The sequence below is a fragment of the Mustela nivalis genome, assembly GCF_964662115.1.
Source record: "Mustela nivalis genome assembly, chromosome: 18".
NCBI classification, from domain to species: Eukaryota; Metazoa; Chordata; class Mammalia; order Carnivora; family Mustelidae; genus Mustela; species Mustela nivalis.
In genome coordinates, this window is record NC_139037.1 from 16,698,003 (window position 1) to 16,841,744 (window position 143,742).

Consider the following 143,742-nt stretch of genomic DNA (forward strand, 5'->3'; position numbering starts at 1 on the left):
AGAAAATGTATGCAGACTCCTGCTCTATACCAAGTTAGCAGCATAAATGCAGAGAATTATTTCAAGTCACTTGAAATACAGAACTTCAGGGGCACCTGGGTGGTTCAGCTGGTAGAGTGTGCAGACTCTTGATCTCAGGGTTGTTGACTTAAGGCGCCACACTGGGTAGAGAGATTACTTAAAAATAAAATCTTAAAAAGGGGGGGGGGCGCCTGGGTGGCTCAGTGGGTTAAAGCCTCTGCCTTCGGCTCCGGAAATGATCTCAGGGTCCTGGGATCGAGCCCCGCATCGGGCTCTCTGCTCGGCGGGGAGCCTGCTTCCTTCTCTCTCTCTGCCTGCCTCTCTGCCTGCTTGTGATCTCTCTCTGTCAAATAAATAAATAAAATAAAATAAAAAAAAAAAGAACTTTATACATCCTGAGGACAAAAAATAAAAATCCCCTAAAATTAGTAGGATTGTAGAGGCACCTGGGCAGCTCAGAAGTTAGGCATCTGCTTTTGACTCACGTTGTGATCCCAGGGTCCTGGGATGGAGTCCTACATCAGGCTTCCTGCTTAGCAGGGAGTCTGCTTCTCCCTCTGCTGCTTCCCTGCTTGTGTTCTCTCTTACTCTCTCTGTCAAATAAATAAAATCTTTAAAAAAAAAAAATATGGGGCGCCTGGATGGCTCAGTGAGTTAAGCCTCTGCCTTCGGCTCAGGTCACGATCTCAGGTTCCTGGGATAGAGCCTGGCATGGGCCTCTCTGCTCTGTGCAGGGAGCCTGCTTCCCCCTCTCTCTCTGCCTGCCTCTCTGCCTACATGTGATCTGTCAAATAAATAAATAAAATCTTTAAAAAAAAAAAGTAGGTTTGTTGATGATGGTGATGCAGGATTTATTATTTTAAAATATTATATACATGTGTGTGAATGTGTTAAGCAAATACCTATATATGTATGTATATGTATGAAATAAGTAAACTACATTAACTTCATTGGAACCAATATTTTCAGATAAAAGAAATATAAATATAAAAATATAAAATATAGAAGAATGGCTAGGTAGACAAATATGAAATGAAGAAAGACTCTAGTTCAGCACCACCTGAGTGGCTCAGTTGTTAAGTATCTGATCAAGCCCCACGTCAGGCTCCCTGCTCAGTGCGGAGCCTGCTTCTCCCTCTCCCTCTGCCCCTGCTTGTGTTTCCTTTCCCACTGTATCTCTCTCTGTCAAATAAATAAATAAAATATTTTTAAAAACTGAAAGAAAGAATCTAGATCATGGTATATGGGTCACTATAAAATTCTGTCCACTTTTCTATATGCTTGAAAATTTTCATAAAATGTTGGGAAAATTTTAAACTCCATCATATTTCATTTTAATTGGGGTATCAGTAAGAACTGTGGATTTATGTTTTGTTTTTTGAAAATCCATATATTTCCTAGCTTTAGTAATTGAAAAAGTCTGTAAGTAAGGACACCAGGGACAATGAACAGGCCTAGTATCCATACTGTAGTAGACTGTAGTCTCTAATACCACTTCTCCTTAGGGGCTCCTAGGTGGCTCAACAGGTTGAGCATCTGACTCTTGATTTCATCGCAGGGTTGTAGGATCAAGGCCTGCACTGGGTTCTGCACTGAGTGTGGAGACTGCTTGAGAGTCTCTCTGCCCTCCCATCCCCACCCACTCATGCTCTCTCTTTCTCTAATAAATAAATAAATATCACTTCTCCTTAAAGACAGTTGATTTCAAGCATAGGGCAAGAAATGTGTAAGATGAGTCTGGAACATCTTGTCATGCCTGAAAGCGAGAAGGCTATCAAAGACTACCAGGGTCATGTCAAAGAGCCCTGGAGGGGCGCCTGGGTGGCTCAGTGGGTTGAGCCTCTGCCTTCAGGCTCAGGTCATGGTCTCAGGGTCCTGGGATCGAGCCCTGCATTGAGCTCTCTGCTCAGCGGGGAGCCTGCTTCCTCCTTTCTCTCTGCCTCCTTTCTCTCTGCCTGCTTCTCTGCCTACCTGTGATCTCTGTCTGTCAAATAAATAAATAAAATCTTTAAAAAAGAAAAAAAGAGCCCTGGAGTGGCTCCTACACGCCACAAATGCGGCAATATGAGCATCAAGAATAATGACTACAATTTTTGAAACATATCATATACACAAAAAAATCTATTAGCTCATAATAAAACAAAGAAATTACTTCATTGGTTACCTTTGAAGATTAAGACACTGAAAACTGATCAATAAAGGAACACTAGGAACCTGTTATTAAAATATGTACATGGGGCGCCTGGGTGGCTCAGTGGGTTAAGCCACTGCCTTTGGCCCAGTTCATGATCCCAGCGTCCTGGGATCAAGCTCCGCTTCAGGCTCTCTGGTCAGCAGGGAGCCTGCTTCCCTTCCTCTCTCTCTGCCTGCCTCTCTGCCTACTTCTGATCTCTGTCAAATAAATAAATAAAATCTTTAAAAAAATTAAATATGCACATGTATATACATATGTACACACACAGAAAAGATTCTCAAAGGTTATACTTCAAAGTATTAAGTGATGACCTTTGGGTGGGAGGGTTATGGGTAATTTTTCTTTTTTGCTTAACTACATTTAGAAGTTTTTTTCTGAAGTGAATATATATAGTTTCTGTACTTAAAAGAGTTATTTTATTTTAAGGTTATAAAACAGTATGTAGTCTATCTATGTTTATCAGAAAGAAAAATATTTCCCAAAATGCAACCTCCAGATAGTGGAGATTAAGGTCATTTTATTTTTCTTCTTCTAGTTTCCCTATATTTTTAAAAACTTTACTATAAGGAATATCAACTACTTCTATATTAGTAAAAGGAACATAACACTACTCATTAAGAATAATGAGAATCAGAAGTATAAGAATTTTTCAGTACTTCTCTAAAACCATTCAGGGCATGTGTTCTGATTCAGTAGCATGAGTCTCTGGTTCCTTTAGCTACTACCTAAAAAGGGGGGCGCCTGGGTGGCTCAGTGGGTTAAAACCTCTGCCTTCGGCTCAGGTCATGATCCCAGGATCCTGGGATCCAGCCCCACGCCGGGCTCTCTGCTCAGCAGGGAGCCTGCTTCCTAGTCTCTCTCTGCTTGCCTCTCTGCCTACCTGTGATCTCTGTCTGTCAAATAAATAAATAAAATCTTTAAAAAATAATAATAATAAAAAGGAAAGAAGTGTTCTCCTAACTTGTCACCACTAACCATTAAGACCACCAAACAACCTCTAAGTGATTTCCTGCAACTTTGTAAGATCTTTGAACCCAAAATGGGACACAAAGAAAATGATTTAAACAAAAGCTATTAGCTGTTTTTCAAGAGCCCTTTCATAGCATAGTCTTCTCTGCCCTCTACTGGTGATAAATAATTAAAATCTGCTTGAAAATAACAAAGGCATCCCCTAAGGTGGTTTTCAAAATGGGGTATATGGACTCCTCAGGGAGTCTGCAAGTTAAAAATTATTTTCATATTAATACTCGGCCATTATTGTCTTTTTCGGTCTCATTCTCTCATGAGTGTACCTACTGTGAAAAGTTCATTCAGTTCAGATTCCATATCCCAACTAACCTTTAAGAAATTACCTCTTGGGGACGCCTGGGTGGCTCAGTTGGTTAAGCAGCTGCCTTCAGCTCAGGTCATGATCCCAGCATCCTGGGATCGAGTCCCACATCGGGCTCCTTGCCCCGCAGGGAGCCTGCCTCTCCCTCTGACTCTGCCTGCCACTCTGCCTGTGCGCTCGCTCTCTCTCTCTCTGACAAATAAAAAAAAAAATCTTTAAAAAATTAAAAAAATTTAAAAAAAAAAAGAAATTACCTCTTGTTCAGTTTCAGTATACTATGAGAAAATATACACAATTATTGGAAAAGGCCATTGAGTTCTTCCTTTTCCAACTACATATCTATGAGAGTTTAGATTTTCTTCATCTATTTCAATCAAAACAACCCATCGTGACAGACTAAACAGTGAAGCGAATATGAAAATCCAGCTGTCTTCTAATAAGCCAGATGCTAAAGAGATTTGTAAAAATCAAAACAATACCACTCTCCCTGGTAAGTTAGCTCTTGATCACTATACTACACGACAGAGCCTCAAAATGCTTCTATGTACCACCTAAAACCATCTCTATCACACTTCGGGAAATGCCGCTCTTAGGCAACCAACGTTATTTATTCCTCCCAATCACCAATTTAAATGCCTATGCTGTGTGACATTTAAAATCAGACTCCACAGTTTGTGTAGTACTTTTTATTATGTTCAAAGTGCAAAGCAATATGGCATGCAAAATTAAGTGTGGTACAGCTTCATTATTTACAAATTATCAAGATTTCCAGCTCCTTCCTGACAATGTAATTCAAATTTAATGACAGAGTTCACTGAATATATATTTAGTATAGAAAAAATTCATAGTCAGGAAAAATATTGCTGAGACGGTTTCCATTTCTTACAAATAAAACTTCACTAAAATTGACAAACCCCTATGTGGCTCAGTCGGTTAAGCTTCCGACTCCTGATTTTGCCTCAGGTCGTGATCTCAGGGTCATGGAACTGATACCTGTGTTGGGCTCTACACAGAGTGTACCTGAGATTCTCTCCCTTGTTCTCCCTCTGCCCCTCCCCACCCCTGGAAATAATAAATCTTAAAAAAAAAATTGACAACCCCCTTTCAAATTCTGCTTAACACATTTCCTAACAAAAGAGGTAGAGATAACTATTATGTGCCCCATGACTGAGAATAGAAATGGAAGGCAGAGGAAGAGAAAATGCTTGATGTAGAGTATTTCGTGGCTCAAAAGTGAAAGACCACTGGCTTCTTTCTTCCTTTCTGTTTAATTCCCATCGAGACTGAATTCCTCTTCCTCTTACAGACCTCCACAGCTCCACTCCTGCTGACTACTCCCCGATCCGGGTGCTATCTGCAGCATCCTTCACCACTAGCATTATCCCGCCATGTTTAATCTCTCTTGGTCTATATGCATAGTACCATCTCCCCAAACAGACAAGATACTTGGGAGCATAAATTTTTATGTAATTTTGTTTCTCCAGTAGCAGTAAGGTCAGGCTACTATATACAGAAGACTCCCAGTAAGTATTACCTCAAAGGGAGTCAAATTTATTTTGTTTGACAGACAAGTAGGCAGAGAGGCAGGCAGAGAGAGAGAGGAGGACGCAGGCTCCCCGCTGAGCAGAGAGCCCGATGTGGGGCTTGATCCCAGAACCCTGGGATCATGACCCGAGCCGAAGGTAGAGGAGGCTATAACCCACTGAGCCACCCAGGTGCCAGCCCTAAAGGGCATCAAATTTAAAGGCAAATCAAAAAGTTTAATCCAGCTGGATATAATTTTGGCCACTACTTTCATCCTGACTTCTCAATACCCTCAGTCCATCAGAGACATCTGAATACTCATGATGCACAGAAGTGTTTTCAATTCCTTCAGCAGCTGATATGATAAAAAGAAACAGCAGGCAGAGGCAAACAATACATAACAGACTATATGTGCAACATCTTATCATTTACCACAGTAAACTTTTTCAAAAAGGAATGCTTGAATTCCTGTATGTTAAATGAGTACAAGTATGTATGTTATTCCACCACATATTCTTCGAGATTTAAGCAGAGTCGTACAGCGGAAGCACGCTGGGCCCGTATTCTTCAAGATTTAGAGAGGGTCTTTTATAAATGTGCTTTGCAAGCACCTGGGTGGCTCAGTTGGTTAAGCCACTGATTTTGGCTCAGGTCATGATCCTGGAGTCCCAGGACAGAGTTCCACATTGGACTCCTTGTTTGGCAAGGAGTCTGCTTCTTTCTCTGACCCTCCCCCTTCTCATTCTCTCTCTCTCTTTCTCTCTCTCAAATAAATAAATAAAATCTTTAAAAAAAAATAAAATAAAATGTGCTTTGCATGTATGTGCTTTGTGACAGATTACTTCCAGATTTTTTGCTCATTTAACCTCGTTGTCAGTCATTTCTAGATTGAGTTGCTAGACAAGTGACCTCTCAACAAGTTTAGACTTTATTTTGCAGTTTACTTCTTCATTAGTGCAAAGTAGTATAGTTATCATACTATAGTGGAAGGCATCTGAGTTCAAATACTGGCTCTATGAAAAAAACAAAAGTATCCAAAATATATAAAGAACTTATACAACTCAACACCCAAAAAACAAATAACCCAATTTAAAATGGGCAGACTCCATGAACAAACATTTCTCCAAAAAAGACATCTGGGGGTGCCTGGCTGGCTCTGTTGAAGAGCAAGTGTAGAATCACTCCCGATCTTGGGGATGTGAGTTTCAGTCCCATGTTTGGTGTAGAGATTACTAAAAAAATTAAATAAACTTAAAAAAAGCTATCCTGATGACTGACACATGAAAAGATATTCAACATCACTCATCATCAGAGAAATGCAAATCAAAACTACAATGAGATACCACTTCATACCTGTCACAACAGCTAAAATAAAAAAACGTAAGAAAGTATTGGCGTGGGGCGCCTGGGTGGCTCAGTGGGCTAAGCCGCTGCCTTCGGCTCAGGTCGTGATCTCAGGGTCCTGGGATCGAGTCCCGCATCGGGCTCTCTGCTCAGTGGGGAGCCTGCTTCCCTCTCTCTCTGCCTGCCTCTCCGACTACTTGTGATTTCTCTCTGTCAAATAAATAAATAAAATCTTTAAAAAAAAAAAAAGTATTGGCGAGGATGCAGAGAGAAAGCAACCCTCTTGCACTGTTGGTGGGAATGCAAACTGGTACAGCCAATGTAGAACTAAACAGTATGAAGGTTCCTCAAAATATTAAAAATTTTAAAAAGTAAATTTTTTTAAAAAATTAAAAATAGAACTACCCTACAATCCAGTAATCACACTACTGGGTATTTACCCAGAGAATACTCAAACACTAATTCAAAAGGATATATGAACCCCTATGCTTACTGCAGCATTATTTACAATAGCCCAATTATGGGAGCAGCCCAAATGTTATCCATCAATAGATGAATGGGTAAAGATGTGGGGGATGTGTGTGTTTCACTAAGCCATGATAAAGAATGAAATCTTGCCATGCTCAACAATATGGATGGAGCTAGAGAGTATAAATAATGCTAAGCAAAATAAGTCAGAGAAAGACAAATACCATATGATTTCAATCCTATGTGGAATTTAAGAAAGAAACTAGCAAAACAAGCAAAGAGAGACAGACAAACCAAGAAACAGACTCTTAGCTATAGAGGAAAAGTGATGGTTACCAGAGGGGAGGTAGATGGAAGGATGGGTGATACAGGTGATGGGGATTAAGGAGTATAGTTGGGGTGATGATTCACAGGTGTTGTATAGAACAGCTGAATCACTACACTGTACACCTGAAACTAATGTAACACTGTATATTAACTATACTGGTACTTAAAATAAATAAAAAAAAATTAAAAACCATCCTAGCTATAGCCATTTGACTAAGTGGATAGAGCATGCCACTTTTGATCTTGGGGTCTTGAGTTCCAGTCCCACACTGGGCACAAAGCCTACTTGAAAAATAAAAATAAAAAATATCCTGGCTCAGGCACCTGAGTGGCTCAGTCAGTTGGGCATCTGCCTTCAGCAGATCCCAGGGTCCTGGAATCAAGCCCCCAGTCCGACTCCCTGCTCAGCAGGGAATATACTTCTCCCTCTGTGTACGCTCTCTCAAATAAATAAAATCTTAAAAAAAAAAAAAATCCTGACTCTGCCACTTACTAGACTGACACTATACCAACCTGGAATGTACCTGAGCCTTGGTTCTACATCTGTAAAAGAAAATACAAGTAATACCTATCTCATGGGACTGTCATGAGGATTAAATAATATACATGTAAACAGCATACTATTGGGTCTGACACTTAATAGGCTCTCAGTTACTATTATAAATGACCTCTTTTCACTTCTCCCAGGTATGGTACAATGTTTGTGGGAATTTGTGCATTGGGGGGGGGGGGGGCGGTTATCCCAAAATCTGAGACTTTTAACAGTCACCTCATGGCCCTTCATGTACCTTACCCTGCTCACCCTAGAAACCCCTTCCTGCACAAACCCAGTTCCATCTCTTGTGTCCTTTCTCAAAGCTTCGGAGAACAGCAGAGGCTCCACACCGAATAATCTGCCTTTGATCTGAGAATGGAATTCAGCAGACCTCAATTCTGGATCTGTGTTCTGCCCCTAATTTGACCACATGATCTGATACTTAGTATCTTCAGTGAGTCTTAAGTGTCCTCAGGTGTAAAAAGACAGTGCCAGGTTGAACCACTGCTAAGGTCCCTTCAGATTCTAACCCTGGAGGTCTTGTCAACTCACCACGAAAGATAGAAGTGACTCTAAGTCCCTCCTACAGACTATATCCCTAAATACTCTCCCCAAACCCAGCTCAAACACCACTGCTTCCTTTTTTGTACGCCTCGGCATTCTGTATAAATCTGCATCCACATTAAACCCTGCGTATTCAAGAGGATGAACCTCCCATTCCGCGTCACAAGAGTCTAACCTTTTCTAAACTCTTGCCGCAGTCCCTACCTCAGAGGCTGACAGTAAGGACTGAATGGAACCATGTACCCAGGGCGCTTAATAGTGAGTGCCTGGCACAAGATAAGCGCTCAAGAGACGTCGGTTACCATCAGTATTCTGCGGATCCCATCCCCTTTTTGATCTTGGGCTTCCTCAAGTAAAATGAGGCTGGCCGGACAATGCCCGAAGTTCCCGGGAGCGGGGCCGGGCGGCCTCAGAGCTGGGGGTTCCAGGGAGGGCCCGAGGGGCGCACACTATGGAAGTCAGGGCAGCCCGGGAAGACTGGCGGCCCTGAGAGTGCAGCCCCGCGCCGAGATCCGTCCTCTCACCTCCCGGGCTCAGCAGCAGCTTCAGCGCTTCCAGAATGCTCTCCAGACCGCAGGTACCCAGAGCCTCGCCGCCCGGTGTCTGTCCGGGGGCCGCCATGACTGGAGTGGAACGCGCCACTGGCGACCTGCTCAAGCGCCTGAGCGGACCGCAATGGCCGCCATATTGAATGTGGCGGAGGCGCGAGGGGCGGGGGCCCGATGCAAGGGGTGGGGCCTTAGGGCGGGGCCGATGCTGTAGGATGGGCCTTTTACAAAGTGTTTCTCAGGCCCCTTTTTACTCCCCTGGGGGGAAAAAAACAGCTAACGCCAACCTGCCTACACGCACAATTTCAGAAATTCAATATGATTAAACACCAAATGAAGAACGGAGAGGACAGTAATTGATCATGAAATAATACCTATCAGTATGAAAATAATTGGGTACCCAAGCACCAAAAGACATAGTGAAGTAAACAGATGCTGTGCCTATTATAATGAAGTTTGGATACATAAAACAATATTCAACTAAATATTGTTGAATTTCTAGGAACGCCTGGGTGGCTCAGTTGGTAAAGCCGCTGCCTTCGGCTCAGGTCATTTTCCCACGGTGTTGGGATAGAGTACTGCATAGGGCTCCTTTCTCCACAGGGAGCCTGCTTCTCTCTCCGCCTCTGCCTGCCACTCTGCCTGTGCGCTCTCTGTTGCTCTCTCTCTCTCTCTCTGACAAATAAATAAATAAAAATATTGTTGAATTTCTTTATGAGTGATATTTAAAAACAAGTACTGGGGGTGCCTAGCTGGCTCAGTTGGTAGAGCATGTGATTCTTAATTTCAGGGTCCTGAGTTCAAGCCCCACTTTGGGTGTGGAGTCTACTTTAAAAAAATTAAAGAAGTGCTAAACACAAACGCATCCATTTTGAATAGCTACAAGTATTGCTACTAGTGATATAATATTTGAAATGGGCCAATTACAGTTCCCAATAAAATTTAAATCTTTGTTCTTTTTACATTCTTGGGAAATTCTGTGTATATTAAAATCATGCCCCCCACCGCCCTCTTCAGAATGTTAATGCAGAATGAATGCAGAATGCATTCATTTGAGAGTCAGACCATCAGAGACAGGTTTTCACCTATGTGATTACTGGTGGGACTTTTTTTTTTTTTTTTCCAGACTTACTCATTTTAGAGAGAGAAAGCGGTGGAGGGGCAGAAGGAGAGGGAGAGGAAGAGAATCTCAAGCAGAATCCCATCTGAGACTGGAATCCCACACTGGGCCAACCCTACAAACTTGAGGTCACTACATGGGGCTTGAACCCACCACTCTGAGATCAAGACCAGAGCAAGATGCTTACCTGACTTAGCCACACAGGAACCCCTGAACAGTCTGAACTCATGTAGTCTGAAAGTCATGCTACAAATCTAGCAGAGTACTTCTGAGGGTAAGACCTCAGTGTGTGCCTGCCTCTCCCTTCACTAAAGGTCAATAATCTCTCATATCATTCTCAAACCACTTTCCGGAAGTTCTCCCAGATGGGCAGTCCTGCCTCTTCTTGAGATCCCCTGAGCTAGGCTGAGTTCACTACTGATGACTGCCCTTCAACATTTAGCTGCTGGAAGTCTTAGGAATTAGGATGGGCTCTACTGCCAGCCCCTATCACTGGAGAAAGAAGCTGGTCCTTTAAACTCCTTTCTCAGACCCCTCCTGGCACTCCCAGGACTTCCGGCTCCAGGCCAAATCCATCAACCATTTCCTCCTCTCTAAAGTGAGCAGATACAGGACTCTTTTTACAAAGCTATCCTAGGGAGTTAAAGTGATACTGTTCTGAGGTATTTAGCATTGTCTGTCATGGAGGGGGATGCTTTAAAAATTGTGCCTGTATTTTACTCTCCATCTCTTCAAATAAAATCCTGTCAAAATATTTTTTAATTGGAAAAACATTTTTTAAAGATTTTATTTACTTATTTGACAGAGAGATATCACAAGTAGGTGGAGAGGCAGGCAGAGAGAGAGGAGGAAGCAGGCTCCTCGCTGAGCAGAGAGCCCGATGTGGGGCTTGATCCCAGGACCCCGGGATCATGACCCGAGCCGAAGGCAGAGGCTTTAACCCACTGAGCCACCCAGGCACCCCAGAAAAACATTTTTGAAGGGCAAATAGATGACCCCTGAAATTATCACATCAATCTTTTCATTGTTGTTGGATATCACACCCTAGACTGTCAATTTTTCTTCAGTTATGTGTGTAATCAAGTTCATTTTGGGGAATAAAAAATTTAAGGTCTCCCTCATAAGGGCCACTGGAAAAAAAAACAACAAACCAAAAGCTCAAAACCAAAAACTTTAAGGTCATTTCAAGATACTAAACATTTAGTGAAGTGGGTGTAAAGCATTGTGTAGGAAAGACCTACCCCTAAGATTTGTGGGCATTAGGGTAGAAATACAAGTGGAAGCCTTCATATCATATGCCTAAGTATTTCAAAGTACAAATCAAACTAACGACTAAAATAAAACATCTCCCGTTCTCCTACTTTGTTTTTGGTTTTTTGGTGGGCAGCAAAGCAAAGTTTATTGAACGGTAACACAAAGCTCCCAAAGAGGGAGGAGATCAGAGAGGGCTGCCCTATTCTCCTTTGGAAAAATGTACCAGGTTGGAATTGAGACTTGTCAGACTTGGCCTCAGAGTTCCATATTAGATGTGGCACTAGGGGGGAAGCCAGCCCCCCACCTCTGGCCCGACCCTGTTTTCTCCTCACCAGTGTCTCCATCCTGAATTCACACAAATGGACACCATCGCCTAGATGTGTACACACCCCTAAGAAACTACCACTTGCCCCCCGCCAGGGTTAGGGGTACACACACAGCGGGCATAGGTACCTCTCAGAGGGCACACCAACTGAAGAGGTTCACACAGCAATGATAGCAGGTTAGAAATGGCTGAAGAGGAAATTCTCGAGTCCCAGAAGTTGGGAGTGAGGTCTGGGAGAAAGGTGAGGATTTGGGGTAGGCAATTACCCTAGGACTGGCATATTCCTGGCATGTTCATAAATATACTCATCATGGAGGAGCTCAGGTGGGACCTATAAAGCAGGCGACCCAGGATGGGAACCCTACTAGCCAAGTCTAAGGGTGGTACTGGTATGATTTACAAAACATGGTAAGAAGGGCCCCCGAGCCGAGAACCCTTTATCCCAAAGCATTATGGCACCAGATTTTGTCACTTGGGCACTAAAGGCTCAGACACCCCAAAATAATACACCTAATTTCAAAGGCAGTGTCATAAAAATCTTATAAAATTTTTCCAGCAAAAAAAATGGATGCCGCTTAATATCACATAATACCACTTAAAAATAGGATGCTGGAGACATGCCTGGAGCCTGTAGAGTTATAAATAGGTTCTGCATCTGAAAAAAGGGAAGCATTCTCAAGCTTGGCCTGACTTTTAAAAAATCATTAAAATTGGCTTTTAATTACCCTACATCCTTAGAATCCGGTATTTACACTTCGAGGATTTTAGTTTATAGAACTGGGTTCTGGCAGCCCCTTCCTTGGTTTGCTCTGGGCAGCTTTGTTAAAACACTCAAGTATAGTGGGGAAACTCCCTCGCAATATGCTGTTAAATATCCACCACAACCAACATGCACAAGAGCTCTATGAGAGAGGCTGCTGCTTCCCGGCAATGAACCATCCATCCGGGGATGTGCAAGACATACTGAGGTCTGCATTCACAGAAAGCGGATTCCATTCATTTGAAGTTGACCAACATGAAGCCCATTATCAGGGACTTGAGGGACAGCAGTTAAACATCTTACCCAAGCTGATTGGGATCTGCTTGCCTCAACCCAGAGAACCAACAAGTCTAATGGCACTCAACAGTTATCAGTGGCTGTTTGACAGAAACATAATTTCCAGTAAAGACCAGAGCAAATTAAAAGTTCATATGGGCACTTATCTTCTGAAGCCATGGAAGAATTGGAGTGGCTGCACCCCATTTTCTCTAACTCACCCCTAAACTCCTACCCTACCCTTGTCAAAACTTGACTCACTGTGATCATTCTCACGGCTCCACAAAGAAGGAGTCCCGAAGCTCATTAATTTTTCACTTACTTTATTTTTAGGGCATTTTAAAAAATTTAAGATTTTAAGTACTCTCTACACCCAACATGGGGTGGGTGTACATACAACCCTAAGATCAAAATTCTCGTGCCCTACAGGCTGAGCCAGCCAGGCACCACAATTTTCATCTATTTTAAAGGAATGATTTTTTTCTCTGTATTACCACTCGTAAGTATTGATCAGATATTTATGGGAGAGGAAGAACTTACCTCTGTCCTCTTGGCTTCTCAGTAGGGAGGCCTGGGAATTAAACTGACAAAAGACAGATTAGTGAGAGAAAAGACAGGTTTTTATTCACATCCAAGGGAGCTCACAGAAAAATGTAACTCCAAAGGACAGTCAGAATATGGGGTTTAGGGCACCTGGGTGGCTCAGTGGGTTAAGCCGCTGCCTTCGGCTCGGGTCATGATCCCAGGGTCCTGGGATCGAGTCCCGCATCGAGCTCACTGCTCAGCAGGGAGCCTGCTTCCCTCTCTCTCTCTCTCTGCCTGACTCTGTGTCTACTGTGATCTCTCTCTCTCTCTGTCAAATAAATAAATAAATAAATATGGGGTTTATACTCCATATTACTAGAGAAAGGGTGTGTGGGGGGCAAACAAATGATTATAAGGAAAGATGAATGAGATGGGAGATAGGATTTTTGTGGCAACATCTGTTTAGGTGATTGTTTTTGAAAGAGACCTCACACACAAGAGCAGGGGTGCGGGACAGAGGGGGAGAGAGAGCGCGCAAGCGTATCTGAAGTAGACTCCATGCTGAGCAGAGGTGGGGGGCAACACAGGGCTCAATCTCAGGACCCCGAGATCATGACTTGAGCCAAAATTGAGTCAGACCCTCAACCCACTGAGCCACCCACGTGCCCCTGTTCAGGTGATTTCTTTTCCTGGGGTGCCAATGTCTCATCTCCGGTAGGAGGACTCAAACCTCCCTGCTTATGAAACTCCCTGGGAGGGAACTGACACTGATGAATTTGTTCAGGACACTCTGCTTTTAGGCAGATAAGGGGAGTCCAGAAAAAAATCCTCTTTACAGTGCTCTATTCTGGATCCCTTTGTTCTTATTTCAACAGCCAGAGGCTTTCTATTGTCTCAAGGTACTCATCCCCCCTACCCCCCCCACCCCCTCACCCCCCACCACCCGCCAAGGCCAACTCCTCAGTCAAAAGGACGCACCTTCACAGAATGCCACTTTGGGTCACATAGTTGTCCTAATCACACTTCAGTGGTTCTGTCCAACCCACTAAATCCAGCCCAAAACAGAACACTTGGCCTTTACTCTCCTAATACCCTGCGTTTGCTTAAGTGATTCTCTCTACTCTAAACTCCCTCGCTGTGCCCCTTATTCAATAATAAAAACGAGCTCACATTGAAGAGAACACTGCCATGCGCCAGGCCCTCTTCTGAATGCTTTATGCGCACCAACTCAGAGCCCACAATCACCCCATGAAGTAGGTCCAGTTCTCGCTGTGGAGATACGGAAATGGAGATAGAGAGAGATCAAGTAGCTTACCTAAGCCCATAGGTGGAAAGGTCAGAATCAGGATTCGAACTCAAGCTCCCGGGGGAATGTGTCTTCTCCAAAGACTACCTCCTTAGACAGAGTTCGTCAGACCTCGGCATAATGTGACGGCGTCAGATCTTGTCAGACATCGTCAGACCTCGCCAGAACCAGCAAGAGGAAAACAGGCTCAAATCACATTCTCTGTTGTCTCTCACGAGTCACTGGTGTGACTGGTGTAACCCTCTGCATGTAGTAGGTACTTTGTAAACATTATTTTCTATAGAACCATTTTATTTGATCTCATCGTATTTTGTTTTTCCCTTTTTTAGGATTTTATTTATTTGGCAGAGACAGGAAGAGAGAATGCAAGCAGCGGGAGAGGGAGAAGCAGGCTTCCCACAGAGCAGGGAACCCAACGTAGGGTTCAATCCAAGACACTGGGATCATGACCTGAGCGGGAGATACTTAACTGCTGAGCAACTCAGGCACCACTCATGTTTTTAATTATAAGAAAAGTACAACATAATGCCAAACCCAGCATCATGATGTCTATTTTCCTGAGGGTTTTGTAGGTTTAACCTGTACATTTTGGGTCTTTGATCCATTTTGAGTTTGTTTCTTATATATGGTGTAACAATACATCTAATTTCATTCTTTTGCATGTGGACAACCAATGTTTCCAGCACTGTTTGTTGAAAACGCTGTCCTGGGGGGCCCGGGAGGCTCAGCTGGTTAAGCATCTACCTTCGGCTCAGGGCATGATCCCAGGGTTCTGGAATAGAGCCTGCCATCCAGCTCTCTGCTTCTCCTCTCCCTCTGCCTGCCAGCTCTGCTGGCTTGTGCTATGAAACAAATAAATAAAATCTTTGAAAAAACAAAAAACACTGTCCTTTAGCAGAGCATGAGGAAAGTGGTGATACTGAAATAGCAATAGAACAGGACAGAAGGCAGCTACACTTGTGGTGAACATAGCATAATGCATAAACTTGCCAAATCACTAAGTTGTCTTAGCACCCTTGTAGAGTATCATTTGACTATCTATGCAAGGGTTTATTACTGGCTTCCTTATTTCTCTCCAACTTTCAATTCTGAAATACTTTAAACCTGAAAAAAAATACTGAAAGGCTAGTACATGAACACTTGCATACCCTTCACCTGATTTAATGCCCTTCAGCTGATTCAGTCGTCATGCTCATTTCATCACACTTGCCTTTGTACTACCACTCCTGACATACTTCTTTGTTGAACCATTCATTTCCAGATGTCACAACTTTATCTCTAAATTCATCATCATTTATCTTCAAATGAGGTTCTCCTAGTAAACTATGTCCCCAAGAAAACTTGTATTTATTCAGGAATATCATCTACTACAAGATCTGTATTAAGATTTGCCCAATTTCTGGGGCACCTGGGTAGCTCAGTCAGTTAAGCATCTGTCTTTGGCTCAGGTCATGATCCCAGGGTTCTGGGATCAAGCCCAACATCACATCAGGGTCCCTGCTCAGCGGGGAGTCTGCCTCTTCTTCCTCTGCCCCTCTCCCTGCTCACGCTTGCTCTCAAATAAAAATCTTAAAAAAATTTTTTTTGCCCCATTTAAAATAAAAAGTCTTTTTTTAAAATTTTGTAAAGATTTTATTTATTTGACACAGAGAGATCATAAGTAGGCAGAGAGAAAGGGAAGCAGGCTCCCTGCCAAGCAGAGATCCTGAAGCAGGGCTCAATCCCAGGACCCTGGGATCATGACCTGAGCCAAAAGCAGAGGCTTTAACCCACTGAGCCATTCAGGCGCTCCTAAAATAAAAAAGTCTTTTATGGATTTTAAATTTTCACTCCTGGACTGAATCTATGTCTATACATTGGCAGCTTCTCAAACTATACATAGAATTTCCAATATAACCTAGCAGATAGCCAGAATCGAAAACAGCTTTCATATGCTAGTGTTCACTGCAGCAGCATTCACAACAGCCACAAGGTAGAAACCACCCAAGACGCGTTGGTCCGTAACAGGAGGCATACATACGCATAATGAAATATGCAGTCCTGACGGATGCTGTAATACAGGTGGCCCTGGGAACCTTAAGGCCAGGTGAAACAAGCCACTTTTAAAAGTGCATGGATCACATGACACCTCTTACATGAAACACCGAGCAGAGTCAAATTCATGACGACAGTAAGCAGAACAGAAGGCGCAGGGGCTTGGAGGGGAGCAACAGGGAGTTATTGTCCACAGTTATAGCATTTGTTTGGGTTGATGCAGAGGTCCTGGGAACAGAGGTGATGGTCATACATTTTTGAATGTACTTAGTATCACTGAACTGTATCCTTGAAAGTAAACATTCTGTAGAAACTATACTTCAAATTTTGATGTTTTCCTGGGTTTCCTGGGCTCCTGAGATACGATTGGTTCTCTAGTGATGCTGGGCAGTGGCAGCCACAGCCTGTCGATCCTGTGATCAGGAAAAGTACACAACCAACACACTTGACATTTTGACCCTGCTGGTCTCTGCTGTATGTGGCTACCCATGTGCTGCCAGGTTATCAGGTAGCAACTCTGGCCTTGACTTGATGCCAGTAGCACCTCCTCAGTCACCACCATCAAAGTAGCTACAGAAATTGCCCCATGTCCCTGGGGGAGGGGGCCAGAGTCTTCCCTGCTGGTGGACACTGGATTATACAAACTTTGCTGATCAACTGAATGTTGTCTGAAGCTCCGCGGAGCTCCCTCAGCTCTGTTCCCAGTTTTTCCATTGACAAGAGAATTTTAAATGTTTCTCCACATACCACATGGATAGATAGTCTTCAAATAAAGTGACATTCGGAATGCAGTTTCCCCCCCTCTGCCCACAATAGAATGACACCGAGCTCTGAAGGAGTCGTTTCAACATGAAGACTCCTCCACGTTTTCAGGGGATTCAATGACCCCTAGTCTTGCCTGGAACTGTGGTGTAATGAAATAAAACAAGTGTTTGACAATGGTTTAACAAAATTCTTTAATAAAATTTATAAAAATGAATATTGAAGAATTTCCTCAGCCTAAGTTGTTTTCCTTTTCCACCCCAAAAGAAAATACAAAAATTATCCATACCCACACACATATACACTCAAAACTATAGTAGCATTCTCTACACAGGTCTACACTGGAGTTTAAACTGCTGAAAAATCAAGAGAATTCCAAGTGATTGCAAGGATGATTTTTTTTTTCCTTTGAAAAACAGCTGACAGACAGTAAAGAAATTCAGATAAAATTGTTCTCCATGGTTGTCAAGTTTCTTGAAGTTTGCATTTCAGTTAGAAGAAGATCCAAATCAAAGTTCTCCCCATCCTCCCCATGCTAACACCCTTCAGGGCACATTTTCTTTCTGTTCCTCAGGGGAAAAATCGGATTTCCTAAATATTCTTGGTTTTCTACACACGCTTGGAATTTGCGGCAGATGTGTCCAGATGAACCATTTTCTGTAGACATCAACAAAAGCAGGCACTTGGGGATTCTGGGTTTCAGGTACAAACTCTGGCATGAGGATCCTGACAGGACACGCATGCTGACGTTTTTCCATTCTTCAGAATTTTCAGAACAGAGGCAGAGCCACCTCAATCATTCAGGATTGCCAGGATCAGTGACACATCTCTCCTGCCACCTCCAAGCCCGTTTCTCATGCTGCCCTCAGCTGTGACAAACCTCCTTCTGCCTTCGGCTGCGGCACTTGGGCACTATCTTAAATGTCAAAACAGATCACTCTTTTGAGTGATAAATGAACATGAGAAGTTGAGTGGTACCTGAAAACTCATCACCTTTTCTGCTCAGTGCTCCCTGTTGAGAACCAAAGTATCTCCATAAGGACATACACATAACAAACATACTTATGCAGAACAAGTAAGTGGATGGACACCAATTTCAAGTTATGTACTTAAGAAATTAAAAAGGAGATCCATCAAAGGTCTTAGGAGTCCATGATACTCAGTCACACTATGGCCAGACTAAGACCAAGTCTCCTACCCTGAAAGGGCCCAACAATTTCTCCAACAGAGAACTCTTGTCTGGGGCAACAGAAGTTCAGGAGTAAGAGTGGGTATTACAACAGGGGACACCAGTGCACTGATAGGAGAAAAAAAGAACACAGATTAAAAATAATTACACATATATACATACACATACACACAAAATAGGGCAGGTGAGCCTTCCCTTACTCTAAAAAAATGAGACGAAAATCTGTAAGTTGCTAACACAATCTCCTGGAGACTGAAGCTATTCTTTTGAAATATTAAACATGTGTGTGTGTGTAGGGGGGGGTCTATGGGCAGTATCACCATTTAAAGAACGATGAAAGAAAAAAAGCTTCAAGTAAGAGGTCAAAATCATTCTAATACACACAGATTAGATCTCTAAAGTGGTAATCCTAACTATTCTAACTGCATCACCGAGCAGTCTCTCTTCCCCGGAAACTCATCTCAAGTGAAGGGCGCTGGAAAACCATTCTTCCCCCTGCATTTTCCACCAATGGCTTAAGGACCCTTCTCCTTCCCCATTTGCCTCAAGTCCCCTAGTCGTCCTCGCCGCCGCCGTACATGTCCGCCAGCTTCTTGAAGCGATTGCCCCATTCGTTCAGGTAGTCATAGTCCTGGTCCTGGTCTGACTCTGAGGAGTTCAAGGAGCTCAAACTAGCAGCTTCGGAGCCACTCCCTTCATAGTCAAACACCAGCAGAGAGTCGTAAGGAGGAGCGGTGGGGTCAGTGTCCGCTGCCTTCAGGTTCTAAAGAAAAAGAAGATGGTAGGATCTTTCAGTGAGAAGAATCACACACCTGTCAGGCAAGATGCCTTCTGTAGGTGACTCCAGCAACACATAATGCACAGTAACACGGCCATCCTACAGAACACCAGGGGCATTCAGCACCAGTAACATAAATGCATACAAACTGGCAGGGAAGACCGACAATACACAGGTGATGAAGAGAGAACATCACGGGTAAAGATGCAAAATGTTTTCCCCTAAACGAACGATAAATTTTACGTAGGCAGGAGAGAAACCAGCCAGTCAGGACAGACAGAGGCTGAAAACAATGAGGACAGTTGTGCGGGTCCATATAGCATTTCCACCTGGAAAGGTCTGGAAGGATAAATGCCAAACTGTTAACTCTGGAGAGTTGGGGGCAGTAAGGAAAGACTTGCATTATGTTTTCTTTATATACACTTTCAACGTTTATTATTTTATTCTAGGTAGCAAACACTATTTTGGTAATTAAGAAAAAAAGGAAACTACCATCCACCAGCTGTGATGACACACAATGAATGTTAATGGAGGAAAGCACCCGGATTCATATTTATCTAAGAGGGAGGTTTTAACTGGCCCTTCCCATTCCCAGCTTCCTAGAAGATCCAGCCTGGTCACTTCCAGCACTGCTGGTTTTGTGTAGTACCTAGTGAAGACTCCCAGAGCAACTAAAGCAAAACCAGCCTCTGCCACAAAGACTCACCGAAGGCCACTGAGCCATCAGACAAGCCCTAATAATCACTGTAGTAACTGAGCAAGGGTTCAGGTACATAGTTTAAGGAAACAGATGCTGCCAAACTATTATCTTACTTGATTCTTTGCTCATCCTGACCACCAATCTGTCCTCATCTTACCCTAAGCTAATTAAACTTAATGCCTTATTTCTCATTCTCCCTTGCAGACAGTTCTGGCCAGTAACATATAGGATGAACTCCCGTACTTGCATTAACCATTGGCCAGAACAAAGATTTCTGGCCTCTGCTCAGCCCTTCCTACTTCTTCTTGACTGGAATACAGACACAAGGCCTGGAAGTACGGCAGCCATCTTGTGATCACATGACAGCAAACATGAGAACAAGGATTTATGAGGTTAATCTCATAGCTGTTTAAGCTTCTGGAATTCATAGCTGAATGAATTTCTGACATAAACAAACTGCTGCTCTACTTCTGGCCCTTAGGCAGACCTGTGATACACATTTAATATCACTCAACCACCAGTGGGATGCAGGTGACAAAAAGGCCTATTAGTGAAACCAAACTGGATCTCTTCTGAATCTCTTTTAGTTTCATTTCTACTTCTACTAAATCCTTACAAGCAATTCTCAGTTTCGCCATATGGATACTGCAAATTCACTATGAACAGTCTGAAGTGCTTTTAGTTCTGAAATTCAGATGAGACACAAATAAAAAATAGCATTCAGGGATCAGGCAAGGAGAACATGTGGTAAAGGAAAGAATCTAAAGACATTTTCCTCACTTTCAACTCAGCTGTGCCTAAGTTTAGAGACAAGCTGCACCTTGGCGTTTGACTTTGCTAACTTACTTCATCAATGAAGTTTCCAATTTCATCAGGATTGGCAGGGCGGGGTAGGTAATGGGGCACACTCAGGAGGGTTGGCGCCACATCATTGCGAGTTACTTCCGGCCGAGCTTCCAGGCCCCTGTGCAACTGGCTCAAGTCAAAGTCCTTTGGAGGAAAAGGTAAAAATAGAACAAAGAGTATTTAAAAAAGAAAAAAGGTCACACAAACCCAGGGCTATATTTGGGTACAGATTCCGTTATCAGATAATGCTCTTTCAACTGTGTGACAGTGTAAGCATGTGCCAATGTAATCCGAAATGACAGTTTTCAACCTAAGAGTTTCCAACATAGCACTACAAGGAAAAAACACCATGAAAGAATTGTGAGGAACAACTGGGGACCTGGATGTAGACTGCTGTACCTTACTAAGTCCCAGGCGATCTACAGGTTCTGGAGAGCCTTGCTGCCCTAGACTGATCGTCTCTTGCCAAATCCACACACTGAAACCTAATCCCCAGTGTGGTGGTATCTGGAGGGACAACTTTTGGGAGGTGATCAGGTTGGGAGGGTAGATGAAGCCCTTGGGAACAGGATTAGCGCCCGGATAATAAAAGATACAGTAGAGTTCCCTTGTCTGCAATGCTGAGTACATGTGAGATTATGTATGACTGTGAGCCAGGAAGCGGGACCCCACCGAACACCAAATCTGCTGGTGCCTCGATCTTAGACATCCCAGCCTCCAGAACCATGAGAAAGAAAATTTCTGTGTTTTTTCAGCAACCTGTCTGTGGCATCTGGTAATAGCAACCCACGAAGGCACTAGCTGAGATAAGCAGTTATCCCACAAATGCCTGAAGAATATTTCTCTATACTCACTAGTATGTTCTACAAAGCAGGAATTGATTTTTTTTTTTTTTTGAAGATTTTATTTATTTGAGAAAGAGAGAGAGCACGCGCGCGAGCGAGCATGAGAAGGGGGAGGGTCAGAGGGAGAAGCAGACTCCCTGCCAAGCAGGGAGCCCGATACGGGACTCAATCCCGGGACTTCAGGATCATGACCTGAGCCAAAGGCAGTCGCTTAACCAATTGAGCCACCCAAGCACCTGGGAATTGAATTTCTAATGAATGGCTGTTCTTCCAGACCACAGAGCTCAGCAAAGATGCTCATGCATGGCCAGAGTCAAAGCAGAACTCTGATAGGGGGCCTGGGGTTCCCTTTCTAAATGGAATATACTTTCAAAATTCTCCAAAAGACCCCTGGCCAGCCCAGTCAGTAGAGGATCCAACTCCTGACCTTGGGATTGTGAGTTTGAGCCCCAGGCTGGGCACAGAGATTACTTAAAAAAAAAAAAAAAAAAAAGTCTCCAGAAAACTCTAGGCTAAGGCAAGACCGTATTCAAAATAAAGGAAAATAAAGAAGGCCTAAAGATTTAACATGTACAAAAAGGAAGAAAAGAATTTTAGCATACATATAAGCTCAAGGGAAACAAAATATGACAATAGAGTAGTTGCTTTACGGCAACAATAATTTGATGTTTGTGGCCTGAGAACAGCAATGAGAAGACTAGGCTCTGGAGTCCAACTACCTGGTCCTCGCGCTTCCTACCTGCCTCTGTGACTACCGGCAAGTCACATACCCTTTGCCTCTGTTCATTCATCTGGGTACTGAACAGAACAATACTATTGCAAAGGCCTACCTTCTCCTGACCATTGCATTTTCCAAATACAGAGATCTCCATTTAGCTTTTTATCATGGTTTTATTTTATTTATTTTTTTAAAGATTTATTTATTTATTTATTTGACAGAGAGAGAGAGAGAGAGAGAGAGAATATCACAAGTAGGCAGAGAGGCAGGCAGAGAGAGGAAGGGAAGCAGGCTCCCTGCTGAGCAGAGAGCCCGATGCGGGACTCGATCCCAGGACCCTGAGATCATGACCCGAGCCGAAGGCAGCGGCTTAACCCACTGAGCCACCCAGGTGCCCTTATTATGGTTTTAAAGATGTACCTGATCCTCTTCTCCGCCTCCTTCTTCGTCATAGTAGTAAACGTTGTCCCGGGTGTCATCTTCCGGGGGCAGTAAGGGCTCTTTGACCACCCCTCTCCTCCGAACAAACAGCAGAAGCAGCAGAATGAGGACTGGTGTGGGGGAGAGAGAGCGAGGACAACCACAGGTCAAGACGGCCATAAAAAGCCCCTATCACAGAGCATCGCCGCCCTGCCTACCAGACAGATGGCTGCCACACAACCCATTGCTGATGCTCACACACTGAAAGTTAGTGTATGCGGTCAGTGTAACATCATGGACAACTGCATGGGAGCTGAAGGGTGGTCTTTAACTGGCCTTAAACCAATCAACCATTTCCCAGCATCTGAGCTAAAATGCTCCAGGCAGAGGAAATGAGGGACCAAGGCCCTGAGGCAGGCGCATGATGGGCAGGACTAAGGAGAGGCGAGGTCAGCGTGGCACACGTAACAGGGTGAGCGAGGGAGGGAGAAGCGGACAGGAGTTTAGAGGGTTGGCAGGAACGTGGCAACTACTGAAAGGACTTTGGCTTTGATTCTGAACTGGAACCACTGAAGGTCTGTGAGCAGGGGTGGGTCAGCCTAAATGTGGTGGACAGATGCGTATTATTTTTCATCAGTTCCAAGGAATGGGACACAGACCATTCAATCACCTAGTATATTCCTTATTTTCTCTTAAGAATCGCATAAGCAAGCTCTAAAATCTGTTTAATTTTCCAAGTTTTCGTCTGACCTTGGGATACTTGTGGGATATATACAATTAATAATTAATTGTTAAAAATTTTTAACTATTTCTTGTGACTGAAAGAAGTATGATTCAGTGTGTGGTTTTTTGTTTGTTTGTTTTTGTTTTGTTTAAATAGGTGCTTGTGCCTGATCTCTAAAGGACACCTACTGAAGCCATCTTGCACTGAAACAGGAGGCTGCATAGATTTGGGGGAAAGATTTCTTGCAAGTATCCAACCTTCCTATTTTTTTTTTAAATCAGCAAGATTCCCAGACTTTCCACAGATGAACAATGTAACTTCACTGACCACAATTCACAAAGAGGAATATGGAGTACTTGCTCCATGGGCCAAGATAGGTCTCAGCACTGATTGATACAGTACTTAACACCACGTAAGATGCAAACAGTCACCATCCTGGTGGAGCGTCGAGCCACTAAAAGCAGGTTTATCGTTTCCAAGAAGACGCTACTTATCCAACCATTACTTAAATGTCACTTAAAGTAACCAAAATATATCCTATCGTTATCACTTCAGGAAGTACTGCCCCCCACACTGTACCGCAACCTCAGCACTCCCACAGATCTCCATGAAGCCTGGCACCAAGCAAGCAACCTAACACTAAGGGTTGCCAAGAAAACCTTCATATCCTGGCGTCTTTCTAGTGTAATCTTCGTAAGTTTATAAGTTCTATGTTGGCCCACAGGGAACAAGGAGTTCTAAGTCTGAATGCTGGCACTGCCTCTGCTCTCAACACTGTTCCACATCTGAACATTCTGCAGTGTCACTCTTGTCCCCTGTGCCTAATGCAATCTATCCCAAACACATTGAGGTAATGCTATTGCTTAAAAGTCAATTATTTTCTTTCTTTCTTTTTTTTTTTTTTAAAGATTTTATTTATTTATTTGACAGAGAGAGAGATCACAAATAGGCAGAGAGAGAGATGAGGAGAAGCAGGCTCCCTGCTGAGCAGAGAGCCCAATGTGGGACTCGATCCCAGGCCCCTGAGATCCTGACCTGAGCCGAAGGCAGAGGCCCAACCCACTGAGCCACCCAGGTGCCCCGTTTTCTTTTTTTTTTTTTAAAGATTTTATTTATTTATTTGACAGACAGAGATCACAAGTAGGCAGAGAGGCAGGCAGAGAGAGAGAGAGAGAGAGAGGGAAGCAGGTTTCCTGCAGAGCAGAGAGCCCGATGCAGGGCTCGATCCCAGGACCCTGAGATCATGACCCGAGCCGCAGGCAGCAGCCCAAACCACTGAGCCACCCAGGCGCCCCAAAAGTCAATTATTTTCAGTGTAATAACGATCTTTAACATATTCAAGTACTACTTAGTAGCTGCCATCCCCAAAGCTGACCGGCCTAGGTGTGAGGGGAGTGGGAAGGAAACGGCCAGACAGGGCTTGTACAAGGGCGCCCACGACGATGGCAGAGGAAGGGGATTCACCTCATCCCACAGTGGCAATAAAGCCAGGTGAACGCTGAGGAACAGAGGTCCAGAAAGCTCACTGAATTCTGAATGATACTCTCCTTCCTTCTCAGTTTTGAGGGGACACAAGTAGCAGAGGGCAGGAGCAAAGCAATCTGTGAAAGCAGCAAGCAGTAGGACTAAGAACGTCTGTGTTGAGTCTAAACTGAAACCCCAGGGTTTTTGCCACTGCTCCCTCTAAGAACTTTCTTCTACTCCAGCCTCACTGGCCTCCTCTTTGCCCTTCACAGTGCCATCGAGCCTTCCTCTCTGTGCCTTCACTAGTGTGGGAACCCTCACGAATGCCCCCTGTCCATCTGGATGCCACCGGCCTCTGTCCCAACCATCCTACACCTTCCATCAAAAGTTCCTTGAGGGTTAACTCACATCCACCCTTTCTGATAGTAAAAGCATTCATGACCTGGACCACCCTTTCCAGCCCCGAAATTATAAACTATTTTTGAAAATTTTCTAAACGACTTGCCATCACCAAGTTTTTAGAAACCGTAACGGCAACTGTAGGGTCCAGTTTCTAGGTGGGACCAGGTGGTAACAGTTTCAAAGACTATGGCAGGAACTGACACAGCTCCCCCCAGTATTCTTTTCCCCATTCTGTCCTTTCAGTCACGGATACTCACTGTTCACCCTTCACTCCACCCCCACCCGATGCCAAGGTTTAAATGGGCACACGGCCATGCACACGGAAATTCTCGGTATGGCTGTGTTTGGGCCAATGGGATGGGACTGAGGGTGACTCATGTCATTTCCAGGTATGTGCTCCCCACGTTCTCCAGCAACCCTTCTCCAGGATGGAATGTGGACTGTGGAAGCAGAAGTGGTGGAGGTGAGCTGGAGAGCTTGGACCATGCTGATGAGAAGAAGACCCTCAGGCCTTGCTGCTCTAAGCTGGTCCAAGGACCTGCAGCTCCTGCACCACCAGGGAGCTGGTGACAAATGTGGAATCTGTGGTTCCCACCCCAGACCCCAGACCCCTCCCAGATGACCAGCTCAGAATCCTCATGCAGGTGACTGCATGTCCTCTGCATGACTGCTATGTCCTCGAGCATGAGCAGCACTCCCGAGGGACTGACAGAACACAATAGAAGGACTGCGCTCCTAATGATCTCATGGAACAGGGTCACCTTCCAGTCTTGGCCAACTTATCTCTGAACCATTCAGTAAGGGACAGAGCTTCCCCGTTTTAGAAGCCCAAGGCTGAACCACCTGGCAGGCATACATACTTAGTAAAGCGAGGATTCCTCCAAGAATGCCCAAAATGGCAGGAACCTGCAAGCCTGCCTCGGCGTATGGCGCCACCCTCTTGCAGTTGTTGGTGACCCCTTCACAGTCGCACACGTACACATCCAGGGTGGTCACCTGGTCCTTGTTCTGGTTATCCGTGAGCTTGAGATTTATTTTGTAGTCACCCAACTCTAAGGTTTTTCTCGGCTTCAAAATTAGAGATTCACGGGCTGGAGGAAGCAACAAAAATGAATGATTGGACAAGGGGAGAAAAAAGCCTCATTCTAGCATAAAATTATTAGGGTCAAGAAAATGGAGCTGCCTGGGTCACAGATTACTGGACAGTACTTAGCAGAATCAGATACCAGAAAGGAAAGGGCTCTTTGGTGCACGCCTCAGATGTAGAAGGGGTAAGTGCACACACGTCAAACTGAAGGGTGGCGTCTAGAAGTTAAGAAGGGAATTTCAGAAAGGGGGAGGGTAGGAGCAGGGACGGGAGCAGGGAAAGCATGTGGTCAAAGTTCCTTTAGTAAGATTCCAGTTCCCACCTTGGTCATTGTACTCAATGGTCCAGTTGACACTTGCCCCATGCGTTAGTTCTGCTGTGAAAGGAGATGTGTTGGGCGGAAGATCTGGGTCAATGATGTTGATGACATGAGGCTGTGGATTCTTCTGGCAGAAGTCCATATTTCGAGGTTCTGGTACAGGGCCATTGTCATTCACATCAGAGAGGATCAGGAGGAGGGTTCCCGTTCCAGTAGCAACTGGAGAACCTAAGAGAAAATACACAGGAAATACTATGGCTCAAGAACATTCATGGGGTGCCTGGGAAGTTCAGTGGGTTAAGCCTCTGCCTTCAGCTCAGGTAATGATCTCAGGCTCCTGGGATTGAGCCCTGCATCAAGCTCTCTGCTCAGCAGAGAGCCTGCTTCCTCCTCTCTCTCTCTCTGCCTCTCTAACTACTTGTGATCTGTCTGTCAAATAAATCAAGTAAAATCTTTTGTTAAAAAAAAAAATTCATGAAGCTCTACTGTCTCCCATCTGCCCAAATCCCAATCTTGGTTTGACTCTTTAGGGACCCATCAGCAGGCGCCACCCCCACCCCCCCATCACGGGGCATCTTCACTTCAGCTCTGGCTGCTTTCTGACATGCTCTCCCCCTAGTCTGACAGCAATTATTCAAATTATGCTCACACAAAGGACACTGCCCTTCCCTCTTCTACACATACCTTTACGTACCCATTAAACTTTAACCCCTATAAGAATTCCTCATTCCATTCCCCCCTACCCCACAATTCTCCCTTTTCAGAGCTTCTATGGCTGAAGGTCATTATCAAAGGGTTGAGCTTTTTAAATTGCTGCAAGGTGCTTTTGTAAATAGATTGAGGGTGGGGGAAGACCTGGCCACTTCTGTGTGGATTTCTTTTACCTTCTGACATAGCATCTAGCATACGGTGGTAAAAAAAAGTAAACACTCAAGTATAACCATCCATGTTAGATTATTATGGAAAAAAAAAAAAAAACACAGGACTCTTATCTTGAACCTAGAAAGGGTTATACTCGGGTAGCAAGACTATAGTGCTGCTGTTGTGTGTGTGTGTGTTTTTTTTTAACCCTATAAAAAAAAATCGTGGTTAAAACAAACCACATAGCATAAAATTTACCATCTCAACCATTTTAAAGTTCATTTCACATTTTAGGTTCAACAATGTAAGTATGTTCCCACTGCTGTGGAATAGCTCTCCAGAACCTTGTCATCTTGCAAAACTCAAACTCAGGACCCATTTAACAACTACCTACTTACCTTTTCCTCCTAGCCCCTGGTTACCACCATTCTACTTTGTCTCTATGAATCAGACTGCTTTCAGACCTTAAGTAAGTGGAACCATAAAGTATTTGCCTTTTTGTGACATGGCTTTTACTTAGCATAATGCCCCCAAGATTCATTAAGGTTTTAACTTGTGACAGGATGCCCTTCCTTTTTAAAGGCGTAACAATATTCCATTGTATGCATATACCATATTTTGTTTATATATCATCAAATCTTTTTTATCTTATCATATGTATTTAAAAAATAGGTAGTGTCATTTACAATTTTTTTTCTTTTTTAAAGCTTTTTATTAATTTATTTGACAGAGAGATCACAAATAGGCAGAGAGGCATACAAACAGAGAGGAGGAAGCAGGCTCCCTGCTGCGGAGAGAGCCCGATGCGAGGCTCGATCCCAGGACCCTGGGATCATGACCTGAGCAGAAGGCAGAGGCTTAACCCACTGAGCCACCCAGGCACCCCTCTTTTTTTTTTTTTTTTTTTAAGATTTTATATATTTATTTGACAGAGAGAGATACAGGGAGAGGGAACACGAGGCAAAGTGGGAGAGGGAGAACCAGGCTTTCCGCCAAGCAGGGAGCCCAATGCAGGTCTGCATCCCAGAACCCTGGGATCATGACATGAGCTGATGGCAGATGCTTAATGACTGAGCCACCCAGGTACCCCTAAAATTTTTTCTAATTAAAAAACAAGCTAGGGGCGCCTGGGTGGCTCAGTGGTTTGGGCTGCTGCCTTTGGCTCGGGTCGTGATCTCAGGGTCCTGGGATCGAGCCCCGCATCGGGCTCCCTGCTCCGCAGGAAGCCTGCTTCCCTCTCTCTCTCTCTCTGCCTGACTCTCTGCCTACTTGTGACCTCCGTCTTTCAAATAAATAAATAAAATCTTTAAAAAAAAAAAAAAAAAAAAAAAAAAAAAAACAAGCTAATAGATTTTTTAAGAAGCCTCATTCTTCTTCCTCGTAGACTTTTATTAAAAAGTACTGAGTCACGCACAAAGTGACACTTAAAGGAATCATTCGCCACCATCATACCTGAGCCATGATTATGAGGTCAGGGGTCAGCAAACTAAGGTCTTCCAGGCAAATTAAGAAACATAGCTGTGCTCATTCCCCCTTTACAGATTACCTATGGATGTTTCTAGGCTGGAAAGGCAATCAAGACCACATGGCCCGTGGACACTAAATACTTATTCCATGGCCCTTCGTTTACAGAAAGTCTGCCAACCCGTGTTCAGGAGCCATTTCCTCCACCTACTTCCAGGCCAGGCTGGAGAGGCTGTTTCTAAATAGCCAGCCAAGGGAAACACTTGCACGCAGAGGTCATGGACAAGGATGTTTCCTTACGAAACTCAGAGGAGTATCGAGTAAGTGGAAACCACCCCAAGTGTTCTTTGATGTGTGAATGATTAAAGTATGCAAATCCATATAACATTAATACAAAGAGATAGATTTATAAGGTGTCAAAATATATCTGGGTCTTTAAGACATATTATCCATAATAATAAACTAAATAGCAAATAAATTCACTTTCATTTAAATCAACATATACAAAATAATGGCTTTTTAAAGTTTTTTAGAAGATGATTTTTATTTACTTATTTGACAGAGAGGAGCGAGAAAGGGAAGACAAGCGGGGGAGTGGAAGAGGAAGAAGCAGGCTTCCTGCTGAGCAGTGAGCATGATACAGGGCTCGATCCCAGGACCCTGATCAGGATTATGACCTAAGCCAAAGCCGGACGCTTAACAACTGAGCCACCCAGGCACCCCCAAAATAATGGTTTTTGTAATAAAAACAAAACCAGGCTGTAAACTAGATAGTGGCTTTATAATAAACTCTATTTCTATATGCATGTAAATGTATTCAAATACAGAGTCTGGAAGGAGCCACATTTCACTACTAACGATGAGGATAAAAATTACGACAGTCCTGATAGAGCATACTCTCTTCTAGGGCACTTTTACATAAATGAACTCATTAAAAATCCAGATGGGATATTATCATTTTACCAGATAGAGGAACAGAGAGACATAAGCTTTTGTCTTAGGATCTAGACCAAGGTAGGAAGGAGTGGGTTCAGGTGTAATTATTTGTACTTTGAAAACCATATGCCTTTAAGGAAACAAGGAAAAGAATGAACTCTGGCCTCCAAAAGCAGGGTATGGGGTAATGGAGCACACCGGCCAGGAGGGTGAGATGGCAAAGGTCACACACTAGGGCAGCCTTACCGTTGTCAACGGCTATGATGACGGCCTCGTACGTGCTGTTCTTCACATGCTCCGTGTCCTCTCTGTCCAGCTCAGCCCGAGTGAAGATGGCACCAGATTCTGGATTAATCTCCAGCCAACCGGCAGCATCCCTCCAAATCCGGTACCTGGGAAGGCACAAACTCTGCCTCAGAACAGTACACCGGACAGCACCTCGGTGAAGAAGGCTAAGGGTCCTCAGCGCTCATCGGTCCCATCGACAGCCAAGCATGACCACCCATGTCCCCTTCGAGTCGCAGACCTCACGTTCGTTCACTCAGAAATGCTTCAGCGTGTTAGCCCCTAAGAACAGAGGCATTTTCTTCCATGATGATGATTTAATTTCAGGAAACAGAACTTGGATATCATACTCTTATTTAATATATGGCACATATTTAAATTGTCCATTTCCCCAAAACCGTCCTCCAGAACATCCCTGCCCAGCTTCTGGATCCATCCATGCCTGACATTTAGACGTCATGTTTCCCTAATTTGGAACTAGTCCTTAGCCTTTCTTTTCTTTCTCAACACTTTATGGAAAGTGTAGGCCAGCGGTGCCTGAGTAGGGCAGTCAGTTAAGCACCTGACCCTTGGTTTCTGCTCAGGGTCTGGTCAGGAGATCAAGCCCCACATCCAGCTCTACACTCAGCACGAGTCTGCTTGAGGGTCTTTGTCCCTCTTCCTCTGCTCCTCCTCCCAGTTCTCTTCCGCTGAAGTAAAAAAATCTTACAGCACCAACAACAAAAAAGTCAAGTATAGGCCACTTGTTTTGTAGAAAGCCCCTCAATTTGGGTTGGTCTGATCATTACCCCCTAAGTAGTTTTTCTTATTTTTATTAAAAAAAAATTTTTTTTAAGAGTTTATTTATTTATTTATTTATTTATTTGAGACAGAGAGAGAGCAGGAGCAGGGAAGCAGAGTGAGAGGGAGAAGCAGGCTCCTCGTTGGGCAGGGAGCCCGATGCAGGGCTCGATCCCAGGATCCCAACCTGAGCTGAAGGCAGATGCTTCATGACTGAGCCACCCCGGCACCCCTCCCTCCTAAGCAGTTTCACATTATATGAGGGAAGCAAGAAGAGTGTGGAGATAATATATCAATTATATAATCGTATCAATCAGATTAGGAGGCACGTGAGAGCTATCCTTTTCTTGGTGATGTTCACTTCCATCACTTGGGGAAGTGACAGGCAATCAGAACTCTTTACAGCAAAGGTACCTTTTTTTCTCACGGTAATTAATCTATGACGTGAGAGGAGAAAATGTCACAATAGCCTGTTCACCGAAGTTTCATCCAAGAGATTTAACATCGATGGACAATTCTTGCCTGAAGCAATGAATACTATCCTATGTGTGTGTATGTTTGTTTTAAGATTTATTATTTGTCAGAGAGAGAGAGAGAAAGCACAAGCAGGGGAAGCAGCAGACAGAGGGAGAAGCAGGCTTCCTGCTGAGCAAGGAGCGTGATGCAGGACTCAATCCCAGGATCCTGGGATTATGACCTGAGCGGGAGGCAGACGCTTACCCAACTGAGCCACCTTGATGTCCTGAGCTTTTTTTTTTTTTTTGGTTTGTTTGTTTAATATTTTATTTATTTATTTGACAAAGAGAGAGAAAGACAGTGAGAGAGGAAACACAAGCCAGGGGAGTGGGAGAGGGAGAAGCAGGCTTCCTGCTGAGCAGGGAGCCTGACCCAGGGCTCATTTCCAGGACCCCTGGGATCCAGACCTGAGCTGAAGACAGACACAACCAACTGAGACACCCAGGCACCCTGATCCTATGTGTTTTCTAAAAGCAGACTCTTCCAGACCAGTTACCCAAGAGGTATGGTAGCTCACAAACAGTGGCAACATGCCCCCCAGCACCCCTACCATGAGCATGAGGAGGTCTGGGTTGACACAGTGGCCCGAGGGTGGGATGCAATACTGGCCTATGTTGGTAGGTGCCAGAGAGACTCAAGTTCCTTCCGGTCTTACACAGCGAGAAATAAGTTTTACTCAAAAAATCCTGTTAAGCTACACCTTATTAGGTATACCAGAAACATTCAGTCAGAGAACAAAGGCATGGAAGACAGAGATGGGGCGCCTGGGTGGCTCAGTTGGTTAAGCGTCTGCCTTTGGCTCCGGTCATGATCTCGGGGTCCTGGGATCAAGCCTGCAGTTGGGCTCCCTGCTCAGTGGGATCCTGCTTCTCCCTCTCCCTCCACTTTCCCCCAACCATGTGCTCTATATAAATAAATCTTTAAAAAGAAAGAAGAAAAACAGATACACTGCTCAGTTATCTGCCAGGGTCATGGAAAGACTCAGAAAAGGAAACAAATAACTTAAGGACACAAGGACCTTGGATACCTGTATGTACATCCTCACCTCTTTACAAGTGCAAAGCCTTGAATCACAGAGTGGTCTTTACTCCAGGGGTTAGGGCCTCTACACACAATAGTAACACTTGGTCCCTGCACTTAGTCCAAGAGAAGGTTGTTGTTGTTGTTTAAAGATTTATTTATCTGACAGAGATAGAACACACACACGTACACTGAGGGAGAAGCAGACTCCCCACTAAGCAAGGAGCCTGATGAAGGATTTGATCCCAAGACCGAGATCACAACCTCAGCCAAAGGCAGACACTTAACCGACTAAGCCACCCAGCTGCCCCTCAAACAGAAATTTAAAATTGCTCATCTCACTACTGCAAGCGAAGATGGTGACCTAGCCTTGAAACCACACACTCCAAGGCTTCATCACTGAACAAAAGCCCAACAAAGTTGTACCTGGTTTTCCACTCTACTTTTCAAGTTTGATTATAAACACATCTTACGAAGGGCGCTTGGATGGCTAAGTTAAGCATCCAACTTTTTTTTTTTTTTTTAAAGATTTTATTTATTTATTTGACAGACAGAGATCAGAAGTAGGCAGAGAGGCAGGCAGAGAGAGAGGAAAGAAGCAGGCTTCCCGCCGAGCAGAGAGCCTGATGCGGGGCTTGATCCCAGGACCCTGAGATCATGACCTGAGCCAAAGGCAGAGGCTTTAACCCACTGAGCCACCCAGGCGCCCCAAGCATCCAACTTTTGATCTTAACACAGGTCTTCACCTCAGGGCTGTGGGTTCAAATCCCACTTCAAGCTCCCCACTCAGTGGGGAGTCTGCTTGAAATTCTCTCTCCCCCACTTCTCCAGCGCCTTTCTCTCTAAAGTAACTAAATAAAATCTTTAGGAACATAAAGAAAAGCATACACTATGTTAGTGGGGCACCACGAGTTGTAGCGTCTGTTGCTATCTGGACTGTGGGGTGTGGCTTGGGGCGTCCAGCCGTGGCTCTGTACCACACTATCTCTGTGGGACTCAAAAAAGACCATGGGGTGACTAAGAATGTGTAGAGGCCAAGGTATAGCCGCTGCAGCAGGCACCCCGTGAGGGACACCAAGTTCGTGCAGGGCAGGACCCGAGAAGGTTGTGCCTCTGGCCTATATGAACAGCGTGCCACGTGAGTGGCTCAAGGTCTCCAAGAACACGTGCACCCTCAGTTCATCAGGTAAAGGGTGAGGAAACACATCCACACCAAGAGGAAGACAGAGGAGCTCAACCATGTCCTGGTGGCCATAAGGAAAGTGGCAACCAAGAAGGACTGAGCCCCTCCCCTTTGTATATAATAAAGCCTTTTTGGAACTTGGAATGAACACACACACACATTATTGGCCCTTTTATTTTTGACCACTTAGAAGAAATCTTCAGATTATGATCGTATCTTGAATATGTGGATGAAATGAAAGTATTTTATGTATTTTAAGATTTTATTTTATTTTTTTTAAAGATTTTATTTATTTATTTGACAGACAGAGATCACAAGTAGGCAGAGAGGCAGGCAGAGAGAGAGGAAGGGAAGCAGGCTCCCTGCTGAGCAGAGAGTGGGGCTCCATCCCAGGACCCTGGGACCATGACCTGAGCTGAAGGCAGAGGCTTTAACCCACTGAGCCACCCAGGCGCCCCTTAAGATTTTATTTTTTAAGTAATCTCCACACCCAATGTGGGGCTCAAACTCACAAGCTCAAGATCAAGAGCTCCACTCCACTGACTGAGCCAGTCAGGCAACCCTGAAATTACAGTCTATTTTAAAGCAAATCCCAGATGCCAAAAGATTTCTCCTCTGGGGATGCCTGGGTGGCTCAGTTGTTAGGCGTCTGCCTTCGGCTGGGGTCATGGTCCCAGCGTCCTGGGATCGAGCCCCTCATCAGGCTCTCTGCTCAGCGGGAAGCCTGCTTCTCCCTCTCGAGCTGCCCCTGCTTTTGTTCCCCTTCTTGCTATATCGCTCTCTGTCATAAATAAATACAATCTTTAAAAAGATTTCTCCTCTAAATATCTTAGCACATATCTTATATAGGAAAAGTTAAAAACAAAAACAAACCAACAATCAGAATGCCACTAACACATCTTACAAAAACAATTACTTAACGTCATTGAATGCCAACTCCATGTTCAAATATCTCGAATTGACTCAAGGGTGTCTTTATAGTTGGACTGTTGAACCTATAGTCAAGTGTCGTCTACACATTGCCCTTGGATCGCCTGCCTGTTAGTACTCTCTTCCTGCACAGCAGTCCCCCTACCCTTTTGCCATTCACTGATTTCATGGAAAACATTGCCATTTGTCACAGAGTTCCTACATTCTGTGTTTGGCTCACTGCCTCCTTGTGGCACTTAAGTAGTTTCTTCATTCTCTGCATTTTTTTAAGATTTTATTTATTTATCTGACAGAAAGAGAGAGAGAGATCACAAGTAGGCAGAGAAGCAAGTTGAGAGAGGGGGAAGCAGGCTCCCCGCTGAGCAGAAAGCTCACTGCGGGGCTCAATCCCAGGACCCTGAGATTATGACCTGAGCCAAAGGCAGACGCTTTAACCCACTGAGCCACCCAGGCGCCCCATTCTCTGCATTTCTTCAAAATCAGATCCTAATGCTTGACTACTTCCTGTCCCAACTTTTGTTTTCTCCAAAACCATTTCCTCAGTGGCACTGTGCGCACACCGCTAATCACATGAGGTGGCTGGCACGTTATGTCATGCTGTCGTTGCCTTTTTTTTTTTTTTTTTTTGGTAATAGTAAATGTTAACATTGATCAGAAGGTTTTGGTGTTATTAGTCTCCATTGAAAATTTCCCCGTCACCCTTGATGTAAGGACTCAGTTCTAGCAGCCTTTAAGTTCACTACCTGCCCCCTTTGTTCAGTTCATTCTGTAGAGGGCACATCCACCGTCTAGAGGTATTTAGGAGCTCTTTCCCTTAGTACAGAATCGGCAATAAAAAGTCTCCAGAATAGAAGCACCTGGGTGGCTTAGTTGGTTCATCATCTGCCTTTGGCTTCAGTCACAATCCCAGGGTGCTAGGATCATACCCCACATAAGGCTCCCTGCTCAGCAGGGAGTCTGCTTTCCCCTCCCTCTCTGCCTCTCCCTGCTGCTCGTGCTCTCTTGCTCTCAAATAAATTGATAAAATTTTTTTTAAATTCCCAGAATAACCTTAAAAGTTGAAATCACACTTAAAAAATCTTTTTGTTTGTTTGAAGTTTAGTAAGTGAAAAGCACTGATATTAAAACACAAACACCCCTCAAAATAAGAACATACTCAATTAGTAAGGTACTCCAGATTTGTAGAATGTTTTTTCTAAATAGTTCATTGTTACAGTTTTCCTCGAAAGCAAATATTAACAGGTAGGAACCTCTCTGTGAAGAGGAAGTGGGCTCATTGGCCAAGCCCTGCTACCCCCGGAAATCACACTATTACTAACAAAGACACATGTGTCATGTTGGGATTTGGGCTCTAGTAACTTTTTCCTAGCCAAATCCAGCCCTCAAAAGATGAAGGACGTTCTATGTCATACATGGTCGCGGGTGCTGCTGTTGGTGACCACATGTGTTTTCAACGTGGGTGGGTGTGATTTAGATTACAGAGGCGCCTTCCAGTTTAAAAGGAGAGGAAATCATGAACTACTTTTAACACAACGGCATTCATTTCAATTAAAAGCACATTCCTGCCTCACTGCATTACCTTGAAAAGAGGAAGCACAATAAACCTAGAATGGCTATCTATGGAGGGAATGGAAAAGATGTGAGGAATGGGAATTTTAAAAAATTAAAAAAAGAAAAGAGCCAAAAGAGAAGGGTCTTGCACAGACCAACGATGATAAAGCTCTATGAACTAAGTATTTTATACACATTCACGCAAGCGCGCACAAACACACACAGAATTGCTGCCAGTCTGTTGAAAAATTCTCAAACTTACGTTATGCTCTGTTCCATGAACTGGTCTGGGTCCTTGGCAGTGTAAGACGTGATTTCCAGGCCCACGCCGAAGTCTTCAGGTATGTTCACTTCCTTTGGGCAAGGCACAAAGACAGGGGCTTCATTCACGTCCTCCACGTCCACAGTGACAGTGGCCGTGGAGGTGGAGAGAATGACCTCAAACGGGGCTACATTCACGACGGTCACATACAGAATATACTGCCGCTTGGCCTCGAAATCCAAGCCCTAAGGAGCAGAAACAAAAGGGGTTAAGAAATACATTCTTTGTTAGTGTTTAAAAAAAAAAAAAAAAATGACACGCTTAACTACTGCTGTGGCTGGCACTATGTCATGGGTCTCTGATCTGGCTGCATTAGGAAGAAGTTAACTTGAGAACTTCTGAAGAAAATAAAGGCCTACACCCTGACCCAGTGAACAATAATCTACCCCCCCCCCGGGGTGGGGGGCAGGAGGTGATGTTTTTCAAAAGCTAAATGCAACCATATTAAAGATAAGAACCCTAGAGGAACCTGGCTAGTTCAGTCCTTGAGTGTCTGCCTTCGACTCAGGTCACGACCCCAAAGTCCTGGGATCGAGCCCCACACCAGGCTCCCTGCTCAGTGGGAAGCCTGCTTTCCCTCTCCCACTCCCCCTGCTTGTATTCCTGCTCTCACCGTCTCTCTCTCTCTCTCTCTAATAAATAAAATCTTTAAAATAAATAACAAGAGGTAAGAACCCTAGCAGAGAGTAACAAACTATGTGAAGCCTTGAACAGCACAACCCAGTAAGCAAACACTAGCACCTTAAGTCATCTACTATCCAAGACTAGTAAGAATGTTGGTATGCTATGTCACATGTGGTCTGTGCGAGAGCAGATGGACAGAAGACCCTGCTCCTGACCTCGCTGAGCTCAATTAAATTTAGCGACAACATGCAGTTCAGTTATCAGCCAGCAACAAGGTCAAAGTCCAGGTGGGCCATTTCCCAGCTGTGTGGTCCAGGCAACTACATCTCTGGGTCTGTTTCCACACCCAGATACATATGAAAAAGAACTAGTAGGTAGAGTTCCTTTAAAGAATAAACTGGAAACTTTTGTGAGGGACTTCGTGTATGGTAGGGGTTCATTTTAGTGGTTTCTTTTGTTGGTAGCATAGACTATGTTGACATCAGTGTTCGGTGGGAGATAAGGTTATGTAGAAAAGGTGCAGCAGAAACGAACAGTCTTGCTCGCCTATTCAACAGGAAGTCTATGTTTAGGGGCTGGATCTCTTTTAACCAGAGATCTGCTAACTTTGAATAACTTTGACAAGAGAATCACCCAACTTCTTAATTTTCAGGTTTCCAAGACATCTTTCAAAAAGTCATGTGTCCCACTTCTAAAATAATCCAGCAAAATAGCAGAGACCAGTAAACCCTTCTTTCTTCTCATTTGCAAAATGGATATGGGGGTAGGCAAATGTTTCAGGGAGAAAGCCTTTTTAAAACAGATGGTACTTTCTCTCTCCTTGATTTCAAGGGGCTGCGTAGGAGCTTCTCACATGTGCCTGAAGAGTTGCTGCAAACCCCAAATGGCTCGCCAGAACCTGGGACAGCTGCCCACTCCTAACCCACCAAAACCATGCTACTCTACTTCTGAAGGGACACCGAAGGTCAAGGGAGCAGGCAGCCGGCTGAGATGTCAGTTTCTGCATCTTGCCAGGCACCATACAAACCTTAGCTGTTTTCAAAATGCCGTCGTTGGTTACTGGGTCTGTGGTGACAACGAACTGCTCATCGTTATTGTTCAAAATGGTGTACACGGCTTGCCATGCTGGGGTATTGGGGACATCGTCATCAGTGACTTTGAGTACGGCGATTTCAACGTTGGCCTTGTTCTCAGGCACTCGTCCCTGGTACTACAGAGCAAAGGAGAAGATGAGTCACTTATGACATCCCAACACCTAATAGATGAGCCAGGTCCATGAGAGCTAAAGGAATCCTTCCAAGCAGAGTCTTGGAGAAGAGCCTACTCCACCAGCAGAGCCCCTACTTCCTGTTGGGGGAGCAGCCAATTCTGCTCAAGGTGCCTCATCCTTCAAGACTACCTGCATCCGTTTTCCAAGGATCTGACTACCTGAGCCCTCAGCACACTCTAGCCCAGCTGCTGACTGTGATCATAATCAAACTCAAGACACTGTGGCTTACCCACTACTCCTCTCCTCTGCCACCATTCCTAGTGGCACCGACAATTTTCATAAAATGGATGTCTGGTCAGTACGGTCCTCTGCTTAAAACCCTTGATGACATCCCCTTGCACCAGGATAAATTCTAAAATTCTTACTTCCATCTCCAAGGCCTGTAGGACCCAACCTCATTTGGTTGACTACGGAGCCTGTTTTTCAGTTCTTGACAATTTTTTATTGATTCGGGGCATTTTGCATATGATGATCCCTCTGCCTAGAACACTCTTCCACTGCCCCCTACCCCACATGGACAACCTCCTTTCAAGTCCTACCTTCCTATTATCATGGCTATTTCATATTTAATGAGACCAATAAACATTTCACCACGTCTTGAGATGTAAACCTAACGTAGGACTAAGAACGGAGGATACTAAATGGGGTAAAGCCAACCACAAATTTACTGAGTAAACCAGAAAAGTACGTAAAACTTTGGGTTGGAACCAAGGGAAAAACCTGTTCACAGCTGAAGGGAGTCCTTGGTTTCTAACAAAAATCTCCTGAAGACTCTAATAATACAAAGGTAATTTTCTAGAAAAACTAGAACTGCATGAAAGCCCATTAGGCAGGAGAAATGGGCAGAAAGGAAGGCCAGGAGCTGTGGGGGTGGCCGGTCTATGGCAGGCATGGCTGGCCTAGCGGGTGCGGCTCTGGCCCAGGCCCTGCAGGTGGGAGCAGGCTGCAAGAAACCTAGAGCAGAGGTTGGTGGTGCGTTCACCCCAAGCCCTGGCTTTCCAGTCAGTCTCTAGGATGCTGATGCTTTCCTCAGACCAGACCTTTCAAGTCTTACTGTAAACATCACTGGCTTTGTGAAGCCTTTTTGTATTCACAATGCCTAGATTAGGGTGGCAGATACTGCTAATTGCCTAGTAAATATCCACTCACCCCTTCTTCACAAATTATATTGTTGGGGGCAGCAATGTGCCCAATTTCCCATCCTCCTCGAAGACAGCAACTGCTACTAAGAGGTAAAGGAAACTTGTGGGATGGAACTACAAGCCTTGACTTAGCAGCAATGCCTTTTGCTCCCCATGCCCTTGCCTCCTCCCTGAATGAAGCACGGAGACAGCTGGAGCTGCAGCAGCCATCTGGGGCCACTGAGGATGGAAGCCATGCCCCAACGATGGTGGGACAGCAAGACGGAGTTTCCTCTGAGAGTGTAGATACTCTAGCTCTAGGCACTTTGTGACACAAGAGAAAGTTTACCTTATTTGTTTAAGGTACAAGAGCCAAGTCTCTGTTAATAACCACTGAGATTATTTCTAACTAACACAGTAAGATTTAGCATTCTTTCATGTGGCTTTTAGTACCTTCTATCCATCTCCACTTAATTGCACACTACAGTTTGTACAGGTTGTTCAACATCTCCCTAACTAGACTATCAACTCCAATGAGAACAGAAATTTTGTCTTATTGTGATAGTATCTCCAGTATGTAACACAATTCCTGTTATAAACGTAGAAAATACTTGTTCAGTGAATAACCAAAACCTGCTAAGATTTGCCAGCAGGATGCACAGCATGAGGACATGAGCGCAACAGGTGCCTTTTTTTCTTTTTAAACTGCTCTCTTGAACTCACAACCCCAAGATCAAGAGTTGTGTGCTCCATGGACTAAGCCAGGCAGGCGCCCCCAGGTGCCATCTGCAACTCTGCAAACCTGGGTCAACAGGGTCCACACTGAGGAGGACAGAGACGACTCCCTTCCCAATCTGCTGGTGTCTGAAAGCTCACTCGTCTGGGGAAAATCTTCAAAGGGTTCACCCAGGAGTAGCTGCAAAGCCAGGGAGGACCTTTCTCTGGAAACCATGCAGGGGGCTGCAGAATTACCGTGGTGGGCTGGAAGACGGGGGCGTTATCGTTGATGTCAGTGATCGTGATCAGAGCCGTTGCAGTTGTACTCAACCCTTCACCTTGCAGGTCGGCAGCTTCGACCACCAGGGTGTACATGGGAATTTTCTGCAGAGATCAAAACCTGTGAGTCAGGACCAACAGCCACATCAAGCCCAGCCCAGGACATGGAAACATTTATTTGATCATTTGCTTCAATGCCAGCCTGCCTTCTAGGTATAAAACCTCTAGAGAGCTGTTTAGATGCAAAGCTCAGACCGTAAACATAAAGCGGCAAATGGCCTCAGCAGAGCTATGTACTTTCCATGCGATGTAAGCTGATGTGTTTACCCTCAACCCCCTCCAGAACCTCTTGACCCCTGACCTCCCGGTCCAGCCCGGTGGTGAGCACGCTGATGACTCCTGTGTCCTTGTTGATAGTGAACATCATGCTGCTGGGCAGGAGGGGGTCTTGGGTGACGATGCGGTAAGCGATGGCGGCGTTGTAGGTGTTCACGTCGTCATCCGCATCTGTGGCCGTGACCTGCATCACGGAGGTGCCTGGAAGTGGCGAGGGAGAGAAAGAGTCGGTTCCGCTGCACTTTGATTCTGGTCAACGGAGCTCAGCTCAGTTCTATCCAGAGTGTTACAAGAGGAGCCCTGGGGATGGTGCTGTGTTATGGCTCCATTCTCTGACTTCCAAAAATTTTTACCAAAGTGGTAGGGGAGGAAAAAAGCATTCCATCCAGTGAGCAGTATTCCAATGACTCTGCTTTTCCAAAAATTTTGGATGGGAGTTGAAGGTGAGGACGATGGGGAATAAAGAACCTTCAACTAAACACTGTTCCCAGTCTCCCATAGTGAGTGAATGAGGTGGAAAATAGTGAGTGAGTGAGAGAGGTGAAAAAAAATCCCACCAATATCCCCACGTGGTGTCTGAGGCACAGCTTCACCAGAGAGAATGGTCACTAGAGATCACAGCCTTTAAGGTGGCAGAGAATACTTACAGCACATGTGACGGCCAAAGGACTAGTGCCCAAGACATCAACAAAATCCCTTAGGGCTCCACAGGAAAAGGACAAATAGTCCAAGAGAAAAATGGAGCAAAAGACTTGAAGAGACAAGTCATGAAGAAGAAACCCGAATGGCCAGCAAACATAGAAAATGCTAATAGCCCATTAATAAATCAGAGACATGCGATTTAAAATTGTACAGAGATACCAAGTGCACACTCAACAAAGCTAAGAAGTCTAACAATTCTAGAATATCAAATGCTGGCGGGAATATCAAGTGGTTCAACCACTAGTCACACTGAACAGGCATATACCCCAAATAACCGAGCAATCCGCCATTATGGACACACACCCTGGACAAAGCCTCATGAGTACGCATCAAGTCATATATTAAAGAATGTTCTGAGAACACTATTTCGAATAGCAAAAAACTGAAACAAGCTCAAGTTCCCTCAACAGGGGAATAAAGGGCTTTCTATAAATATAAAAATAATAAATATGATGCAGCAGTGAGAATGGATGACCGTGACTGCTATGGGCACCAACACAAAGAACTTTATGTCCGTAAAGCTGAAGGAGCAAAGCACATCACAGAAATACATGTCGAGTGTGATTCCATGTATACAAAATCTGAAAACATGCCAAAAAAACCCAGATATTATAGAGGGATACATATAACACATGATGCACAAGATAAGGGGAAGCAAAGGAATGACTACCACCAAAGTCTCCTTTACCACGGAGAGAAAAGAATGCATTCAGGAATGGCAAAGATTTGTTTATTAGAGAAGGTTCTTAAACTGATCCTTTTTGTGGGGAGGGGTGAGCTCTATGCCCAACGTGGGGCTAGAATCCACAGCCCCAAGATCAAGAGTCACATGCTCTACCAACTAAGCCAGCCAGGCACCCCTCTTAAACTGCTCCTATATATAAATTTTTTTTATAGATTATTTATTCATTTACTTTATTTACTTACTTTATTATGTATTTATTTGACAGAGAGCAAGAAGAGAGCACAGCAGGAACAGCAGCAGAGGGAAGAGGAGAAACAGGCTCCCCGCTGAGCAGGAAGCCCGATGTGGGGCTGGATCCCAGGACTCCTATTTTGTCATACACATTTCTGCAGAATGATGTCTCTCTCTCACACACACACACACACACACACACACACACACACACACACACACACACACAGGCTTCCCAAAAAGTTCTGTTCTTATGAAGGACCTGACCCCAAACACTAGTCCCAACACTTTGAGGTCTGAAGAATCTAAGTGTCATTCTGGGTATTCAGCATCTTGACACTGGCCATACCTGGCAGAGCACCTTCCATGACAGATCCTTCAAAGACCTCCTGGGTAAACTCAGGCTTGTTATCATTCTGATCTGTCACAGTGATCACGATCTCCATTGGGTCTTCAACTGCATTCCCATTAGAAGACACGGCGTGAGAATAGAGCTGTAACAATCAAGTGAGGGTTATTTGGACCCCAACAAGGAGGAAGAAATGGGAGAAGTCATGTGAGGAGAACTCCAGCTGGCCTCCACTCCCTCCCACTCTCCAAGACCCAAGGATGGACACCCCCCCGGCCCCACAGAGAACTTTTCTCATACATGTGCTGCTGCTTCAGTGATGTCATGACACTGACTGAAGTCATATTATGTAAAGATTCATGGGCTGCAGAACACAACCACCAGGTCAGAGTTCCCCTTTCCCACAGGAAGGTTGGGGAGCCAGATCTAAGACAAGACCGGAGGCCTAAAACACTCTCATTCCCAGCAGGGTAAAATTTGCTCTGGCTTCTCCCATCTAGTGTCTCCCCCAGATTTTTCTGCATTTGGCCCCATGTACTACCCACGAGCTCCCCAAGCTCACAAAGCTACCAAGGCTCAGGAATGGCTTTTGCTCCCCAACATTGTAAGTGGTCTCTTCGTTTGGATCAGGAACTTTAAGCCCCAGGAGTAAGTTGATATCTTCTGTCTAAACTCGTGTATGGTCCTAAGACTCCCCTCTCTTTAATCCTAACGGGAAAAAATCAACACCCCTCCTTCCCGTTTTCCAGATTCTCCTGTCATCTCCCCTTGTCAATGGGCATAGAGATATCCAATTAACAAGCCTCATACGTCCAGAGCATCTGTTCTTGGGATCCAACATGGGTCGACCAAAAAAATTTGGAAGGATATGACCCCATTATTTGCATGCTTCTGAGAGGTACTCACGATGTACTTGGCGATTTGTTCTCTATCCAGAGGCTCTGTCACCTTCAGCCATCCCGTTTCTCTTTCAATAACAAATACACCAACCGGAGGTGTGTCAGCTCCTTGACCAGTGATGCTGTAGAAAACCTTGATTTCTTTGTCCCTGTTAGATTTGATCTGAAGACCAAACAGAACAAACAGAATTATCAAGGAAGGGTCCTGACATTGGGGTTTTCCCCCGTTTCCTTCTAGGTCCTATTTTCTGCCAAACTGCTCCCAGAGAAATAGAGAACTTCTTTCTCTACCTGAACCAGATTTTTAGGAAATGGGCCTTTCTCGTTTTCTGGGCAGCTGATAGGAGGGATAACCCAGTCTCTCTTCTGCCTTCTGAGACCACGCTGGGAGCTCGGAAATGTAAGCACTTCGGTCTGGGTTTCAGAGGTAGCATCCTAAAAAGAAAGGGGATGAAGAACAAAATTAGAAAATTCAGGAGAGGTAAACAGGCCAAAACCAGTCCCACCTAACCAGCCAGCATCTCCAGCCTTCTCGGGGGCAGGTAATGGTTTTAACTTAATAACAAAACACAACACAATGAACTTCTCTGACATATCATAAAAACAGTGTTCCCTTTTGATCCTTCTAATGTCCAGAGTTCAAGTAATCATTATGTACACACAATTCTACTTTTGAGAGTTTATTATTATTTTCCAAATTATTTCAAGCCTAAATATATCTATCGTTTTTAATAGAACATTACACTCTGATGATTTGAATGTCAGAGTTTATTCAACAACTGAATATGCAAGCGTTTCAATTTTCTTTTCTGTTTTTCCTAGGGGCGGAAGTCCCCAAAGTGGAGTTCTCAGCCTGAATGAGTTAAGGTTTAGAAACTGCTACTAAGAACTACTTTGTGATCGATACCAATTCTATAATCTCATTGTATCATTTTATCTGTTTGGTTTCCATTTGTTTTAATAGAAGCTGTTGGGATGGGAACCAAAAACACCCTTTAAGACTTTTATTGAACAGTTTTCATGTGTGATAAAGAAAACTTTATGCACACACAGGGAAATAAGATAGTGGAAGATGGAAGAAAAATATCCTCCAAATTGTTTAAGTGCTTTAAAGTGACTAGTGGTAATACATAAAGGTTCGAGAGTACAATTCCATCTCCTACTCCCCACATAATCACTGATCACTGTTTGCCGAAGGTGATTCAAGTGCTACTTCGTGGCTTTTCACATCTGATTCAAAATGTACAAGATGCAGCTGCCAGTGCAAGACTTCTTCTGGGACGACAACGACCCTGCTGGACGACCCCAACCCTCGGTGCCCAGAACCGCCGAGTAGCGGCGACCATCATACTGTCCCAGAGCTCCCCCTGGGCTTTCATCCCCATCCAGGGCCCAACTATCCACCCTTCTGGCCAGACCAGATGCAGCCATAGGTGCCATGGCTCCATTACCAAGAGCTCATGCCCCCGGTTCCTGCAAGCCGCAGGAGCCAATACCAAAGAGGGGAAGAAGGTCGTGGCCCCGGAAGAGGACAGCCACTCACATTTGTGATTATGTAGGCTGTGGCAAAACCTGTATGAAGAGTCCTCACCTCAAGGCACACCTGGAAACCCACACAGCTGAGAAGCCCTGCCACCTGACTGACACTGACGGCTGTGGATGGAAATATGCCCGCTCGGACAAACTGACCAGGCACCATGGCAAACACATCGGGCACCGACCCTCCCAGGGCCCAAGTGCAACTGGACCTTCTCCAAGTGGGACCAACTCACCTTACACACGAAGAGGCGCTTTTAAAGCCCAGAAAGGTGGATATGCCCCACTCTACCAGGAGAGAATTCAGTATATATATGTATTTTTTAACCTTTTAAACCGTACCCCCTTCCTCTCCAGGGGAAGGGAGGAACCCAGCTGGAAAGCACTATAACCACGGACAAGTTCCCAACAAGCCAACCTGTGAATAGATGATTGGGAGACACAAGGACACCAAAAGACAAATCAAAGAACCGATGAGGTCTGTGACTGGGTCTTCTATCATTTCAATGCTAAATCCAACTTGAATATTCCTGGACTCTAAAAACACCCAAGTTTGGGCGCCTGGGTGGCTCAGTGGGTTAAGCCGCTGCCTTCAGCTCAGGTCATGATCCCAGGGTCCTGGGATGGAGCCCCACTCTCTGCTTAGCAGGGAGCCTGCTTCCCTTCCTCTCTCTCTGCCTGCCTCTCTGCCTACTTGTGATCTCTGTCTGTCAAATAAATAAATAAAATCTTTAAAATACAAAAAACAAACAAACAAAAAAACCCCACCAAGTTTGTGACTGGAAGGTGTGGCTATCAGGGTATAAGTTAGAGCCATGAGTTGGGGGGAGGAGGGACGACCAGAATTCCTTGGAATTGTGTTTCGATGCAATGTAAGTACAAAGATCACCGTGTACTCGCTTTGCCTTCTAAAAGCCATTATGATGATTTTAGAAGAAGAGGAAGGAATTCATGCACAGAAAATGGGTTTTTAATAACATAAATGATGATGCCTGGTGAGCTTGGTTCTAAAGGCATCAAACGAGGAATCCCAAGCTCTCAAACTGCTGCATACTTTGACAAGCAAAATCTTGTTTTGTCTTTCAACCTACATTTATGACCTAAGTCAGGTAAATACACCCAGTTTACTTCTTTAACAGTTTTATGCAGAGGGGCGCCTGGGTGGCTTAGTCTTTAAGCATCTGCCTTTGGCTCAGATCATGACTGGGATCAAGCCCCGCACCGGGCTCCCTGCTTGGCGGGAAGCCTGCTTCTCCCTTTCCCACTCCCCCTGCTTGTGCGCCCTCTGTCTCCCCCCAGGTCAAATAAATAAATAAAATCTTTAAAGAAAACAAAACAAGTATTTTTACGCAGTCTGTTATGCCCTGTGATTTCAGATGTGCAATAATTTGTACAGTGGTTTATTCCCAAGTATGCCTTAAGCACAACAATTTTTGTCTATATAGTTCTGCTATATAGAAATTTCTCTAAATAGTTCTGCTAATACAAATTTTTAAAAATGCACAATACAGACATGAGTTAAGATGAGGTATCATCTCAGAATCCTTCCCAGTACTGCATTCCCACATACTGGTTTTATACACACACACACTCTCTCTCTCTCTCTGCGTCCTTGGATTATTAATATTCCAGAGAAGTCGTCCCTCCTGAGCCAAGGTCAAGCTGCAGAACCAGGCTGTCTATCTGTGAATCCTCACTATGGCATTTGCAACTCCTGGGGACACTGTTTTACTCTGTTCCACAGTTCCCTAATATGGGGTATCATTGGAAGGATTAAATGAGCTACTAGTATTGCAAATAAAGCACTTAGAATAGCTCCTGAGGGGTGCCTGGGTGGCTCAGTGGGTTAAGCCTCTGCCTTCGGCTCAGGTCATGATCCCAGAGTCCTGGGATCGAGCCCCACATCGGGCTCTCTGCTCCGCGGGGAGCCTGCTTCCTCCTCTCTCTCTGCCTGCTGCTCTGCCTGCTTGTGATCTCTGTCTGTCAAATAAATAAAATCTTAAAAAAAAAAAAAAAAAGAATAGCTCCTGAAACATATAAATGCTCAACAAACAGTCATAATGACAGTTAGGTTGGCAAACACTGAGCTGTGGTTTTAATGGATGTGAGTTTGGGATTAGATACAACCCAGGAACAAAGTCTTCCAAGGACTATCTGCCAATGTATCCTAAGCCTAAACAGGGCCATCTTGCACAGCCACGTGAGTGCACAGCATCAGTACATGAACCCAGGTTCATCTGCCACGCTGAAGAGGAAGACAAAGGGCACGTGTTGCTGACATCAGAACTGCGGCGTGTTTTCAGAGAAAAAGAATAAAGAAATGATGAACACTGGCAAGAGGACATTAATATCTTCATGTGATGTTAAAGAGAACCATGCCTAAGCATACTGAGCGTGGAATTCGTCCCTCAGAAAAAAAATCATACCTGACTGAGAAAATCTACCCGAAGATTAAAAAACCAGAAAGTTAAAAAGCGTAACTTGACAAAAACTGTGTGTGTAGATATTTATATACATAGTACATAGCATGTTTTGATATATGTAAGATCTATGTATTTCATATGAATTAAAGAAGTGGGAGTGTCACCCTTCCTTTTATTTTTTTTAAAGATTTTAATCTAATTTTTTTTTTAAGATTTTATTTATTTGACAGAGATCACAAGTAGGCGGAGAGGCAGGCATAGAGAGGAAAAGAAGCAGGCTCCCCGCTGTGCAGAGAGCCTGGACATGGGGCTCGATCCCAGGACTCTGGGATCACAACCCAAGCCCAAGGCAGAGGGTTTAACCCATTGAGCCACCCAGGTGCCCTAAAGTAATTTCTACACCCAACATGGCACTTGAACTTACAGCCCCAAGATCAAGAGTTGCATGCTCTACCAACTGAGCCAGTCCAGGGCCCCCCAGTACCCCTTCTCCTAATGCAGGACCCACAGGGTCTCTTGAACTAGAAACGAACCAAAGTGAACCTCAGCAGCTATGTTGCCACGTACCACTCAATATCCATTCTCCCTTTCTTATTTAAAAATGAACAAACTCCGAAGTATCTATACCTGTCTCTCTCCATATAGATACAGATATAGTTAGTTTTGTATCCAGCACTGTGTTCAAGTAAGAGAGTACATTTTCTTCACTGCATTTACAGCTAGGTATGGCCATGAGGTCAAGTTATTTGCTTAATAATTCCATAGAGGTGGTGGGGGTGGGGGGGCCTGGGACAGGATGCCTGGGTGGCTCAGCTGGTTAAACGTCTGCCTTCAGCTCAGGTCATGATATCAGGGTCCTGGGAAGCCCCTGCATCTGGCTCCCTGCTCCATGGGGAGCCTGCTTCTCCCTCTCCCTCTGCCTGCTGCTTCCCCTGCTTGTGCTCTCTTGCTATCTCTCTGTCAAACAAATGACTTAAAAAAAAAAAAAAAAAAAAAAAAAAACATTCCGCAGCGTGAGTGTTTGGCTACCTCAGTTACAAGGCCAAGCAACGCTAGATCTCAGAGTTCTAAGTTCAAGCCACATGTTGGATGTAGAGATTAATTTTTTTTTAATCTTTTAAAAATGTATTCCATAAAGACTTCTTTAAAAGGTAGGCAGACAATTGAGTGATGCTTTTGTTCACTTTCTTCCTTTCTCCTTACCATCCAGAATGAAGATTTGATGACTAGAGCACCAGCAGCCATTTTGGATCACGTGGTACCCTTGAGGATGGAAGCCATATGTTGAGGATGGCAGAATAGAAAGGAAAAGAGTAACCTAGGCTCCTAATGACTGTAGAGTCTCCATACTGCCACAACTTACCCTTGAATTTCTTCAACTTGGCAAAGAAATACTCCATTTTGAATAAGCCACTGTCATTCATCATTTTCTGTAATATGCATTTGAACCTCATCATGATATAACAAAAAGAGAGGCAGAGGCAAAACTGGCAGAAGTAGGGAGGAAAAGTTTGAAAAAACCAAGCTCAAAACTTATCTTTTGGTCATAGAAGCCTTCCACACACAGTTGTCCAGCAATAACTCACCATGCTGAACTTACATAAATGATGGAATCAGCTGGAGACTTGAGTCAAGGAGTTATGTTAATAAACTGCTACTAAGTTCTTCATTTTTCTGGTCTACCAGAAAAGAGGTAGATGTGGGAGAAAAGAATGTATCTATCAAGACTATTAAGCTCCTGCAATCTCAACTACCTTTGGGGAGAAAAACAGAAGCCAGCCTTAAAGACCTTGGTACTTCCCACATGTTCTGTATTTTTAAGGCAGTACCAGAATACAACTAGAATGGCCTCCAGAAAGACATTCTGGTAGGAAGCACGATGGGAACAGTTTAGAAACTAGCAAAGGTGTCTGCTTGGGTAACAATACCCAGAAACACTGTTGCCAAGAACTGGGCAGATATATATCCTTTCATTCATGGCCTATTCACCCATCTGTCCATTCAATATTTACAGGGTTCCTGGTGTGAGCCAGGCTGTGGGACAGGCACTACAAATACAACAGGGAAGGATCTCGTGCAGATTACAGTCCAACGGAACAAAAGCTTCCCGCTGATTCTTCTCACCCCATCCCAAGACCCTCCCCAGTAGAAACACAAAGAGTAAAATGAAATGGAAAAAAGAAAAGACAAAAATGTTATCTAAGTATTAAAATAATAAAACGAATAGAATGATCAGAGAATAGATCTCTTATTCATTCTTCCTCTAAGAAAAAGAAAATGAGCAATTACTGAGTACTTACTCTATGCCTAACATATTACAGCATTTCACATGCATTAATTCCTGCAGTCACTCTTCTCCACGTTACAGGTAATCTCTTTGTGATTGAAATTCCTTACGTGAACTCTCCCCCAGCTACTCAGGTAGTGAGTGGCAGGATTGTGATTCAATCCCAGACAGTGTCCACATTTCTTACCCACGAATTTCTATTACTGACAGAAAGATGATGAACACCTTGCCGTCATTCCACCCGATCCCTCCCCACCCAAACACAAAAAAATTCCCAGCAAGAATTAGTTTTTAGCGCCTGGGTGGCTCAGTGGGTTGGGCCTCTGCCTTCGGCTCTGGTTGTGATCTCCGCATTCTGGGACTGGGCCCTGAGTTGGGCTCTCTGCTCAGTGGGGAGCCTGCTTCCCCACCCCCGCCCCCGCCTGCCACTCTCTCTGCCTACTTGTGGTCTCTCTGTCAAATAAATAAATAAAATCTTAAAAAAAGACAAAAAATAGAATTAGTTCAGTGAAACCAACAGTCTCAACTAGGGGGATTCCACAACATCCCCCACCCCCACAAGCACTGGCACTGGCCATGCCTAGAGACATTTTTGGTTGTGACGTCGAGGAGAGTGCTACTGGTATCTGTCCAGTGGGCTAAAGGCAGGGAGGCTGCTGAAGGTCACAAGAAAAACTCCAGCCTCAAATGTGAAAGGTGCAAATGACAGAGAAGTCAAATTGGGCAACAGACTTCAAATAAGAGTGAACTTCCAAGAAACACTCCAACATACATGATGGTGGTGGCGGTGATGGTGGTCACGGTGCTTGGCTGCCTTCAACGTGACTCTGGCAGAGAGCTTCCTGCGGCTGGAGTCCCAGGCGTGGACCAGAAAACTCAGCTCCGGTTCGTGAAGTTGTAGAGGCCGCTTGACGGTCACCACACCATCTGCGTTCACTTTGAATCGCGTGTCATCAGCATTGTAGGCTGTCCCTGGCCGGCCAGTGCATCCTTCAAAACTCACTGTGGGGCATCAATCACAGGGATTAGGAAATGGGGCAGCGTCAAGACAAAAGCATCCCTTCTCTCCTAAGTGAACTTGGTTTACCCACCAAAAGCCTGACTCACACAAAACAAACACAAGCAAAACATCCCAGGGTGGGGACAAAACAGAAAGATGGCAAAGTCACCAATATCATTATGATGTTGCTCAGCATCCCCGGGGGACTGTTAAACATGGTCTCATTTCTTTCTTAGCTGCTTGTAAAATGCAAACAGTAACCTGTTTAGAAAGTTAACTTTTTTTCAAAAGCCAAAAAGAGGCCTCTTCTTCAGCTGGCTCCTGACGATACGAAAACAGACCACAGAATCAGAAAGACAGAATACTTACGAAGCTCAATGGTTAGAGACTAAAGTACAGTGAGACCTTGTGGAGGGTCTACATTCAAATAAGAGTTTACATTTCAATAAACAGTGGCATAATAAAAGAGAGGCACATGGCATGATGCTTAAGAGAGGAAGAGAGTACCTGTGTTCAAGTCCCAGCTCTGCTTATTATTAACTCTGTCACCTTGGGCAAAGTACTTAACCTCCCTGCGCCTCAGACTACCCAACTACAGAACAAAGGCAACAAGAGTGGCTCCTCTGAGACTGAGATTCTCTCTCTCCCTCTACGCCTCCCCGCTACTAGCGTGCACATATGTATACTCTCTAAACAAATAAAATCTTAAAAAAAAAAAAAAAAAGAAAAAACCTTTAAAAACAAATGTGGCTTTGCTTAATCATTTATTCAACCCTCATGAGTATTCCACAAAAGACACTGATCACCCCAAATACGTAGTGAGTGCTGACTATGTGCTTATCTGAAGCATCCAGAGGTAATGCCTGCTTACAATCTGCTGGGGGAAGGGAACCTGATCATCTGGGTAGGGGAGATAATGAGTTATCTTCAATCTGATCACGCACAGCAGCAAATAAATGCAGAAGACAGAGAAGGATTATAAAAGAGAGAGAGAGAGAAAAGGACTACTTGGGTGGGGGAATGTTATGACCAATGATTTCAAAACTCTACTTCAAACTTCATAGCTATGGACGTATTAAAACTTAAGAACTACCAATACCCAAAGCTGGAGATGTTGTGGTGAAAAATGTTTACACTAAACATCAGAATCCCCAAGAACTCATTCTACAGGGTTCACCAAGCCAAATGCCAGAAACTGTGCTGAACTCTAGAGACAAGCTTGTCAACAAGACCGACAATGCACCTGCTCTCACTGAGCTTACACTGTTGTGGAAGGTATGAACAATACAGAAATCAATAACTTCAGGTAGTGTTGAGTGACAGATATAAAGGAATTAAAGACAGTGATACAAGAATGATGGGGAGGTGGGGGCCACCTGGGTGGTTCAGTAAGTTAAGCATCTGGCTCTTGATCTCAGCTCAGGTCCTATTTGTTTGTTTGTTTTTAAGATTTATTTATTTACTTATTTATTTATCTAAGAGAGAGAGTGTGTGGGGGAAGGAGCAGAGGGAGAGGGACAAGCAGACTCTGCGCTGAGCATGGAGCCTGATGTGGGGCTCGATCCCAGGACCCTGAGATCATGACCTGAGACAAAATCAGGAGTTGCATGCTTAACCAAATAAGCCACCCAGGCACCCCTCAGCTCAAGTCTTAATCTCAAGGTCATGAGTTCAAGCCCCATGTCGCACCCCAGGTTGGGCTCCACGCTGAGCATGGCATGTATTTTTTTTTAATTAAAATTAGGGGCGCCTGGGTGGCTCAGTGAGTTCAGGTCATGATCCCAGGGTCCTGGGATCAAGCCTGGCATCCAGCTTTCTGCTCAGCAGGGAGCCTGCTTCCCCCTCTCTCTGCCTGCCTCTCTGCCTACTTGTGATCTCTGTCTGTCAAATAAATAAGTAAAATCTTTAAAAAAATAAATAAATAAAAATTAAAATTAGAAGATGATGAAGAAGAAGTGATGGGACAAGGGGATTCAGAAAGGTGTGACTCTTACTGGATGGTGAGCACAGGCCTCCCTCGGTGGAGGTGGCAGAGCGGAGATCTGAAGGGGCAAGTCTTGCAGAAACCTGGCTCAGGGGCCCAAGAGGCAGAGAGAACAGCCAGTTAAAACAGTTTGTTCCCAGGGCACCTGGGTGGCTCAGTGGGTTGAAGCCTCTGCCTTTGGCTCAGGTCATGATCCCAGGGTCCTGGGACTGAGCCCCACATCGGGCTCTCTGCTCAGCAGGGAGCCTGCTTCTTCCTCTCTCTCTCTCTCTCTCTCTGCCTGCCTCTCAGCCTATTTGTGATCTTTGTCTGTCAAATAAATAAATAAAATCTTTAAAAAAAAAAAAAAAGTTTGTTCCGTGAAACTCTCAAGGTGGCCTGTTCTCATCCTTTTCAAATACTTGCCCTTCATTTCTCCAGTGAAATTTCTATTCTGTCCAAGTGATCTTTTATAAAAATTCCTCCTCTTCAATCTATTTTAACACAGCCAGACACTTCTCAATTCATGAGTATGAGGTCTCTGCCAGAAAGTCCTACAACCATCCTCCATACCTGGGTTGCAATTTTCCATTTTTTCCACCAGGGGCCACCCTTGCAAATGTTTCTGAAGCCAACAGCCCCACCCTTGCCAGAGCAGCCAGGGACTGTGGTGACAAGGTGAGCACCACCATCATCATCCCCTTTTGAAGACTGAGGCGAGGAGAGGTTAAGAAATGTGCCTGACATCCGGTAAGCAGGTGAAGGGCAGAGCGGGGACTGGCCCTCAACCTGAGTTACTCAGTGTCATGGTTACAGTCCGCTGCCCTGAAGAGACCCTGTTAGGCCTTGGTTATTTGGAAGAATCGTTTTGCCTCCTAGCTAGAATCCAGGGAAATCTGGGGCCACCTTGTGCTGGAGTTGCTATCTGGCCAAACAAAGAGAGAGTTCACAGGAAGGGAGCTGGATCCTCAAACAATCACCCACCCAACCCTCTCTCCCTGCTGTTTGCAAAAACAAAAATCAAAACCGTGCCTTCACCCCTACCCTCATGTCTAATTCTGGTTTGTTTTATTTATTTATTTATTTAAAGATTTTATTTATTTATTTGACAGACAGAGATCACAAGTAGGCAGAGAGGCAGGCAGAGGGCGGGCGGTGCTGAGCAGAGAGCCTGAAGTGGAACTCGATCCCAGGACCCTGAGATCACGACCTGAGCTGAAGGCAGAGGCTTTAACCCACTGAGCCACCCAGGCACCCCTAATTCTGGTTTTATTAACTCACATCCCAAACTTGAAGGGGTGAGGGTGGGTGAGCAGGGGAAGGCTGCAGTAAATGACAGTAAGAGCGACAAGAAGAAAGGGCCGGTCTGAGTCTTGTGGCCAAATAATAAGCCCAGATCCCACCATGTTCTGCTGAGTGCCCTTAAACAACATGTTTAACTTCTCTGGGCCTCAGTCACCATCACTGATGGAGCCGACGTCTTCAGGGTTTTTGTGAAGATTAACAGAGGCAGTGAATGTGATCACCATTCTGAATGTGGAAGAGCAATGCGAGTAGAAAATGATAATTATTATTCCTGTGCATTTGGGTAGACAAACCTGAAGTATTTGCCACAAGTCAAGTATCTGCTAAACACGCAGAGAAACCATAAAATGACAAGAGAAGCAAGAAGAAATGCAAAGTCCTTCAAGGATGGGCAGATACTGCCTTTTATGTCAAACATAAGAATTCCATCTCAAACCAGCAAAACAAGATTGTTTTTCAAATAACCCTTCGCCCAAACCCATCCCAGCAGAAGCAATGGGGTGAGTCTGGAGGATCTGGGGGCTGTCACATAAACAGGGAGCAAGAGCTGCCCCTGCTTATCACAACAAATTAATTTCTCCCCCCAGCTGGCCCCAGCCCCAATCAGGACAGTGAAAGTTGGGACAGGCAGGACTAGACTTGTCCAGAGGGCGGGAGCCTGAAAAACTGAAAATGGTTTTGCAAATAACTTTGATCCAAGGTGCTTAACCTGTTTGGGGCATCTTGTCTTAATGGTGGCTAAGCCGCGCCCTTTGAGAAGTGACAAAGAAGTGTGTGGAACCCTAACTTGAATTTCCAGGTGCTCATTAAGGCCCATTATCTTTCTGTGCAACCCGATCCTCTGGGCTGATAAACCAGAAATTACAGGCGAGATGAGCGAATGAATCTCCAGCTCCAGGGAGGCTCTAGGACGCTTGCTTCACCCCTGACAAAGGCCGGGCAGTGTCTCAGAGCCACAGTGACCACTACCACCAGCCTGTGACGGCGAAGAAGAACAGCAAAGATTTAAAAGGACTGGACATGGGAACTGGGTATGTTTTAACGTTTCACAATAAAAAATTAAACAAAAATAAAACTAGCAAGGAATTAAGTGTTCTTTAAGTCAGGATGATCTCCTTTCCTAAAACCTGTCATTTGGTCACTAGTTCTAGAAACCAATCCCAGTAACAAGAGCTAAGAACCCAGGTGGCCACCTCTAGGTGTGAAACCTTTTTTTTTTCTTAAGCTCTTCCTTATTTGAGATAAAGAACAAGGTGGGGGGGGTGGAGGGGGGAGGAGAAGCAGGCTCCCTGCTGAGCAGGGAGCTGTTGTGAGGCTGGATCCCAGCACCCTGAGATCATGACCTGTGCTGAAGGCAAATGGTTAACCAACTGAGCCCCCCAGGAGCCCCTGAAAATCTTTTCACCACAATAATATCATCACCATCAAAAACCACAGCTTCAACTAATAGCTTCAACTACCTCTGACCTCCTGTTCTCTTAATACATGTGAACATTTGTAGAACATATGTGCCAGGCTCCAATCTAAGCCCTTTACCAGTATTAACTCACTTTACCCCAGACCTCTATGAAGTGGGTACTACCAGTGTTCCCTTTTTACATGTGGGGAAACTGAGGCAGTTCCTAAACTGCAGAGCTGAGATTAAAACCCAGGCAGTCTAAGAATTCTTGCTCCTAAACACTGCCTCACACCACTCCCTGCAAGCCATACCCTTGCACTGAAGCTCTTTAAGTCCAATTCCTCCAGCCACCTCCACTTTCTTTGTCCTAACATACATGCTTGTGAGGGGAGGGGCTGGACCTTCTGGCTCCAAGGTGAGTGTTCTTCACCACTGTTTCCTATTGGCAAAATGGGGATATGCTTCCTAGCAATAATAAAAGGAAACATTTATTAAGGGGGGGAAATGTTTAAAAACATCCCAGAGCAGTAGGGAATTCTACCCACCTGGAGGTTAATGGTAATTAGGGGGGAGGCTGGAGGCGGGAGATTCAGAGTGTGGCTGGGTTTTTTCCCAACATATTTTTCCTTTTTTAATCTTTGTACGAATTATATTGTACATTACGATTAAAGAAAACTTATTTTTAAATTACAAAGATGACTTTTTGAAAGCGTATTTTTAAATTTTTTTTTTAAATTTTATTTATCTATTTGACAGAGATCACAAATAGGCAGAGAGGCAGGCAGAGAGAGAGAGGGGACAGGCTCCCTGCTGAGCAAAGAGGCCGATGCAGGGCACGATCCCGGGACCTTGGGATCATGACCTGAGCTGAAGGCAGAGGCTTTAACCCACTGAGCCACCCAGATGCTCCTGAAAGTGTATTTTTTAAAGATTTTATTTATTTGAGAGAGAGAGAGAGAGAGAGAACACATGTGGGAGAGGGGCGGAGGGAGAGGGAGAGGCAGACTCCCCGCTGAGCAGGGAGCCCACCATGGGGGGCTCAATCCCAGGACCCTGAGATCATGACCTGAGCCAAAGTGAAATGCTTACCCCACTGAGCCACCCAGGCGCCCCATGGAGGAGCACAGCGTGGAGAGCACACTGCAGAAACACATCATGATTCTTGTGCGTTATCATCCTGTTAAGTGCCCTATTTTCTAACTCACTTAGCAGAAATGACTTAAGTTCAAACTAAAAATTAAACCCGAGTTCATGAAAAGCTTTTGGTCCCAGGGCAGGGCTTTGAGTGCTGAGCAACATTCTTTGCTTGCAATTGCCATTGTGGCTCAAACAGTCCTTTTTTAAGGATTCCGTTTCTTCTTCCACCACCCGCCCCCCGCCAAACCCCATAGCTGGAATGTGAGTGGGTAGAAACCAGACAGTTTCAAAAGCCTTCATGTGTCTCTGGGAGATGCTGAAATTTAAGAACAGGGACCCACAATCAAAGCCAGCTAACCATAGTTGAGTTATTTGGTAACCAGTGGGATAACCCAGTCTCTTAGCAGCAACTGCTTAAAAGCAGTGTTTCCCCCCCACACACACACACAAAGGCATGCATTATGGATTGTTTCTCTCTTGTTGGAATACATTTCCCACAGCCAACACCATAGAACCCTGCATTTAGATTTATTTCAGGGACAATTTGAACTTGAGCACTCAGCCTTAAGAGAAGGTCGCACACACAAGATCAGAGAGCCTTCTGAGGCTCCTGGGGGTCGTACAGCCACTGCATACCCCAAACCAAGGACTTTGGTTTCTAACTTAAATACTGAAGATAAAAGACAAGAAGTTTAACTTGATGGACGAAAGGAATCCTGGAGAGACAGACATTATCACTTAGCTAGGCAGGAGCTTCTTTTTGCTGGGTAGGAGTGGTGTTTCTAACCACAAAGCCCTAATTCTCCACGGATACCACCGCCTATAAAATTTCTTTCTAGATTCCGTTTTCTTTGATGCCACTGCGTGACTCTGGAACATCCTCCTTTGATGGGTGTCCATGAAATTACTCAACCTTATAGGTTCACTGAGCACCCCGGATCAGCACGCGTGCAAGGACACACACACAGCATGTTTAATAAAGGCAACTAGGGTGCCTGGATGTCTCAGGCAGTTAAGCATCTGCCTTCAGCACAGATCATGACCCCGGGGTCCTGGGATGGGACTCCAGGGTCCTGGGATGGAGCCCCAGGTCGGGCTTCCTGTTCAGCGGTGAGTCCGCTTCATCCTCTTCCTCTGCCCCTCCTCACCACTTGTGCGCTCTCCCTCACCCTGTCTCTCTCTCAGATTTTATTTATTTATTTATTTATGAGAGACAGAGAGAGGAAGAGGCAGGGGCAGAGGGAGAAGCAGACTCCCCAGTGAGCTGGGGAGCCCAACACCGGGCTCAACCCGGATCATGACTTGAGCTGAAGGCAGATGCCCAACCGACTGAGTCACGCAGGAGCCCATTCTCCCTCACTTTCTTAAATAAATAAATAAAATCTTAAAAAAAGAAAGAAAGAAAGAAAGAAAAGGAAAGGATGATCAGGCCCCCAGGCTGGTTACATTCGGGGAAGACTGGGAGTCAAGTTATACTAGGAAGACGATCTTTTCAGCCCTGATAAGTATCTGTATGTGTCCATTTGCTACCAACTAAGCAGCCTGATATTACAACCTAATAGCCACTGGGCCTGGGTGGTAGGAATTTAGCGGCCCTGGCTAATAAATGAGGAAACTGAAGCTCAGAAGTCTTAGTGCTGAGACCTGACCCAGCCACACAGCCACGAGGCGGCAGAGCCTGTGGTGTGAGGCCACTGTCAGGAGTTAACCCCCTTCAGTACTGATAAGCCACCTGTCACTAGTTCCTAACTGAATGGATGCCTGCAAGTTAGTTCCCACAAGGGAACAGGACAGGTGGAGTATCTGTAATAGTAGTAACAAAGCGTCCCTTATCACCATCTCTCTCTCTCTCTCTCTCTCTCTCTCTCTCTCTCACACACACACACACACACACACTCTCTCTCTCTCTCTCTCTCTCACACACTCTCCCTCTCTGCCCAGTCTCGAGACCACAGAGAAACAGGGACAGTCAGAGAGCCAAGCGAAAGAGGAAGCTAAATTTCAGATCCAAGAATGTTCCGCTGTAGATCACCACATTACAGAAGCTAAAATAAGTCGAAGTTCCTCTCATCAGTCAGCACAAACCTCAAGACATTTTTCTGGGGGAAGGTTAGCAGCTTGCATTTTCCTGGTAGACGAGCAGGACTTGCAGCTGTGTCCACAAAATCTGGGAGATGTGCTCCCTGAGTGCTGTCGGCTGGGGTGCCCACGCCCCACCCAGTCTCCCAGGTTGACAGGCAGCTCCCATGGGATCTCAGGGATGGGAAGTTCACTCTCATGAAGTCTCCCACATCCATTCTCCCAGCCTCCCAATATGTCTTTACCCAGAACAAATTATACGTGGTCTCACGCGTAGATACGGTGTGTCTACACATACACATGATGGAACATTACTCAGTCATCAAAAAGAATGAAGTTTTGTCACCTGCAGTGACACTGGTGGAAAGAGAGTGCATTACGGTAGGAGAATAAGTCAGAGAAAGACAAATACCCTATGACTTCACTCACCTGTGGAATTTAAGAAATGAAACAGATGCACATAGGGGAAAGGGGGAAAAAAGGGAGAAGGCGGCAAACCAGCAGAGACTACTAACTACAGAGGACAGCTGCTGCAGGGCAGGTGGGGGAGGAGCTAAAAGAGTGAGCTAAAAGGTATTAAGGGGAGCACTTGTGATGAGCACTGGGTGTTATAAGAGATAAATCACTAAGTTCTACTCCTGAAACGACTACTACACTATGTTAACTAATTACAATTTCAATAAAAACTTGAAACAAAACAAACAAATACACGTTTTAAAAAGTGTAGTAAGTGGTCTCTATATTTAATGAACACCCTAAAAACAGACATCAACAATGAACCCCACGTGGGTAGGAAGTTAGGAACCGGCTCCTTCACATGTTTTCCATTAAAACAGGCTATGGGGGCACCAGAGTGGCTTAGTCTGTTAAGCATCTGCCTTTGGCTCAGGTCATGATGCCAGGGTCCTGGGATTGAGTCCTGCATCAGGCTTCCTGCTCGGTGGGGAACCTGCTTCTCCCTCTCTTTCTTTCTTTCTTTTTTTTTTTAAGATTTTATTTATTTGTCAGGGATAGAGGAAGAGAGCGAGCGAGCGAGCACAGGCAGAGAGGCCTGGAGAGGCAGAGGGAGAAGCAGGCTCCCTGCTGAGCAAGGAGCCCGATGTGGGACTCGATCCCAGGACGCTGGGATCATGACCTGAGCCGAAGGCAGCCCCTTAACCAACTGAGCCACCCAGGCGTCCCTCTCCCTCTCTTTCTAACAAACAAATAAATGAATTCTTAAAGGTGGGGGGGGGACAGATTGAAGTCTGGGGTGCCTACCTGGCTCAGTTAGTTGGCTCAGTTAGTAGAAAATGAGATTTTTTTTTTAAGATTTTATTTATTTATTTGACAGACAGAGATCACAAGTAGGCAGAGAGGCAGGCAGAGAGAGAGGAGGAAGCAGGCTCTCTGCGACTCGATCCCAGGACCCTGAGATCATGACCTGAGCCGAAGGCAGCGGCTTAACCCACTGAGCCACCCAAGCGCCCGAGAATGAGATTCTTGATCTTGGTGTAAATTTGAGCCGGACACTGGGTGGGAGATTACTTAAAAATAAAATCTTAAAAACAAAACCACAAAAGACTCAGGTGGGGAGCAGGGCATCAGTATAGACAGAAAAGTGAGGTTACAGATCAAGGAAAAATTAGCTGAGGACCTTCGAATGGGTGCTAGCAAGGTTAAAGGGGTGACCCATCACCCTTATTTCTCCCACTTTGTTTTAAGGTGAGTCATGCCACCCGGGTCACTCTGGAAGTGGAATTTTGTTTCCTACTCATGTTGCTGCCCAGGCTGCTGTGGTGTTTCCTCAGAGAGCAAACACCATGGGCGCTGATCAGCATGGCAAAAAAACGCCATAAATGGCACATCTGGAGTTGGTAAAAAGCTAGTGCAAATACTTTTATGGTTGCACATTTGTGTGAAGGGGGTCAGACCCAGTCAGGTTCAAATCCAGCTTTGATTCATTCATGCCACCGTAAGCAAGTTACTCTGATCTTCCTTGAGCACCCGTTTCCCCATTTTGGAAATGTGGACGTCCTCACCTCTTCGGAGGGATTGTTTCAAGGATTCTCTGTTCAGCAAGTATTTACCAGGCCCTGACTCTTTGCCAGGCCTGATTCTAAGGTCTGGGAAGTAAAGCATTAGACCAAGTAAGGTCCCTGCCCTCAAAGGGCTTCATTCCAGCGAGGAAAAAATAATTACCAAGTTACTAATAAGTATCCTACATGAATCAAAAGTGCTAATACAGAAAAGCAAGCAGGTAAGCAAGTTCTAAGGCTTTATGCAGAGCCAGGGTGGAGGGGACAATTTAAGAAAGGGCATTTAGGGAAGGCCTCAAGACCAGGCCTGTGAAAAGATTGTCCCAGTTTCTGGCTGCATGCCAAAGCAAGGCAGGGCGCCGTATGGCAGAGTGGGGGGCAGTCCCGGGAGCCTGCTCAGGCCCTGCACACCTAACACACCTGCGCTGTTCTGGTTCTGAAGACTCAGCCGTGAACAGAAAAGAGGACAAGCCCTGTCCTCCCAGGCTGACTGTCCAGTGGAAGGAAAATGACGTTAGCACGGGGCTCCCACACGGCCTGAGCACACAGCACCGGCTCCCACTCCTCCGGTCTAGAAGGGCCAGGGGGCCTCCCCGTTCCCCGCGTCCTTTTGATAATCAAGGCCAGAAAAGAACTCAGGTTTCAGTCTTTTGTCTTCCCGGGCGGGCCCCCACTGGACAGTGCAGCAATGAGCCAGCACCCAGTGATAAAACCTCCCTCGGTTTCCTCTCAACACTCCTGTCCTAATGGGGCTCCAGAGCTCAGCTGGAGAGGCTGGGGCTGCTGCTCCGCTCTAGCCGGAGGAAGAGGGCTTGGCTTCGGTGTTCCAGGGTGAACACTCACCAGCTACAGATCCTGACTCCGCTCACTTCAGAAAGGGAAGCGGGCAAACACTGAACTTCACTCTCACAGGAGCCGGCTGGCAGCTTGCCGGCTGTGAGGTGAGGCAGGGACTTCTCCCCTGACTGAGGGAGGGAAGCCAGTCTGGTTTCATCAAAAAGAACAAAGAGAATCGGGGGGAGGTGGGGCAGCCCTCCAGCTCCACACGAGTTTCTTGTCCCAGCTTCTGGCTGTAGGTAACTGTGCAAACACCCAGCCCGCCTGCCCCAATAGTGGGGCGGTAATTGATCATTCACACAGGCCGCAGTCCAGGATGCATTCCTGTGGCCGACCTGGGCAACTCCAGGAACTGTCTGCTCATCGATTAGAAAGAAAAGGCGCCCCCTCACGCCACAGTCATTGCCCATTCTTCCAAGGCCCCATGTTCCAAATTCCAAAGCAGCTGAACCCTTCCTCCCTCTAGCTCCTGCTGACCCCTCACAGGTAAAGGCAGATGACAGGCCTGGGGTGGGGGACCAGATCCTAGGCCTAAGTCCTTAATGCAGCAAGAAGGGTTCCCTTGGTCTTAGCTGCCCACCTGTGCAATAAAACACCTTGACCAAAATATGCCTAACATCATCTCCAACCAGGGTCTAACATGCCCTACACACAGATTCTCTGGGATGTTTTTAGAAATACCGAGGCCTGGGCGTATTTTAAATCTTCCCCGGGTGCTTACAGCACCCAGAGGGAGCTCCCTTTGTGCAAGAAAAGAGATAGAATACGCACTTTTCATTATCACAACAACCAGTTAGGGAAGGATCACTTCCCATGTCATCAGTAAAGGCTCAGAGATACTAAGTGTCTCTCCCAAAGTCACACAGCAAATACAGGTCTAGCTGAACCCTAGGACCACAGTCTTTTTTTTTTTTTTTTAAAGATTTTATTTATTTATTTAAGAGAGAGAGAGAGAGAGAGAGATAGTGAGAGAGAGCATGAGCAAGGAGAAGGTCAGAGGGAGAAGCAGCCTCCCCATGCAGCTGGGAGCCCGATGCGGGACTCGATCCCGGGACTCCGGGATCATGACCTGAGCCGAAGGCAGTCGTCCAACCAACTGAGCCACCCAGGCATCCCATAGGACCACAGTCTTCATCCTTGCATAGTCTTGCTTCTCCACAGCCAAATCTGTTTTGAGACCTCCTCTTTTCTCCATCACTGTCTGACATAGGGTATGGGCAGATGTAGTGAATTCCCTTCCAATTATACTGGGCCATGGGATGCTAACATAATGGGGAAAATGCACACAGCTCACGTTTTCTCAATCACTTTTGGGGAGTTTTCTTGTTTGTTTGTTTTTTTTTTTTTTAAGATTTTATTTATTTATTTGACAGAGAGAAATCACAAGTAGATGGAGAGGCAGGCAGAGAGAGAGAGTGGGAAGCAGGCTCCCTGCTGAGCAGAGAGCCCGATGCAGGACTCGATCCCAGGACCCTGAGATCATGACCTGAGCCGAAGGCAGCGGCTTAACCCACTGAGCCACCCAGGCGCCCTTGTTTTGTTTTTAAACATTTTATTCGTTTATTTATTTGAGAGAGAGCATGAGCCGGGGAGGTGCAGAGGGAGAGGCAGACACCATGCTGAGCACAGGGCCATGCAGGGCTGGATCCCACCACCCTGAGATCATTGAAATCAAGAGATGGACGCTTAACTGACTGAGCCACCCAGGCACCCCTCTTCAGTCACATTTTCTATCCTCTCCCCAAATCCTAGTTGTTGTTGTTTTTTTATTTTCAAAAGCAGCACCTTATATCCCTCAGATGAAGAAATTAACTGAACACACATGATGTCACAGCATTATTCATAATAGCCAAAAGCGGAAACAACCTCAACTGACGGATGAATCAAATGTAACCTATCAGGGGCCTATTTGTGTTCCCTCTCTCGCTGTCTCGCTCTCTGTCAAATAAATAAATAAATAAAATCTTTAAAAAAAAAATGTAGTCTATCCCTGTAAGACAGTATCATTCAGCAATAAAAAGAAATGAATTACAGATCCATGCTACATCACGGATGAACCTGAAAACGTCTCACTGAGAGAGAGAAGCCAATCATAAAAGCCTATGTTTTGTATGGTTCAATTTATATGAAATGTACAGAGTGAGTATAGCTATAGACCAAAAATCAGTTAGTGGCTGCCTAAGACTGGTCTGGGGGTAAAGACAATTGAGAGGTGACAGCCATGGGTGAGAGATTTCTCTTTGGGATGATGAAAATGTTTTAAAATGATCTGTGATTGCACAACTGTGACTATATTGAAAAGCCACTGAAGCCTACACTTGACTTTTTTTAATCCTACACTTTAAATGGGTGTAATATATGATCTGAGAAGTATATCTCAATGAAAACTTTTAATTAAAAAAAAAAAAAAGGACAAGCCAAAAGCACAAAGCCCTCAGGGTCTCATTCATACAGAGAAGACAAAGACACTCTCTATGCTTGTAATGTATCCCTCAGACTCTGTTCTATACTCCTCTCCTAATTCATTTATGTCCCCTGTCCTGCAATCCTGATAGCCTGTTTTTTCTAAAATTAAAGTACGGGAGTGCCTGGCTAGCTTAGTCAAAAAAGCATGCAAGTCTTGATCTTGAGGTCATGAGTTCGAGCCCCATGTTGGGTGTAGTAGAGATGACTTAAATAAAAACTTAAAAAATGAAATAAAATTAGGGTATGGACACTACTATTATTTTTAAGAACCTTCTTTCCTAACTTTCTTCTTTCTCTCCATTTACCCATTTAAAAAAAAAATTAACCTATGCATGGTATAACTACTCTGCAACAAAAGGGAACAACACACTACCAAGGGCAAAAGCATGATGAACCTTAAAAGCATTACACTTGGGACACCTGGGTGGCTTAGTCATTAAGCATCTGCCTTCGGCTCAGGTCATGATCCCAGGGTCCTGGGATCGGGCCCTGTATCAGGCTCCCTGCTCAATGGGGACCGTGCTTCTTCCTCTCCCACTCCCCCTGCTTGTGTTCCCTCTCTCGCTGTCTCTGCCAAATAAATGAATAAAATTTTAAAAAAGGGGGGGGGGGCTTTACACTCAGTGAAAGAAAAAGACCAAAGACTCGAGAAGATCACCAGCCGTGGAGATCCAGACTCAGTTAGTTTGGGGCATGGCATTAAAGAAATTTAAGAAAGAAATTAAAATTTCATTATTATATGAAAATCCTAGAATATAGGAGAAACCAAGCTGATCAGTGGCTGTCTAATGCTGGGGGTGGGGAGTGGATTGCAGTGATGCCCCACAGCTGGGTACATTTATAAAAATTACCTCCCTGTACACTTGCAGTGGTAAAATGCAGGGTATGCAAATTACATTTGCATGAACCTGCAACAAAAATAAGTTACTTGGGTCTCCTCTGGGTCAAAGTCCCATGATTCAAAAAAGATGCAATCCATGCATCCAATAATGCCAAGGTCATAGTCACAAAAAAGTGGGGAGGGAAAAGAGAAGCCATAAATAATTCTTAATTAATAATAATTAGAGGGGCGTCTGGGTGGCCCAGTGGGTGAAAGCCTCTGCCTTCGGCTCAGGTTGTGATCCCAAGGTCCTGGGTCAAGCCCCACATCCGGCTCTCTGCTCTGTGGGAAGTCTGCTTCCTCCTCTCTCTCTGCCTACTTGTGATCTCTGTCTGTCAAATAAATAAATAAAATCTTTAGAAAATAATAATTATTATTATTAGAGTAAACACTCAATGTAAAGACAGTCATTGCGTGCAGGCATTGTGCTGAGCATTTGTGCGGAGCCTTCGAGAAACCTCGACTCCCAAGCTGCTATCAAGCAGGTGAGGTTCTTTAATCCCTTGATGCTGATGAGCCAGCCAGAAGCCCAGAAAAGCTTCAGTCAATTTGCTCAAGGGCACAGAGCTGGTCAGTCTCTGAAGCAGAATTCATACCCAGGACCAGCCATCACTGGCTGAGCCACCAAGCTAGCAGTGCTCTGCCTTGAAGAAGGAGAGAAGCTCCAGGGGCAGAGGAGTGATGTGAGCCGCTGCAGACCCAAGCTGGGCGCAGAGGCAGCCCGCTAAAAGCAGACTTGTTCCCTGTAATGAACACAACCTGGATAGCAACATGTGCCAACCTGGGGCAGCATTTCCCAAGCCCTGAGTGACTCAGAAATGTGCTGACTCCGCTTGCGGAAACCCAGAAATCTGCTGTGGGGTTCGGAATGTGCAATCCTTCAATGAACTCAGGAACAAGGGCTGGAAATCTCTTTCACAACACAGAGAAGGCTTGCACCTTTTCCAAATGTGGGCTGTGCTAGAAAAGCATGGGGCCTTTCTCTGACATTTGCAACAAAACTCCTCTAACGGTTCCAAAGATCAGCGGGAAGCCAAAGCTGTAGAAGCTGGGCATTTCCCAGAGAGTCTCTCGGTCACATGCGTTTGCAGATGACTCCGAAACAAGTGCTCACTTGTCCAATAAAGCTTACAAGGGGAGGCTTTCTCTTTCTTAATAGATGCTAGCATCATTTTTCATTATCAAGAACAAATAAGCATTGATGCGAAAGGCCGCAGCTTCCAAGAGCATTTGCTAAATCTGCTCAGTGGGCCCCAAGGTAACTGCTCAGTCCCCGCGGGTCCCTTTGCACGGGCCCTGAGAAAGCAAGCCCGAAACCCATCCTGCTCCCCTCCACATGCCAGGAAAAAGCACATGTACCTCTCAGATCGGGGTGCTTACTCCAGGAATTCCAAGCAGAGAAAACAAATGAAAAGGACATGAAGACCAACCCATGGGCTCCAGATGTGGGCTCTACCATCAGATGTGGGCTCTACCATCAGCTGCAGCATGGCCATGGGCGCCATGGGCCACACGGTCTCCTCTCACAAGATGTATGCTTGCCGCTGCCACAAGGACCTGTGGCACCTCTCCCACCAGCACTTCCCAGACTTTTCATTTTCCTGGTTGCAACTCTTTCAAGACACCATGGAATGTTTACTCAGCCTCTTCCCATTTTCCACTGTGATCAAAACTGGAATGCTGTGCACACACTAAATGACCTATGTACAAGGTTACTCACTACAGCATCGTTTGCAGCAGCAAAATCATGGGAGACAACTCAAACAACCATGAACAAGGGATTTAACTGCGGGGATTTTCTCAGTTTCCAATGAAATGAAATACTACTGTAGCTATAAAACAAATGAGAAAGCTCTTTATGCACTACCATAAAACAAACTTGAAGACACATTACTAGGTGAAAAATGTGCAAAGCAGTGCAAGGGATCAGACTATATATTCACGGGCACCTGGGTGGCTCAGTTGTTATGCGTCGTTAAGCAACTGCTTTCCGGTCAGGTCATGATTCTGGGGTCCTGGGATCAAGCCCCAGAATAGGCCTGCTTCTCCCTCTCTCACTCCCCCTGCTTGTATTCCCTCTCTCGCTGTGTCTCTCTCTGTCAAATAAATAAAATCTTAAAAAAAAAAAAAAGAATATATGTTCATATTTGCTTATGTTTGCATACAGAAACCTTGGAAGAAATCAATAGGCAAAATGACAGTGGTGAGGGATGGGAGGTGTGACTGGACCAAAACAGGACAGGGCAGGAATACAACTTTTCACTGTATATACCTTTTATATTGGTTCATTTTTTCGGCCATGTGAACATATTACTCATTCATAAAAAAGAAAAAGAATTGTAGGGCACCGTATATAAACTGTTTTAGTAGAAGAATTTCTATTTTGGCAAGTGCTCAAAAGACTTGCTCCAGGAGACCAGAACTCCCGAGAATCTCAGCAATCCAGGAGGCAGGAAACCCTAGGGAGGGGTCCACATGGGTCTGGGAAAAGGAGGAGATGACCCACACATGACCAGAGAAGGAAGGGGGCTGCAAGGGAGAACTCCAGTCAGCTGGTCTAGTCAGAAGGCCGGACGCCAAGTCAGGTGACCAGATTCTCTGGGGAGGGGGTGGTCAGGAACACAGCACTCAAGGCAAGTCGTCTACATTCTCCCTATGTTTTCCCGTCACACACACACAGTCTGAACTTTATCAGCAAAGATGTGGGCTTGAAGGCCTTCTTGTTGGACCTCACGGCAAGGAAAATCGCAGTACGCCTTCTGTGGAAGGCATTCTGACCACGTTTGTAGACTTTTCATTGTTACTACTTCTTGTCTAGCAAAGCCCGAGGCTATGACTTCATCCCACAGCTGGACTCACACCTGTGAACAAGGACAGATATTTAAAGAGAGGCGCTACAGGCGTGGTCAAGTGGCAGGAGTCAGAAACAGCACTGACAGAGGAATGGTGAAATGAACAAGAGGCATCCACTGGAGAGAAAATCAGGCAGAAATGACAAAGAACAAGACAGTCGTTAAAAAGAATCAAGTAGGGGTGCCTAGGTGGTTAAGTGGTTAAGTGGTTAAGTGACTACCTTCAGCTCAGGTCATGATCCTGGGGTCCTGGAATCAAGCCCCACCTCAGGCTTCCCCTGCTCTGTGGGGAGCCTGTTTCTCCCTCTCCCTACCCCTTACCCTGCTTGTGCTCTGTCAAATAAATAAATAAAATCTTTTTTTTTTTTTAAAGATTTTATTTATTTATTTGACAGAGATCACAAGCAGGCAGAGAGGCAGGCAGAGAGAGAGAGAGAGAGAGAGAGAGAGAAGCAGGCTACCTGCTGAGCAGAGAGCCTGATGTGGGACTTGATCCCAGGACCCGAGATCATGACCTGAGCTGAAGGCAGTGGCTTAACCCACTGAGCCACCCAGGTGCCCCAAATAAATAAAATCTTAAAAAACACACACACACACACACACACAAAAACATGAAAATCTACCTTTAAACAATAGGGGAGGAATTTGTCTTTAAATAAACACAAAAAGCAAAATGGGCTAAAGAAAACACTTAGAATACCTTAGAAAGATACGAAAGACTGGTAAACTCAGGTTGTCTCCAGAGGCGACCTGTGAGGGGAAAGCAGCTGGGAGACTGGCATTTAGGTCGTTTTGTACCACTTAAACTGGTTCATGTTTGCTTTCTATCGTCACATAAACCCGTATTTCTCTTTTCTTTAATGAGAGACTTAGGCTGAAGGAGGGACGGTGTTGAGTCAACTAACTTCAAAGGCCAAGACAGGCATGCATTCAGCCTTCCCTAATGCAGCCTTCAGCTGCATTATCAGAAACAAGACACTCAGGAGATGAGAGGCTAGCTGGTCCTGTTCTGTTCAATTCCATCTGTGGTTTGAGAAGTACATTCTCAGGGTTACCATCTAATGAGCAAAATGATGAATGCTTTTTTCTTTCCAGAAGTCATGCTTTCAAAGGGACACTGACCCATGGAACCAGTCCAGAGGCAAAGTGGCAAGGATGGCAACTTGCCCTCTCAGAGGGAGGAAGAGGCCGGCTGTCCCCAAGATGTGCGGGGCCAGGGCGCCTGGGTGGCTCAGTGGGTTAAAGCCTCTGCCTTCAGCTCAGGTCATGATCCCAGGGTCCTGGGATCGAGCCCCGCATCGGGCTCTCTGCTCCGCGGACAGCCTGCTTCCTCCTCTCTCTCTCTCTGCCTGCCTCTCTGCCTACTTGTGATCTCTGTCTGTCAAATAAATAAATAAAATCTTAAAAAAAAAAAAAAAAAAGATGTGCGGGGCTGACTCCTTCCCTAAGTGTCGGTGACAATGGCACCAGAGGGCAATGGAAGGGCCAGCGGGAGAGTAGAAATAGGGAAACCACTTGAGAGAAGGGAGCTGTCTTAGGCTAAGAGCTACCCAAAGAGAACCGGGCTGCCGGCCTCCGGAAGGCCCCTCACTCGCTCGAGCACCAATGGCTCCAGCCGGTGCAGCCTCCCCCAGAGCATGTGGGTTCAGGGCATAAGCCTGGCGTTGAGAGAGATCTGGATTCTAATCTCAATGATGCCTCTACCTGGCGGCATGACTTCAGGAACATTAACTCCGGAGTCTCCATTTCCTTGATTTTAGAAAGAATGGTCCCTACACACCATGCCGTCTGTCGGGAAGAGTTCTCCTCAAGGGCTCCATCAGTCTCCCATGTAACTGACCCTGGGGACTCTGCAGGGTTACTGCCACATACAGATACACGGACCTGCAAGTTCATGCAGCTGCCTCTGAGGCCATGGAGCAGGTGAGGCAGGGCTGCGGAGGCGACTAAGGCTCTGGGGCCCTCCCAGGAAACTCAAATCCCATCCATGCCTCCCGCTGGCCTCAATCATACCCCTCAGGACCTGCCGTTCCCGCTTTTGGGTGTGGGGCCTCCTTGCCTGTGGGCAAAGTCTAAAGTTGAGGAAATCAATCCTTTCCTACCTTTTCTGAGGAAAGATAGGTCACATCGGGAGCAGGGTCTCTCCCTTCTCAGGCCACCTGGAAACATCTCCATGCCAGTGAAAACAATCTCCTTTACCTGACCCAAACCTAAGGACACAGCAGTGACCACCTCTGAACTGAATCAAGGTTCTGGGCCAAGAGGCATCAGGGGAGGTGTGAGCCCCTGGAATTACCAATAAATATGCGGACCCCAGTAGCAGGTTCCATGGCCTGTGATAATTTCCTCAAGGGACCAAAGATCCCCAAAGCAGAGCTCTGGCCTAGAGACACACTAGGGGAGTGCTGGGAGGGAGAATGGGAGAATGAAGGGGCTCAAATACGGCCACGATGACTGTTTCCAATGCCCCAACCCCAACCCTCCTAACCCCACAGAAAAAAACCCCACACCTCCTGCCTGAATGCTCTGAGAGCTGTGAATAATAAAAAACAAAGCACAGGTGAGGGTTTGGGGCAGGAAGTGAGAGAAGAACCCAAGACAGCCAAACAACCCTATTTACCCACAGATTCAATCCATCTTTTTTTTTTTTTAAGATTTTATTTATTTGTCAGAGAGAGAGAGAGAAAGAGTAAGCACAAGCAGGGGGAGCAGCAGAGGCAGAGGGAGAAGCAGGCTCCCCACTTAGCAGGAACCTGATGTGGTACTCTATCCCAGGACCCTGGGATCATGACCTAAGCCAAAGGCATACACTTAGCCAACTGAGTCACAGGCGTCCCTCAATTCATCTCTTAATGCCCAGACCAGTGCAGTAGCCTCTACTAGGTCTTCCTAATTCTGGCCCAGGTCCCTAGCACCTCTGCTCTACCCAACGGCCTGTTAGAACCAGTCAGATCATGGTCTGTTGGGTCTGTCAGATCATGGTCACCCCTTGTGATCTACTCACAGTCCTCCAAGAATCCCCATTTCTTCCCCAAGTAAAAGCCCAACTCCCTACTGTCAGGCCCCAGTTACCTCTCTGACTACTCTGACCTCATTCATTCTGCTCCAAGCCAACATGCTGAATATGCTCCTGCCCAAGTCATAGGATTTGCTCCTCCCTCTGCCCAGACAACCGGGCTTCTCAGGGCTCCCTCCCTCCTTCCTCCACTCAAAGGTTAAGGTGAAGGTCACTACTGATGCAGGCCCTGAACATTTTACTTAAAATAGCACTCCACTGCCTCTAGTATTCCCTCTATGCTTCTTCTCTGCTTTATTTTTCCCTTATAGCATTCCCCACATCGTATTTACCAGACCTATTTACTTATTTATTATTTATCGACTACCCTCCCAGTAGAATGTAAGTTTCATGAGGACAGGAGTTTTGCCTGCCCCTGAAAAATGTTTACTACTATATCTCTACAACAAGTACATCACTACAAAGCATTTAGTAGTCAACAAACATATGTCAGGTAAATAAATGGTGCCTTTGTCTTCCCCATACATTGGTCAGATCCTACAGCCCAGATGGCCCCAAAGCCAATCTGAGAGCAAGTAAACCCTGAACAAGTAGATCAACAGAGGTAAACATCCTTTCCAGAGACCACGGTGAAGTGTGGGAATGGCCAGTAATTAAAGGCTTTGAATCCTCAGTTTTGACACTAAGGGATCTGGGGTCAGCCCCATAGTTAAGGGAGACAAAGATGCTCATGAGCCAAGAGTACCGACCTTAACTTCACGAGTCTTCCCAAGCAGGCTAAGACAGCATTTATCATCATCATGATTTCACGCCTATGGTTACTAATTAAGTGTTCCAGTACTAACCCTCTCATAAGCACCATACACATTCTTAATCATCACAACCCTAGGAGGTAGATAACTGTGGTCCCATTTTACAGGTGAATAAACCAAGACTCACAGAGATGACATGACTTGGCCATGGTCACACAGTTAGCTAACAGACAAAGAGGAAAACTGGACTCAGGCCAGCCTGACCCCAAACAAAGCCTTTAAAACTTCCATTTTTGCCCCACCTTTCTGATCTGTTCTGTTAACGGGTCTCCTCCCTGGTTCTATCTTTTCACTTCCTGCACAAGGTCTCCAAATGGGAGTGCTGGACAGGAGCGGTTTGTTTCCCAAACAAGCCACTGGGACATCTTATTAAATCCGACACTCCAGGTAGAGGCTAAGTGCTGATAGGGCAGTCCGTGTGTTGACATCTGACAAGGTCCATTTAGACAAGGTCTTTGGGGAATTCCAACAGCACAGGAACCGGCTCTAAGAGCTGTAAATAAAGTTGGCTCCCTCAACACCTTGCCTGGTAATAGGGTTCGCTGACCTTGGCAAACCTGGAGGGGCCACCTGGCCATCCCCAAAGGCTTAAATGAGAGTGCAACTTTCGGATATTAATTCCCAGAGAACTTCTTTCTTGTCTTTTGACCTAAAGGAGGCATGCCATGCCAGAGGAGCCAGGAAGAGAAGAAAAACCTCCTTACCTCCATCGATAGCATGGAGAGCTGTGTGTTAGTAAATCCTGTACAAGGCAAACACATGCCGCTGAGGCCAGCTTTAAATACTTCCCCTTCTTGCTCTTAATGCTGTTTCTGCTGACTGGGCAGCAGGAGTGCAGACCAGTCAGGATACCACTGTAAACACCCTTTTAAGCCATTAGCTTATTAGGCTCATGTGGAGAGCCTGCCCTCCTTTTGATTACACAATACATCAAACTGATATTGGGTGTTCATTCTCTTCAGCAAGTAGGGGGCTGTGGTTTCCCAGAATCTCGTGTGTTTATGAGATGCCTGCAAACCAAGCTTCTTCAGGGGATGGGGCCGTGCGGAGTTAGAGGCCTACTACCTCAAACTGGAACTGTTTCACTAATTAATGATCTCGTTTTCTGCCCCTCGGCATTTTTTAAAAACCCAGATATAATTCAGATATGTATAAAAGCCACCCATTTGCATTTGTACATAATTTCAGTGGTTTTTAGGTTATTCCCTATGTTTTGCAGTCATCACTACAATCTAATTCCAAAACATCTCCATCACTCCGAAGAGAAAACTGCACACATCAGCAGTCCCAGTCCCCTGGCAGCACTCATCTATTTCCTGTCCATATTAATTGGGTTATTCTAGACATTTCATATAAAATGGAAGCAGACACTATGGGGCCTTTTGCATCTGGCTTCTTCCACTTAGCCTGTTTTCAAGGTTTATCGGTTCATCTGTGTTGTACCAGACATCAGTGTGCTCTTTTTCTTGGCTGTATACTATTCCATTGTATAGAGCGTCCACATTCTGCTCATCCAGTCACCAGCTGATGAACACTAGGGTTGGGTTTTGTTTTGTTGACTACCAACAAACACTGATGTGCAAGCTTTTGCATGGACCTATGTTTTCAAGTCTCTATGGTCTATACCTAGGCATGGAACTGCTAACTTGAACAGTGATTATGCTCAGCTTTTTGAGGAAATGCCAAAGGTCTCCCACAATTCTACATTCCCACTAGTGCATGAACAAGTTTTAATTCCTCTACATCCTTGCCAACAGCTGTCATTTTCCAGTTGTTTGTTTTTTAGAGATTTTATTTTTAAATAACTTCTACACACAATGTATGGCTTGAACTCACAACCCTGAGATCTGGAGTCACATGCCCTACTGCTTAAGTCAGACAGGAGCCCCTGTTTTTCAAAAGATAGCATCCTAGTGAGTGGGAAATGATATTTTACTGTGGTTTTGCTAATGATCTTTTAAGGAAACCTGTCATCTCCCCTACAAAATCACGGCCTCACAGGGTTGTTTTGAAGGCAATCCTGGCTAGAGCATTTTGGTGGTGGTTTAACAGCAACTAGTACTATTATTTCTACCACCAATGCTTTCTACATCATGAACTATGTGCCAGGCTCCTTATATTAGACACTTAACCTTCACAATAACTATAACAAGTGCTATTCTTATCTCCATTTGACAGGTGGGAACATTGAGGCACAGAGGGGTTGAGTAACTTGCTCAACATCACGCAGCTTGTAAGTTACTGACATGAAACAGGAATTAGAACACAGGGCAGCCTTGGCCCCACATCTCTGGACCACTATGCTTTCACAGATAGGAAGCACAATGCCAACAAGCCTGAACACCACAGCCTGTTACAAACCTTTCAACCAGCTCCCGAAACAAGGCTTATACACACCAGCATTACATTTGTGACAGGGCTATGCATGGGAGGTGGGACCACCTGGTGGTAACAAGTGGTAATAGTGGCAGCTGGAAGTCGCGAACACCGAGGCTGACCATTCAGCTCTATCACTCAGACCACCCATCCAAGTGAGGTCATTTGCCACCCCCATTCCTCAGTTTCCTCATCTGGGAGATGGGTCTAATGGTGATCTCTAAATCTGAGACCTGGGGTGATGATTAAATGAGAAAGTGTGGACGAAAAAAGATCAGCACTCTAGCTGACGTACAAGCCTGTAAGACTTGGATCTTTTGCACAGGTTGTTTTGCTAAAAATGGTGCATAACTGGGGGCACCTGGGTGGCTCAGTCAGCTAAGCACTGGCCTCCAGCTCAGGTCATGATCCCGGGGTCCTGGGAGCGAGCCCCACATCGGGCTCCCTGCTCAGTGGAAAGCCTGCTTCTCCCTCTCCCACTCCTCTTGCCTGTGTCCCCTCTCTCGCTCTGTCAAATAAATAAATACAATCTTTAAAATAAGAAACTTGATTTTTTTAAAAAGGTGCATAACTCAAAATGTGCTGAGTTTTTCTGTAAAAGTAGATGTGAAGGATTCCTAGTCTTTTAAAGTTGCAGACAAAATGAGACTTTACTATGTAAAAATATTATAGTGCTATTTCCACTTTGAATGAGTCAAACCCGCACGTGAGCGCACTGTACAGTGCCATGGGTTGTATTCTGTACCCATCAGGCATTATGCTAAGCACTTTATCCTCCATGTCCATAGAGGGCATAATTAATCAAAACAGCAAAAGTGGATGAGCTGTCCTTGCTACCTGCTACTACATTAAAAGAAATCGAAAATAACTATTTGGGCACTTAGTAATTTTCACTGCTCAATTCCTCCCCTTTTGGAGGTCTTTGGAAGATAGATAAAAAGTGGAAAGGGGGTGCTCAGCTAATGCTAAACACCCAAGGATCACGAGTGAGTGTTTTGGAAAATGCTCACACCGGATCTTACACTGTCTTGACCTTGAGGTCTAACTTACTTCAGGGCTTATTAAAACATAACCTCTATTCCTTTTGAATGCAACATGCTGACGCCACCACCTCAGTTTACTTCAGAAGCTTCAGATCTAGAAATGCCAGCTCTGCTTTATTACAGCGGAAAGAAATATACTAAGTCTTTTTAAATTACAAACTTGAATTCCTTGTGTGGCTGATACAGCTTACATGAAACTCATGTGCTTATAAACACAAAAACAAAAACTTCCATCCTCTCAAACTTTTTCAAGTTCTATTCCCACAGCAGGACAACAAAAGGAGGCCAGTGGCTCTGATCAGAAGAGAAGAATGCCACCATTTCTTCTCACATTCCCTACTGCATACACTGTGATCACAGAGGCCAACATTTTAAATGGCTTGCATGCAAGATTCTATAATAAAACACATTCCTGGGAGAGTTGGGGCTATTTTGAATACAGAGTGACTATTAGATGAGACTGTACATTTTCTTTGTTGGGACAATGGTGACTTTTAGTTGTGGTTCAAAAGGAGACTGTCCTTACTCTTAGGAGATGCAGGCTAAAATATGTGATGGTGAGAGGTCTTATGACATACTCTGAGATGGCTCACAGGACCAACAAACCCAACAAAGCCCAAGTAGGACCATTCTGATAGTAAAATAAAAGTACTCGAGTGTTCACTGTGCTATTTCTCAACCTTTATGGATGTTCTCAGTTTTTCATAGTTGAAACAAGTTGTGGGAGTGGGGGAAGGTTCTAGAGGAAGACCTAAACTCAACACCCCAAGACTGGGTCCCAACTAATTGACCATGTATGTACTGTGGATGGAACCAGGACCGCTGTTCCACTAGGACTCAGGACACAGCCACACCCACAGCAGATTAGCTGACCAAGTGCCCCATCCACGGGGAAGCAGCCTCCCTAGTGAGCCTCCTGGAGGCTTCCCCCATGTCCACCCTCCAGCTGCTGCTCAGGATCTATCTGTTGGAACACGAAATGCCAGGCATCCGCTTTGACTACAAAGGGTCCATATTGTACCACTCATCGTTCAACATTTTAAAGCATCCACTCCCAAGCATTCGTAACTACTGGCCATTTGCCAAAGACCATTCTTTCTCCTTAGCTTCCGTAATCTCTGCTCTACGCTACCTCAGACAGCCTAACCTGCTTCCCTTGCCTGAGAACAGGGAGAGCCCTGTGGCACAGAGGGTTAAGCTCTGATGCAGACTTGAGTTCCAATCCCAGCGCTGTCATCTCCCAGCTGCATAATCCCGAGCCAATCACTTTTCTCCTCCAGGACTCGGTTTACTTCACAGCAACACTGAGATATAGTCAGTTCTACTTGTTTCAAAAATGCAAATGTGTTCCAACATGAATGACTTATTAGGGAACAATCTGAGCGTAACTCAAATTTCAAGTTTGCTCATGTGTGTAATTTTGTCTGTGAGAAACACTAGGCGAATGCAGAGCAGTGTACTCTGCTGAAGGGTAGGAATGCACAAAACACACACAGATCTCCCAGCCACACCCATCCCCATCTGGTGTTACCACTTTCCATCTGACTTCACCTTAGCCTCCTTCCACAAGAACTCACAAGACGCAGCCCCACCAGACTTACTCCCACAAGCAAACTTTTTTTTTTTTTTTTTTGACATATTACAATGAAGTTATTGAGTGCTGTGCTCCCAGTCATTTCCCCACAAGCCCTGTGGCGTTTTCCTGGGCGATTCTGCAGTGTGGTGGTTTTCAGGAAGGCCTCTGTCCCATTACAGTGCAGTTGTGAGTGCAGTCGCTCCCCCCAGAGTGTGGTGAGATGGGTCCGAGACACAAGCCCCCGCCGGCGGGGGGAGGGGACGACAACTTGGTTGGAGGAGCATGGGACCCAATCTTGGAGTGTTGAGTTTGAGCCCCACATTGGGTGTAAAGATTACCTAAATAAACTTTAAGAGAGAGAGAGGAAGGAAAACTAATAAAAGAAAACAAAACAACAACCAAAAAAAAAACCCAAAAAACAACTTAAATAAACAACTTAAAGAAAAAAATCCACACAGGGAGAGGGGAGCTCCACGCCGGGCACACAGCAGTATTCGATAAATGTTGGCTCATGGCGGTCTCTCAGTCTGAATGCAGAGTCCAGTGCATTAAAGATGCTCAGGGAACACTTACTGTTCCTTTTCCTTGAAAGGTATATGGTCAATTAATCTCAGTGGACTAATTAAAGAGACTTGTCCTTCTCTCCCGAGAGGTTGGGAGGGGCGGCAACTGTCAAACTGCAAATCAGAGATGGGGCTTCAAAGAACTAATGGAGCCCTTCCCTTCCAAGCCTGGCCGGAGGAGGACAGGAGTCATGAAGACAATGACCCTCCCTGTCTGCAAGGAGTCCAGGTATAAACTCTTGGCCATCGTCGGGCAGTGTAGAATTAAGTGATTAAGAGCCCAGGTGAGAGGTCAGGTGACTAAGTTCACACCCCGACTACATCATGCCCACGCACTTCCCTTACCTGCAGAGCAGGGAGCACCACCGTCCCTGTCTCCTACAGGGGTGAGAGGATTCAACACGTAAAGCCCTTAGCACAGGTGCAGACACAAGAGAAGTTCAATGAACACCAGCTGCTATCCCAGGCCTATTAAGGCAAAGCCACATGCGACCGGCCACAGAGCTAGAGCAGGAAACCATACACATGTACAGCAGCCAGGGGAGGCTGGTTTTAGCTGAACTGAGAGATAGGATACAGTGGGTACAAACTACTTTTCATCAACCATCCACCCCAAATCCCCTCTGACACACAGCCTGCACTTAGCTAGCCGCAGTCACTGAATAAAACTTAATGTTCTGGTCTCTCGCACATCATTTCCTAAAGAAACAGACCGAGCCTCCTCCAACTGAGGACAAAGGTTCCATGATTAGCCAGAAGGAAAAATCAGTTGAATGGAATGGTTTAATCACTTCATCTGGGTGGAAGCTGACACAGTGGTATTTATCTGTCTTTCAGAAGAGACTATTCAGTCATAACAGAAGAATGGTATCTTGGGGCACCTGGCTGGCTCCGTCGGAAGAGCAAGGGACTCTTGATCTCAGGGTTGTTGAGTTCAAGCCCCATGTTGTATATAGAGATCAAAGGGGGGGGGGGGAGAAATAAATAAATAAATCTTGCCATTTGCAACAACACAGGATTTAAATATATATTTAAGTGTGGATGAATGAATGAATGAAGAGGTCATCTGACCAAGAAACAAGATCTGGCCTCTGCCTTTCCCTCCAGGGTGTCTCTCACCTGTTACCACACTGCATCCAGCAGGCCCTTGCCCGCGGGCCTCTTCCTCCCCTAGTAAACTGTGCTCTTTGCTGTCTTGGGCTCTTGGTCCTGCCTGTTTCCTTTGGTTCCAGCAGTTCTTTTTATGGCACCTGCCCCTGCAGCACTACCCAGAACACGCTTTTCCTCATGACAACCTGCCTGACCCACTCAGCTCCATTAGCCCACCTCCCCACTCTAGTTAGTTACTCTCCAGCCCATTTCTCTGCTTCATTCCGTGAAATCCTATTCATTTACATGTTTCATGTCTATTTACTTATTGTTTGTTTATATTTTAAAGATTTTATTTATTTGACAGAGATCATAAGGCAGGCTGGGGGCGGGGCGGGGGAGGGAAGCAGGCTCCCGGCTGAGCAAAGAGCCCAATGCTGGGCTCCATTGGAGGACCCTGGGATCATGACCTAAGCCAAAGGCAGAGGCTTTAATCCACTGAGCCACCCAGGTGCCTGTTTCATGTCTATTTAGACACTAGAACTGAAGTTCCCTGAAGGCACAAGGCCTGGTATGCTGTCCTTTCTGTGGTACCCCAGTATGAGCAAAAGGCAGGCCCAGGATAAACATGGATTGACTGATGCCCACCTCAGGGCAGATGTGGAGTCATTCATCCATCTATAAATGCTCCCTGAGTACCTACTAAGTGCTGAATATTGTGTTCGGAGCTGGGGGGTCAAGGTCGGATAGAGAAGAGACCCACATCCTTACCTCTGGGGTCCTTGCAGTCCCACGGGGAGGATATAGGCAGAGGGAGCCTGGCCAGGGCTGTCATCCATGGAAGTAGGCCCAAGTCCAGAAGGTGACATTCTTGGGATAGGAGGCAGAGCTCCCTGGGGCACATACCTCATGGTAGCCAGCAAGACTCTCAGGCCAACAGGTAGGAAGCTTAACTTGACCATCTAGGCCAGGGAAAGGACTGGACTAAGATGCCCCCAGGAGTCCCTCCAACTCTGGAACTACTGATCTTCAGGCAAAGGTGAATAAAACATAATAGTGGCCAAGACAGTCCTAAAACCTGTCTGGAACCACAGAGGACCCCTAAGAGTCAGAGCCATCTTGAAATATAAGAATAAAACAAGGTATCACAATCCCAGATGAGATATCCTACACAAAGCTATAGTCATCAGAAAAGTATGGTACTGGTACAAAAACAGACACACAGATCAATGGAACAGTAGAGAGCCCAGAACTAAACCTACCGTCTCATGGTCCATTAATCTACAACAAAGGAAGCAAGAATATACAATGGGAAAAAGAAAGTCTCCATAAATGGAGTCGGGGACACTAGACAGCTACATGCAAAAGAATCAAACTGGACTCCTTTCTTACACCCTACACAAAATAAACTAAAAATAATAATAAACCCAAAACAGACTAAAGACCTAAATATAAGACCATAAAATTCCTAGAGGAAAATACAGGCAGTCATGTCTCTTACATCAGCTGTAGAAACATTTTTCTAAATACGTCTCCTTTGGCATGGGAAATAAGCAAAATTACTGGGCCTACATCAAAATAAAAAGCTTCTGCTCAGCAAAGAAAACCCACTGAATGGGAGCGATACCTGCAAATGATACATCGAATAAGGGGTTAATATCCAAAATATAAAGAACTTCTAGCACTCAACACCCAAAAAACCAATAATCCCACTTAAAAATGGGCAGAAGACATGAACAGATATGTCTCTAAAGACGTACAAAGGATCAACAGACACATGAAAGGTTCTCAAATCACTAATTATCAGGAAAATGCAAATCAAAACCACAATGAGGGGGCACCTGGCTCGCTCAGTCAAGTGAAGCCTATTGACTTTTGATCTCAGCGTTATGAGTTTGAGGCGCACAGCAGGTGTAGAGGTTAATAAATAAATAAACATTTAGAAAAAATGTAGAAGGGATGATCCAGTTCATCAGGTACGATCATGAAAAGAACAAAATGGCCTTAAGACCTTCTAAGCAGCAGATCTACAGGTTATAGTGAACCACACACTAAGTGAACTCTGGGCCTCAATTTCCTTATCTGAAATGGAGCAGAGAACCTACTCCTCCCACCAAACGATCAGGAGAATTTGATGTTACTGTACAAATACTTAGGGCAATGCCTGGCACACAGTAAGAGCTTTATCAGTGTTAATAATAAAAACAGTGATTATGTTTTACAGTTATCAAGAACAGCATAAGTACTACTACTTCTGAATGCCCAATGCATGCCTGACATTCTGTATTGCTCCCATTTAATCTCCCCAATAATCTCTCAAGTAAGTACTACTAATCCCATTTTTTAAAAGATTTTTATTTGTTTATTTGACAGACAGAGATCACAAGTAGGCAGAGAGGCAGAGAGAGGAGGAGGGGAAGCAGGCTCCCTGCTGAGCAGAGCCTCTCTCTGCTCAGCAGGGAGCCTGATGCGGGGCTTGATCCAGAACCCTGGGATCATGACCCAGGCAGAAGGCAGAGGCTTTAAGCCACTGAGCCCCCAGGCACCCCTAATCCCAGTTTTTGAAAGATTTTTATTTATTTGAGAGTGAGAAAGCACAAACAGGGGGAGGGTCAGAGAGAGAATGAAGAGCAGACTCCCCACTGAGCAGGGAGTCCAGATTGGGACTCAATCCCAAAACCCTGAGATCATGATCAGAGCCAAAGGCAGATGCTTAACAGACTGAGTCACCCAGGGTCCCCCTATTAATCCCATTTTGCAAAGGACCAACATTTAACAGAAAGAAAAGACTCCCTTAAAAAAAATCTTTAAGAGTTTCCCAGGATTAGACCTCCTAGAGCTCGGACAGCCTAAGGACAGCCTTCCCTTCTTAAGGAAGGGAAGCCATGCATCCCAGCAATCAGATGAAAATTGTGAATCCTTGCCCTGTCACCAAGCAGCCAAGGGGACCTCACCTCTTTGAGTTCCAGTCTCATCTATAAAATGGAAACTATTAATAGGATTAGTGCACAAAATAAATGAGCTTACAGATGTAAAGCCAAGTGCCTGTCAATAACTGAAAGCTTCTCGATAATGTCTTCAATTATGGACACTTCTACTGAGGGCGATTTCCTGAGAAGAAGGCACAAAATATAAAGAGAAGCCAGATCCAATTGTAATAAGGAAATTCCTCATGAGAGAAAAATAAATCTTTAAAACGTGTTAAGTGTCTGAAAGTCCTAACGTGTCCAGAAATACTTTTTTAAGGAGATAAATCACCTTAAAGCCAATCTTTTTAATAACCCACGATTGTCCTCTAAAATATCAAAGAGTGCCTTCAGAATCACATTTCTGAAATGCCTTACACATTCACTGGTCCCTGTCCCCCCCCCCCAAAGTCAAAAAGCACCTGTACTCCCTGTGCACAGTAAGGAAAGTCCCTAAAATTCTTTCTTCCTTGGCCCAACCTTAAAACTGAAACTGCAGCTGCCTTATCTCCATGTTGGATCTGTTTTCTGCTAGGCTTGAGTTTCACGCCAGCTTCTCCAGGACAGCCGCAGGGCTCCGCCATGCATCTAAATATTGGCCGGGCAACTCATTTAACTCCTCGGTCCAAAACCAAGTTAAGTTATTTGTCAAATTACCCACTCGTCTGGATTACCCAGGCTACCCTTCTGGGCCTACCAGTCTGGAAACCCCAGATGCCCAGTGACTCCCTGAAGGGAAGAGGGGACCATGAGTGAGAGGGAGGAAGGACGGAAGGGAGGAAAAGCTCAGTGGGCCATCCCAGCTCTCCACTCCACAGACAATAGAATTCTTGCTCTGCCAAGAGTTTTTGTCATTCCATCCACATGTCTTGCATATTTTGCTCATATCTGCTTCTCCAAGAAAACATGGGGAGTTCAAAGAGCTCAATGTAATTCCTCTTGCCCTCTAACTTGACAGATGCAGGCAGGCCTCTGAATGCCTTTTCAGGGGGAGTTGGGAGACCTCAAAGCCTGATGAAAGCTCTGGACCCAATGAACCCAAAAAAGGCTTGCCAGTGCGCTATGTACACACCCTCCCCTTGTTCACATCCCGGTGGGTTCATGGATTCGTGGATGCCCCCCTCCCACCAAGTCCAATCAAGAATCTCCTTTTTTTTTTTTTTTTAATGCTGCTGTTCCCCTCAGACCTCTGGACTCTGGATCTCTAGCAGGGAGGCCCCTCCAAGTCCGTATTCCCTGCTGTCTGGGGGAGCCCAACTGTAGCCCAGGTTTGGGATGGGAAGGTATGGACCAGCTTCCTTTGAAGTGCAATCCCGGGACCTCCATCCAGGCAGAATGGGTTTATTTAAAAATGCCGGATTCCCAGACCCCACCCAGATTTACAAAAGGGGGTCTCTGAGAGGGATGGGGCCCAACAGTCCACATTTAATTAGTTACACAGGTGGTTTTGAGGCACCATAAAAACTGAGAAACTGTTCCCAGAATTACAGCTCAAGACCTGTAAACAACTGCTAATTAACGAATCAGCATGTCAAACGGCAGAGCACTGAGGGTGTCCACATTCCGAGGAGGAGGGAGAGGCGCAGGGGACCTCCCCCCCCCCCCCCCCCCCCCGCTCCAGTACCGACGTCCCTCCCCCACTTCCAGGTCCCTCTCCTTTCCTCAGCCTCCCAACCACATCCTCAACTAACCCTCTGCACACCCTTGCATTGCTAGCCGTTTCCCTCTCTAAACTTGTCATCTGTGTAATCGGAATGGGGAGTGGGCATGATGGGACTACAGGAGCAACACCCCCCCCCCAAGAGCCCTATCCCTCCCCACCCTCCCCTGCTTTACTCGGGTCTTTTCCCCAGACTTCCTTGTAACATAGTACTTAACTCAGTTTATTGTCCCTCCACCTTCTAGAATGGAAATTCTGCACAGGGGGTGGTCATTTTCATCTGAGGCCCTGGCTTCCCTGGAGTGCCTGGCAAAGGGCAGGCAGGCTCAGTAGGTTGAAGAGTGACAAAGTTTTGAGCTAAGGGGCTGCCTGATGCCAAACGCTCTAGAAAGTAGTAGATATCACCGCAATTTCCCTTCAATGTAAAAAGGGAGAAACTGAATACCTTAAATTAAATTGCTTCTTATTATACCTGATTTATCTTTTAGAAGCAAATAGGGGGCGCCTGGGTGGTTCAGTGGTTTAAAGCCTCTACCTTCGGCTCAGGTCTTGATCCCAGGGTCCTGGGATCGAGCCCCGCATCGGGCATCGGGCTCTCTGCTCAGCATAGAGCCTGCTTCCCTTCCTCTCTTTCTGCCTGCCTCTCTGCCTACTTGTGATCTCTCTCTGTCACATAAATAAATAAAATTCTTTATTAAAAAAAAAAAAAAAGAAGCAGCAGCAGCAAATAGTAAGTTGGCAGGGGTGGGGGGGGATGCAAAACTTTTTAAATGTCCCATGACTGTTTAAAAGAATGGCCAGAGGGTCCTATCTAAGGATCCCTAAGGATCCTATCACTGCTTACTGAGTGCCAACTACATTCCAGATGCCATGCTGGGGACACTTCATGGGGCATCGAGACTGCTGGAACAGAGAACCTGGGGGATCCCAACCTAAGAAGGGGTTGGGGGCAGAAAGTCAGAGAAGGCCTCCTGGAGGCAGCACCAACTGAGCTGGCCCTCAGAGATGAGTGCGCGAGGCAGAAAGCTCAGGGAAGTTGCTGCCGATGGAGGGGACAGAGTCCGGCTACTCTGCAGATGGACCAGAAGCACCATTAGAAATGTGAATCCCTGGGCCTTACCCTGGACCAAGGTCTTGAAACTGAGCAGTCATGGGCCAGGGTACAAGCTTCTGACCACCAACGTAATACTCACCCACTGAACAGCCTTTCATCAAACAACTACTTACTGAGTATTGCACTACCTGGAATGGAGAAGGGAAGAGGCAAAGCAAGAAGACAGGAACTGGTGGGGGGATCTGCACTGAAGGGGTGGAGAAGAGCCAGGAGTTAAAAACGAAGTTCTCACAGGCCTTCCTCTGGGACATTCCCCTCTGCCCTTCCATCACCCTCTCCACCTTGGTCACTCAAATCCAGGCGCACTGGCCTTCTGCTCTTCCACTCCACTTCAAGGCCTGGGACCTTCTGTTCCCCTGATCTAGACCACCCTTCCCCACACTGCCCAGCCCTTCACCTCTCTTGGATCTTCGCTTGAATGTCCCTCTTCAGTGAGACTTTTCTCAAACCACCCCAACTGCTTCCCAGCAAATACTTACTCAGATTCACTTTTCTTAAACATCTGTTGCCACCTCAACACCCTAAATGCTTTACATGTTTATTATGTTTACTGCCTGTTCCCACCAATATCGGAGACTATAAACTCCACCTGGGTGATCTGTACCTGGCTGGTTCTCTGCTGCATCATCCCCAGTCCTGGAACAGTGCTTGCCACACAATAGCTCTTAATCATTATTTACTGAATGAATGAATGAATGAATGAATGAATGAGGAAATGAATGAATAATGCAAACACGGACAGACAGGATGGGAGGTGCCGTCTGCTGAGATGAGCCCCTGGAAGAAGCAAGGCGGGGGAGAGCAGAGTGGACTTTGGATAAGCATTCAAGTGGGGGGAAGCTGGGTGAACGCCCCGGACCTGATACTCCAGGCCAGACCACGCTGGCCTCTCTCCCAGGGCCATGTGGATGGTATAGTTCTTTCCTGGTTCTGTGGCCCACTCCACACTGCTCCAGCAGAGTCCAGGAGTGACTTGGTCAACCAGCCCCAGGGCAGGCAAAGAGAGGAGAACCTGCTGCTCCTGTTCTCCGAGCTCGCCTGGTCTTTGCCAACACGGCCCCACCCAGCCAGCCAGCCAACGGCAGCCGCATTACTGTCCTTCTATGGTCCTGTTAGGCCCCATCAGCCCGGAAGGCCAGGCCCGATTTGTCAAGGGGCTGTTTCCTCATAGCCCCCCACCCTTACAGTGCCACTCCAGAGCTGGGAGCCAAGTTTCATCTCAGCTCTCTGAGACACCAAATACCTGCTTTGTCATGTTAGTAGCCCCCCCAGAATCTGCATGGGAGGATCCCTCCCCACCGACCTTGGCTAAGGGTACCCCTCTCTCAGCCAACAGGCTCCTCTCCACCCTCCTGCTCACATGCTACCCAACAGCCCAGGCCCAGCTCCATCAGACTCCCCCCGCACCCCCAAGAAGTTCTGCCAGCGGCTCCAGCCCACACAGGTCTTACCCCACCTGGATTCTGAATGTGCCTATTGTCTGAAAACCTGGCGTCTCAGCATTTTCTGATGCTCCTGGACAGCTTACCAAAAACCCCACAGGACAAGAGAATCCTTGTGACGGACAGATCACACAGTAGGCCCTCAAACACCGTACTGAGGGAACGTGATCGTCTTCTAGGATGCTAAAAATACCTTCCTCAGGTTAAAGAGAACGGGGGTGGGGGGGGTGGGGGGGGAGGCGTAGAGTTCAGCCACAGATGGGTAAAATTTTCCAGGACATATTTAAAAAGGATGAGCAGGAGAGGATTACGCTTTGCAGGACAATTCATATTTCCATTTATGGAAAAACTCTAAAAGGGGGAAAAAAACACAAATAGGGCACACATGTTCTGTAAGTGTTTAGAAAAATATCTGGGTTAGGGTACACACCCAATCGCCAACAGCAGTCACCTGAGAAGGGGAGAGAACTTTGAGAGATGTTTAAATTTTCTATTACAGATCCTTCAGGTTTTCCTTATAGAATGTAAGCTTTATAGTAGGGAATTTCTAACATGTCCAAGAGTCGAGGAAACAGTATGATGAGCCCCACAGATCCAACGCACAGCCCCAACAATACCCAACGCATGATTTCATGTATACCCCAACCCCCAACTCCTTACCCATCCCAGACGCCTCCTTCCATCTGTAAATAAATCCTTGTCAACCACTGGAGGATTAAGACTGCTCCCCACCTCAAAAAAATGATCCCTAGGTACAATTACTGTTAAGGTTTTTTCAAAACAAAATAACTTTCCGTTGGATCCTGATTCAGAGGAAGATCAAGGAAGCTGCGGCCCTGTTCACACAGTTAACAGGTTTAAAACCTCTCCCTGCCCCCCCCCCACCAAGTGATTAAGAAGAAACTTTAAGTAGAAAAGGAAAATGTAATAATTAGCCTAAGCAGCTCTGAAATGGTGGCTTGCAAACCTGTCGGTTTGCCGCACTGGACGGTTCAGATTTAAAAGGGAGCTCAAGAGCAAGGGCAACACCCCCTTTCATTCTGGGCTTCCAAGGGGGAGGGAGCTTGAAGTTTCATTTACCCCAAGGGCTCAAGCTAGTCAAGGCTTTTGAAGGCTGCAGTGGGTGGACCTTGAGTCTCCTTTTTAGGCCACAGTGAAGAATCTGGAATGCAGATATTCCCAGAAACTGAGATGAGTACCATACCGGTAGGGTTAAAAGCTGGCCAGGCCTCTGCCTCTAGCTCTGTGATCCTGGGCTAGTCAGTAACCTCTAGAGGCTTCCGTTTCGCTATCTGAAAATGGGACTGTCATACTACCTACCTCGATGGTTAGTATGGGGATTAAAAAATGAGATCCCACATCAACAGCTGAACTCCATCAATACATGGGTGCAAGGATTAGTAGGGTATATATAGTCTAACAATGTTACTTTCTGACACTACCAGCTGTGTAACTCTGGCCCATTCAAATAACCTTACAGAACCAGCCAATTCACGTATAAACTAAGAAACTAGAGGATTCCTGGGGCACATGGCTGGCTCAGTGGGTTAAGCGTCTGCCTTCAGCTCGGGTCAGGATCCTAGGGTCCTGGGATGGATCCCCACGTTGGGCTTCTTGCTCAGCGGGGAACCTGCTTCTCCCCTCTCCCTCCCCCCACCTTGAGCTCTCTCACACACACTGTTTCTCTCTCAAAGAAATAAAATCTTTAAAAAAATAAGTAAAGGAAAACATCTAATAATAAAAACTCAGCACTTCAAAGCTTTTGTTATAGGCCAGCCACTGAAAACGCTTTAGACATGCTAATCACAGCATTCTCTGTCAACCCTGTGAGGCAGGAAATACAATTTCATCCCCTTTTTAGAGGTGAGAGCACTGGGGCACAGAAAGGTAGAGCAACCTGCCCAAGGTCATAAGGCAAGTAAGACAGGAGTCAGAACCCGAACCCAGTCAATCCCGCTTCTCCTGCCTTCCCCAGATCATCTTTACTCCCCCCGCCCAGGGGGCTCAAGGAGACTCTTTCCTTCACTTCACAGGATAAAAGAGAAATAAATGCTCAAGATTAAAGTCACAACCTTGACGTCAAATCTCTGTTGAAACCGGGAGCGCAACCTCACACACCTGGTAAGTGAAGTTGGGTTTCCTTGGTTGAACCACCCCCCAGGTATTTAATTCCTAAAGTTTTTAAGCACTCCCGAGGTTCAGGTGAGAGGATTAGCAGAAAGGAGGAAGAAAAAAAAAGGGTGAGAAATTCTAACTAGATTCTAAAGTCCAAAGAAAAATCAGCACAATTTACATGAAAGTTTCCAAATCAAAGACTCTAATGACAAGCTCTGAAACAGCCATCTGCAAGGCACGCGAGAGCGTTTCTTTATCAAGGCAGACTTAAGTCAGAAGGCACAGGAAGTACACCCACAAATTCTAATTTCTCCAGAAAGATTAAGTCATTACAAGCCCAGAAGCCAAGGTGGTAATGAAATTGGTCACGTGAACTTTACCAAGCAGCTGTGGAGCCCTGTCATTTCTGCAAAACCTTGGGTCCCTGCTCGCTACGAGGAGAAAGACCTACAGGCCAGTATCCTGGGAGTTATGACTAAAAGCGGGCACAAGTACCTGCTCCTAGGAGGATGAGGTCACAGATTCCAGCGGCTCCTGATAACCTCACCAGGAGAGGCAGCCTGGCCAGTGATTCAGAGCTCCACCCCACCTGGCAATAAGCAGCCAGGCTATTGTCCCAGGGCTGACTCAAGAGGTGACGTTTTCTACACAAAACGCACTTTTCCCACAAATAACCTGGTCCTCTTGTTCCCTTTTCAAACACTCCTACACAACCAGGATGAAGAATTTGCGGGGGAGTTAGTTTGCGGCCTTTGAACGTCCCCATACTTCGTTCTGACTAAGCAGGTCTTGGGACACCGATATACCTGTGACCATCCCACCCCCAACACCCAATGTGCCCAAGAGTCATGATGCCTTTAGGACAATTTCATCCCCCTGCATGAGGTTAAAAGAACCAGATTTCAAGCCCTATTCCCCTCGGGCAACACACCAAGGGTGGGTGGCATGGAAAGCACATTAGATCCTGGTTTAAATCTGATACCTTTTAAAGAAGATGTAGTGACAATTAGCTCTTGGGACTATTCCTCCAGAAAAATACCTGCCCAGTGATTAGCCACCCCCCATCTTTTTTTTTTCCTCTGAGGTATAGTTGACATACAATATATTCTTCTCAGATGTACAACATAGTGAGTTACATTTAAACACTTCTTACAGAGAGATCACCAGATAAATCTAGCTACCATGTGTCACCATATAAAGTTGTAAGCTACTATTAACTATATTCCCTATGCTGTACAGTGTATCCTATGTCTTATTTTAATAACTGAAGTCTGTACCTTTTAAGAGAATAGTCTTTTCTTTTTAATAGACTAGTCTTTAAACTACATCGATATGGACTTTTAAAATAATACGGGAAGCCCTGCTCCATCAAAGACCTAGGCCAGGGGCGCCTGGGTGGCTCAATGGGTTAAAGCCTCTGCCTTCAGCTCAAGTCATGATCCCAGGGACCTGGGATGGAGCCCCGAATCAAGCTCTCTGCTCTGCGGGGAGCCTGTTTCCTCCTCTCTCTCTTTCTCTGCCTGCCTCTCTGCCTACTTGTGATCTCTCAGTCAAATAAATAAATCTTGGGGGAAAAAAAAAAGACCTAGTCCAATCTAACACCTCTTGAGCACACACTTCAAGTCTTCACATAAATGTGGTTTAGTGAGGATTCTCCCAGAACCCTCCACTCTGACACTTTTAGTTCTATCCCCTTTCCTCCTGTATTGTTCTCCTTCCACAGACCACCATGCTGTCTCCTCCTGTCTCCTCTGACTAGAAGAGAAGTTACACAAGGGCAAGGATTTGAGGGGTTTGTCCTGCTATATTCTCAGTGCCCAGCTAAGCACAGTACTAGTGTTGGCAAGTGCCCAACAAAAATTTGTTCGGTGCTCAGACAGATGACCGCCATCTGGAAGGACTTCTCTTCCCCCTGAGACCTTCAGAGCAGGAATTACCTACCCAACCTCCACACTTGGTCGATCACAGTCTGGTTAGTTGCCTTGTCTTGCTGTAAAGAGCACAGGCTTTGCTGTGCTCTGGAGTCCAAAAGCCACCGGAACACCCAGCCACAGAACACCCAGCCAGGCTCTCCCCTTTCATGTCTGCCGGACCTGCACTAGCTTATCCTCTCAGAGCTACAACGGTCACTTCTCACGGGTTGTGGAGGTTTAAAGGAGACAGACAGCACATGGGAAGATGTGGACACAGAGTAAGTACCTGTCAGTGCAATGTTATGTATGAGATCAGAAGATGAAACAGTAATGATTTTTTTGGTAAGTATATCTCAAATGTTGCATGGGACATAGTAATAAAAAATTAAAACCACTACTTCTCTGAAATTCAAATATAACTGGGCATCCTGTACTTTTATTTGCTAGCCCTGGCAACTCTACAAATTAGGTTGCTACCCTCCTGAAGACAGGGTGATGAATCTTATATAATGATTTCTAACATTCTCTCTGACAAATAAATAAGTGAAGCATTTTAAAAGGTTTTACTTACTTATAAATAAATATATTTGGGAGAGAACAAACAAGAGAGTGTGAGAGAACTCTCTTGGTGGGGGTCAGAAGAGGGGGCCAGGCTCCCCTGAATAGGGAACCAATCCCAGGACCCCGGGATCATGACCTGTGCCAAATGCAGATGCTTCACTGACTGAGCCACCCAGGTGCCCCACCTTCTCAACATTTACTGATTCGATGGATTTTGTAGTTGTGAGATTTGTATCTTGGCCATGAGCTAATTAAGATGCCTTGAATTTCTGTATTGAGAGTTTTTTTTCTTTTGCATTTCACAAGTTTCTCCCAGGTTTCTGTGCATTGCCAAGAACCAGAAGAATGGATACCAGGTCTTTAACAATTAATGGCCCTGAAGGATGCTGCAGATACCCAGGAAGAAGGTGTTGGGTGCATCTGGGAGTCTCGCTCAAGGAAGGTGTTACCCAGACAATAGGAAACGAAACAGATGGCTCTGCTAGGCTCAGATCTCTGTTCAGATTTTGATCTGGTGCTTCCTTACACCCAGAAGTGTGGGGCAGAAATGGCTTCTCTGACCTTTAGACTCTAGATTGCAAGCTGTTTTGTTACAAGACAATTAGGTAAGGTTACACTAGGGGTGTGCAGGGCTCAGAGAAGCAGGGGAGTGCCAAGCAGAGACACATGCCCTGTGACTATCCCCTCCTCCTGTCCTTCTATGGCTCATACCGACAAAGTTATAGCTTTTCTTTAAAAACAAAAGCACCCCAGAATAGTTTGTTTTTGTTTTTTAAATTAACATATATTGTATTCTTTGCCTCAGGGGTACAGGTCAGTGAATCATCAGTCTTACACAATTCACAGCACTCACCATAGCACATACCCTCCCCAATATCCATAACCCAGCCACCCTATCCCTCCCCCATGACCCTAGAATTGTTTCCAAATACAAAAAGTATGTATAGTTCTATACATACACTCTGAAACCTCCTTTACTCATTCAGCAAACACTTACTGAGTACCTATTATGCGCCAGGCACTGTTCTAGATTCAATAAAGCCTGAAACTAAAACATGAAATTCCCTGGCCTCCAGGCGATTCTATTCTACTGGGAGGAGAGAGAAAATGGACAAAAGAAATAACTTGAAATACATAGCATGCCAGATGATGAAAAGTGCTCCAGAGGAGAATACAGCAAAGGAAGAAGAAGGGAAGTGCTCGAAGGGGTAACTATCTCAAATAGTTTCAAGGGTTTCAAGGAGGTGACGTGTTAGCAAAAACTTGGATCTAGGGGCGCCTGGGTGGCTCAGTGGGTTAAGCCTCTGCCTCTGCTCAGCAGGGAGCCTGCTTCCTCCTCTCTCTGCCTGCCTTTCTGCCTACTTGTGATCTCTGTCAGATAAATAAACAAAATCTTAAAAAAAAAAAAAAAACTTGGATCTAAATGAGTAAGCCATGAGTGTCTGTCAATAGAGCAAACAACTCTTGATCTTGGGGTCATGAGTTCAGGCCCCATGTTGGGCATAGAGCTTGCTTAAAAGTAAGTAAAATGAGGGGCCCCTGAGTGTCTCAGTGGGTTGAGCCTCTGCCTTCAGCTCAGGTCATGATCTCTGGGTTCTGGGATTGAGGCCCGCATCGGGCTCTCTGCTCAGCGGGGAGCCTGCTTCCTCCCCTCTCTCTGCCTACTTATGATCTCTCTGTCAAATAAATAAATAAAATCTTAAAAAAAAAATAAGTAAAATGAGTGAGCCAATGTGAGTATCAGAGAAAAGTATTATAGACACCAATAACAGCCAGTCAAAGGCCTTCAGGTAGAAGTGTGCCTGGTGGGACGCCTGGGTGGCTCAGTTGGTTAAGCAGCTGCCTTCGGCTCAGGTCATGATCCCAGCGTCCTGGGATCGAGTCCCATGTCCTGGGATCGAGTCCCATATCGGGCTCCTTGCTCCGCAGGGAGCCTGCTTGTCCGTCTGACTCTGCCTTCCACTCTGTCTGCCTGTGCTTGCTCTCGCTTGCTCTCTCTGACAAATAAATAAAATCTTAAAAAAAAAAAAAAAAAAGTGTGCCTGGTGCGTTCGAGGTACAGTGAAGAAGAAATGATGGTAAGGGGTGGGGGAAGTGCTGGGGGTGGGGGGACATCATGAAAGTTTTGCACATCACAGAAAGGACTTTGATGTACATTCTGTGTGAAATGGGGAGCCACTAGTGGATTTTGATTTTTAACTTTTTTAAAGATTTTTTTATTTGTTGGAGAGTGAGCAAGCAAGAAAGCACAAGGAGGGGGAATGGGAGACAAAACACGCAGAGGGAGAAGCAGGCTCCCCAAGGAGCAGGGAGCCAGAAGAGGGACTCTGATAGAAAGGCAGCCACTTAAGCAACTGAGTCATCCAGGCATCCCTAACTTATTTTTTTGATTGAAGTATAATTTGCATATATTTTATTAGTTTCAGGTGTGCAACATACTATTCCCTATTTGTATTAACTTAAAATTTTAAAAACCCATCACTCTTGGTGGCTGGATGAAGACTGTTGGGGGAGAGGCAGAGGACACAGGGAGACCAGAAAGGAAGCTGTGGCATTAACCTAGATGAACACACTCTTAAAACTTCTTTTGGGAAAACTCTTCTGGGAACAGAAAAGGTGTATGAGTATGTCCAAATGCCAAACCACAGAAACAGGTGTTTTCCCTAGCCTTCAACTTGCCTAGGTACCATAAATCTGAAAGGCTTTCGGCTTATTACAAGCTCTCCTAATTACAAAGCCCACTAATTATTATCTAGGCCTTGGCCAATTATCTCACAGGGTCCTGTGCTGGCCACTGTTTATGATTTTGCTCAGGGTGAACAAGTTCAACCCTTCCAGTCGGGCTCCATTAGATCCCAGCAGTAACACCTGAGCTCACAGGATCCAGGCCCAGATCTCACTCACACCCTGAAAAAGTCCCAGTTGGAACCTTGGTAAATTTAGGACGCTTTCCCTCCCAACCCCTCAATCTGAATGCCACCTGAATTCCATTTTCAGAGACCCAGAAAGTTGAAGACACACAGAAAGGAAAAGAAGTGCACTTCAGCTAGCATTTATTTGGAAGGGGGAAAAAGGGAACCAGGACAGAAATGACCCACATGTGAAAGACAAGTGCCCCTTCAAAAGCAAAAGCAGCTGAAATCCAGCATCACAGTTAAAATTAGTGAGATCAGGAAGGTGTAAAGACACCTCTTCCAAGGGGAGAGGGAATTCCTTACCCTCAGATAGGTGACTTGGATTCCACTGGAGATGCAGCTGGGCAACAAGACATAGGAGGGGCATGATGAGTGTGGGTTTTGAATGATAAAAGTATAAGACCGTTGCCCCACCTCTGCCACCTCCTGGGTCAGGGTGATAAGACTTTTTTACTGTCGACCACATATGTATTAACAAATAATAATAATAATAATAATAGAAAAGTAGGAGGAATAGAAAGAGAAAAACCAGGGCACCTGACTGGTTCAGCGGGTGGAGCATGCAACTCTTGATCTCAGGGTCGTGAGTTCAAGCCCCACTTTGGGCACAGAGATTACTTAAAAAACAAACAAAAAATACCGAAAGAGAAAACTCTGTTAACTGCAGACTAAAGTCCAAGGCCTTGGGATACTCTGACTTCAGCCTACATAGGCAGTCGCATCCTGGGGTCCTCTCCTGCCAGCCACCTGTCCAAGAAAGCACAGCTCCAGCCTGGCTCCTTTATGCCCCGCCATGCCTTTGAGCACCCCAGTCCCAGTTCCTGGACAGTCTGTTCACCTTCTCTGTCTGGCTGAAACCCTCTCACTCACCAAAGTGATCGCTGAACACTTCCCCACCACACAGCCCTTCTCAGAAGGTAGAAGGTACTCGAATTACCCTCTGCAGGGGTCTCAAGAGATTTTTGCAATTTCCCTGAGAGCAAGAGCTGGGTCTTAAGTCAGTAACCCTAACACTGGCTACACAGTGGGGAGGGGCATGTGTACTGGCTACTTCCCTGGGTCCCCCATTCCTAGCCCATCAGCCCTTTTCTATACCCACAGAGCAGTCCTTTGCCAGCACGGCAGAAGGACCAGCCTTATCCCTTCTGGATCCACGGTGCCCATGAATCCCTGGCCTTATTTAAGCTGGACAGTCAGATGTTCAGACCCTGGCTGGCACCAGGTATCTACTCATTCAACATTTCTGACCTAGCTACTTGGTTGTCAAGGGCAATGAACCTGGTGGCAGCAGCAAACACCCGGGGAGCTTTAAAAAAAAAAAAAAAAGCCATATCCAGAACCCCACTCTCAGAGACTACAGCTCAGTGAGTGTGCAGGAGGGCAAATCTGCATCTTTGAGGTGTTCCAGGTGATTCAATACTTAGCCATGCAGGCGAGCCATACTCTCAGGGGCCGGGGCAGAGCATTTCTGGCAATGGGGAAACAGTATCCTCAAAGTACGTGTATTATGAAATAATTTTATTTTTTAAAGATTTAAAGTAAGCCACAACATGGGGCTCAAACTTCCAACCTGATATCAAGAATCCCATGATCTACCAACTGGGCCAGCCAGGTGCCCCATGAAATAAATTTCGAATCAGAAGGGGTGTCTGGTGTCTCAGTTAATAGTCTGCCTTTGGCTAAGGATGTGTCCTGGGGGGCCTGGAATTGAGCCCCATGTCATTGGGCTCCCTGCTCAGCCAGGAGTCTGCTTCTCCCTTTCACTCTGCCCCTCCCCCAATGCTCTCTCAAATAAATGGAAAAAAAAAATAGAAGCTGACGATTTCAAGGTCATTTTGATCTTCCCATCCCAGCTGCTCCTTGCCCGACTCCTCCCACTCCAACTGCAAACAATATTCACGAGCAGGTCCACAGGCAGCCCCACCCGGTACATTGCACACCGGCAAGCAAGAAAACGCCACAGAACTGCCTTTCCTAGCAAAGGGCATTCTGGTCTAGTCACTGTTTGCAGAGCAGTGTTTGCTTTAATGCAGAGCAGGGAGAGTGAGGAAACTGGTTTGGCTGGTTTACTGGGTGGGAAGAACAGAGGGAAAAGTTTGAACCGAAGGTAAAACACACAGTAGAGACTCCAACAGAAGGCACCGAACACTCCGAGGGCTTCAATATTTAATATTCATTGTGCACCTGGTACTACTGTGCCCATTTTATAGATGAGGAAATGAAGGCTTCTTTAGAGGGTAAAGTCATTGGTCAACATCTCAGCCGGCAAGGGGCATTCCCTAGGTTTCGATCTAGGCAGTCTGACTCAAGAACCCTCTAAATGATGGAAATGTGCCTGGGGCGTGGCGGGGGAGAGAGGAGGACTGGAGGTAGATTAAAGGAAGGAAAGGGAAGAGGAAATGTGCAAAAGAGTGGCTAAGCCCTCCCAGTGGTAGCAAGCATGAGCTGAGGTGTATGAAAGGTAAACTTAAATTAGTAAGAGAGAGACAGGAAGAAAGGCTACCAGGAGAATTTCTTTTAAATGACCAAAGATGACAAACACTTCAGAATGACTGCCCTTCGCCTTTCAGATTCAGGTTTGAGGGCTCCCGCCTCTGTGCTCTGCCTCTCAGATGGAAGCACTCAGATGGAAGCACTTAATGAGGCAGTCCAGCTTCCAGAACCACTAAAAGGGCGAGCAACCCTCACAAGAGTCTTAGAAAGTTCACAGACTCACCTCTAACCAGTCCATTTGGATCAACATCTAGGGCTGGCCTGAGGCCAAAGATTTTAAGAGGTGGAAAAAAAATAAGAAAATGTATTTATTAATTCACTCATTTGTTTAAAATATCTGCGCGCCTACTCTGTCCCTAAGAAATAGGAGGCACCGTCTCATGGATCTTGGTGTCTTTGTATCATCTCACCTGCTTTATGTTCAGCCCACATCTGCTGATTCATTACTGCACTCCCGAGTCTAGCCCAGGGCTTGCACTCTTACTTGCTGCCTAGCCAAATAAACAAACATACACATTTAAGTCTCACAACAAACCACTAAATATTACTGCCCCCCCCCCTTCACAGGGGGAACTGACGTTCACTGAAGTGATCTACCCAAGGTCACACAGCTAGAAGCTGAAAGGCAAACCTGGATCTTCCTTTTTTAAGATTTATTTACTAGAGAGACAGAGAACAAGTGGGGGAAAGGGCAGAGGAACAAGCAGACTTTCAGCTAAGCATGGAGCCAGGCTAGATCCCACCCTTGTGATCATGACCTCAGCCTGAAGTCAGACACTTAACCCACTGAGCCATCCAGGCGCTCCACACCTGGATCTTTCATGTGCTTACTCAAACTATCCTGACCAGCCAAACAGACTTCATTCCCCTCCTTGAAAGCCCAAAGCCCTGAAAGGAGATGGGAGTTGAGGCAGAGTGGAAACCAGAAAGCCTGAATGGTGACAGGTGCCTCTCGGGGATTTAGGGTTTTGGCAGCTTCTGGGAGATGTGAGAGCGGACTGCTGCAGCGTCTGGCTTATCTGGGGCTACACTTGGAAGGGAATGTGTAACAGACACCAAAGTGAGCATTTCGGAAGAAAAGACTCACCCAATATAAAGCCCCAGACAGCGAAAAAGGGATTTCCATAACCACCTGGCAGAGGCAGGGCGCCCCACGGGGGTGGGGGAGCAGCAGGCAGACTTGCCTACATAGGAAGTATGTAGGGAAGCCTCCCTCACAGACACAAAGGCAAGAACAGGAGGAGGCAGGTCTCCTTCCTCAGTGAGCTCACCACCAAGCCTTATCACCGATGTGAGTAATGGGGAAGTGAGTCCGAGGGGCGGGAGAGAAGGGATCTGATGATGTAAGGGAGATCCCAAAGCAGGTTTCTGTATTTGTATTTTTTTTTTTAAGCCCAGTTGAATTAGAAGGTTTGCACACGGTTTCTACCACCTTTCAGCACATCTTTGAGAAACGGGAAATGGATGTACTTAATCCACACACGTGGGTGCTTGCGAGCTAGGTCAATCTGTCAAGCAGCCAGAGCCCAAACCCAAAACATAAACCCTGTTTGCCCAAAACCAGGTGGTAGAGGAAGCAAAGCAAGGAAGTCATCGGTCTGAACATCTGCAGGCTTCCCCCGCCCCTACCCGACGCAGGCCTCCATCAAACTAAGGGCACTATGATGGTACTTCTCGGATCCCATACTGTCTAACGGGTTTCTCAAGCCAGTTTGTGCTAGGAAAAAGAAAATCAGAAATTCTAGAGAACTGGGTTATAGTTGTTTTTTCAAATACTCTCCATTCTAGAACCTGGAGAGAAACCAAGGAAATAAATATAAGGCTGAGACTATAGGGTCAATCATCTCACAGAGCACAACAATCTCAAACCAGTTTGTGCTAGGAAAAAGAAAATCAGAAATTCTAGAGAACTGGGTTATAGTTGTTTTTTCAAATACTCTCCATTCTAGAACCTGGAGAGAAACCAAGGAAATAAATATAAGGCTGAGACTATAGGATCAATCATCTCACAGAGCACAACAATCACCCCAGCGAACCACCCCAGAGTCCCCGGAGTTTGGTTCAACTCTATCTGTGACACTCTATGGCTACTGGTGGACAAAAAGGAACAGGTTCCTTGTTTTCAAACTCCCATGAAGCAAAGTGTTTGTGGAGCCAATGTTTAAACCCGGTGCTAATGTCACATCCCTCCATTTCCTTGGATTCTCCAAAGACTGAGACCACCACCTTCCTTAGGTGCCTTTTTAAAATCACAAAGCTGGGACGCCTGGGTGGCTCAGTTGGTTAAGCAACCGCCTTCAGCTCAGGTCCCAATCCCAGCGTCCTGGGATCAAGTCCCACATCAGGCTCCTTGCTTAGCAGGGAGCCTGCTTCTCCCTCTGCTTCTGCCTGCCACTCTGCCTGTGCTCACTCTCTCTGACAAATAAATAAAATCTTAAAAAGAATAAAAATAAAAACACAAAGCCAGGGGGCGCCTGGGTGGCTCAGTGGCTTAAAACATCTGCCTTCTGCTCAGGTCATGATCCCAGGGTCCGCATCAGGCTCTCTGCTTCCCTTCCTCTCTCTCTGCCTGCCTGCCTACTTGTAATCTGTCAAATAAATAAATAAAATCTTTTAAAAAATAAAATAAAAATAAAATCACAAAGCCAGTTCTCTGAGATCGCACATTGATTTTACCAGAAGGGCACTCCTATCCTGGGCTAACTGGGTCATTCTACACAGGACTGGTAGGAAAGCCCAAAACAGGGAAATGTCAGAAAATCTGTTGAGTGGGGTGGGTCCTGGATAGAAAGAAACTGAAACCAGCCACCCTACCGAGGAGCTCGCAGAGGCGGTCTCTCCCATCAAGATAGCCAGCTGCTGACTCCCTGCACTTCCTATGGAGTGTGACCCATCTCCATCACCACTACCTCCTCTCCTCCGGGTCCTGCCACATCAACATCTCTGCTCTCTCAGGCACACAGTGAAGATAACATCTACTTCACAATGGACACTACTTCCCCAAATGCCATCTTTCTCTCTCTCTTTTTTTTTTTCCAGATTATTGAGCAGGTAATAGAACAGAAGACCAGCTGCATGTCTCTGAGCAGATTACTTAATTTGCAGTTTCCTAACCTGCAAAGTCAACCAAATAATGGTGCCTACCCTGCCCCAGAGTTTAGTTCAAAAGGAATAGGTGCCGCTATTAATAATAATAATGGCAGGGGTGCCTGGGTGGTTCAGTCGGTTAGGCGTCTGCCTTTGGCTTGGGTCATGAACCCGAGGTCCTGGGATTGAGCCCTGCATCTGGCTGCCTGGTTAGTGGGAAGCCTGCTACTTCCTCTCCCACTCCCCCTGCTTATGTTCCCTCTCTTGCTGGGTCTCTGTCAAATAAATAAATAAAATCTTTAATAATAATGGTAATTTTTATATTACGTAGTAATGTTAGTGGGACAGACCAAGACCAAGACCCCTTGTCGGGGGAAAGGCAGGGTGCAGGAGCAGTGAAAGCCAGATTAACCCACATCTGGAGCTACCAAATGTCCTGAGGTACAGGAAAACAAAGTGACCAGCTCTTGTCTTGGACATCCCCATAGAGAGAAGCACTCACACTCCCAGTTTCTAACCCCTGCCTCAATCTTCAAGGCTGGGTAAACTGCCTCCTCCAAGAAGCCAGTCCTACCCACTGGTAGCCATCAAAACATCCCACGCCACCCACATTCTTTGGCACCTAAATGCCCACGTCCCACAGTGCCCTCTTAAGTGGGTCCTGGGACATTCTCCATAATCTGCTGGAATGTGACATGCCAACAGGCTGGAGTGTCCCTCTATCTCTTCAATTCATTCCTGGGTGCCCTGAACAGGGGTGGGCAGAATATCAACCATTGGCTAATGGCGGACCCACTGCAAAACCACACAAACACTTCCTTTCTGACTCAATAGAGAGCTCCACACAACACCAACAGGACCCAGAAAAGCAAATATGTTTAATCAATAAAACTGCAGTTTCTGTTTAAAAAAAATGCCACCCACTGTTGGAACAACTTCCAAAATTCAAACAATCTTCACACAACAGCATGACTGCTGCGGTTTTCACGTGACCAAAGACTGGAAGAAGAAATGCAGTGAATTTCCTCTGGGAATCGTGGGTGATTTCTCACTTTAACAAGTGTTTTATAGATACAATACTTGCCTCATCAACTAAAATCAAGAGGAAGGAGAACTCGTTTGGTAGAAAAGAAGCATCTGGGAAGTTAGTGAAACCAGAAGAGAAACCAGGCTTCCCTTGCTCTCTCACTCCTGCGAACAGTGAAGTGAAATAAAGCAAACCCTATAATCCTGATTATCACGGTGATACCGCCCAGAAATACACTGTGTGCTTTTTCATTCCCGGAATCAGAGCTATCTGGCTTTAAAAAAAAACAAACATTATTCCTTAGGGGAATGGTACCTGTATCGAAATTTTTCACCTCTTTGGGCAAATGCCAGAACCTAATAACGAGGACAGGGCACTTCGTAACTGAGATGGTGCAGAATGGGGCCTGGGAGTCAATTCAAATTCCTGCTCTCTGACCTTGGGCAAGTGGACTCCACCCTCTGAGCCTCTATTTCCTTATCGGCAAAGGGGAATTACTAAGCCCTCACCACCCTCCATCACACCAGGTTTCTGCAGTCTCAAATGACAGACTGTCTCACAGGAAAGGCCTCTAAACGCCCCCTCCCCAACATCCCCATACAAGGGTAGCCCTCTCACCCACAGTGCTCAATCATGGCTAAAGTTGAGATCCCTACATCTGTGTCAACTCCAAAGGTAAAAGGGGCTTTGCCCAGGGGCGTGGGAGGACAATTTCCCAGACCCTTGCCACTCCCACCACACCCCACACCCGGCTCAGGACTTACCTCTGCCCAGGACTCGGCCTCTCTCTAAATGTCGCCGGGGCACTGTGAACGTGTAACTGTCAGAGCCAAAGCCAGGACGACAGGGCCCTGGCTCCTGGCAGAGCCACGATGAGACCTAAGTAGGGAAAAGGTATGAAACCAGGGTGACCTGGGCGCGGCGGCGGAAGGGGGGGGTCCCCTCCTGCCCACACCGAAACCAACTGCGCCTCCCCTCCCTCGCTCCCACCGTCGGCATTGTGGGAGGGAGCCACCCGCACCCCCAAACCCCCAGGGCAAGTAGCCTCGCCAAACCCCTTCATTCCGAAACCTGCTGCCGCCAAGCCCCCAGGTACTCCCGGGAGAGGGGGCTGCTCTGTCAGCTGCTCCCCACCAGGTGCCCCTTTCCTTCCCGTCTCCTTTTTCATTTCACTGGAGGCATCTTTACCCTACCCCACTTCACTTTCCACACACCGGGAACGCCCCCACTCCTAAGTCTACCTCCTCACAAGGAGGGGCTCTTCAACACCTTTTGAGTCCTTTATTATCCCAGTGGCGCCTCCAAACCTGTTTACAGTCTTTCCTTTGCACGGCAGGTGCCTTTATTTCTATTGATTTCCCTTCCCTTACCACAGGGGTCGTCCCCACTCCTCCCGCGTCCCCTTGACTTGCACTGGGACTCCTCTTCTCCGTATCCCGACGCCCCACGTCCCTCCACTGCCCGCCGCCAGCGCGGCCTGCGGCCAGCCCGGGGGTCCCCAGAGCCCGCAGCGAGGGTCGCCCCCGCCCCCCACGCCTCGAGTATTTGCGGGAGGGAGTGGGCAAAGTCGCGCTCGCTCTCCACCCGCTCCCACTCCCACCTCCGTGGAGCCCAAGAGCGCGGCGCAGCCTCCAGGCCGTTCTCGAAACTAAACTTTCTTGGAAGAGGAGGGGGCGACAGGAGAAAGGAAGGGCCGACGACAGAGAGAATGGGGGCCGGGAAGCGTGGCGTGGGGGCCGGAAGGCGTCCCCCGCCCAGCCAGGGGACGCGACGTACCTGTAGCAGCAGCAGGAGCGCGGAGACGCTGGGGTACCGAGGGCCCATGGCGGGCCGAGCAGCGGTCGGGTCCTGCGGAGCTTGGCGGGGCGAGAGTGCGGCAGGACTTCCGCGAACTCACAGGTGCTCGGCAGCTCCCGGCGCGGACCAGCGGGGTAGCGACGCGGCCTCCAGGTGAGCCTGGAAGGCACCGCCCCCGGCACCGCTGATTGGCTGAGGCTGCACCTGCCGCCCACGGCCAATGAGCGGCGGGGCTTAGGCTCGGCTTCCTCCGCGGATTCGGGGGTGGTCGGCTTCCACCCGCTTCAAGCCGCTGCCGCCCACTGACTCGCTACCCGCACTTGCTAGAATCAGGATGTGGGATGGGGGTTCCACCATCCCTGTCACCTCCAAGTTCCCGCCCAGCTTCCTGGTGCCTCACAAACACCTGGGGACAGAAAGGAATTTACTCTTTATCTAGTTTTGGCCTTTTTTTTTTTTTTTTTTTTTTTTGAGTAGACTCTGCTCTCAACGCGGGGCTTGAACTCGTGACCCTGAAAACGAGTCACTCCTACAGACTGAGCCATCCAGGCGCCGCGTTAGCTCTGCCTTTTCTTTCTTTCTATCTTTCTTTTCTTTTCTTCTTTCTTCTTCTTTTTTTTTTTTTTTTTTTTGGACAGATTGAAGAAAGGGAAGGGCAGGGAGAGGGAGAAGCAGGGTCTCTGCTAAGCAAGCAAGGAGCCGGATATAGGCAGGAGCCCAGGGTCCTGGATCATGACCTGAGCCTAAGGGAGACGCTTAATCGACTGAACCACCGAGGCACCCCCCCAACCCCCCACCTTTTTTTTTTTTTTAAGAGTTATTTATTTTAGAAAGAAAGATCAAGAGCAGGGTGTTGGGGCGGAAGGAGAGGAGGAGAGTCCCAAGCAGGCTCTGAGCTAAGCACGGAGGAGGGGCTGATCTCATAATCCTGAGATCAGCACCTGAGCGGAAACCAAGAGTCCTTTGCTTAGGTGGAGTAGCTTAGGTAGCTTAATCAACTGAGCCACCGAGGGGCTCCTAGTTCTGTCGAAATTTTTTTTAACTCCAGGTTTCCATAGGTTGTGAGTGTGCAAATCAATCCACTGGGTGGGACCCACATTTCAAAAACCTCAATATCTCCATCTTCCAAATGGCATGCCAGGCTCTATGTTAAACATTTAACATTGACCCTCTCCTTTAATCTTATCTCAAAACAACCCAAGAGCTGTTGTTATTCCCGTTTGATAGGCCAGTAACTGACGCATAAAGAATTGGAGACCAGTAGGAGGTGGTGGAGGACTGGAACCCACCCCCTCTCATTCCAGGACCCTTCTTGATGTTAGCTTCACCTCTTGTAGACCCCAGACCATCTTGCAGCTGGAGTGGTAGCTTCCTTTTTCTTTTTCTTTCTTTCTTTTTTTTTTTTTTTTTAAGATTTTATTTATTTATTTGACAGACAGATCACAAGTAGGCAGAGAGGCAGGCAGAGAGAGAAGGGGGAAGCAGGTTCCCAATCGAGCAGAGAGCCTGATGCCGGGCTCGATCTAAGCACTCTGAGATCACGATCTGAGCCGAAGGCAGAGGCTTAACCCACGGAGCCACCCAGGCGCCCCTCCTTTTTCTTTTTTTAAAATTTTATTTATTTATTTGACAGAGAGAGACACAGTGAGAGCGGAAACAAAAGCAGGGGGAGTGGGAGAGGGAGAAGCAGACCCCCCCCCACCAGGAGAGAGCCCCATGTCCATGGGATCATGACCTGAGCCAAGGCAGATGCTTAACGACTGAGACACCCAAGCGCCCCTGGAGCGGTAGTTTTCAATCTTCGATGTTATCCTGGAAAAAGCCTTTTAAAGATCATCCAAACCTGTTATCTGCAAGTAAGTTTCAATGTCCCATAGCAAGTCAGTATCAAAGCCAAGACTGGAGCCTAATCCCCTGATCCCCAAATTGGGGCTCAACACCACACTATTGTCTCCACTGCCTTCTCTAGAGAATTCTGTCCTTAGGTAAATAATTTTAGAGTAAAAAAAAGATTAGACATGCAGATGTTTGATCAGAGAGCTTCTGTGTCTGACTGCCAGAGGCCAGCCTCGTCTGCCTGGTTTGGCTATCCCAACATCGAAACTATGTTTCCCTCACCCCCCAAGCATGTTCAGAACTACTAAACACTGTGAAGCAAACTGCTCACCAGCTGCATGACCTTGGGCAGCTAGGGGCTCTTATCTGTGTAAATGGGTCAATGGGAACTATGCAAGAAAATGACTAAACAGAATACTTGGCACCTGGTAGTGCCCACTCAGTAAATGTTTGGTGTGTTGGTTGTTCTTTGGAAAGAGCACTCCCTTTCCCTCTTCCTTACGGGGAAGGCCACTTTCAGCAGACTTCACTAAATATTCACTAAAGGTGAATCTGGGCTCACTGAGGCTACTTTCTTAACCCAGAGGAGGGATATTGCTGCAAACCAAGAGAGTGTTTTGAATCAGCCCAGCCATCCTGCCCCACATGTCCCCTCAGTTTTAAATGGGTTTCCCCACCTGTCCCCTCAGTTTTAATGGGTTTCTGAGTACACGCCCAGGCCATTTGGATTTCTGCATTTTGGCTCTCTCTGCCTCTTAACCCACCAGGAGGCTCACAGGGAAAGGGCTCCAGTATTTCCTCTCCCACTGAGGCTCCTGCCCGACTGTGCATTAAACAAGATAATGGAAATACAGAAAGAGGCGTTTCCCCCATGGGGCAGCTGGTCCGTTTATTTTTTTTCTCCCAGTTATGTAAAAATACATATTTTATACCATTGCTCAGCCCAGGGAGCCTTTAGGGCTTTGCTTTTCTCCACCCAGCAAGCCCTGGCCTTGTAACTTTGAAGCAGCTCTCATCGACTCTTCCATTACACTCTGATAATTCAATAAAAAGGATTTTAGAAAACAATTAGGGGCAGTGAAGACAGGTCAGCATGATGCTCTCTTCAGACTTCTCAGCAAGTCCTTCAAGTTCCAGAAACAGTCGTGAAGGGCTGCCGGCTCTCAACGGTCGGGAGTGAGGAGGGAACACCCAGGAGGTTGGAGGTAGAACACGGAGTGACTATGGCTTGGTGAATTGCCTCAGTTTCCTCTTCTGTCAAAAAAGGTTTCCTTTGGGGCTCCTCCGTAGCACAATCAGTTGGGCATCTGACTCTTGGTTTCAGCTCAGGTCATGACCTCAGATCACACCACGCATCTGGCTCCACCCTCAGCGGTCTGCTTGTGACCGTCTCTCCTGCTTTCTCCGGGCCCTCCCTAACCCTAAAATAAATAAATAAATCTATTAAAAAAAAAAAAAAAGGGATTCCTTGGGGCACCTGGGTGGCTCAGTTGGTTAAGCATCTGCCTTCTGCTCTGGTCATGATCCCAGGGTCCTGGGATCGAGCCCCCGCATCGGGCTCCTTACTCACTGGGGAGCCTGCTTCTCCCTCTCCTTCTGCTGCTCTGCCTGCTTGTGCTCTCTCGCTCTGTCAAATAAATAAATAAAATCTTAAAAAAAAAAAAAAAAGATTGTGAGAATCAAAGGAGCTGATACATTGGGCTATGCTGCTGGTGCCCTTTGACCTCAAGTTGATGGAGACTTTACATTCTCCTCTAACTGGGGAGGGGGTAGCAAGTGTCTTGATCCTTTCCAGTCTCCGTTTCCTCTTCCATATAAAATGGGGATGCTGGGCGCCTGGGTGGCTTAGTGGGATAAAGCCTCTGCCTTTGGCTCAGGTCGTGATCCCAGGGTCCTGATCTCTGCTCAGCGGGGAGCCTGCTTCCCTTCCGCTCTCTCTGCCTACCTGTGATCTCTGTCTGTCAAATAAATAAATAAAATCTTTAAAAAATAATAATTAATAAATAATATAAAAATAAATATTATAAATAATAATAATAAATAATAAAATAAAATGGGGATGCTGATAGCACTTAATTCACAAGATTCTTGTGAGCACTGCATAAAGTCAGCCCTTAGCACTCTCGGGGCTCAATACATCCTCTTCCCAAACTTTGAGCCGGTATGAAGCCTCCCCACCGCCACCATTAAAACCTCATAGGCTAACTTTGGCTGCTGCGCAGAAAAAACTCTCTGACACCGTCTGGTTAATCTTTTCAACCTTCCCAAGGGTCATTTGCATTTTAAAGAGGGCTCTAGGGTGTGCTTCTTTCAAATGAATGAGAATTTGGGAGCTAGTAAGCTCAGCCCAGGGTTCTTGGAAGGGGGTCTGTGGAGGAGCCGGCCTCTGGTAGTTCCAAGAACCCCAGAGATCATCTGCAATCGTGTCTGCGCAGGTCCACCGCATTCATTAGCTTCTCAACTGAGGGGAAGAAGAGTCACAGTCTTGGAGTTAGATCTCTCTGAGGGCCAGTCCAATGTTAACAGTACAATTTCAAGTATCTGGGGCGCCTGGGTGGCTCAGTGGGTTAAGCCTCTGCCTTCGGCTCAGGTCATGATCCCAGGGTCCTGGGATCGAGCCCCGCATTGGGCTTTCTGCTTTCTGCTCTGCAGGGAGCCTGCTTTCTCCTCTCTCTGCCTGCCTCTCTGCCTACTTGTGATCTCTGTCTGTCAAATAAATAAATAAAATCTTAAAAAAAAAAAAAAAACAATTTCAAGTATCTACAGTGAAAAGAAAGGTTGGCCAGGGGCCTTGCTGGTGGGTGACAGCCCCCACTGCTGATGCAAACCAAGCATGGGTCGCTGGGATGAGAATTCCAGGTTTCCTTATTACAGGGTGTATCTCCAATGAACTTCCATTTCCTGGGTGTCCCGGCCCCAGGTCAGCCAGGAGGTTAATGATGACTCCTCTGGGTAGTCTTTTCCCTTTCATTTCCTGCAATAGGGTGGCGATAGCGGTGCACAGACCAAGTGGGGTACCGCCTCTCTAAGCCTCTCTGGGAAGAGCTTAACCCCTACCTCGCTGGAAAGGCATCCCAGGGAAACTGAAATTGCCAGGGTCTGCAGTCAGGTCAAGCTCCCCATGGTGTGGGGGAGAGGAGGCTCTGTACTAGCTGCTCCTAGGGGCTCCTGAGACCTCTGCTGGCCCAGATTGCCTGCCAGCACATAGGGGAGGGAGCCGGATATCCAGCTTCAGCTTCCTGTGAAAATAACGGTAACTGATAGGGGAGCCACCCTGGCCCCTGCAGCTCTGCCCCTCATGTCTGCAAAAAAAAAAACGTTGTTCTTTCAAACACAAAGAAAACTGTACACTGCGTACCATGTAGGGTAGAATGAAACACCACATAGCTATCATCTAGCTTCAATAACTGTTTTTCGCTTTTTTTTTTTTTTTTACAGATTTTATTTGTTTATTTGACAGAGATCACAAGTAGGCAGAGAGGCAGGCAGAGAGAGATTGGAGGAAGCAGGCTCCCCGCTAAGCAGAGAGCTGGATCCCAGGACCCCAGGATCATGACCTGAACCGAAAGGCAGAGGCCTTAACCCACGGAGCCACCCAGGTGCCCCATTTTCACCTTTTTATAATTTTGTCATTTGTAAAATCTTGTCTCATCTTTTCACCCTTGCATTAAAAAAAAAAAAAAAAAAAAGACTATTTTTAGAGCAGTTTTATGTTCACAGCAGACTTGAGAGGAAGATACAGAGATTTCCCCAATACCCCTTGCCCCACCCCCATAGAGAGGCTCCCCCAGCACCCCGCACAAGAGTGGTACCTTTGTTACAGCTGGTGAACCTGCACTGACACTTCATAATCACCTGAAGTCTACGTTACAGTTCTGTGGGTTTGTACAAACGTCCAATGACATGTAACCATTATAGTGGCACACAGTCATTGCATTGCCCTAAAAATCCTCTGTGCTCAAAACAAACAGAATCCTCTGTGCTCTGCCAGCCTACCCATCCCTCCCACCCTGCTAACTCCCCTCAACCACTGATCCTTTTTTACTGTCTTGTAATTTTGCCTTTTCCAGAATGTCTGGGGCACAAGTCAGCCCCCCAAATACACCATTTTGGCATACTGATTATTCTGAATTACTTAAGAAAGAGCCAGTGCAAAAAAAGCCACTCTGGCTCCCACTTTGTGCTCTCTCTCCCATGTGAAATGTTCCCTCCTTCTACCAGGAAAGGGACATCCTTATGGGAGGACGCAGAGAATTCAGGGCCAGGGAAGCTTTTATAAATAAAACTGATCGGTTTTACTAATTTACTACCCCCAGCCCAAAATCTGTTTAAAACCCCCTACTAATTGGTACTCTCAAACATAAGTTTTCTTTATCCTGTCAGTTCCTCACAATGTATATGTCTTAACCTAAAATGTGTAAAAGCTTGGGGTGCCTGGATGGCTCAGGCAGTTAAGTGGCCGACTCTTGATTTTTGGCTCAGGTCTTGATCTCAGGGTCTGAGATCAAGCCCTGAATTGGGCTCCAGGCTAAGTAAGCATGGAACCTGCTTAAGATTCGGTCTCCCCTTCTCCCTCTGGCCCTCCCCACTGCTCACATACTCTCTCTAAAAGAAATACAATAAAATAGGGACGCCTGGGTGGCTCAGTTGGTTAAGCGGCCGCCTTCGGCTCAGGTCATGATCCCAGCGTCCTGGGATCGAGTCCCACATCGGGCTCCTTGCTCCTCAGGGAGCCTGCTTCTCCCTCTGACTCTGCCTTCCACTCTGTCTGCCTGTGCTCGCTCTCGCTCGCTCTCTCTCTGACAAATGGATAAATAAATAAAATCTTTAAAAAAAAAAAAAAAAAAAAAGAAATACAATAAAATAAAAGAGGGACGCCTGGGTGCCTCAGTCAGTTAAGCGTCTACCTTTGGATCAGGTCGTGATCTCAGGGCCTTGGGATTGACATATAAATAAACAAAATCTTAAAATAAATAAATAAAAGATTGTATATATTTATTTATTTATTTGATAGAGAGAGAGACCACAGAGGGAAAGTAAGAGGAAGAAGCAGACTGCCTGCTGAACAGGAAGCCCAATATGGGGCTCGATGCCAGGACCTGAGATCATGCCCTGAAGCCAAAGGCAGACACTTGACTGAGCCACCGAGGCGCCCCAAAATCAATCCTTTTTTTTTAATCTTTTTTTTTTTTTATAGATTTTATTTATTTATTTGACAGAGATCACAAGTAGGCAGAGAGGCAGGCAGAGAGAGAGAAAGGGAAGCAGACTACCTGCTGAGCAGAGAGCCCGATGCCGGACTCGCTCCCAGGACCCTGAGATCATGACCTGAGCTGAAGGCAGCGGCTTAACCCACTGAGCCACCCAGGTGCCCCCCAAAATCAATCTTAAAAAAAAAAAGAAAGATGTGGAGTGTGTGTGTATGTGTGTGTGTATACATATATATATGTGTGTGTATACATATACACACATATACATATATATATATGTATACATATATACATATTTTTATTTTATTTTTTATTTATTTATTTATTTATATTTTATTTTATTATTTATTAATAATATTCAATATGTATACATATATATACATATATATGTATATGTGTGTATATGTATACACACACATATATATATGTATACACACACACACACACACAATGGGATATTACTCAGCCATAAAAAAAAGAATGAAATCTTTTCATTTACAATAACGTGGATGGTTCTGGAGGGTACAATGCTAAATGGAATAAGTCAGAGAAAAACAAATACCATATGATTTCACTCATATGTAGAATTTAAGAAACAAACAAAGAAAAAATATAGACTCTTACATATAGAGAACAAACTATTGGTTACCTTGGGGAGGTGGTAGGGGAATGGGTGAAACAGGCGAACTGGATTAAGAAGACACAGTGGTGAGCACTGAGTAATGCATAGAGCTGTTGAATCACTATACTTCACAGCTGAAACCAATATAATACTCCATGTTAATTATACTGGAATTAAAATTCATAAATGTATAAAGGCTGCATTCCTTGATCATTTCTTTGGGTCTCTATTTTATGACTGAGCCTCCATGTACATGTAATTAAACTTTGCTTTTCCCTTGGCACTTTTTTTTAGGTTCTTTAATTTTTTATTTTTTTAATTTATTTAAGCAATCTCCACCAAACATGGGGCTTGAACTCACAACGGCAAAATCAAAAGTCACGCTCCCTTCCAACTGAGCCATCCAGGGAATCGCTCCTTTCCTTCTGTTAATCAGACTCAGGTCAATTTGATTCTTAAACCACCTAGAACCTTGAAGGATAGAGAAAAATACTCCCTCCCCAGCTGTTGGAATGATAAGGTCTATAGACTTTTCAGATTGACTTTTTTATTAATAATATTCAATAAATAATACTATTAATATTAATAAATATTTAATATTTTACTTTTAACAAATTTTACTATTTTAACTATTTAAATTATTTTAAAATAATTTTAATAAGTATTTAATATTAATAAATATTTCCCCCGGGGCACCTGGGTGGCTCAGTGGTTTAAGCCGCTGCCTTCGGCTCAGGTCATGATCCCAGGGTCCTGGGATCGAGCCCCGCATCGGGCTCTCTGCTCGGCGGGGAGCCTGCTTCCTCCTCTCTCTCTGCCTGCTTCCCTGCCTACTTGTGATCTCTGTCTGTCAAATAAATAAATAAAATCTTTAAAAAATAATAATAATAAATAAATAAATATTTCCCCCATGTCTTTTTGTGTCTTGATAGCTCATTTTTAGCATAATTTTTAGCATAATTTTTTAGAATAATATTCTATTGTCTGTATGTATGCAATCTATTTATCCACTTACCCCTTTTATAAATTTATTATTATTTTTTTAAGATACGAATTATTTTTTAAGATTAAAATTAAAGATTTATCTATTTGACAGAGAGAGAGACACAGCAAGAGGGAACACAAGCAGGGGGAGCGGGAGAGGGAGAAACAGGCTGTGGGGCTGGATCCCCGGACCCTGGGATCATGACCTGAGCTGAAGGCAGACACTTAACTGCCTGAGCCAACCAGGGGCCCCAAATAAAATCTTAAAAAAAAAAATTTTTTTCATTTATTTATTTGAGAGAGAGAGAGAGAGAGAGAGAGACAAGCACAAGCATGGGGAGCAGCAGGCAGAAGGTTAAAGAGAAGCAGGCTCCCCGCTGAACAGGGAGCCTGATGCGGGGCTCAATCCCAGGGTCCCAGGGTCTTGACCTGAGCCAAAGGCAGATGCTTAACTGACTGAGCCACCCAGGCACCCCAGGATGTCTTGTGTTTTGTATTTGGTTGAGTGCATCTTCACAGTGTCATGTAACACATCCCTCTATCCTATATGTCATGCATACTGGTCCTCAGATCTAGAGGCTTTATTTGATTCGGATTCAATTTTTTATTTTAATTGTTTTTAAAGATTTTATTCATTTGCTTGACAGAGAGACAGAGAGAGAGCACAAGCAGGCAGAGCGGCAGGCAGAGGGAGAGGGAGAAGCAGGCTCTCCCCTGAGCAGGGAGCCCGATGCGTGACTGGATCCCCGGACCCTGGAATCATGACCTGAGCCAAAGGCAGATGCTTAACTGACTGCCCCCAAGGGACTCCAGATTCAATTTTTAAGACAAAAATATTTCCTGTGTGGTTCTAAGAACTTCCCACAACATCTTACCAGGAAACGAGAAATTGTCTGGTTGGCTCTATTACAATAGTAAGATTCAGTTAATGTTAGCTGATCCCCCATTAGCAACTTATCTATCAGCCTTTTACCTTGTGGTTTTAGCACTATAAATGATGGCTGACCAGATCCATTAGCTCATTAGGGCAAAAAACAAACATTTATTAAGCACTCCCCTGTGCTAGGTACTCTGCTCAGCACTATGGACACAAAAGTAAACAAAATATGTTTCCTGCCCTGAGCCTGCCTGGCTAGCTCAGTCAGTAGAACATGCAACTCTTGATCTCAGGGTTGTGAGTTCGAGGACCATGTGCGTTGCAGAGTTGACTTAAAATAAATAAGGCAGGTCCTTGGTGTCTTCTGTCTCAGAGTTGCCCATGGCAAAATATCTTCAGGGAATACCAACTTCAAAGCCACAGCTATTATGCCAAACGGCCAGTTCAAAGACATCAGACTACCTGACTACAAAGGCAAATACATTGTGTTCTTGTTTGACCCTCTTGATTTTACCTTTGTGTGCCCCAGGGAGATCATTACTTTCCAGTGACAGGGCAGAAGAATTTAAAAACCTCACCAAGCGATGAGTGCTTCTGTGGATTCTCATTTGTGTGACCTGGCATATGGACCAACACACCCAAGAAACAAGGACTGGGACCCATGAACCCTCCCTTGGTATCAGACCCCCAAGTGTAGCATCACTCAGAACCATGGAGTCTTTTTCTCTCTTTTTTTTTTAGGACGATGGAGACTTAAAGCCTGATGAAGGCCTCTCATTCAGGGGCCTCTTTATCAGTGATGAGAAGAATATCCTTTGGCCGCTCAGTCTAAATGACCTTCCTGTCAGACGCTCTGTGGATGAGACTCTGAGACTAGTTCAACCAATTTACTGACAACCACGGGGAAGTGTGCCCAGCTGGCTGGAAGCCGGGCAGCAATACCATCAAGCCTGATGTCCAGAAGAGCAAAAAATATTTCTCTTAACAGAAGTGAGAAGTGGGCCATTTTAGGGCTGGGCTGCAGTGGGTGTCCATGAAAACAAAATCTCTTTTGTACCAGTGTCAGGCTTAAAACACAAGACTCCATGCAGATGCGGTATGGGACGGGCCACGCCTTTCCTGCAGGGGCTGGGGAGGCCAGGCTTTCTTTCTCTGGGGGGCATGGCCTGAGCTGTGCTGTCGGCCAGGCCACCTGATGGGCACAGTGGGGCACCACTTTTGATCTTTAGTTGTTTCTATTAAACTTGAACTGAGAAAAAAAAAAAAATAATCGAAGTTTAAAAAAATTGTTTCCTGGGGCGCCTGAGTGGCTCAGTCAGCTAAGCATCTGCGTTCAGCTCAGGTCATGATCTCAGGGTCCTTGGATTGAGCCCTGAGTCGGGCTCCCTGCTCACTGGGGAGTCTGCTTCTCACTCCTCCTCTCTCTCTGCCCCTCTCCTCCTGCTCGTGGTTTCTCTCTCTTGTCTCAAGTAAATAAAGAAAATCTCTTTAAAAAAAAAGTTTCCTGCTCCTAAGAAGCTCAAAGGTAATGAGGGATGCAGACAGGTCAAGATTCATCCATTTCTTTATTGAATGCTGACTCTGTACCAGGCACTGTGCTTGATCCAAGGAACTGCAGTATACGGTATGATTAAAAAAAAAATAGCTATCATGCCTTGGAGCTCATCATACATTATATGCTTTCCTCTGGGTACTGTCACTGCTTCCATTTTCCCCATTTAGAAGCAGAGGCTCCTAGTATTTATCCAGGGTTACCCAGTAAAAGGGATAGAACTGGAATTTGAACCCAGGGCCCCTCCTCTCCAAGGCCTCTTAATCTCCATGCTGTACTGCTAAGGTCAGGGCAGGCTTTTACTTAACAGGTACCTGTCCAACTGAGAGGTAAACCTTGCTTAATTGAGCAAGAAATAATCTGTCAAATTGACCCGAAATTCCAGACCCCAGGGCAGCCAGGAGAAGCTGGTAAGAGCAGAGCTCAAGTTGCTGATCGCTCAGCAGGGCTGGAGCTCCCCTCCACCGTGGGGTGGGGTGGGGTGGGGTGGGCTGGGGGACCCACACAGCTGCAACCAGAGGGGCCAGCCCCGGATGGGCCACGTGGTTCTCTGACCTGCCGCAGAGCAGAACGTGTTATCCCCATTCTCCCGAGGAGCTGAGAGTGAGGCTCAGAGGGAAGGGCCAGCTCCCAGCAGAGGCAGGCTTGAGGCTGGTGCCCCAGCTCCAAGACCAGTATGGCAAACCGGGTCCCAGCATAGCCGTAGGCACTCACTGCCTGAGTCTCAGCCTTACGCTTCCACCAGCTAGTTTTAGGTATTTAAATGAGCCACTTAAACTCCCTTTGGTCCTCAATTTCCTCATCTGTACAGATGGGGATCACAGTAGCACCTACATTGTTGGCTGGTTGTGAGGAACCCAAGGGAACAGGGCACCCAGGAAGTGCTAGACAAACATTAACTATTTCCACACTTCCCGCCGCTAAGGGTTTCCCCGAGTGCAGTCCGTGGGCCGTGGGCTCCCCGCAACAAGCCTCTCCCGGGACCAGAGAAGACCCCACTCCTTCTCCCCAAGCCCAAGACGTCATCCACAGGGATGGCTGGAGAAAGCCCCTCCTTCTCGTACCTTCAATTTTTTTCTTCCACCACTAAAAAGTAGGACTTTGTTGGGGAGCCTGGGTGGCTCAGTCGGTTAAGCGTCTGCCTTCAGCTCAGATCATGATCCCAGGGTCCTGGGATGGAGCCCTGCTTCTGGCACCCTGCTCCTTTGGAAGCCTGCTTCACCCTCTCTCTGTGCCTGCCTCTCCCTCTGCTTGAGCTCGTTCTCTCTCTCTCTTTCTCTGTCAAATAAATACATAAATCTTTGGGAAAAAATTTAAAAAATAAAAGCAGTAAAAAGCCATACAACGGGGGGGGGGGGGGGGGGGGGCTGGGTGGCTCAGTGGGTTAAGACTCTGCCTTCTGCTCAGGTCATGATCCCAGAGTCCTGGGATCGAGCCCCGCATCAGGCTCTCTGCTTAGCTGGGAGCCTGCTCCCCACACCCCCCAACTGCCCGCCTCTTTGCCTACTTGTGATCTCTGCCTGTCAAGTGAGCCACCCAGACGCCCCAAGGGAGTGTGGGACCCTTAATCTCAGGGTTGTAAAAGCCCCACATTGGGGTTAGAGATTACTTACAAATAAAATCTTAAAAAAAAAATTTTTTTTTAAGATAAAGTAAAACCAATGAGGAAGGGCAAGAGAAAATATAAGATAAAATGAATAAGATAGAAACAGAGCAAAAATAAAAAAGCATTTGGTCTCTGCCTCCACAAATGCAAACTTGTTCTGACTAGGCTAAGTGTTTAACCCTTTCTAGATACACCTAAAAGGGATTAAAGGAGGGTGGTGGGGCATTAGCTAGGAGAAGGAATGGAGCTCTGCTGCCCACTACCACCTGGATGAACCTTGAAAACATGATATGCTCAGTCAAAGAAGCCAGACACAGAAAGCCAAGTACAAGTCCATTTTTATGAAAGGTCCAGAAGAAGCAAATCCATAGAGACAGAAAATAGATTAGTGGTTGCCTAGGGCTGGGCAGGATTTGGGGGTAAGAGGGACTTTGGGAGTGACTGCTACTGGAGTTGGGACCTTCCTTTAGAGAGGGAGGCATATGTTCTAAACTTAGATTGTGGTGACAGAAAAAAAAGAAAAGAAAAGATTGTGGTGATGATCTCACAACCTTGTAAAAAAAACGAAAACCCACTGAATTGAATGCTTTAAATGGGGAAACTGTGTGGTTTATGAATTTTGTCAGAATTAAGCTGTTTTCTTTCTTAAGTGGGGAGGAGAGTTTTGCTAAGAGCAAGCTTAGCAGAGGGGTGACTTTTGTAGTCCTCTACCTCCTACTGGTTTTGTTTCTTTCACAAATGGAAAACTCTAGAAACCTTTCATCCACACACATATATAATTATAACAGCAAAAATGGCTCTCATTTACATAACACTCAGTGTGTTCCAGGGTCTAGTCCCAGGCACTTTTATTGTTACTGTCTCAAGCACCTCTGTGAGGAAGACACTATCCTGCCCCCTCTTGAGGAGACCAAGAGGTGAAATGATTTTTCAGGGATAACAAGTGGCAGAGCTATGGCAAACCCACCATGTGCCAAGTCCTGGGCTCAGCACCAGCAATACAGAACCCCATCCTGAAGTTTGTCACCCCTCCACTGTCCATGAAGAATGAGCCAACCGACCCAGTGCTAGAGAGACCATCCCTGTTTGCCAGGGACAGTCGGGGTTCCTGGGGTGTAGGACCCTCAGTGTTGAAACCAGGGAAGCCCAGGGTAAACCCCACTGAGGCAGTCACCTTACCAGTCAGTGGGCACGTTGACAGTCCTGGGCACGCATGGCTGGGTTTGCTTGTGCCTGTGTGCACATGTGTGCTTGTCTGCTCATGGGTTCGTGGAAGAAAGAGATACGTCTCCATCCTCTGAGGATCGGCAATTCTCAGCGAGAGTCCAAGTTGCATAGGAGGGGAAGGTGAGGCTGAGTCAGATGGTGGCAGGTGGGGGGGAGCCTCCTGCAGGGGTGTAGACCAGCCGAGTGATAAAACCTGGGCAAAGAGCAAGGTTTCCAACACAAGAAGAAACTCTGGAGTCCAGACTGAGGGTTTTGCAGAGTGACTCTGTAACTTCTCAGGCTGCTTTCACTCACTCACTCATCCATTCATGGGGTAAGTACCCACTGGGCACCTAGCATGTGCCAAGTGTTTTCCTGGTGAGGGGAGTGTCTTTCTGCCCTGAAGGAGCTTTTGCTCTGGTGGAATAAACAGACAAGGGAAGCAGGTATTCACAACCGAGGGCGAAAAGCAAGAAGGACAGCACCAGACCACTCAAAATAAACACCAGCCCTTAACACCAGAGCAGGGGGCCCCGAGCCCCTACCCTTTTGATTACTGGGTGACAGGGATGTCTGGGGGGTATGAAAGATAGCCCCCCTGGTATGGGGAGCACTTGAGGGACTCAGGGAACCAACTGATTGCCAATGGTACAGAAAAATTTCAATAGAGTATCTTAGCACCTAGAATAGACTAGAGCTTGGAGACTAGAGCTGGTGGTAATGATTCAAGATTAACAAGTCACACGATAGGAGGGCATAAGGGGCTCAGGGAAGGCTTCCTGTGGGAAGTGACATCAGAGTTAGCCAGAGTGCCTGAAGTCACCACCTGGGCAGAAGCCCAGAAAAGAGGGCTCAGCATTTTCAGGCAGTTCAGTCTAGCTGGAGGAGGGAGACGCAGGAGACGGGGCCCGACAGGCAGGTAAGGAGACTGCTGGGTGCTGGCGCTCACGGTTAGCAGCTGGGCCTGTGTCCTCAGAGCAATGAGGAGCCACTGCAGGATTTTAACTAAAATTAGAGGAAAAACAAAAAACATATATAACAACTGAACTAGATAAAAGGCAAGGTCCTTTCTCTTTTCTAAAGATTTTAAGTAATCTCAAAAAAAAAAAAAAAAAAAGAGATTGTACATAATCTCTACACCCACCCAACGCAGGGCTCGAACTCACAGCCCCGAGATCATGAGTCCCATGGTCTACTGACTGAGCCAGCCAGGCACCCAAAGTATGGAAAGTCTTTTAAATTCGAGCCACTCTAAAAGTTGTATGGTGGTATATTATTCTGGTTTACTTTGTATTTATTTACTCAATGACTAATGCTGAGCACCATATATTTTCCCTTTCTTTTTTTAACGTATTTTTAAAAAGATTTTATTTATTTGAGAGAGAGCAAGAGTGAGAGAGAATATGAGCAGGGGGAGGGGCCAAAGGAGAGGGAGAAGCAGGGAGAAGCAGTTCAGGGAGCTGAACATGGGGCTCGAGCCCAAGACCCTGGGTCATGACCTGAGCTGAAGGCAGAAGCTTAATCCACTGAGCCACCCAGGCACCCTTTCCCTTTCCTTAAAAAGAAAAGAAGAAGAAGAAGAAGAAGAAGAAGAAGAAGAAGAAGAAGAAGAAGAAGAAGAAGAAGAAGAAGAAGGAGGAGGGGGAGGAGGAGGGGGAGGAGGAGGAGGAGGGGGAGGAGGGGGAGGAGGGGGAGGAGGAGGAGGAGGGGGAGGAGGAGGAGAGGAAGGAGAGGAAGAAGAGGAAGGAGAGGAAGAAGAAAATTATACAAGTAATAAATATCCACAGTAGAAAAAAATTTTAGGGGTGTCTAGGTGGCTCAGTCAGTTGACCGTCAGACACTCGGTTTTGGCTCAGGTCATGATCTCAGGCTCGTGAGATCAAGCCCCATGACGAGGAGTCGGCTTGAACTTCTCTCCCTCTGCCTCTGTCCCTCCCCCACTGCAGCCCCCCCACCCTTCCACCACTGGTGTGTACACGCATGCTCTCTCTATAAAATAAATAAATAAATAAATAAATCAGAAAGAAAAAAGAAAAAAATTATTTTATTTTATTTTGGACAGAGAACGAGCATGTGCACACATGTGAGAAGGGGAGAGGCAGAGGGAGAGGAAGAGAGAGAATCTCAAGCAGACTCCCTACTGGGCATGGAGCCCGACACAGGGCTCGATCTCATTGCCCTGAGATGGTGACCTGAGCTGAAATCAAGAATCAGAGGCTTAACTGACTGAGCCATCAGGCGCCCTTGAGGTCCACATTTTTGATGCTGGTTGGGTTCAACACCCCAGAGTGAGATCCCACAGGACCAGCCAAGATGATCCCTGGCTTCAGACAGGATAGAAATCAAACACGAGCCGAGAGGAAGTGAGAACAGAGTTTATTGACGACGTAGAGAGTATAGATTTGTCCAGGAGACTCAGAAAGGACAGGAGAGTGAGTCTCTTTTTTTAGGATTTTAATTATTTACTCGTCAGAGAGAGAGAGAGAGAGCACAAGCAGGGGGATCGGCAGGCAGAAGGAGAAGCAGACTCCCCACTCAGCAAGGAGCCCCGTGTGGGACTCATCCCAGGACCCTAGGATCAAGACCCAAGCCAAAGGCAGATGCTTAAACCACTGAGCCACCAAGGCATCCCCAAGAAAAAAATTTTAATGCAGAGATAAACAAAAAAGAAAACTAAAATAAAAATCACCTATTATCTTAGAGTTAACCACAGTTGACATTTGAGTTATACCTAAGATATGCTCAGATATATATTTCCTGATATATAATTATTACTAAGTAATACAGATATATAGATGGATATGATTGTAGATAGATAGATATGGTTATACCTATCTATACGATTATATACATCTATATTTGAGTAACTAATGTACCTGGTACATGGTACAAAGTCTGAGAGGAATGAAAAGTTAAGTGTTGAGAAATAAATCTCCCACTCATTCAGCTGGCAAAGGTAAGAACTCTAACTAAACAGGGTAGCAAAGAACATGAACTAACAGCATCCTTTCATATGCTGGTGGGAGTGTAAACTGGCACGATTCTAGTGAAACGGAACATTTACAAACCCTGTACCCCAGCCTATACCCTACAGCCCCTTGCTCAGCATTTAACCAGAGAAATCACCAAAAACATGTGCAGCATGAGAATCATACAAGAATATCCATAGCTGTATTACCGTAAGAGTAAAAATGTAAAAAAAAAAAAAAAAAACAAACAAACCTAGATGTCCATTGACAGGAGAATAGGTATTTATTTTTTTATTTATAAATCCTATTTTATTTTATTATTTCATTGCATTTTATTTCATTTTATTTTATTTTATTTTGTCAGAGAGAACAAGCAAGCACAAGCAGAGGAAAAGCAGGCAGAGGGAGAAGCAGGCTCCCCGCAGAACAGGGAACCTGATGCGGAACTCAGTTTCAAGCCTCCGAAATCACGACTCGAGCTGAAGGCAGACACTTAACCAACTGAGCCACCCAGGTGCCCCAAGAATGATTTTTTAAAATGCAGCATATTTGGGGTGCCTGGCTGACTCAGTCAGAGGAAGGTGCACATCTTAATCGAAGGGTTGTGACTTTAAGACCCACGTTGGGTGTAAAGATTACTCAAAAATTAATTCTTAAAGGGCACCTGGGTGGCTCAATCATTAAGCGTCTGCCTTCAGCTCAGGTCCTGATCCTAGGATCCTGCTCTGCGGGAAGCCTGCTTCTCCCTCTCCCACTCCCCCTGCTTGTGCTCCCTCTCTCGCTATGTCTCTCTCTATCAAATAAATAAATAAAATCTTAAAAAAAAAAAAGTAACTCTTCTTCTCTGGTCCCCCAGCCCCTTTGTTCCCCTCCCCAAAGGCAACTGCTGTTACCATCCTCCATGTATCCTCCAGGAATAAACTACCCCATTCTATAGTTTATAGAAGGTTACTTTACTTCTATAAAGTAACCTGTGTTTGTACTCTGTAACTGCTCATGGACAGCCTACCTTGACAATAAACATAGATTCCTAATAGCATTTTAATGGTTGTATTATTTCCCACTGTTTAGATACCTATAATTTATTAAACTAATAGCCTTCGGGTAAACCTGGGTTTTTTCCCAGTGCTTATTCTTATAAACAACGTTATGAGGAATCCCTTTATATATACGCCTTTGATGACCTGTATGGTAGGTCTTGAGGATAAATTTCTCCAAGGGGAGTTACGGAGTCAAAGATAATGTGCCTCTTTGCAGGATTTTGAGCCATTCCTTGTGCCCACCAGCAGGGAGGGGGGAATGGCCTTGAAGAGCTTTAGCAGCAGGCTGGGTGCTGCGAGGTTTTTTTGTTCCTGAAGCTACTCCAGAGGTTAATTCTCCAGCAAAGCCAGGTTAGCCATGGCCAGGCTGTCCCTGGGGGGGCAGCAGGAAATGGGGTGGCTTCTCTGGCAGAGGAAAACAACAAGCCTTTATTAAAATGCTATTCGCCAAGAAGCTTTATTAGCACAGATCTTGGCCTCGTATTTGGGCAACTCCCTGCAGTCTGGCACAGGACTCTATCTCCTGGGGGAAGAGGAGCAGGAGTCCAGGGTGTGCCAGGCTCCCCTTCCATCAGCTCACCTCTGCAGTTACTATGGTGCAGTGGATAAGAGCCAGCCAGGAGCCAGACCGCCTGGACTAAAATCCCCACCTCCTGGCTGTGCGCCTTTGGGCGAGTTTAGAATCTCTCTGGCTTCAGTTTGCGCTTCTGGGAAATGGGGCCAATAATACCCACCTTGTGGGGTTCTTCTAGCATTTAAATGAGTTAGTACACAGGGGCGCCTGGCTGGCTCCGTTGGAAAAACATGGGACTCCTGATCTCTGGGTCATGAGTTCAAGCCCCGCGTTGGGAGAAGCGTTTACTTAAAAAAAAAAATTTTTTTTTAATATGTGAGTATATGTAAAGTGCTCAAAACACATTGGACATGCTGAAAGTGCTTTCTATTAACTATCACAAGTTACTTGCCCTGGGTGAGACCCACAGTTACTGCCCTTGGTTGGAGGGTGGGGGATGTCCTTAGGCTACTGGAGGAGATAGGTAGGTAAAGAGGCATTTATAATTCAGGGTGATGAGTGCATTAATGTAGATGCTAAAGCAACGCTCATAGGAGAAAGACTTCAAACCCAAAGATTTCCTGGAAGAAAGAACCAAGAAGGCAAGAACCAAGTCCCCTATGGGCTAAAGGAGGGGCAAAGTGGTATTGAGACTTGAGAGACCAGCAATTAACTCCTTTTACTGAAATGTGAAGATGGGATTCAGAGGTTTTCAGTCTTGGGTTTCAGTTGAGCATTTCTCAGCACCTGCCTGGGTCCCAGGTCCTCTGCAGGGTGCTGCAGCACGAGTGTGGGCTGGAGGGGCGCCTGGCTGGCTCAGTCAGTGGAACGTGTGACTCTTGATCTCGGGGTTGTAAATTTGAGCCCCATGTTAGGTGTAGAGATTACTTTAAAAAAAAAAAAAAGCAGAACTCTCTATCTATTTATTTTTATGTAAAATCTTTCAAAAGATATTTATTTATTTATTTATTTGACAGAGAGAGAGAGAGATGGTGAGAGAGATAGCAAGAGAGAGAGAGCACAAACAGAGGGAGGGAGAAGCAGAAGCAGGCTCCCCACCGAGCAGGGAGCCTACAGCAGGGGGAAGAGGGGCCTCGATCCCAGGACTCGGAGATCACAACCTGAGCCCAAGGCAGCCGCTTAGCCAACTGAGCCACCTAGGCGCCCATCAAAATAAAAAACTTAAAAAAAAAAAAAAAAGGAGTGAGCTGGGGATGTTAAGGCAGAGGCTCTTAGTGAGCGTTTGACCTAAAGAGGGAGACCCTCATGAGCTCTCCTGGAGTAAGGAACAAAAAGTCGAGGGAGCAGGCAATTCTCACTCTCCCAGGAAAGTATGGAAGGCTCTGCAGAGGAAATGATTGTCAGAGTTCATCAGATTCAGGGAGGGTGAAGAAGGAAGGTAGGAGAACAGCACGGGCAAAGAAGAGGCAACAGGAGAGCCTATGTTCCGGAAGAGTGAGTTGTCCCTTGTGACCTATGGGGCCTGCACCCAGGGAGATGTAATGGGTGGGCAGCAATTACAGCTGGAAGGTCAGTTTAGGTCAGGGTTTTTGGAGGGCTTCACATGAGAGCCTAGTTCGACTTCATCTAGTAGGTCATGGGAACGGAACAGAAATGCTTAAGCAAAGAAAAGGGACATGATGAGATCTATGTTCTGGAAAGGTCATTCTGGCACACATGGGGGGAGGGATAGTTCTTGGGATGCAGCGACACTCAAAAGCCACTGTGATTGTCTAAGCAAGAAATCTGGTGGGCACAGAGGGGCCGGGGAGCGTGTCTGTAAGCAGCCATCTGAAACACTTGAAATTAAAAACCGGAAGTTATTCCCTGGTGGCTCATGAGTCAAGATGGCTAATACGCCTGGAAAAATAAGCTTGCTCCTGACCCCAGCCAGCAGGAGCATGAGCAACCTGATCTACTTGTTGATTAGGATTAGGGGAACTTCTCCTCTTTAACTGAGGGTCAAGTGAATTACTAGGGGAAGTAAAAACAAGAAAGCGACAGATATCTAAGGATGGAGTGACTCGGCTTTATCGTTTTTTCCTGAATGGAAACAACACATGAGATCTACATTTAAAATATTTCCCAAGGAGCATAAAGTGCATTCCACCAGAAACGGTCTCGTGGCTTCATTTCCATTGAGACGGTGACGGAAGGAGAGTAGAACGGAAGGGTGGAGAAGTGGGGGGAGGGGCAGACAGACACTGGCCAAAGGCCACCAACTGCGGAGGGAGCGAGAAATGCCAGGGAAGGGAGGATGAGGCACTGGGCCCAGAAATGGGCTGCAGTATAAGGACCTTGGGATTAAGAAGTCCTGAGTACAAATCTCTCCTGTTTCACTACCTTTCTTATCCCCCATTTTATAAAAAAAAGATTTTATTTATTTACTTATTTGACAGAGAGATTACAAGTAGGCAGAGAGGCAGGCAGAGGGAGAGGGAGAAGCAGGCTCCCTGCTGAGCAGAGAGCCCAATGCCGGCTCGATCCCAGGACCCTGAGGCCATGACCTGAGCCAAAGGCAGAGGCTTAACCCACTGAGCCACCCAGACACCCCTCTTATCCTCATTTTTAAAAATTTCATATTTATTTATTTAAAATATTTTGTTTATTTATTTGACAGACAGAGATCACAAGTAGGCAGAGAGGCAGGCAGAGAGAGGAGGAAGCAGGCTCCTTGCTGAGCAGAGAGCCCGATGCGGGGCTCGATCCCAGGACCCTGAGATCATGACCTGAGCCGAAGGCAGAGGCTTCAACCCACTGAGCCACCCAGGTGCCCCTCATATTTATTTTTTAAGGTATTTTATTTTTAAGTAATCTCTGTCCCCAGTGTGGGCTTGAATTCACAACCCCAAGATCAAGAGTCCCACGCTGCGCTGACTGAACTAGCTGGGTGACCCTCTCTATATTCTCACCTGTCAAATGGGGGTTATAATATCCTTATCCTATGGTACAATGAATGTTATTGGATCTGTGTCTTTAAAAATTTTATTTATTTGACAGAAAGAGAGAGAGAGAGAGCACAAGCAGGGGAAGCAACAGGCAGAGGCAGGAGCAGGCTCCCCACTGAGCAAGGAGCCCCATGCAGGACTTGACCCCAGAACTCTGGGATGTAACCTGAGCTGAAGGCAGACATTAACCCACTGAGTCACCCAGGCGCCCCAAATTTGTATCTTAAAAAGATTAGATTGCTCTGGCCACCTGCTTAGAGTGGGATAAAAGGAAAAAGAAAGGACACTGCAGATTACCTGGCTTTCCCAAGTTTTCTTAAGCTCTTGAGACAAGGGGATTTTTATTATTACTCTTATAGCTTTATTTATCATTTCTTTTTGAATTTCTCGTTGGCTAATTGAGATTCAGCTTTACAGCTGTTCTTGTCGAAACTTTCATAGACTCACTGATTCCGTGGGGTTGGGCCACTGACATCTTCCTTTCCCGTCCCCACGTGTTCTCACCACCCAGCCTGCGAGGAAGCACCAGGGCTCAACAGGATGTCTTGTTGCTCTTACTTCCGCTGCCTCTCAACTGCCTGGAACCTCGTGAAACGACACAGCTGGGTCCCTGAAGCACTCTCCTCCACCGCCTGTCCTCAGGCCTCACCCCTCCGCTTTTACTTGTCTCCCCAGGCAACCGCGCCACAGAGATGGGAACTACGAAGTAAAGCCCTTGAAGGGGCCACCACTTCTCCTTTATTCCTTCCTCTCTAACCAGGGAAGCAGGATGATGTGGGAAGCTGGCGCCCCTCCCAGCCAGCGTCCCCAGCCTGTGGGCAGCCCAGACCTCTCCCCACAGCCTCATTCCCTGGGCAGCCCAGACCTCTCCCCACAGCCTCATTCCCTGGGACTCCCCTGCACCTGACCATCTGTGTTCACACGTCCCACAGGCCCCTCCAAACGCTCAAAGTACAGGCACGTCCAACACCAGACCTATCATCGCTCTTCGCCAGCCCGTCCGTTTTGTTTTCTTCATTTCAGAAAGCGGCACCATTATTCAACAGTTGCTCAGGCCAGAAACCTGAACATTTGGTCTGTAACTCCTTTATTTATTTACTTATTATTATTTTAATAAAATCTCCCCCCCAATGTGGGGCTTGAACTGCCAACCCCAAGACTGAGAGTCACATGCTCTACAGACTAAGCCAGCCAGGCGCCCTTCTAACTCCATCCTTTCGCACACTGATCAACCCACCTCTGATCACTCACCCAATCCTCAAATATCCCTGCATCTACCCACTTCGGTCTACACCCTCGTCCCACGCATCGTCACCCCCACTTGGGTGACAGCATCATCTTCTGAGCTGGTAATTTCCCCTTTCCACAGGTGGCTTTTTAAAGTTAGGGAGTTAGTTCACCGGTTTGTTCGTTCATTCATTTATAGGTAATTTCTATCCCCAACGTGAGGCTGGAACTCATGACCCCAAGATCAGGAGCTGCATGCTTTTCCTGCCAGGCGTCCCTCCAAGTGTGGCTATTTAGATTTGAATTCAATAATTAAGTAGGGGTACCTGGGTGGCTCAGTGGGTTAATCCTCTGCTTTCGGCTCAGGGTCCTGGGATCGAGCCCCAGTAGGCAGAGAGGCAGGCAGAGAGAGAGAGGGGGAAGCAGGCTCCCCGCTGTGCAGAGAGCCTGATGCGGGGCTCAATCCCAGGACCCTGTGATCATGAACTGAGCTGAAGGCAGAGGCTTTATTCCACTGAGCCACCCAGGCGCCCCTCTCTCTGCATGTTAAAAAAAAAAAAAAAATCATACAGTCTCATTTTCCTCCTCTTTTTTTTTTACACAAAAAGTAGCACATTTTACACACTGTTTTCCAACTTGCTTTTTCACTCGGCAAGCAGTGCCTAAAGAGCTTCCTCCTTTGCTTTCGGTGGCAGCATAGCCATCCCACCATGCTGTGAGTGTGGCAGAGTTTATTTAAGCAACCCCCACCCCCCCACAGACGGAAGGTTGCGAGGGGTTGTTACCAACCTCTTGCTCTTACAGACAGTGGAACAACAACAAGGGTAAGTGGCCTTGTCCATCTGGAATTTTGCATACACGCAAGTGTATGGACGACACATGCTGGAGGGCTGGCTCTAGAGCAACAAGTCCTTCGTGGCCCTGACCCTGCTGAACACACGCTGCTCCTCCTGCTCTCCTTCTCTAGCCCCTGACCAACTTCTCCAGCCCTCAAGTATCAGCTTGGGTGTTGCCTTTTTTTTTTTTTTAAAGATTTTATTTATTTATCTGTCAGGAAGAGAGAGAAAGAGAGCACAAGCAGGGGGAGCAGCAGGCAGAGGGAGAAGCAGGCTCCCTGCTGAGCAGGGAGCCCAGTGCGGGACTTGATCCCAGGATCCTGGGATCACACACTGAGCCAAAAACAGACATTTAACTGACTGAGCCACCCAGGCGGCCCATGGGTATTGCCTCTTCTGGGAAGCCCTCCCTGACTCCACACCAGGTCAGGCTAAGATCAGCCTGCACTGTAATTGCCAGGTTCCTTCTTGTCTCCTCCCTCAGTTTAGAGCTTTATGAAGGAGGCCTGGGGTGGGGTTGTCTTGTTTTTCCATATATCCCGGGGGCCTGGCACTTAGCAGAGGCTCTATGCATATTTGCCGAATGATGAGGCGGACACCAAGTTTTAGTAGTTGTTCTTTCCCGTACTCCGTGGGCTCCCACACCTCATGGAGTTGGAAAGGGGAACCCCTGGAGAGCAGGTGATTGAAAAGGGAAACTGAGGCACAGAGGTGGCAGCCTTTCAATCAGCATCCTTGACTCCAACCTCTTTTTTTTTTTCCAGCCCACTCTATAGTTAATAATAATAACAAAAACTATACAGATTAATATTTATTGAGTCTCTGCTATATGCTAAGTGCTGTTCTAAGTGTGTTACATCCATTAACTAATCTGATTGTTGTAGCAACTGTGTGAGGAATGTACTCTCATTACTCCCTTCTTAATGAATAGAGAAATTGATAACTTGTCAGGAACGGCAGAGAGTAACTGGCAGTGGGGCTTCACAGCTCATGCTCACGCTCACTGTCCGCTCTTCTTATAGGCTTCTCCCCTTTCCCAAAGCCCACTGTGACTCCTTACTGTCTCAAACCCAAAACTTCTCTTGTCATCTCTTCCCCACTCCCATTGCCACCCTGGTCCTTGTTGTTCCTCCCTTACCCTGCCACCCTGGTCCCGCCCTTCTTGGCTTACTTTATTTTCTACTTCATTGGGTTCCCTCAAGACTGAAGTCAGACTGGGCTTCCTATCCCTTGCTATTATAGTACTGTCTGAGTACCAGTTTTCTTATCTCTACAAAGGTTGATGGCACATGAAAGCATGGGACTCTTCTTTCTTTCAGCCCTTATCTAACTCCGATATATTCTTTGAGGCCAACTCAAAGGGCATCCTCCTTCAGGAAGACTTCCTGGATTTCTCCAACCCCTAAAGTTCCCTCCTACTCTCCCCTGAACTCTAGGCAACTTCTAACACCCAGATTAGAGCATAATTCTTCTTTTACTTTCTAGGTGTAAATTGTTACCCCCATGCAAAATGAATATTCTTTGAAAGAACATAGAAAATGTAGAGCGTGGATTTCAATTATACAGCTTTATTTTTTGAAATACCATCTTCACTGTTTATGGCATACCTGAGATCTAACTTTACTAATCTTTACTTAATATTGTCTCTTTAAATGGGTTTAGTATTTAAAACTTAAGGAAATGTATTATTATTATTTTTTAAATTGTTTTAATTTAAAAAATTTTAGGGTGACTCAGTGGGTTGAGCCTCTGCCTTCAGCTCAGGTCATGATCTCAGGGTCCTGGGATCAAGCCCCGCATAAGGCTCTCTGTTCAGCGGGGGGCCTGCTTCCCCCTCTCTCTCTGCCTGCCTTTCTGCCTACTTGTAACCTCTCTCTGTCAAATAAATATAGAAAATTAAAAAAAATTTTTTTTAGGAAATGTATTTTAAATTAAAAAAAAAAAAAAAAAGAAAAACATTAACAATAGTGTAAATGAAAAACCAGTATCATTTGCTACAACTAGAAAGTACATATCAGGGGCGCCTTGGTGGCTCAGTGGGTTAAAGCCTCTGCCTTTGGCTCAGGTCATGATCCCAGGGTCCTGGGATCCAGCCCCGCATCGGGCTCTCTGCTCAGCAGGGAGCCTGCTTCCCCCCTCTCTCTGCCTGCCTCTCTGCCTACTTGTGATCTCTCTCTGTCAAATAAATAAATAAAATCTTTAAAAAAATAAAAAAAAGTACAGATCAATAAAATGATAGAACAATGTTGTTTATATTCTAGTCTTTCTCTGGTTAAGAGAGAAAACTGGGGACGCCTGGGTGGCTCAGTTGGTTAAGCAGCTGCCTTCGGCTTGGGTCGTGATCCCAGCATCCTTGGATCGAGTCCCACATCCGGCTCCTTGCTCGGCAGGGAGTCTGCTTCTCCCTCTGCCTCTGCCTGCCATTCTGTCTGCCTGTGTTCATGCGCTCTCTCTCTCTCTCTCTGACAAATAAATTTAAAAAAAAAAAAAAAAGAGAGAGAAAACTGTAAGTCTTAAGTCATCAGACTTGCTAAGCACAAAGAGGACTCTCCTTGATGCAAGCAAAAGGACTGAAAGAAAATTGAAAACACTGTACCTCTTTCTGTGTGATTTAGGATCATTTAATACTTCAGTCCCTGCCTCATGTTATCACCTAATACCAGCCCACCTTGCAGGAAACAATGGCTTGGTCAGAACAGACAGAGCCAGCTTCCTCACCCATCTGTGCCCCTCTCTAGCCTCAGTTTGCTCCTCTGTAAAATGGGCTGTTCACGACTGTCCCTTGGACAGCTGTTGGGATTAAATGAGATGTTATTTCTGAATTCTCTCAGCTCTGCTGCTTACCATCTGCCCATGAACATGGGTGGCTTGCCCTGCCTCCCTGGACCTCAGTTTCCTCATTTCCAAAAAGGAATGCATAAAACCTGCCTTGGAGAGTTGTGAAGCTCCTTTAGCTAATATTTCCTGAGTACCAACTATGTCCCAGCGACTGTTCTGGGGGTTGAGGACGGAGCAGTGAAGAAGAGGAACAAAAATCCTGCTATGGTGGAGCTAAGCTTCAAAGGGTGGGGGGAGGAGGAAAACAAGACAGGTCAATAGATAAATTACATAGTACGGAACGGGGCGGGGGATAATAAATGCTACAGAAAAATAAGGCAGGATGGGTGGAGGGCAGGGTTGCCACTTCCAAAGACAGAATTCCAGGGACGGAGTCTCTGGCAGGCTGACAGTTGGACGGTGTGTGAAGGAGGTGAGGGAGCCCTCAGATATCTTGGGGGAAACAGCGCATCAGGCAGAGGGCACAGCAAATGCAAAGGCCCTGAGGTGGGACCTGAGGTGGGCAATTTCCCAAGGAGCAGGCAGCTGATGGAGTCACAACAAGAGCCTGAGGGAAGACGAAGGGCAGCAGGAGGTGAGGTCCCGGGGCAAAGGGGTTGGATCCTGGGGACAATGTATATCTCTGGTTCTGATTTGGAGTGAAATCTAGCATATGGCCTGGTACATAGTAGGTTCCTAAGTCATAGGAGCTCTAATGATAACAATTCCTGGCATCACTTAGCATTGTCTCCCCACAGAGCTTTGGCTGTCGCGCTCCAGAAGGACACACGGTGACACACACACCTGCTTTACCCACTGGCCCTGCTTTACTGGAAGGCACGGGGACGGAATGGATGGAGCCCAGCCCCAGCATTCCTGCCCCACCCATGCCCTCCACACCCCTGTGGCTGGCGGGGCAGCGGGCACAGGATCTGCTGAGGCAGCCGCGGGTGGGGCCGAACTTGGAGGCGGCCTCAGGACCAGGAGCGGCAGCAACAGCGCCGCCTGCTTTCCAAGTATTCCCTCCCGGACATCCCTTTCCAGGTCTCCAAGAGAGCGGCTTTCTTAGGAAACTAAGGCCAGGAGAGGTCACACCCTCAGGTGAGTCACTCCCATTCTGCCACCTCTAGGGGCTGCGCTTCTCATGCTTCTCACGAGGACTCCGCCCCAGTGAGCTCTGGGGACCCTTTCCATCCAGGCTCCCCTCCTGAGGGAGAAGATCCTCAGATCCTGCCTGCCCGTCTACAGCTGCCTGCAGGCCTGGACAGGTCCAGGCTGGTGCCTCCTCAGTGGATGAGGATGGAGTGGAGGGGAATCAGGTTTTGCCAGCTCCAGGATAGAACCCAGGTTGCTGAGTCAGGCTTCTCTCAGGGCTTCTTGGACTCTGCCTCCCGCCCTGGAGTGGGGGCAGCGGCTCAGGCCTGGGCACCCTGGACCCCCTCCTTGCCTGTCTGACTTCATCTCCCACAGCACTCTTGCTCTTTCCCCGCTCTGACCACAGTGGCCTCCCTGCTGAATCCCACCAAGCACACTCCTGCCTCAGGGCCTTTGCACTTGTTCCTTTTATTCAAACATACCTGCATACTTGCTCTCTAGTATCCTCCAGTCTTTTGGCACACGCCACCTTCTCAGTGAGTCTCGCTGACTACTAGAACTGAGCCCCGCCCCCATTCTGTCCTTCTTGCACCCTATCCCAACTTGATCTTCCTCTAGAGCCTCAACCTTTCACTGTTCCATGTATTTTGTCTTGCTCACGGTCTCTCTCCCAGTGAATGTTGTTAGCAGGATCGCCCGTAGACTGGGCAGGAAGGGCCTCTGCATTGTGCTTTAGAAGGCCCTGCTCTGGCTCTCCCACCCTTCCAGGAAGCCGAGTTGTGACTGCTAGAACCTGGGTCCCCTCCCTGTCCTCTACACCATTCTTTGCCCAAATGGTCCCAGGCCCTCCCCAGGATTGTCCAAAGGATAGCCAGCATAGCCCAGGTACACATTCCTAGGCCCAGGGGATAGAAGACTGTCTGTGAGGATCAGTGGACAAAGCTTGGATGCATGATCTGGGGTGTACACACAGGAACCTCATGGTGTGGGTAGAAAAGTGGGTTGAGGGGCGCCTGGGTGGCTCAGTGGGTTAAAGCCCCTGCCTTCAACTCAGGTCATGATCCCAGGGTCCTGGGATTGAGCCCTGCATCAGGCTCTTTGCTCAGCAGGGAGCTTGCTTCCCCACCTCTCTCTCTGCCTGCCTCTCTGCCTACTTGTGATCTCTGTCTGTCAAATAAATAAAATCTTAAAAAAGAAAAAAGAAAAAAGAAAAGAAAAGTGGGTTGACCACTGCTTCTAGGCTGAGGGCTAACTCTGCCTGAGCTGTCACATTCTGAACCAGTATTCCAGAGGTCTGAAAATCCAGATTAAAACCTGGCTTTCCAGATGGCTGTGAAAATATCCTTGTTCCAGTAGGAAGATATAATGTTTTTATTTAAGAGTTTAGTCAACTCGTATGGTATGTGGGCTCTACACACAATTTTGCCCAGAGCCCCCAATATATTAGGGCTGGGATTTCTAATATTTTCTGCATTTCTATATCTCCAGCACCTAGACTAGTGCCTGGCACAGGACACATTCTTGGCAAATAGTTAAGTGAAATGGGGCCCCAGAAATGGTTGGACATGCTGTGGGTTTTCTATGCTAGAGGCTCAGAATCTCAGGGTCAGGTGGGGTCAACTCTGCCTTGCGTGGGGGCCTCTCTGCCATATATGAAGACCCTCTCCCACTGCCTCTCTGCCCTACACCCTGTTATAGCTGCAATAGAGAGCCCCATGCAGATCTCAATCCCAGGATCCTGGAATCATGACCTGAGCCAAAGGCAGACGCTTAACTGAGTGAGCCACCCAGGAATTCCTATTCATTTTTTTTTTTTTAAAGACTTTATTTTTAAGAAATCTCTACACCCATGGTAGGCATGGATCTTACAGCCCAAGATCAAGTCTCAGGCTCCACCGACTGAGCCAGCCAGGCACCCCTGGGATTTTTATTCCTAATAGTAAAAAGAGTTCATACTTGGCAATCAAGGAGATCTGGACCCCAAAACTGTCTCTATCACTTCCTGTCTATGTATGGCCTTTACTCTCCTTACCCTCAATTTCCTTTTATAAAGGGAAGCATGAAAACGCTCTGCCAGGGCTGCTGGTGGGAGAATGTAGGTAACTGGCCAGACACGGCCAGATACTGACTGCCGCCACCGCCACCGCCTCCATTATCACCACCAAAACGTCCAAGGCAGTTGCTGGCAAACCGCGGACTCCTGTGCAAGGTGCAAGTCAGCCAGTGGGCTGGCCCTGCCCTCCGACTCCCTTCCTGTAGACCTTGCCCTCTGTGTCCATGCTGGAAGGCGCAAGGCCAACCTGAGGTTCGGGTGAAGAGTGCCCTCTGCTGGGCGCTTGGGGGAAGGGCTTGAGGGGAAACCACTACCGCTCTCACCCCTGAAGTGGCTTTGTGCAGATGGAAATGTCTCCCTCGGGGTGGGACGTGCAGTTTCCACTCAGAGGAGATAAAGGAGCAGTAACTGGGCCTGTCAGTCTGTCAGCAATCACCACAGTAGAGATAACACTTAGGCGGCCTTGCATTTAGTCCTCCATCTTAAAGATGAGAAGAGCGAGGCGCAAAGATGTTAAGAGATTTGTCTAAGGCGTCATACACTGGCAGTGCTGGAATTTGAACCTGCGCCCTGAACCATGCTTCTTTAGTGAAAAGTGGAAATAGCTCTACATTTAGCCAAAAAGGAGTTGGCTCTCTGTTTTGGAAGTGGACATAACACGGTGTGGGCTGGAAAAGGGGCTTTCCATAGTGACTGCCCTCACCCACCAAGCTAAGCTCAGGGCCCCCTGCTGACTGGACATCCCTCAGCATTTCCTTTCCCAGATCTTCTCGCCGCTCTCGCCGCATCCCTCGTGGACTGGGAGTCAAGGAAAGTCTGTGCTGAGAACAAGAGGCAATGAATTTGAGGCCTCAGCTACCTGCCTACCTTCCAAGGATGAGTCATTTCCCTCAAGCTGCCTCAAGGGCCTGGACAAAGCTCACCTGGGGAGATCGGTCCTATCCGCAGCCCATCTGCTCAGGTTAGCAGCAAGGGAAAATGCACGAAGGGAGGCCTGGGCTCTGCCCACCTCAGCCCCGCTGGACGGATCCCGGAGAGTGCCTCCTTTTGGAAACTCTTCTCTTCTCCCATCTGAAAAATGACCGGGGTGGATTGGGGGGCAGTTATCAAACTGCTCTGCATTTGGAGGTTAAGGAGAAACACCAGGAAGATGAGGCCAAACAGGCAAGTCTCTCAGCCACCTGACGCCCTCCTCCAACAAGTTCATTGAAAAAATTAATTTTTTTTAGTAATCTCTACACCCAGCGTGAGGCTTAAACTCAAGACCCCAAGAGGAAGAGTTGCAGGCTCCACCGACTAAGTCAGGCACCCTTACAATTTCATTTTTCTTTATTGGACTAGGGATCTGTGACTTTGGATTTTAAGCCTGGGGTGGACATCCCTTAACAGAGTGAGTCTGAGGGGATCCTTTCAACAGAAAGCTGTCATCCTGGACTGACCCCTCCACTTGGAAGTGGGCAGCCTTGATTCCAAACAAGGCCACGGGGACCCCTCTCACCCATCCCTAGTCACGGGAGGACTGGCTCTGAAGCATTTGCAGGGCTGGGTGCTCCAGAGTTTGTTTCAACATTGTTAAGGAAAAAGACTAGAATCATTCACGTCCATGCGTGCTGGTGAGTTCCAATAAATGCTAACCCATCCCGACTGGGTTGCAGACATTAAGGCAGCCTCCTGAGCCCTGTTATGAAAGGTATAATGCAAAATGTATGTGAAACATGGGAGGGAGACATTGGAAGGATGCATACCGAATTGTTGCACCACAAAATAGGAAGGATCCACATTCCAGGTATGTCAAGTCAAACATCCAGGCAGTTGCCACTGGTATGGCCAATGAGACTGATAATTTATGGGTGCTAAACTCTGAGTGGTTAGCACCGGTGACTTAACATATTTTGACTTATTACAGGCCTGGGTTTTTTTTTTTTTTTTCCAAATCTCTCAGAGTTCCATTGCCAGGGGAATCTAGATCCATGAACAGAGCCCAGGCTTGGCTAGAAAAAGCCACTTTTCCTCCTCAACACCTTCCAAAACTCCCAGGGGAGGAAGGCCAGCCTGCACAGTGGCTGTTTGGTTTTATTATTAGTCTCTGCTGAAGATAGAGTTGCAGGCCTTATTCAGGTTTTTCAGAGAGGAGTTTAAGATAAGGGGCAGCAGGTGTTTGCTGGCAGAGACACCTAATCCTCTCACTTTATCTGCCAAGAGCAGCAGGGCCCTGGTGGAGGGAGATCCGACCCCCGGAGCCAGAGGCTGCAGCGGGAGGGAGGGGCAGGAGGTGGCCCGGACCTGCAGGCTAAGGTGCTGCCCACCAGGGACGTGTGGGAAGGTTTCTCACCCAGTTGAGTTCCCCTTTGATTTCCCATCCAGGGCCTAGGTTTCAGGACACCCTCAGTGTCCTCCTCCAAAGCCTTGGTCCCAAACTTGACTGTGCATCAGAATTTCCTGGAAGGCCTGTTAAGTCACATTTCGGGGCTCACCTGCACATCTCTGATTTCGGGCACTCATGCTGCTGCCGCCCATCCAGGAACTGCATTTTGAGCGCCATTGCTTTAGTCACTGTTGTGGGACGAAAACTTTTATTTCAAGTCCAGCCATCCCTTTGGCTTCCTTCCACATGCTTTTCTCTTACTTCATTGCACATAAGTTAAACTTCGCTTTAACACAGGCTCATGTGGAACTGTTCTTTCCCCGCTGTCTCTTCACACCACCACCGCCCCGTTCCTGCTTCCCTGTATTCTTACGGAAAGTTCCAATTTCATGGACATCCTGGGCGAGTTCTCTAATTTGCTGTCTGGCTTGATTTTGATGATGATCAGGTATCATTTAAAAAAATACAATGAAGGCATTCTTTAAGGGAGGAAAATCCCCTCTGAGGATGACTGTGAGGATTTGTTTAAAGGAAATAATTGAAGTTATTTGGCCCTAAAGTGTATTAAAAAAATGGTAGCTGTTACCAGTGAACACAAATAGCACTTACAGCGGGCCAGATAGGAAGTCATTTAATCTCCATAAAAACTCCCCATGGGATACATGAAAAATGTGAGGCAAATTGAGGTTAAATGGGACTTGCTAGAAGTAGCAGACTTGGACCCCTCCCTGCCTTTCGATGCGGAGCTCCACCCCTCAGAAGTCTGCCCAAACTGCAATACCAGAACACAGCCACACTCTGCCAGAGGAGAGTCGCCAGTAGCTCTGGTGGGGCTCAGCCCAGGGGTGAGGGGGTTAATGGCTCTCCCACACAAGACAGCAGCTCAGAATTTGTAGAGAGAGGAATATCTGGCTGGCTCAGTCAGAAGAGCTTGTGATTCTTGATCTCATGGTTGTGAGTTCAAGCCCCACGTTGGATATAGAGATTACTTAAAAAAAAAATTGTAGAGAGGAGGGTAGATTTACCCTTATTAGGCCCAATGGGCATGTATACAAATCCTGAGGGGGCACCTGGGCGGCTCAGTGGGTTAAGTCTCTGCCTTCAGCTCAGGTCATGACCTCAGGGTCCTGGGATCAAGCCCAGTAGGGCTCTCTGCTCAGCAGGGAGCCTACTTCCTACTTCCCCCTCTCTCCCTCTGCCTGCCTTTCTGCCTACTTGTGATCTCTCGCTCTCTCTCTGTCAAGTAAATAAATAAATAAGGCCAGCAGGGTTAAAAAATGCTCACTCCCCTTGATAATTCTAAAAACCAATGAATTGGGCACTGAAGTAAGTGAATGGTGTGGTATGTGACTCACAGGGCAATAAAATTCTAATAAAAGGAAGTTCACTCCCCAAGGCACCTCTGGGAAAAATTCCTTTAATAAAAAAGTTGTAGTACATTTACACGATTGTCATCACCCTTTATCTACAGCACTCAATAGGGAAAATAAAAAACAAAGGACAACATAGTCACGCTCAGTATAAAAACGCAGGAATCCATTCCAATAGATCTTGTTGCTTGGAGAGGAGAGAGAAGTGGCGGGGGCACAGGAGCCGAGCAGCTCCGGCTGGGGCATCCGGAGCAATCCGAGGGACTGCTGAGAATCCGCCTCTAACTTTTTGAGGACAGCATTTAAAAAAAAAAAAACCCAGGTTGCGGTAAGAGGACTCATTCTAGGGAGAAGGGTCCATTCCAGAGAGAACCTCTTCACTGGAGGGTTTGGGGGTATTGGGGGATGGTCAGAGTCGGTCCGGACATTTATGGCAGGTGACAGACTCCCAGAAATTTGGCCTCGGAGGCAACCCTGGCCTAGTCTAGAGGTTTCCGGAGGTGAAATCAAACTGCCCAAATCCCTCCATTCTGAAAGGCTTAGAAACCAGCCCTTCGTGTCAGACGTGAGGGCCTCTCTCCTCCGAGTCGCTAAGGCCACTTCTTGACAGGCTCCCAAGTCCTTGGATGAGGGGAGGGCTGAAGCTCCTTTGGAGAAGCTGCTGCGGCCCAACCTTGAGTCCCTGGTCCTGTGGGCAGGCGGCCTAGTCGTCCTGGCCGCCGCCGTACATGTCTGCCAGCTTCTTGAAGCGGCTGCCCCACTCGTTCAGATAGTCATAGTCTTGGTCCTGGTCAGAGGCTGAGGAGGTGAGGGAGCTCAGGGAGGCGGCGTCAGAGCCGCTGCCCTCGTAGTCAAACACCAACAGGGAGTCGTAGGGCGGGGCCGTGGGGTCTGTGTTGGCCGCCTTCAGGTTCTGTGGCGACAAGAGCAGGCGGTTAGGAGCGGCGCCCGGCCAGCCCGCAGCTGCGGGGCTCGGGCGAGTGCAGCCCACCCTGTGGAGCCTGCGTCTCCTCCACGAGGACATCTCTTCCCTTCAGGAAGGTTTTGAGAGGTGAAATGAAGTAATGCACATAAATGCTGAGCACTGAGCCCAGTATATGCCCAGTGCACGGTGGGACAGGCCAGAGGTCAAGGGCAGGGACTCTGAAATCAGACAGCTTGGGTCAGAACTTGGGCTTCACGCCCTGGTTTTGTGACCTTGGGAAAACCCCTTAACCTCCAGGCGCTGTTTTTGTCTTGTCTCTAAACTGGGAGACTTCATATGGTTTTAGAGGAATAAAAAGTACATGTTAAATATACGTAAAGTGCTTATTAGACTAGTACCTGGCACACAGTCGAACATGATCTCCTCATTCGTAAAATGAGGAAACAAGAGGATTCCCTCCCTGCAGCTGGTGTGGGGACTGAATGACACCGTATTTGCAAACTATCTAAACATCTGTCCAGAGATGTTCTGGAAACGGTCTTCATCTGACTGGAGGGAAAAGTTCCAGGTATTTAGCTCCATGGTACTTTCTCAAACCATCTGCTCTGAGCAGCCTTCCCTGGATGCTTTTGTATCTGCAGCACGCTCAGATACGCTCCTGCTGAAGAACAGAGTCCAACCACCAGGCTACTTCTAGAAGGCAGGAGGCCAGCAGAAAGGTTCAAGGTAGGGTCGGGTATCTTGACTGCCCACCAAGCCCTCTGCCACTGCTGCTTCCTCACACTCCCTAAGATCCATCCATCTATGGCGCCTGGGCAGCTCAGTTGTTAAGCGTCTGCCTTCAGCTCAGGTCATGATCCCAAAGTCCCGGGATCCAGCATCGGGCTCCCTGCTCAGTGGGGAGTCTGCCTCTCTCTCCCTCACTGCTCTCTCCCAGCTCATGCTTGCTCGCTAGCTCTATCTCAAATAAATAAATAAATAAATAAATAAAATCTTAAAAAAAAAAAAATATCTCCCCCCCCTCTATCCACCTATCTTTTCCTCCCTCCTTCCTAGACTTCCTTCCTTCCTCGTATTAAGAACCTCCACTTATGGGGCACCTTGGTCGGCAGAGCATGCAACCCATGATCTTGAGGTCTGTGTTCGAGGCCCACATCAGGTAGAGCTTACTTAAGAAAAAAAAAAAAGGGGAGGGGGGGCTTGGGTGGCTCAGTGGGTTAAAGCCTCTGCCTTCGGCTCAAGTCATGATCCCAGGGTCCTGGGATCAAGCCCCACATCAGGCTCTCTGCTCAGCAGGGAGCCTGTTTCCCCCTCTCTCTGCCTGCCTCTCTGCCTACTTGTGGTCTCTGTCTGTCAAATAAATAAATAAAATCTTAAAAAAAGAGAGAGAAAGAGAGAAAACCCTTCGTTTATTGCTAATGAGGTACCAGCCTGTGAAGGCACCTATAATCTATCTCCTATGTACTTAGTTCAGTGGTTCTCACAACCCTGGCTGTATATTCAATTTTTAGCTTGGGGAGCTTTAAAAAAAAAAAAAAAATCAGAGCCTGAAAACCAAATGAATCACTGCTTTCCAGGCATCACTGTTTTTCAAAATCCTTCAGATAAACCAAATCTGCGACCAGATTAAAAGCACTGGAGACACTCAGCTATTATCAACAATAACTATCATTACCTAGTAAATGCTACTTGTCAAGTCAGGGGTTCCTAGACTTAAATTACTTGGGATTTTTTTTTTTTAAAGATTTTATTTATTTATTTGAGAGAAAGAGAATGATCAAGAGCAAGTGAGCATGGGGTGGGGAACAGAGGGAGAGGGAATTTTTTAAAAATTCTGAAGCCTTGGGGCACCTGATGGCTCAGTTGGTTAAGCACCTGCCTTCAGCCCCGGTCATGATCCCAGGGTCCTGGGTTCAAGCCCTGCATCAGGCTCCTGCCCAGCAGAGAGCCTGCTTCTAGGAAGCCTGCTTCTAGGAAGCCTGCTTCTCCCTCTCCCTCTGCTGCTCCCCCTGCTTGCGCTCTCATCAAATAAATAAATAAAATCAATTAAAAAATATTCTGAAGCTTAGATCACATCCAGATCAATTGTATCAATCTCTGCAAGGAGTTAGAGACATCAGTAGTTTTTGAAGTTCCCCAGGAGAATCCAATATTTGGGAACCATTGTTCCAGATGCTCGTGCATCCAATCTTTAAAGCAGCCTATAATAGGGGAGCTTGGGTGGCTCAGCTGATTAACCACCTGACTTTGTTTTGTTTAGTCTTTTTTTTTTTTTTTTTAAAGATTTTATTTGTTTATTTGACAGACAGATCATAGGTAGGCAGAGAGGCAGGCAGAGAGAGGGGAGGGAGCAGGCACCCCGCTGAGCGGAGAGCCTGATGCAGGGCTCAATCCCAGGACCCTGAGATCATCACCAGAGCCAAAGGCAGAGGTTTAACTCACTGAGCCACCCAGGTGCCCCAAGCACCTGACTTTGGGTCAGGTCATGATCTCAGGGTCCTGGGAACAGGCTGTTTAGGGCTCGGTGCTTAGCAAGGAGCCTGGTTCTCCCTCTGCCTCTACCCCTGCTCGTGCGCACTCTCTCAGATTAAGAAAAAGAAAGAAAAGAAATGAAAAGAAACAAAAGGAAAGAAAAGAAAAGAAAATGCCACCTATAACAGAAGGCCCCAACTCTGCTCCACAGTGGGGTCACCTGGGACATTTAAACATTCAAACCTAGGTAGTCTGGCTGCACAGTTTTCTAACTGTTTTATTTGTTGAAAAAAATGAATAAATCATTCCTAACCTATTGTTAACTACTCTGCAACTTAGAATTTCACGAAGGAGAAAACTGAAGCCCAGAAGTTACTCAAATATGCCAGAGGTCCCACAGCTGGTTGATGAGGGAGGTAAGGTTTGAACCCAGAGCCAAGACCCCAAGCCCACGCTCTTTCTTCCATGCTGCTAATGCTTGAATAACAGGTTGCCCTCAGTTGGCCTCCAGGCCTCACCTCGATGATGAAGTTCCCGATCTCATCTGGGTTGGCTGGACGCGGACGGTACATGGGTGTGGGAATGAAGGTTGGCGCCACATCGTTGCGGAGAACCACCTCAGGACGGGCCTCCAGACCCCGGTGCAGTTGGGTGATGTCATAGTCCTTCATGGAAGTGAAAGAGAGCATGGGATTGAGAACACAGCCCCCCATCATTTATGTTGCAGCCCACTCCCCTGCCACGTGGGTGTCCTGGTTCATGGGTAGGACTTAGAAGACAATCTTCGTCAGACATTTCTGAAAGCCCCGGTTTCCATAGCTCTTCCTCCCAAAGTAAGCATAGGCTTGAGGCCACTCTGACTAGGATCACAGCGACCGCAGCTGTGGACCAGACACCCTCTCGGAAGAGGAGAGCTGGTGGTCAGTCCTGCGTGAAGACCGATGCGTTCAGCCAGAGTCTGGTCAATGCAGCTAATGTGGTTTAGTTGGTTGGAACAATGACCCCTGCCAGTGGCCCTGGAGGCATCTAACTCCCCACCCCTAGACCACTCAGTGCCTCACCTGGTCTTCCTCACCACCTCCCTCTTCACCATAGTAGAAGACATTGTCACGGGTGTCATCTTCTGGGAGCAGAAGGGGCTCCTTCACCTTCCTCTTCCTCCTCACCAGCAAGAGGAGCACCAGCAGGAGGACTGGAAGAGTTAGGGAGGGTAAATATTTTCCCCCGCAATCACATAGCTGGCCAATACCCCTAAACCCTCAGAGCCCCAGCTAATTTTAGATCCCTCTCCTTGGTAGCCAGTGTTTTAAATACTTCGATAGCTGCCCTGCACCTAGGAAAATCCCTAACTCTTTATCCAAGTGTACAGGAGCGCCCCCTGCCTGTGCCCGTACAAATACACCGGTGAGCGGGTCTAACACACCGGCCTCCTTGGAGTGCCTCAAATGCACCCAGCACCTTCGGCTTCGGGGGCTTCACCTGGGCGCTCCTCCCCTGGAGCACTTAGCACACGCGCAGCTACAGCCTAGTACCACTCTTGGCAGCAATCGGACCTCATCCCCCCACCCCCCAAAACAGTCTGTATCATTTACTGTCAGTCTGGCCTCATCGGTGATACTGGTCCTCAAGGGACTCTCCCACCAGATGTTATTTTCCCAACAGGACTCTTTTCCAGTCCCCAGGTGACCCCTAAATTAGGCACAGACGTTAAGTTAAAAGCAAGACAGGGCAAGTCTGATGTGGTGCAGGAACTGGAACACAGGTGCAAATGCTATGTTGGTGTTTCAAGAGGAAGACTGGCTTTTAGGTGTATGGTTGGAAGGGCCAGCAGGCTACTGGGACATGGGGGTATGGGCCAGCAAACGCCCGGCTGTTCTCCCTAATGCCAGGACTGCCTCCAGTTAATCCCATGTATAGAAGGGTCCCCAGGAACCTCTCTGTAGCTGTTAAATTGACACGATACGGCCACTATTCACCTTTATCACTTTGGCCTGTTGACAGAACTGACGTCCATCTCTGGCCCAACACAACAGACCTAGTCTTCTTGGGGAGTCTACGGTTCTCATATGAATCTGAACGGATTCTGCCTTAAAATAGGACCATCTCTCATCGTCTCACCCCTAGATTACAGCAATAGCTCCTTAATGCTCTTCCTGTCTCTACCCTTACCCCTGCACATTCTGTTTAGTAGGAATCCTGTAAAACTCAAGTCAAATCACATCACTGCTTTGCTATAAACCTTCTGATGACTTCTTTCTTCCTTTCTTCCTTTCTTTCGGATTTATTTGGCAGAGGGACCACAAGCAGGGGAAACATGAGACAGAAGGAGAAGCAGGCTCCCCACCAAGGAGGGAGCCTGACATGGGGCTTGATTCCAGGACCCTGGTATCATGACCTGAGCCAAAGGCAGATGCTTAACAACTGAGCCACCCAGGCGCCCCAATGACTTCACACTTCATCCAGACCCAGCATGATGCTCCACCACAGCCATCACCTCTCTGACTCCATCTCCTACTTCTTTCCCTTTTGCTTTTTCCACTCTAGCCATTTGTTGTTTCCACACACCAAGTACAGTGCTGCCTCAGGGCCTTTGCACTCGCTATTCCTGAGATATCTTCATGACTTGTTTCCTCACCTCTTTCAGGTCTTTACTTGAATACCCCTTCTCAGAAAAGCCTTTCTTACCCAACCTACTTGAGATGGCAGAACTCCTCTCTGTGCTTGCTTTTTGTCCATACCAACACCAATTTCTCTGCCAGCTGATTCGTCTGTTCTCTGCACTGGAAAGTAAGCTCCATGAGGGTGGAAAGAGGTCTGTTTTATAAAGTGCTGTACCCCAGTGCCAGAAATAGTGCTGGGTGTGCAGGATGTGGATTAAAGCTTGCCCTTGTTAACTTCCTATTGGACTGCATGTGTTTCTGTGTAAGGACAAATTCAGAGAATGGAAAAAGCCAATGGGAAAAATTCTACCTTTAAAGAACTTAGTTTGTAACTAAGCACGTCTGCCCCCTAGACCAGGGCCTCTCAAACCCTAGCATGCAATGGAACCCCTGGAGGGCTTGTGAAAACACAGATTACTGGGTCTTAGCTCTAAGCTTCTGAATTAGTAGGTCAGGATGGGCCTGAGAACTGGCCTTTCTAACAAGTTCCTGGCACTGCTGATACTATTGGTCTGGTGATCGCACATTCAGAACAACTGCTCAAGCCTCTAGACGACATGACAGCAGGGCTCATTCTGTCTGTTCACCACTGTTTCCCGAAAGCCTGGCATGTTCCAGAAGCGCCATGAACATATACCCACTGAATGACACCCCTAGAATTAAGAGCATCAGGAACAGATGGGCAATGTTGGGGACGCCTTTGTCCTAGCAGTTCAGGGTAGAATTGGGTCTTTGAATTACCCCATCCTCGGAGGAGAAAGAGTGTGGGTACTTACGCAAGAGAGCCAGGACAGCCCCCAGGATTGGGAGGAGGAAGCCACCCTTCCAGGGGTCGGGGCAGGTATTCACATGGCCATGGCAGTCACACACGGTGGCCTTGATCACCGTCAGCTGTTCATTGTTGCCACGGTCAGTCAGAGAAAGGTGTACATCGTAGATGTCTTGCTTGAGGAACTTCTTCAAGGACAAGGCCACTGTGTTTCCTGGAGGAGACAGAGAGGCCACATCACCACCTTCTTCTTTTTTTTTTTTTTAAAGGATATTTATTTACTTAAGAAAGAAAATGAAAGGGGTGCCAGGGTGGCTCAGTGGTTTAAAGCCTCTGCCTTTGGCTCAGGTCATGATCCCAGGGTCCTTGGATTGAGCCCCGCATGGGGCTCTCTGCTCAGCAGGGAGCCTGCTTCTTCTTCTCTCTCTGCCTGCCTCTCTGCCTACTTGTGATCTTCTTCTATGTGTCAAATAAATAAATAAAATCTTTAAAAAAAAAAAAAAAAAAAAAAAAAAAAAAAAGAAAGAAAGAAAATGAAAGAGCACAAGAGGAGGATGAGTCAAAGGGAGAAGCAGACTCCCCACTGAGCAGGGAGCCCAGCATGGGGCTCGATCCCGGGACTCCAGAAAAACGACCTGAGCTGGAGGCAGTTGCTTAAGCACCTGAGCCACCCAGGTGCTCCCATTGTCTTATTTTCTTAAAATCAAATCGATAGTCACAGTATCTTTAAAATAATGAAGGTTTTAAAAAGCCATGTCATGCAGAGCCGATAATTTCTCAGCATCATTAGCTGCTCAACTGTTCTCAATGTGAACCCACCAAAGTACATTATTCCCGCGATAACTAATTCTATCTTTTAGCCTTCATGCTGACTGACCACCTGTTTTCCTACCTGAAAGTTCACTACCTTTTATTATTACAGCGTTTTGCCACTGTAATAGTAAATATGTTTATGCCTCAACTGTCAGATACAATTTCAGTACCTGAAACACCGATATTTCTGCAAAAGCATTATTTTTTTCATAGATTTATTTATTTCAGAGATAGAGCCCAAGGGTGCAGGGGAAGGGGGAGAGGCAGAGAGCGTCTTACGCAGACTCCACACTGAGCACAGAGCCTCACAAGGGGCTCGATCTCAGGAGCCTGAGGTCATGACCTGAGCCAAAATCAAGGGTCTGATGTGCAACCCACTGCACTATACAGGCGCCCTGAGAGCATCAGTTATTAATAAATGCGAACGCACATGGCTGGTGATGTAACAGACATCAGTGAGCAGGTCGGAGAGGCTGCCAGGCTGCACTGTCACAGCATCAGTGATGCACACGAGGTTTGGGGGTGCTGGTGGCAAGGCTGCAGTGGGCACAGGGCTAACCTGCCTTCCAAGGCCCAGGGCGGGTGGCAGGTTAACCTCAAAGCAGAAGCCAAGCCAAGTGTCCGTGGGGGTCACAAGGGGTCCCACTCTGGGGGGGCTGTGTGGCGGTCTAAGAATGGGGAAGAGGGCTATGTTTGTGGGTGAGAAATACAGGGTCAGGGGCTTCTCTGAAGAAAGGCTTTAGTTTATTACACTGGGATCGTGACCTGAGCTGAAGGCAGACGCTTAACAACTGAGTCAACCAGGCGTCCTGGACCTTCAGTTTGGACTTGTTTCTCATGGAAGGAGCCATTAGCCAGGGTAGCATGACTTCTCCTCATGCAGGGTCCTCACCGTTACATGCTAGCAGTGTCCCCAGTCACTGGGGCAACCAAAACCCACCTCATGATGCAAGCCCCCCCACCCTCAGGCTTGCTGGCCTATTTCAACACTGACCTCAGGCCACGTTTTGTTCAAAGGTTTTGCATACTTGCTGGGCTCCTCTTAGTAAGAAAGCCTGAAGGGAGGGTGCCTGGGTGGCTCAGTGGGTTAAAGCCTCTGCCTTCAGCTCAGGTCATGATCTCAGGGTCCTGGGATTGAGCCCCACACCGGGCTTTCTGCTCAGTGGGGAGCCTGCTACCCCCACCCCTGCCTGCCTCTCTGCCTACGTGTGATCACTGTGTGTCAAATAAATAAATAAATAAATCTTTAAAAAAAAAAAAAAAAGGCCTGAAGGGAGACTCTGCCCTGTTCCCATGCAGCAATGGCAGGTGGACAGGGAGCTCTGCGGGCTGAATGTCCGGTCCACAAGTCGAGGCCAAGGTCGGGTATTTCACCGGATCCCTACCATCAGCCTCCGCCCACGAGGAGGGTGAATTTTGC

At 46.4% G+C, this 143,742-nt stretch overlaps 3 protein-coding genes and 1 pseudogene across 7 annotated transcripts in view; 1 reads left to right on the top strand and 3 right to left on the bottom strand.

The window, feature by feature from the left end:
• The window catches only part of TANGO6 (transport and golgi organization 6 homolog), a 165,393-nt gene extending 156,394 nt beyond the window's left edge, over positions 1-8,999 (bottom strand). Inside the window, exon 1 of the mRNA XM_082712545.1 lies at positions 8,832-8,999. Coding sequence (XP_082568671.1) covers positions 8,832-8,928 — 97 coding nt within the window. The 5' untranslated portion in view covers positions 8,929-8,999. The remainder of the gene's footprint in view (positions 1-8,831) is intronic.
• Positions 9,000-17,386: 8,387 nt separating this feature from the next.
• On the bottom strand, positions 17,387-102,394 carry CDH1 (cadherin 1). The gene is made up of 16 exons (XM_082711665.1): positions 101,497-102,394; positions 100,485-100,599; positions 50,789-51,018; positions 44,062-44,205; positions 43,778-43,933; positions 42,872-43,016; positions 40,930-41,105; positions 40,545-40,673; positions 38,209-38,391; positions 36,498-36,742; positions 30,217-30,362; positions 26,713-26,937; positions 26,164-26,394; positions 22,714-22,844; positions 20,731-20,874; positions 17,387-19,169 (listed from the first exon to the last, which is right to left on the bottom strand). The coding sequence occupies exons 1-16, from the start codon at positions 101,542-101,544 to the stop codon at positions 18,960-18,962; spliced, it is 2,658 nt and encodes an 885-aa protein (XP_082567791.1). The 5' UTR covers positions 101,545-102,394; the 3' UTR covers positions 17,387-18,959.
• LOC309853950 (peroxiredoxin-1 pseudogene) lies at positions 101,543-112,169 on the top strand (annotated as a pseudogene). Its single transcript has 3 exons — positions 101,543-101,670; positions 111,420-111,737; positions 111,788-112,169. The product of its transcript is annotated as a peroxiredoxin-1 pseudogene (transcript).
• Positions 112,170-134,714: 22,545 nt separating this feature from the next.
• The window catches only part of CDH3 (cadherin 3), a 107,857-nt gene continuing 98,829 nt past the window's right edge, over positions 134,715-143,742 (bottom strand). For all 4 annotated transcript variants that reach the window (XM_082711692.1, XM_082711690.1, XM_082711689.1 and 1 more), the window contains 4 exons: positions 141,517-141,723; positions 139,142-139,272; positions 138,599-138,745; positions 134,715-135,596 (listed from right to left, as the gene is read on the bottom strand). In XM_082711692.1, the coding sequence (XP_082567818.1) occupies positions 135,387-135,596; positions 138,599-138,745; positions 139,142-139,272; positions 141,517-141,723 (695 nt within the window). In that variant the 3' untranslated portion in view covers positions 134,715-135,386. The remainder of the gene's footprint in view (positions 135,597-138,598; positions 138,746-139,141; positions 139,273-141,516; positions 141,724-143,742) is intronic.

Bases quoted from the DNA above. Each gene is read 5' to 3' on its own strand.
- CDH1 (XM_082711665.1), bottom strand. From the start codon at position 101,544: ATGGGCCCTCGGTACCCCAGCGTCTCCGCGCTCCTGCTGCTGCTACAG. The intron at 44,206-50,788 runs GTATGTTGGAGT...CTTTCTTTTTAG, and splicing joins ATCACCGCCACCACCATCAT to GATGCTACCTCTGAAACCCA. The intron at 20,875-22,713 runs GTACATCTTTAA...TTTCCTCCAAAG, and splicing joins GAGGCGGAGAAGAGGATCAG to GACTTTGACTTGAGCCAGTT.